This window comes from Canis lupus, chromosome 2 (genome assembly GCF_003254725.2).
Source record: "Canis lupus dingo isolate Sandy chromosome 2, ASM325472v2, whole genome shotgun sequence".
NCBI lineage: Eukaryota > Metazoa > Chordata > Mammalia > Carnivora > Canidae > Canis > Canis lupus.
In genome coordinates, this window is record NC_064244.1 from 16412915 (window position 1) to 16548834 (window position 135920).

The following is a 135920-nucleotide window of genomic DNA, read 5'->3' on the forward strand; positions in this document are numbered from 1 at the left end:
AATGAATACATAACAAATGTGAATTATATACATCTACCTATTGATGTAATCATAAAATACAATTTTAACCTTTTTTTATATAGGAAAGAGTATGCAAAGACAGAAGGCCCTAGAGCATACAAAAATCATAATGCAGCCCCGAACCTGCTGCTTAACTCCCTTGGGTCCTTCTTTCTGCTTTCCAACAAGACTACTATTTTGTAATCTAACAGTCTAGCATCCTAATAGCATAATATGTTCTAACATGATAAATTACTCTCTTCATCAGTTAGTGAGTCTGTTAGCAAATAATCCTTGAGATCTTTTCTGCTATGTATTAAAGCTAAAACAATGAGCATGACAGACAGCATATTGTGGGAGATAAGCATTGAACGAAGCAGTATGCCAAATACTACAAAGAAATACAGGATACTATAAATATGTAACAGAGGAATGTCATCTAAGTACATTATTTAAATATTTAACTTTTAATATACCCTTACAGAGAATCCTTAATATTTATAAGCAAATATGAATATAAAGTATTATTTCCCTTATTTTATATAAAAGACTATTCAACTCCACAAAAAACAACTCAATTAAAAAATGGGCTAAGGAGTTAAATAAACATTTCTCCATAGAAGATACACAAATGGCCAATAAACACATGAAAAGACACTCAACATTACTAATCACTAGAGAAATGCAAGTCAAAACCATAATGAGATACTGCTTCACACCCATTGGATGGCTACTATTTAAAAAAAAAAAAAGACAAATAAATAAATAAATAAATAAATAAATAAATAAATAAATAAATAAAACAAAACAGAAATCAAGTGTTGGGAAGGATGTGGAAAAATTGGAACCCTTGTGCACTGCTGGTAGGAATATAAAATAAGTGCAGCCTCTATAGAAAACAGTATGCTAGTTCCTCAGAAAAGCAGAAATAGAATTACCATATGATCCAGCAATTTTACTCCTGGATATATATATGCAAAAGAACTGAAAACAGGGACTCAAGCAGATGTTTGTAACACCCACATTCATAGAAGTGTTGTTCATAATAGCCAAAAGGTGAAAACAGCTCAAGTGTCTGCTGACAGATGAATGCATAAAGAAAATGTGGCATATACATAAAATGGAAGAGTATTCAGCCTTAAGAAGGAAGGAAATTCTGACACACACTACAAAATGAATGAACCTTAAAGACATTTTTTTAAGTGAAATAAGGCAGTCACAAAATTTCATTCTCCCTGTGTGTATATATATTCATACTCTTTTTGCTATGGGACTCTCTTGTGGATAATGTTTTATTAATTTGAAGAACACTTTATGGAGTAGGGAGATACTTGTGAGTAATAAATATTTTGTCTCTATTAATTACATATGTTCTTATTTTCATTTTGATTTTTTCCTCGTGTAGTCTTTAAAAAACTGTAATTATATTTAATAATCTGTCTCTGTATGGCTTCTAGATTTTAAGTGATAGAACTTCCTCCCTTCACAGCTTTAAAGGGGGTGTCACAAGTTTTCTTCCAATATTTCTATGGGTCTCAATTTTTACCTTAAATCTTTTAGGAATGCATCTTAATTTGACATATGGTATCATACAATGTGAAAAACTACTCAATTTTTTTCCCATACAGCTACTTAGTTATCCTAATACCACTTATTGATCCATTTGTCTTTTTCCTTCTTCCCTGATGGGAATACCACATTTTATTTTTATTTTTTTTTAAAAGATTCTCTTTATTTATTCGAGAGAGAGAGAGAGAGAGAAAAGCAGGCTCCATGCAGGTTGCCTGACGTGGGACTCAATCCCGGGACTCCAGGATCACACCCTGGGCCAAAGGCAGGCTCTAAATCGCTGAGCCACCCAGGGATCCCCAGGAATACCACATTTTAAACTGAGCCTATCTTATCTCTCTATTCTCCTCTACTGACTTCTTTTTTTTTTACTCTTTTACTAGAAAGTCCCACACTGTTTTAGTGAGCCTTTAGAATACATTTAATATATGGCTGTGTTTATTCTCATTTTTCCTTTTTCAGTTTTTCTAGCTATTGTTGCTTGTTTTTCCATATTAATTTTAGGATCAACCTGTCTACTAAAAAGAACTATTTTGTTAGTTTTATTGGAATTGTGTTATATTTCCAAATTAATTACAGAAAATCGATATTTTTAGGATGTAGAATCATCTTATCCAAAAACTTGATATGTCTGTCCATAGCTTCTTTTGCTGCCATTAGGAGGGTTCTAAAATGTTCTAAATAAGTCTTGCATATTTCTTGTTAAATTTGTTCATAGGCATTTTATCTTTTTGCTGCTTTGTTGTTGTAAGTAGAGTCCTTTCTTCCATCACATTTTTCTAACTGGTTGTTGCTTTTTATATGAGAATGCCATTGATTTGTATATGTTGTTATACTCTGCTACCGCAATAAATTTGCTTATTATTTTTGTAGGCCTTTTAGTAGACTTTCTTATGTTTTCTAGCAATACAGTTATATTACATGCAAACAGTGATGGTTTTACCTCCTGCTGAAATTTTTGCCATGAGTTCTTTCCCTGGCTTATTGCATTGACTTGTACCTCTACATACAGTGTTAAATAATAGTGATGATGATACACCTTGGCAAGACTTCTAGCTTTTTCCCAGTATGCACAATGCTGGCGTTTGGTTTTCAATCTGCGCCTTCTAGTTATGGCCTTAGACTTTGAAGATCTGGGTTCAGATATTTTTTCTCTACCATTAACTGAAAAACATTAGATAAATCATTTAACTTCTCTGATTTATTTCCATATCTTTAAATGAGGGAGAGAAAATGTCCTACCTCCCAGAGCTGTTGCTAATGGTTGTGAAAGCACTTGACAAGCTGTGCTATATGAATGTCCTTTGTTCATCCTGTTTCCTCCCATACAGAAGGCTTCCCTACACAACTCTTTTCGGAATTGTAAAACTAGATTTCCCTTTGTGGCTCCAAGCCTTTTTGGTAATTCCATTCACAACACAGTTTCTACATATATTCCAAAGTTGGAAAGAAAAAGTGCTTTTTGAACGATGAGCAAATTCCTTTGCTGACATTTAACCAAAATGTATTCCAAACCTGAAGCTTTTTGGAAGGCTAAGAAAATGTTGGTCACCTTCTTGTAAAAAAGTGAAATAAAAAATGTTTATGTACCTCAGCACTTCCTGACTGAGCTGGAAGTGAGTGCACTGAGGTGATGTTATTTTGTGGTGTTTCAGTTCTGGGAAAAATGAAACCAGAAAATATAGGAAATTTTTCAAGATTTTTGGTTGTGAAAGCTTTCCTTTTTTTTTTTTTCTTCCAACTTTGGTTAACATTGAGAGAGCCATATAAGTTTGATTCAACTACATATCTTCTGCAAACTAATTCCCGTCAAGTGATCTGCTAACTAACATTTTCTTCTGTGTTAAATTCGGTGTTTTAAAGAGCAAACTGCATGTGTGGAGATACTGATGTCTGCCATTCTTTTCTTAGACATAATATTGCTGCCTGATAGCCCTGACTGAATGTCAGATAATTTGCACATATAGGACTTACAAATTCCTTTTTTAAAATGAAAAGGAATTCGTGCTAGTTTTTGTGCAGCGTTATGTCTTGGTCCAATCTAATAAGACTTGCAAATTTACTTTTCCTTAATAAGAAATCCCCCAGCAAGTGGCTGCATAACTTAAAGGGTTTTCATTACTTTAATATATCAACTGGCCCCACAGCTCCCATGCTCGGAAAGTAAACTGTGTGGTCATTTGTACATCCCCCATGTTTTCTAACATCATTTACCTTCCTCTTTGAGGCAGCTATCATAGGACCTAGGTATCAAGCTGTGAAAGTAATTTCTTTCTCTCTAGAGCAGCAGCCTTCCTCACTGGGCTTGCTGTTCCATCAGTGGCTTGGTCATGTGGCTGGGCTTCAGAAGAGAATTTCATACTCCCTCATTTTCCTGGATTCAGTTCTCTGACTACACGTCGAATCTGGGGAATCTGCCCTTTCTAGAATGATTGTGGATGCAGTTTTGCATTGAAAGCTGATGAGGCCTGGAACGCCTGGGTGGCTCAGCAGTTGAACATCTGCTTTCGGCTCAGGTTGTGATCCTGGAGTCCTGGGATCAAGTCCTGCAGCGGGCTGCCTGCATGGAGCCTGCTTCTCCCTCTGCCTATGTCTTTGCCTCTCTCTCTCTCTCTGTGTCTTTCTTGAATAATTAAGTAAAATCTTAAAAAAAATAAAGCTGATGAGGCCTACATATATGCTCTTGTAGAGATTGGTGTGAGCAGGACACTAGTCTCCAGCACATGTTATGGATTTGTTTCCTAACCTTAAAGGCATACACATTTGAAAACATATGCATATATGAATGTGTGTGTGTGTGTGTGTGTGTGTATTCCTAAAATCATTGTTTGTGAATCCCAAAGTCAGTAAGAAAACAGTGGGGGAATGTGGCATAAGGTACATAGATCTATTCAGTTCTTTAGAGGGAAAGGCTTTTGGAAATCTTTGCTTATTAAATGTAAGTGGCAGTTGCTAGAAGAGTAGCAGTGCCATCCTTTACCTTATTTCACTTTACAGAGTGTGTATCAAAGCAAATTCAGTAAATTAGAATAAAGGTCAAACTAGAAAGTATTAAATGAATCAGTCAAAACTAACCTTTTTACAGATGTGTCCTGAACTGGTAAAGGGAGCTGGCACAGCTGAATATTCATGGCTCCCTTGACAGACCACATTCTAAATGAAGGGCTATATTCCTAAGTTAATTCAATAATAAAACAAGACTCAGGGTTGAAAATATATTCATTTCTGTGGAGGAAAACTCTTCATAATTATGTAAATTAAACTAGGTAACCCAGAAAGTGACAGCACGTGTTCCATTTATCATTTTTCGCATTAGATAATTTTCAGAAGACAGAACCATCTCCCTCTCGTTCACTACTGTACTACCAGCTGTTAGCAAAATACAGTAAAGATCTGTTGATTGATTGGTTTATTGATTGATAGCTGGGGAATATAATAAGTACTTCCACCTTTGAAACAATCTTAGTTTGGAGAGGAAAGTCTGTGTATCTTTTATTATGTAAATACAACAGCAAGCAAAGTAAATATGATGGGTCAGAATCAATTCTTAGGTAATCAGGAACAGACTGTATGCTGTGGAAATGGTTTACATTACTCCAAAAGCAAAATTTTGCATTTACTGTAAGATATGGTGGTAAAACATTGAGCTTTTGCTTTCTACCAATAGTGTAAACATTACTCCAAGATGCAGTCTCTGGAAATAATTTAGTTAACTCTTATTTTTATATGCATGTTCTGTTCTGGAGACTTGTTGCAAAAAATGATGGAAAGTTATTTTCTTTAAGTGACAGTTTGTTTACAGAAATTCCTTGAAATCTTGATGGTTATTGAAAAGACTGAAATAAATGTTGCCTCAAACTGCCTGTTGCAGAGCTACCCCACACCTTCCAAACCAGTACCATACTTTGTTAGTAAATCACCTAAAATCCATAAAGGTCATGGAGACTGCTCCCTTTGTAAAATGAAATATTTATGCTTCATTCCCAAAAACATATTGTGGATCATTTTGGTGTTTTAAGTTGAAGGTACATAGTAAATTATTCCAAAATTATGGAGGCCAAATGTCATTCTCTCCAAAAGTTTGTGTAATACCTATTTATCTGTGGGCAGATGACTGCACAGCATAATCAGAGGCAGACTTTGTCATGTTAAGTCTAAGTAAACACAGCTGAACATAAGCAAGTTGGACTACAAGGTTTTTTTGAGCTTTGCCAACAGCATATGACCTTGGAGAATGCTGCCTTTTTTTTTTTACTACAATCTGCTTTCAATGGAAAAAAAAAAAGAATTCTTTTTGTTTTGAATTAACAGGTGATGATTAGAAGCTTGTTATGTTCTAATTTTTAGATGCAAGACAAATGAACATCATGCACGCACCCAACAAAAAGTCACCTTCCTGAGGGAGTTTATTCCCCATTAGGGAGCTGAATATAAACTGTGAGGGTGAAAGCCAATTAAAAGGTGCTCCTTTCTACAGAAAACCTTTTTGTGTTTATTTGTATTTTGTTCTTTGTCTTTGTGCCATTTCAACAGATTAAAATTGTGGTTCCAGATGCCAATAGAAAATGAACTTTATTGATTTATCCATTCTTTAAGAAACATCTGTCCTAAATAGCAAAGAAACTTTGTGTTGTCATTAGCTTTCAGTTTTCAATAGAAACTCTCATTAACTGGTCAAGGCTTTCCTCAAGTCCCCTTTTTCCTTTTTTTAAATGCAAGTTTCTTCTCATACCTTCTTCTTTTAGCCGAGTAAGGAGCCCAGTATTACATTTTTTTAAGGGCACTTTGTGGCTAAAATAAGTTCCTATTAAATATTTCATGTCAAAAAGTGGACTTTAAGTGAGAACTTTGGTAAAAGATGGATTAGTGGAGATTTGTCTTGAAATGTCCAGCTTTTCAATATTCTCTGGCAAGTGGCCAGATAGATCTTCTGTTCTTCCCATTCCTTCACTTAAGGAAACTATTTTTTTCTCCTTCACCCTTTGGGTGTATATTTCCCTCTCAGAGCAAATGCAAATGTTTTAAGGGTGTGTGACTAATAAAGATTTTTAAATAATTTATCTTTTAAGACTTTGGTATCTTAGACTTTTTAAATCACGTGTTGAAAAATATTAACAAATGGGAAAATGTTTAGATCTATGTGCTAAAATATTATTCTGTAGTTAGATTCATATAAGACTCATCCTTATTTATTTGTATAGCTGCTTTTCCTATATGCTGATGAATTTCCATGTTAAAATAAATGCTTTGAGTAGAAAATATCAAAAAATTTCTGTAAGTCATCCAGAAACACAGTGTTCTATGTTAAGGATGGCATCAACCCAGCATCCACACTTGTAAGTCCTCAAAGCACCTCATACACTCAACATGTCAGAATCACTCATTATGTCCCTCCTCCTCTAAAGGGACATTTCCTTTTCTCCCTTTCTTCCCAAATTCAGAGGATATCATCACTGTCCATCCATTCATCCCAGTCAGAAATTTAAGGGACATCTCAAACTCCTGACTCCCATCTCTACACCTATCTAGACATTCAACAAGTCTGCCCCCCTATCTCTCAAATCTTGGCTTGTCATCCTCACTGTTCCGTCCTTAATCCCAGGACTCTTCACTTCTGCCTTAGGTTCCTGCCATGATCCCACCTGGCTCCTCCAATCTGGTTTTCCACTACGGCAAGAGGGAGCTTTCTATGATCCACATCTGATCATAGCACTGGTAAATACCCTTCACTCACTTCCTGTACCTTGCAGGATGCACCCAAAACCATAAACCTCACAGTGCCTGGCCTCTGCTAATCTCTCTTGGTTCACTTCCCTACTGCCCTGCCGCCCACCTCATTCGTTTCAGCTACACCAAATAGAGTCTCCCAAAGGAGCCATATAATGTCATGACATCGTGCTTTCATACAGCAGCCATTCCCTTCCCTTGGAATGCTTTTCCCCCATCTTCTTCACCTGAGTAATTCCTGCTCATCTTTCCCCGGACCTGTCCTTTTCCCATCTTTTCTGGGACTTGGTACTCAGATAATGATAACACTGGCTGGGCATGCTAGTGTGAATAGAGGAGACTGCTTGCAGCTGCAGCTGCTCAAGGCCTCTATCTGCTGCTCAGGGATATCTTTTCCTTTCAGGACCACCAGCTCCTACCCCTGCCTTTGCTCCCTCCTCCTCCTTGCTCCCAGAGCACTTGGCAAAAGGAGCTGTTGTCATTCATTTATCAAAGTGTGAGTTGCTTAGGGATGAGATCCATTGGTGATTCGTATTTCTAGGGCCTACCACAGTGCCTGGCATATAAGATGCATTCAGTAAATGTTTGCTGTATGAACCATGGACTCATGAAAAAGTAAATAAAGACAACTTGGAGAAGAGCAAATTCTGTTGTGCTTAAAAGATGTGGCTTCTAGTACTAGTCCTAGTGTTTACTAACAACTTGGCCTTGGACTTGACAGTCATTTTTTCTGAGTCTCAATTTCTATATTATAAATGAAGGAAATGATATGTGCACACAAAAGGGAAATGAAATAAATTGCACACTTACAACTTGCAAGATGCTCAGTTAACATTATCATCACCTGAATTGTGTTCACTTAACCTGGCCCTTACTTATGCCCCCAAAAGGCAGGGGGGATTTAGGGTGATAAAATAATATGTACAAAGTATAATTTTACATTTGGTACAAAAAGATAATTTGGTTTTCACTTGGATAACTTCAGATTCACTGTAGTGTAGTTGTACATTCTCTATCAAAGTGTCAACCATTCAGAGATGGCAAAAAAATTTCAAGAAAAATAAGTATTTTGTTCATTTGGTCATTAGTGGGAAGAACTTTTTAATAATCATCAGTCTCTTTGTAAAATATCAAGAGTATTTGAAATAATCTATATATTCTTGCTCCAGTCAATCAAGAATTTAAGGATTCAAGTATAGTTAAGATGAAACAGTGATACAGTTAAGGCCTTTTAAATATGATGTAAGTCATTAGTTTATTCCTTGTGAAAAGGACAGATATACTAGTTAGTTATATCTTCATAGGAAATCCTTAATAATAAATATTAGGGAAGTAGCTTATAAGAATTAGGAATTTCCAAAGCTGTTTTCTCAAATTCTGGTGCTGTAGTCTACCTTGAATAAGGGTCTTCACATGTAATACTTTCTCTAAGCATTTAAGAGTAAATACTCCAACATGCCTATATGATTACATGGGTAACATATATAAGCCACTGGTCCAATAGCTTACATGCGTCAACCCCAAAATGAGCAGCAAAAGACCAGTTGCTGACATAATCCTGTAATTTGTCTTGGTATGCTCATTCTCACTCTCACCAAAGATTCCATCCTCAAGTGTTGAGTATTATGGCTACCAAGCAACTGAAGTGATAGTCTCCAAGACATTGCAAAACCGAAGCCTTCATAATATGCAACCTTGCTCCTGTGAGAATTCTCTACACTTGAGCATCGTAGACATAACATGGCTGCCCTTGACCTAGCTTAGATAATTCAAATACAAAAGCTATTTCAAATTGTTCTGTTACTTATCTGCTCCACTTCAAGATAAATCTTCAATATTCACAAAAGGTTGCTGCCACTGCAGAGTATTTCCAATTGTGGAATAATTATAACTGCTATGTATTAAGTATTACTGGGTACCTTATGTCTTACAGTGCTTATTTATAATTTCTACAATAGTCCTCATTGTTCAGTATTTTTTTGTATCTATTTTACAGATGAAAAAAATGAGGCTTAGAGAGATTAGGTAACTTGTCTCAGACCACATGCTAATATACAACAGAACTGGGATTCAGACCCCAAGCTCTCTGCTTCTAAATCTATCCTTTTTCCAGTGTACTTTACTTTTGAGGGAATCAAGTGTGGTTAAGTGAGTCTACCCTTCACAGTTTGTACTATTAGCAGAGAACAGGTGTGCTCAATTCATGATAAACCAAAACAAAGGCACAAATCCCATTAAAAGCAGCTGGACGAATTGAGCAACTAATTGGTTATTCTCTCTGTGCCTCAAATATTTCTAAAATTAGCTTGAAATTCCATTTGAAAAATTCTTCAATTAGTCACGAACTCTGACTCCCATTTCTAAAGCAACCTTTTGATAGGTGCTTCCAACACTTGCCCCACGCAACTCCTATTACTTCCTCTTTTCTTCAGTATAAGATAATCTCTTTTCTATTTCTAGGCCCACTTTCTGCTTTTCCTAGCCCTGCCAATTTTTATTTTTACAATCATTAGTTGTATGAATAATTAAATGTATTTTTACCAAGGGCTCTTCATTACTGCTCATCTTTCGTTTCTTTATTCTTCTCCTACAGACTCTTATAAGTCAACTCAAATACAGATTCCTTACTACTTTCACTTTGAGAGTATTATTGGCCACCTTCTTGTCTGAGTAAGAATCAATATGTTATGTTGTCTAATAAACAATTATTTTATAGAATGGTTTTTATAAGCCTCCTAAAGCAGGCTGAAAATCAACTAGATAATGTATCCAGATACTTCAAGTTTGGAAAATAAAAGAAATACTTTTTCTAAAAAGACTTACTTGCCAACTCCACCTTCTCACCTCCTGTTCTCATCTTATGCTGAGGTCTGTGTAATTAACTGCTGCCCTGAGGCCTTAAACAGTGGCTCACTTCTTCATATGTGTTTTGTAATGTCTTGTGTTCAGCTCCCTTTCTGGGTGGCCTAAGAAGGATTGTTACTCCTCCTATGCTCAGTAGATGCCTTCAGCTCCCTTGGCTGTGAACCTATGTGCAAACTGTATGCAAAACAAAGAGTGGTGCATTCATGCTGGGCATTACCTGGGTGTGCGTCTAAGGAGATAGACATCCAAAACAATAGGAAATGTCATGAACAATGGTGCTATGGCACTCTTCTAGGAGCAGAGGCCTACCCAGCTCTTTGTTTTTGATAAAAAAACTAGTCTTCCCTTGAATACCAATCCCTCTTCTTGCTTCCAACGCCTGAGTGTGGAAAAGTGACTAGAAGTACCACATCCTATTAAAAAGGGGAGAAGGCCACTTACCTAACTTACCTACAAGAGCTTGGGGATAGTAGAAGGAATGTATGGTTTTCCTGGCTATCATTAGCCTTCTCCACCCCAGCCACCCAAAAGCACAATTATTTTGTACTTTCATGACAAAAATATGTAGTTTGTTTACTCTTATGTATGAAAGCCAGACTCTTTTTTTTAATAATAAATTTATTTTTTATTGGTGTTCAATTTGCCAACATACAGAATAACACCCAGTGCTCATCCCGTCAAGTGCCCCCCTCAGTGCCAGTCACCCATTCACCCCCATCCCCCGCCCTCCTCCCCTTCCACCACCCCTAGTTCATTTCCCAGAGTTAGGAGTCTTTATGTTCTGTCTCCCTTTCTGACATCTCCCACACACTTCTTCTCCCTTCCCTTATATTCCCTTTCACTATTATTTATATTCCCCAAATGAATGAGAACATATAATGTTTGTCCTTCTCTGATTGACTTACTTCACTCAGCATAATACCCTCCAGTTCCATCCACGTAGAAGCAAATGGTGGGTATTTGTCATTTCTAATGGCTGAGTAATATTCCATTGTATACATAGACCACATCTTCTTTATCCATTCATCTTTCGATGGACACCGAGGCTCCTTCCACAGTTTGGCTATTGTGGACATTGCTGCTAGAAACATCGGGGTGCAGGTGTCCTGGCATTTCATTGCATCTGTATCTTTGGGGTAAATCCCCAACAGTGCAATTGCTGGGTCGTAGGGCAGGTCTAGTTTTAACTCTTTGAGGAACCTCCACACAGTTTCCAGAGTGGCTGCACCAGTTCACATTCCCACCAAGAGTGTAAGAGGGTTCCCCTTTCTCCACATCCTCTCAAACCTTTGTGGTTTCCTGCCTTGTTAATTTTCCCCATTCTCACTGGTGTGAGGTGGTATCTCATTGTGGTTTCGATTTGTATTTCCCTGATGGCAAGTGATGCGGAACATTTTCTCATGTGCGTGTTGGCCATGTCTATGTCTTCCTCTGTGAGATTTCTGTTCATGTCTTTTGCCCATTTCATGATTGGATTGTTCGTTTCTTTGGTGTTGAGTTTAATAAGTTCTTTATAGATCTTGGAAACTAGCCCTTTATCTGATACGTCATTTGCCAATATCTTCTCCCATTCTGTAGGTTGTCTTTTAGTTTTGTTGACTGTATCCTTTGCTGTGCAAAAGCTTCTTATCTTGATGAAGTCCCAATAGTTCATTTTTGCTTTTGTTTCTTTTGCCTTTGTGGGTGTATCTTGCAAGAAGTTACTGTGGCCGAGTTCAAAAGGGGTGTTGCCTGTGTTCTCCTCTAGGATTTTGATGGAATCTTGTCTCACATTTAGATCTTTCACCCATTTTGAGTTTATCTTTGTGTATGGTGCAAGAGAGTGGTCTAGTTTCATTCTTCTGCATGTGGATGTCCAATTTTCCTGACACCATTTATTGAAGAGACTGTCTTTCTTCCAGTGGATAGTCTTTCCTCCTTTATCAAATATTAGTTGACCATAAAGTTGAGGGTCCACTTCTGGATTCTTTATTCTGTTCCATTGATCTATGTGTCTGTTTTTGTGCCAGTACCACACTGTCTCGATGACCACCGGAAAGCCAGACTCTTTTATATCATTTTGATTCAAGGCAATAATGACTATCTGTTTCTCGTTGCTCATTCACCATCTAATTCTGGATGTCTGAAGAGAATTTAGAATTGGAAAATTTAATTTTTAAATCATTTTGAGAATGTATATAGTGTATTCCATCACCAGAAACAAAAATGTGGGTAAGTGGATCTAGTTTGTTCTGGAAATGTAACTTTTGCTTTCTTTTTCTTTTTTGCACAGCCCCCTGCCTTTCCCTCCCTTTCTCTCTTTTGTCTAAAATTGATTTATGTTATTGATTGTTAAAATGCTACATTTCTTTCTAAAGTCTCAAAATTATGGTAAAAGGTAGAAAATATAAGGAATGGCAGAGGACTACTTTTAGCCTTGAGAAAGTTTTAGTTTCATTGTTCTTTTCTCTAAATAATATTTAATGATAAAATAAATATTTTCTTTTTATTTTTAAGGTGCCTTATTTACAAACCACAGCACATAACATTTATAAGACAATATGTATGGCAGCTGCTTGCATTTAAATATATTTAAATCATGAAAACATGCCATTCTTTTGTACTTAAATTTTCATGAAATGGCTTTGCAAGAATTTTTCTGTATATTATATTTGTTCTCCTTCTTCCCTGATGGTCATTGAGATCTGGTGTTGTGTTTTGTTTTGTTTTTTGATGTATATGGGTGCTTGCTTTCTCTTTATCATTTCTTTGTTTCCATGATTAAGTTCTATATTTTTAATATCTTGTGAAGCTCACAGAAGTACCTTTCCTGAATATTACATTTCTTAAGGCTGTGGTATGGAACTTTATTATTTTAGTGACCCTTTTTATTCACTATATATAATTTTGGTAGGCCATTGGCAGTTGGGTCTCGGCACAGGATGGGTCTACATGCTCTGGAAAGGAACATTCTCAGCTCACCCTTCCACAGACACCTGGGCCATTCTCTGTTCTCTGCCTGCCCATCAACCATTAGGTGGCTTTGAGGTGACCACCATTTGCACTTTGGTTCACTGCAGTCCTTTGGTCCAAGAAGATGCTCTGACATTTTGCCTTTGTTCAAGAGCAAAGCCACCCACAGGCCTGGACAGGACCCTCTCAATCCTACTTCACAGCTACATTCAACATCATTTCCACTGCATTCAATTTCAGTGATTTTGGCCTTGGTGGTAGCCCGCTTTTTGCATAGTGGTTCTGTACCCTATATCCTTTTTTCTTTTAAGATTTTATTTATTTATTGGACAGAGAGCACAAGCAAGGGGAGTGGCAGGCAGAAGGAGAGAGAGAAGCAGGCTTCCCACAGAGCAGGGAGCCCAATACAGAACTCGATCCCAGGACCCTGGGATCAGGATCTGGGCTGAAAGCAGATGCTTAACCAACTCAGTCACCCAGGCGCCCTCTGTACCCTTAACCTTGTTCCTCTTTAGAGATCATATAGCTCTAGTTATGTCTCAGGGCTGCTATAAAAATAACATTAAAAACAACCAAAAACTGTTTGTAAAACCTCATCACTATGTTGATGTATAATAAAACAATGCTCTGTTCTTTTTGAGGCAGCCGTGAATAAAACATTCTACTAAGAGCAGCAGAAACTAAGTTTACTTTAGTTTTTAAAAGCATATTATCCTACCCTAGAAAGAAAAAAAATCTATGTTACGTTGAATAATTAGTTTTTAATCATCCCATGTGGATTACTATCTGTCACCCTATTTTCCCAAAGGAAAGATAAAAAAATACAAGAGTTACAAAAATAAAAGGTCCCACCACCACAGCAATATACAGTTGGGCCAACATGTTTGTTTTCAAAACAGAAAACACAGATCTTATAACAGTATATTGTTACCATCACTGTTCCAATTAGAAGAAAGAGGATGATTTGATTATTCTGAAATATTCTGTAATATATTACAGCAAAAATCTTGGGTTTCTTTTTTCTCTAGTTTGTATTTGTAATGACTGTCCCTGAATTATATGTCATAGTATATTAAAAATTGTAATAACTGGGGAAAAGCAATGCAAGTAAAGTGAAATGTTTTATCTCTCCCCCAAAAAAGGCATTTTTAGTGGCATTATATTCATATTTCAGTAAAAATAGGCAATGAAAACTATCTCTGAAGCTGGAGCACCAATTTCTGAAAAATATTTTCCAACAATAGTGTTATATCTTCTATTCACATGAAGATAGAATCAAGAACTTAGTTTGTTAAATACAGCCTTGTTATTTGATCTTTGTTGGAACATTAAGAATCCATAATGATTTTTGAGAAAAACTGAAGAAATTGTACATTTGCTGCTACACTTGAGTGAAACCCAGAAATTCCTGCACCAAACACAACCACTTCTAATGCTCTGCAGCAGTGCTCACTTCGGCAGCACATATTGTGATGCTCTGCAGCAGTTTTTCTCCCCGGGCAGCCATATATTAGAGCACCTGGGGAACTCATTCAAAGGCACATTCCTGGCATCTCTATGACCTATGGAGTCACAGTCTCAGAGACGGGATCCAGGAGCCTGCCCTTTGGAGAGGTTCCCTGTGTGTATTATTCTCCTCTCTACAGCATTCAAGAAGACAGGTTAGAGGCTAGGGTGTGATAGCAGAAAGCACATATAGGGCTAGCACCTCCGTGGAACTTGGAGCAGCTCCTGTGGCTGGTGAAGGGTGACACCATTGCTTCTTCACTTCAGGAATCGTGATGCCATAGCCTTTACCATGGACCAGGAATTGTTCCAAGAGTTCAGTACTCACTACCTCATTTAACCCTCACAGCCACCCAGGGAAGTAGGGTTACTGCTGTCCCCATTCTGTAGGGAAAGACACTTAGACGCAGTGTGCATAGCTTGCCCAAGGCTGCATGCCTGGTGAGTCGGCTGTTTTCCTATGGTCCCAGGACATATCTTGTGCTTCAAAAAATTATGATACAAAAAGATGGTTTTTTGATCTATAAAATGTTTTTGTTTTCCCTTCAAACAGATCAACTTATTACTATGCAGCAATTTTTCCCATTTTTTCCCTATAAATCTCTTGTATTCTAAATTTAGGTGATAATAGTGGATTAGGATCTGTATGTTTTTGGAATTTAATAAATGTGTTTGGATGTAGATTTCTGGACGAAATTTAGAGTGGATACCTCTGGCAAGATTTAAATGGCAGAGGTGGAGGGGTGGTCATGGTGGTGGTGGGATTTCATCGAAATGGGACATCAGAAGACCTTTAGACTAGTGCTCTTGAACCTCTAGCCACAGCCAAGGCACCAGAAGGATTTTATCTTCCTTTTAAGCCTAGTTCCTTCTTAAAATTCTCATGCCCTTCAATACCATCAGCAAAAATCTTCCCAATCTTCATTTCAAAGCCCATCCCTACTCCACTTTAGACTTTAAATGACTGTTTCTGAAATGAAAAGCAGAAAATCGCAGAACCTTTAAATGTAGAAATGTGTGAACATAGAACACTGACATGCCAAGTACAGTTTTAACATTTTAAATGTATTAACGTTGAAATGTATTTGAAAAGTGGAAGGACTAGTAATCCTGTTCATCTTGTGTCTAAAATATGTTTCTTTTCTATTAATAAATACAGCAGATGAACTGTGAGTAGAGAAGCTGTCATTTGCTACTCCTCGGAAAGATCCAAGAAGTTTGTGAACGTCATCTCTTTTATTGTGTCATTTCTGGTGTTAATGCAGTCAGACAGGTTTAACAGCAAGGTCTCCTAGTCTCTAGTGCCATTTCTGGAGATGGTAATTTGAGGAATTTGAAAAGCATGGCAAAAATGTGAGCCAATTCAAAGATACACTACAGTTCATATATCAAAGGAAAAATACTTTTTGATGGTTTCTCAGAGATATTGAAGAGCTTGAAAATACATAGATGGAAAAAAAAGAAAAAGAAAATACATGGATGGAGCCAGACTCTCCAGCCAGTTTCTAGATCATTACAAATGCATATTTTTCCATTTCTTTTTATTGAAGATAGACCTATTAATACTTCACAACCTAACACTATGCAGCTACACATTCATTTGACAAGTCAACCTTCTAGAACTGCAGTGTGGCAGCTATATCATTGATCTCGGGAAAAAGAGTTCTTGTGCTACTGAAGAACTTAGAGGATGAATATCAATGTCAACTTTGGGCCAGAATTAAGGGTTAGCTAAGAATTAGTAAGTCCATCCAGTTTTCAAAACTAGTAGCCCAACTGGCATGTAAATGGAGTGCTTTTATAAACAATTAATGCTCCTTGCAACACACAGGGAGTTATTCATGCATAGTTAGGAAGTCATTTTCTGAGACTTTGGCTGGAAACGTAGCTTTCATGGATGAAACATTTTGGGTAACATCTCCAATATTCCCCTTGTGAAAATGAAGTAACGACATCCATTAGACACTTCAAATTTGCAGCTCTTCTTTCATGTGGCTCCAGTCCTCTTTGTCTTGGCATGTTGTGATAGTTTGGCACAAAGTAGCATCATTTTGTCCTTGAAGATGATAGATTCTGCACACTTAATCCATTAATCTGAGCTGATGGACTTTGCCCAGAGTTAAAATATTTTGTTCTTACATAATGGTTTTCTTATTAAATCTCTGAACAATACTCTTTTACGGGTGACTACATTCAACCCTATATTCTAGATGTAAAAAGTAAAGTGAGAGGAGGTTAATTTTTTTTAATTTTATGAGGATTTATATAGTGCTTGGTGTAAGTGCTCAAGCTCTCTTCTGTTTTAGAAAATATTCAGTCATATGGTCCTCAAAAGAAGTTTATGAGTCTTGTGCTATTAGACCCATTATAGGTGAGAAAGCTGAAGCACAAGGAAGTCAAGCAGCTGGTCAGCTGAGATAGTAAGTAGTAGAGCAAGAGTCCAACTCCTGCTGTCTGGTTCCAGGGTCTGGGCTCCAACCACTGCACTAAACTGTCTCTGTGCCTCACACTAGACCAGCCTTGTAGTTAATAACAATGAACTAAGGACAGAAATGAGAATATTTAACATTTCCAAACCCCCTTTCTGGTCACTCACCAACAATTTCCTCCCCATAGACAGCATTCTCATTTTCAAAGTGAAGTTTCAAAGTGAAAGTCTTAGACTTTGGAAAGGTGGAACCTTTGAGATCACAGAGGAGCAATCTTGGTAGATTGGGATTACGCAGAACAATTTAGCATCAAGAATATTTAGTGAAAAAGATTGAAAGTGAAGTTAACGCATGACAGATGGGTGGTACTCTGCTTATTTGAAAAGTTCCTTTCAAATTATAAGTCCCACTTCCTTCACCTTTAGTCCTCCAGCCTAGATTGATGCGTCAGAATACCTGTGCATTTTACAATAACAAAGGTACCACTTGGAATTAACAAGGAGCCATTAGTCTCAAGTTCTTATGCTCTGCATAGCAAGGAAAGCCATCAAGGCTAGACTCCCTAACTGATAAGGAGCCAAGCAACAGTTTCACAGGTTTGCACACAGACTGCTGGGGTCTGTGCCTTCATGGGTACTGCTGGAAAAATAAAGATATTCTGTTGTTCTTAATGGAAATATAACCTACCCTGAAAGCTTTGAGATGTCAGCTTACCCTACCCTGACCAGGGAGCTCTTTGCTATTGGTCCAGAAGAGAGGGATGTGGTTTCTAATTTTTATTTCCTGGCAGGAGTTAGAGGAGATGATGCATTGACAGGCAGCTGAAGGTGGGGACCCTGTGGATCCAGGACATCTGGGCATCATTAGCCATAGTGAGGGGCCAGCCCACATGAGAGGTAGCAGGAAGGAAAAGAATCTATGGCCAGATGGTGGAAGTCATGGCTGGAGGAAACACTGGCTTAATTTTTGGAAAAGATTTTTCTTCAAACTCTGAAATGACTTTGGAAGCCACTCGTTCTTTAAGGCCTCAGAATAAATAATTTAGCTAGTATATTGCAAAAGGGAAAAAATTGTAACTCTATCCATGAAGATGAGGTGGGTTTCATTTTATAATTCTCACTATTCAGAAAGCTTGCACAACTCCCTCGTCTCAAGGCTGTCGAAACTCAGTCTTCAATAACTCTTCTGCAAGCAGTGTCCTTGATACTCGCCAAGCTCAATTGCAATCTCTTCCTGTCATGCTAAAGTTTTGAAGTAGAACTCACTTCTGGTCATAGTGGATCTGGAAGAAGCAGTTCAGTCATCAACAGATACGTGTTGCAGGTTGTTGGGTATTTTTTTCCTTCCTGCTGAGGCAAACATCACTTAGAATGATTTATCATTACTCATTCAGAAGCTCTGACTACCCCAAAGAGAGGCTAACCACAAAAATTTCTTCTAAAAGTGATGTAGCCACAGCTGTCTAGGAGTTATTTAGCAGTAATTCACTCTGGGCAATAGAAGAGTGATTAGAAGGATATCACATCTATTAAAATGTCAATCTAATTAAAGCATGGGAGAGAGCTCAAGAGAGCTTAGAGTCCCTATTCTGTGATTTGGATAGACTTTTTTACTTTACAGATTAAATCATAAGCTGGAAACAAAGTCTCTTTGCATCTCTGTGGTCTATAATACTAACAAAAAGAAAAAAAAAGATTCTTAATAGATTTTTAATAGGTTGTCATTCAGTAGGGTTTCTAGTAAACAGCATGTTAAGCCTTGTCCTTGTCATGGTCTTCAAAAGTGACTTTATTTTTTTTATAATAAATGTATTTTTTATTGGTGTTCAATTTGCCAACATACAAAATAACACCCAGTGCTCATCCCGTCAAGTGCCCCCCTCAGTGCCCGTCACCCATTCACCCCCATCCCCCGCCCTCCTCCCCTTCCACCACCCCTAGTTCTTTTCCCAGAGTTAGGAGTCTTTATGTTCTGTCTCCCTTTCTGACATCTCCCACACACTTCTTCTCCCTTCCCTTATATTCCCTTTCACTATTATTTAAATTCCCCAAATGAATGAGAACATATAATGTTTGTCCTTCTCTGATTGACTTACTTCACTCAGCATAATACCCTCCAGTTCCATCCACGTTGAAGCAAATGGTGGATATTTGTCGTTTCTAATGGCTGAGTAATATTCCATTGTATACATAGACCACATCTTCTTTATCCATTCATCTTTCGATGGACACCGAGGCTCCTTCCACAGTTTGGCTATTGTGGACATTGCTGCTAGAAACATCGGGGTGCAGGTGTCCTGGCATTTCATTGCATCTGTATCTTTGGGGTAAATCCCCAACAGTGCAATTGCTGGGTCGTAGGGCAGGTCTAGTTTTAACCCTTTGAGGAACCTCCACACAGTTTTCCAGGGTGGCTGCATCATTTCACATTCCCACCCACAGTGTAAGAGGGTTCCCCTTTCTCCACATCCTCTCAAACCTTTGTGGTTTCCTGCCTTGTTAATTTTCTCCATTCTCACTGGTGTGAGGTGGTATCTCATTGTGGTTTTGATTTGTATTTCCCTGATGGCAAGTGATGCGGAACATTTTCTCATGTGCGTGTTGGCCATGTCTATGTCTTCCTCTGTGAGATTTCTGTTCATGTCTTTTGCCCATTTCATGATTGGATTGTTTGTTTCTTTGGTGTTGAGCTTAATAAGTTCTTTATAGATCTTGGAAACTAGCCCTTTATCTGATACGTCATTTGCCAATATCTTCTCCCATTCTGTAGGTTGTCTTTTAGTTTTGTTGACTGTATCCTTTGCTGTGCAAAAGCTTCTTATCTTGATGAAGTCCCAATAGTTCATTTTTGCTTTTGTTTCTTTTGCCTTTGTGGGTGTATCTTGCAAGAAGTTACTGTGGCCGAGTTCAAAAGGGGTGTTGCCTGTGTTCTCCTCTAGGATTTTGATGGAATCTTGTCTCACACTTAGATCTTTCATCCATTTTGAGTTTATCTTTGTGTATGGTGAAAGAGAGTGGTCTAGTTTCATTCTTCTGCATGTGGATGTCCAATTTTCCCAGCACCATTTATTGAAGAGACTGTCTTTCTTCCAGTGGATAGTCTTAACTGCTTTGTCGAATATTAGTTGACCATAAAGTTGAGGGTCCACTTCTGGATTCTCTATTCTGTTCCATTGATCTATGTGTCTGTTTTTGTGCCAGTACCACACTGTCTTGATGACCACAGCTTTGTAGTACAACCTGAAATCTGGCATTGTGATGCCCCCGATATGGTTTTCTTTTTTAAAATTCCCCTGGCTATTCAGGGTCTTTTCTGATTCCACACAAATCTTAAAATAATTTGCTCTAAGTCTCTGAACAAAGTCCATGGTATTTTGATAGGGATTGCATTAAACGTGTAAATTGCCCTGGGTAACATTGACATTTTCACAATATTAATTCTGCCAATCCATGAGCATGGAATATTTTTCCATCTCTTTGTGTCTTCCTCTATTTCTTTCAGAAGTGTTCTATAGTTTTTATGGTATAGATCTTTTACCTCTTTGGTTAGGTTTTTTCCTAGGTATCTTATGCTTTTGGGTGCAATTGTAAATGGGATTGACTCCTTAATTTCTTTTTCTTCAGTCTCATTGTTAGTGTATAGAAATGACTTTATCGATAGAGACCACTTGAATAATTGAATGCAGTAGTTAAAAACATGACCTTTAGTTTGGCTGACATGGCACTAAGACTCACCACCCCCAATGCCAAACTGAGTCCTTTGCGAGTTTCTGGACCCCTCTATGCTACAGTGTCATTTGAAAATAAGGGCCATGATTCTATTTTACAGGGTTATTGTAAGCATCTAACCAGATAACATTTTAGAGTTCCTGGCATCATGCCTAACATAAGAATAAGCATCCAATGAATGTTAGTTAGTAATTATTATTCTAAAGATAACCCCTTCTCATAACATTTGAGTCTCTCAATATTCAAGTTTAAACTGGATGAAGCTGGATTTTGAATTCTTTCAATCTGTTTATATTTCACAGGCAAAAAGCATTTTCACATCAGGGAAGACCAAATGGCAGATTATTATCATTTATTAACAAGGTGTAAGGCAAACGTAGAAATTTAGTGAAAAAGCAAACGTACAGCATGACCCCATTTTAAAAAACATATAAACCTGTTTGGAAAGCCATAGAACCAAATGTTATATTAGTTTTCCCTAAATTTCCTTTACTTTCTCTCTTATACTTTTTCCCAGATTTTCTGCAGTGAACCTGTATTACTTTCTTATTAGAGACATGCAGCATATGCTATTCTTCAAAGGAAAGAAGTGTAGAGTCACTGTGGAACCAATCTTTATGTATATGTGTGTGACCCCGCCTGGATCTAGTATAGGGGAGATAAAGATAGAGACTGTGGAGGTAGGAGCAGGGAGCCCCAGGGAATCGCTGTGTCCATTTAGGGTAAGCTCCTGTAGATTTAGAGCTGTTGGCTTTTTGTCACCTTCAGAGAGGTTTTCCATCTGCCTGGTTCACCAGAGTCTTATTCTTTATCTCAATTGTTCTAAGTATGTAAATAATTCCAAAAATTGATCTGGTGTCCTGGGGACTCATGGGACCTCTGAGATCAGAAACACACTGAACCATGGCTGTCTCCATTGATGGCCCCAAAACTGACACAGTGTGAGGGGATGCAGTTGTCAAGCATCTGGAGCTCTGACTCACTCCACTTTAATTTAGGGAAATACATAGTACATGATTTTTATATTATTTATTTAATTTTTTAAAAAAATTCTTTTTATTGGAGTTCAATTTGCCAACACACAGCATAACACCCAGTGCTCATCCCATCACGTGCCCCCCTCAGTGCCCGTCACCCAGTCACCCCAACTCCCGCCCACCTCCCATTCCACCACCCCTTGTTCATTTCCCAGAGTTAGGAGTCTCTCATGTTCTATCACCCTCTCTGATATTTCCCCATTCATTTTCTCTCCTTTCCCCTTCATTCCCTTTCACTATTTTTATATTCCCCAAATGAATGAGACCATATAATGTTTGTCCTTCTCTGATTGAGTTACTTCACTCAGCATAATACCCTCCAATTCCATCCACGTCGAAGCAAAAGGTGGATATTTGTCGTTTCTAATGGCTGAGTAATATTCCATACATAGACCACATCTTCTTTATCCATTCATCTTTTGATGGACACCGAGGCTCCTTCCACAGTTTGGCTATTGTGGACATTGCTGCTAGAAACATCGGGGTGCAGGTGTCCCGGGGTTTCACTGCATCTGTATCTTTGGGGTAAATCCCCAACAGTGCAATTGCTGGGTCGTAGGGCAGGTCTAGTTTTAACTCTTTGAGGAACCTCCACACAGTTTTCCAGGGTGGCTGCATCATTTCACATTCCCACCCACAGTGTAAGAGGGTTCCCCTTTCTCCACATCCTCTCAAACCTTTGTGGTTTCCTGCCTTGTTAATTTTCCCCATTCTCACTGGTGTGAGGTGGTATCTCATTGTGGTTTCGATTTGTATTTCCCTGATGGCAAGTGATGCAGGGCATTTTCTCATGTGCATGTTGGCCATGTCTATGTCTTCCTCTGTGAGATTTCTGTTCATGTCTTTTGCCCATTTCATGATTGGATTGTTCGTTTCTTTGGTGTTGAGTTTAATAAGTTCTTTATAGATCTTGGAAACTAGCCCTTTATCTGATACGTCATTTACAAATATCTTCTCCCATTCTGTAGGTTGTCTTTTAGTTTTGTTGACTGTATCCTTTGCTGTGCAGAAGCTTCTTATCTTGATGAAGTCCCAATAGTTCATTTTTGGTTTTGTTTCTCTTGCCTTCGTGGATGCATCTTGAAAGAAGTTGCTATGGCCGAGTTCAAAAAGGATGCTGCCTGTGTTCTCCTCTAGGATTTTGATGGAATCTTGTCTCACATTTAGATCTTTCATTCATTTTGAGTGTATCTTTGTGTGTGGTGTAAGAAAGTGGTCTAGTTTCATTCTTCTGCATGTGGATGTCCAACTTTCTCACCACCATTTATTGAAGAGACTGTCTTTCTTCCAGTGGATAGTCTTTCCTGCTTTGCCGACTATTATTTGAGCATAGAGTTGAGGGCCCACTTCTGGATTCTCCATTCTGTTTCCATTGATCTATGTGTCTGTTTTTGTGCCAGTACCACACTGTCTTGATGACCAGAGCTTTGTAGTACAACCTGAAATCTGGCATTGTGATGCCCCCAGCTATGGTTTTATTTTTTAATATTCCCCTGGCAATTCGGGGTCTTTTCTGATTTCACACAAATCTTAGGATGATTTGTTCCAACAATCCTCATTCTCTTTATTTACATTTCAGTGGTATGAGTTACTACTCCACATTTGTGGAATATTTTTCAGCGATCCTAACTTTAGGGTAAGTTAGTTAAATTTTTAAAAATCTCAGAGAAAGGGCAGCCCGGGTGGCTCAGCGGTTTAGCGCCGCCTTCAGCCCAGGATCTGATCCTGGAGTCCCGGGATCGAGTCCCACATCGGGCTCCCTGAATAGAGCCTGCTTCTCCCTCTGCCTGTGTCTCTGCCTCTCTCTCTCTCTCTCTCTCTCTCTCTCTCTCTCTCTCTCTCTCATGAATAAATAAATAAAATATTAAAAAAAATCTCAGAGAAACTGCTTTGGCCATATTTTGCCTCTTTTTATGACTATAACTCTTACTTCAGGAATATGTATCAGAACTAATACATTTCTAAATTGCATTTATCGATGTCGAGCGGACCCTTTGCCCACAGAGCTTGGTGCTTACACATCTCGAGTTGCAATAGAAGGGGTTTTTAGTATAACTGTTTCTCAACATAACTTTATAAGGAAACACATGTCCAAACTGAGGATAGCCCCACTTTAAGTTTCAACATGGTTTGGGTTTTACGGCATCCAAGATTTTCCTAACTACACACCTCTTTTTTTTTTCTTTCCTTTTCTTTTTTGGTCTTAAAACTCGCTCTTTTGGCTGGTTCAGTAAGTTGTTCCTGCCAACCAGTTGCTTTTATGGTAATTGACAGCGTAGCTGATTTTTGGAACCTTAGAATCTAAAAAGGCATTTTAGCCCAGACTTTGGAGAGACCGAGCCAAGCTACTAGCAGAGTGAGAGATACAGCTGAGCTGAATGTAGGGCAGTCAGAACCCTAAGTCTGTGCATGTTAATTAACAGCAATGAAACGTCTGCTCTAGCTCAGACTTAACATTTATCTCTTTTCAGCAGCATTCAGAATCCTTCCTTCTCCTGTCATATTGTTACTGAATGCCACTTCTGGAGAGGAGCCAGTGAGACCACTTATCTGGAGTGGGCAGAGTGGCATGAGCCCCGAGTGGTGTAGTGGTCTGTTGACCCACCACACCCATCTATTGGCTGAAAAAACACAAAATATTTGAACCAGTTAAGAGCCAGCAAGTTTACACTTCAAAATAAAAGAGCATAAGAAAAAAAATCTTCATCTTTAATACAATTATTTAATATAATAAGGAGATTGTAAATTTTCTGAGTTCCCCTCAAATAAGTTCTCTAAAATACCTGAGGTATTTCCCCAGATTTCATCTCAGCATTAAGGAGTAGAAAAACTCTTCCCAAACCACCAGATCTTTATTGTCCTTTGCTTTCCTGCAAAAGCACAAATATTTCAGATTAAAAGGACCCGTATTTGCTATCTTCCTTCTGCTAGGTCTTCTGGGAACTAGAACACACTACTCTGCAGGAGGTGGCTCTTGGATGTATAATATCCTAGTGACACCAGGCAACCTACCAATTACACAACAGGAAAAGCATGCCCTTCTAACACCAGTTTATGTTTTGTACCAAAAGTACCCTGGACACAGAAACTCTGCCCCTCACTCCCCACCCTAAATAGTAGTAGTCACCTCTTTCTTGTTGGTTTGAAATGTTTGACATTGAGCTTTGTTACATTGTTTTCCCATTTCTATTGATAGAGAAGTAAAATGTCTCTTCTATTCATTACATTTTATGAATCTTCTGTTGCTGGGAAAAAAGAACCTGAATCCATACCTAATGACATTGAACGTACTAATCAGCTTTAGAAATAAAATGCAGGATGCCGTCTTTTGAATACTGCTGAACACATTGTTGAAATTCATGAAATTTGTGAAACTAATTAAGAATACCCAAATAGAGATTGGAATCTATGTTTTACACTTCAAAGTTATTTTTCATAGGCACCACATTGTAAAATACATACACCCGAAGAGTAAGTAGAATTTTATAATTTCACAGTTGGCTGTAGGAGACTTGTTTCTTAGTGGAATGAGCTCAGGGAACCAGCCACAGAGAGTGCTAGCAGCATCCAGTAGTTGATGGGGCCGCAGGACATAGAAGTTCACTCTTCCTCTTAAATAGAAGCTCTCCATGGACCTTAACAGTGAATTACATGTTGTCCTTTTGCATGCAGGCTCCATTCATTTATGGCATTTCTGGGTTCTGTAACCCATTACCTATTAGATAGCCACAGGCTTCCTCCTTGTCTGTGTGGTAATCACTCTCAGGTTGACCATCCAGGTAGGAAATCTGACTCTGGTCCCCTTTGAATATGTGAGGCTGCTTTGTTTGCAAGCCAGAGCATCAGTTACATGGTCTTTTCTAAATTATGTTTTGTTATTTCCCTAATGTTATTTAAGCTTCATGGAACTTATTCTGCTTTTGCCAAGTCTTTCCATTGAATAAATATCTCCGTAACCTATTGCTTCACTTTGGCAACAGAATTGTTGCAATTTGTGGGCAAAATTGTGCAAAGGCTTAACTCTTCTTATCCCTCTGTAAAATATCCAGTTTTGCTGGCTTTCCTCCTCCTAAACAAAGGCCTTGACTTGGTCTCTGTTTTGGTAGTGCCTTGTCCCTGCCATTCCTGAGTAAAGATTGACAGATAATAGTTGAAACAAAGAATGACTTAACAGGACGGAAGAGACACTACAGAGTCACTAATACTAAATAAGCTAAGACACAAAGTGCTTAGAATAGTGTCTGGCACATAGGAAGTGATCTGTAAGCTAGGATTATTGGAGTTTTGTGAATTGAAAATTGTCATTCTCTTCCTCCAATTACAATAAGGAGTTTTATAATTCCAAAAAAATAAAAAAGCAGCAGAAGTGTAGCTAACCATCCAGGCCAACCTAGTAAGGACCAGAAGATCCAGAGGATGGCCATCCAGCTCAACAGATTGAGCTCTTTCCCCAAAGGATCCCTGAGTGTAAGGAGAGCAAAGAAAGGGACTACTAATGCTTGTTGTTCTGTTTAGGGCCAGACACATAGCATCTCATTTATTCCTTGTAACAACCTTGTCATGTGTGCACTAAGGTTTTTTGTTTTGTTTGCTTGCCTTCTTTTCCTTCCTAGAGCACACAGGAGTTTAGCTGCCTCACCAGCATAGACATATAGTCATTTTCTCTTAACCATATCTTCCTTGGAAAATTTTACCCTGGTCACACTGTATTATGATCATGTTGATGATCTTATTCCCAACTCCCATGACTATCTTAGAGCCCAGAACTGGAAAATTATGCTGGCCTAATAACTAGCCATGAGCATTAAAGAAGGGTGGGGGGGAATTGCCTAACTAGCCATGAGCATTAAAGAAGGGTGGCGGGGGGGAATTGCCTTCAAAATTATTGGGTTGGGGGAAGTAAAACAAAGGGAGAGGATGGAGGGCAGGAAAAGATAGCTTTCCAAAAAAGCCATAGAACTGGAAAAAGGCTTTGAGCAAACATTGTGTTTTTCAAGTTTCTTGTGTGGGATAAAATCCCTCATTCTGTAACTACTTGATAATATTTATTGTTGTTTTGCTGATGGTGGTGGTGATGGTGATGAGAGTGGTGGTAGTAGTGACTTAACCTAGTTTCGGAATCTCATAAGCTGATGGGGAGTCCCAACCTTGCTTCTTTGTCCTCACTTCTTGTGACATGCTAGCAGACCCTCCACACATCTTTCCCTCCAGCATGTCTATTTTTGTGTTCCCATACCGTATTCTTTTAGCTTAAGAGCTACCAAGGGAAGCTTTAATCAAGATCAGTAGCCCATTTCATCTTTCTTGATATTGATGTTTGCATTGGTAGATATTGGTGCCTGAAAGAGGGAGGAAATCTACACCACAATAGAGGGTGCATAAGCAAAGCTCACACCCAAATGCTTATTTCCTGCAACATGAGGAATGAGGGATTCCCTTGCAGCTAGAAGACTGGTACCTGCTTATTCTAATATGCCAGAAGTCCTGTGCTGCTGTATTGAATCTGTCAGTCATTTGCCAGCTAGCCAGAAAGAACTGCTTGCCAGTCCTTTTTCTGAGATGAAGATTGGATTCCTATGAAATCATAGAATACTGAACCAGAGGTGCCCTGAAGATCTTCTAGGAACTCCCTTATTTTATAGTCAAGAAAACCGCATCCCAGACTTTGTGGGAGCATCGTAGCCTGTCCAAAGAGACACAGCAGGTGAGTCGGGGAGTGAGGCCAGAACCTGGCTGCAAGAAGAGTTAGCATTCCTGTCCCTATACTGGTTGCCTCCTCACCAAAAGGCCCAATTTCTCAGAAGAAATCAACATCAAATTTTTGTAAATTTATGGAAGCTATTTTGTATTTTTCTTACCTGTTCTCATCTTATTCCTGCTTCTTTGCAGAGAGATTTCTTTTGTATCTTAATTTAAACAACTTTATGTTTGAAAATAATTAACTTATTTTCAACTATATTTCCTGATGAATTACTTACTATTCCTGGTAATTAGTGATGCAACTCTGGAGATTAAAAAAGAAAGAAAAATAATTGAATTTTTGCTTGTCTTTACAGATGCCCTGGAAAATGGATCCAATAAGGGTGATAGGTAAGAAATATGTTTTTATCTGCCATTTGTGCTTTTCACTGATGGCATTTTCTGTGTACACTGCAGTGAGTTTGATCATTTTCTTTCTTTTTTGCTTAAATCCAGTGCAGCCAACAGGAAGGGACCAAGCAAGGATGACACATATTGGAAGGAGATTAATGCAGCTATGGCCTTAACAAATCTTGCACAGGGCAAAGACACACTACAGGGAACTACCAGCTGCATCATCCAGAAGTCGTCACATATAGCAGAAGTAAAAACGGTCAAAGTGCCACTGGTTCAGCAGTTTTAAGAGTTTATTGCTTTTCAAACCAATTGCCATTCTTCACGTCAGTGTTTTCCCATAAATCCTCATCTTAAGAGCTGAAGCAGAAATGAAAATGACTCCCTTTTAAACCTCTTCTTATTTTTAATTATCCTAAATACATCATTTAGTTGCTTCTATAAAAGACATATAAATTATAAAAACCTCACTTTAATCAAAAATAGTAACTTATTTTATGTTACTAAAACTATGCATCAAGTGTCTGCATTGCCATTACAGTAAGTGCCTTGCTTCCCAAATATCAGCAACAACGTGGGCAGAGCAGAGCAGCTATGCCTCAAATGACAGCGCCACAAAGCTTGTTAGTCTGTGTGTGTCACTCCAGATGGGCCTAACCATTCAGGACTGAAACCACAATCACTGAAAGCCCTCACAACGTATTCAGTAACTCACATGTTAAAACTTGGAAATCTATTCAGCCCAAATGAAACATTCCTCTAAAAAAAGCTTTCGCAGCATTTAAAATTGTTCAGCATGCTTTTCAGAGTGACAGTGAGAATTTCATGCATGTATCTTGCCTGCCTATCTGACACACTACAAAGTTCCAAAATGAAAGGAGCGGTGATCATATAATATGTACACTTAAGAAGAATCCCAGTAAATACATTGTGATCTGAAAAACTTTTTCCAAGCATTGCTGGAAAATACCACAATGCCCTTTAAAATTAATTTGGATTTTCTTTTTCTTAAGTTTTGCTGAAGTTTTTTAAAATTTTATTATATAAATTACTCAGAATTTTCCCGTGTAGAACTAAACCTATAGTTTAGTTTTAACACGTAATCCTGTTTGCATTAGAGGTCAGTGCTTTTTGTGATGGAAACTTTTTCATATGGAATGGCTAAAAAACCTTTTAGCTGGTTGATTTCGAATTATAATTGCTGATGCACAATTTGTATTGCAATGAGAACAAGACAATGAAAGAAATGTATCTCTATGTGAATATACACATACCCACATAAAATTGGTTTTTAAATTTAAAACATATGGAAAACAAAACATTGACAGTCTTTGAATTTTGCCAAGTAGGATGTTAAAGTAGTAAAAATTAAGTGAAATCGTGCATTAAAAGAAAGAACATTTTGTTTCTAAATTAGACTATCATTGACAGAGAGTAATCAATATCAAGAAAGAAGAATATAGTTTTCAATCAAACAATAATATTCTAATCAGCTTGGGGAAAAAGACTTGAAACTTGAATAAATAGTAGAAATGCCAAATATAACAGAGTATATGTGCTACAGAGAAGTAAAAAGGGTTTGACTCTTTTATGGTGGGATGTTTTTTCTGGGTATGTAATGTATTTTGTAATTTTTTTTTAACTGGAAAGCTTTTTTGTGAGTGTGAATGAGAGCCAGTAGTGCAGCCATGTGGTGATATTTTTCTTTATTCTGCAAAACGCTTTTAAAACCAAAGGCTGCTCTAGTTGATATATGGACAATATCAATCTTGATATAAATTGTAGGACACTTTTTCATGTAACATAGCATTTGGGGATTGGGTTTATTTAGTGTAATGAAGATAATTTGATATAAAAATATTTTGTATATATATATTTTTACTTTGTTTTCTAAATTGCTGTTTGCAGTAACAGTAAGTGCAAAGCAAGATATGTTAAGTTATGACTGTATGATCAGATGAAGTATGAGTTCTTTCGGTTTACAACCTTAAATAGTTACAGATCCATGATAAAAACTTTGGAATCTTTATAAATTAATTTTGTCAAAATGTGGTCATGTTAAAGAAAACTAAGGACAAGTACTTCACTCTTTTTCATACTATTATAAGTTATTCTGGTATTAAATATTTTAATACAATTGATTTTTGTTTTGACATATTTCAGTTAGATGAATGGATGCTGGTTGTTTTTTATTTGAATGAGTCATAATTCATTTTTGCCATTTTTTAAAAAAGAATCAGCAAATTTGTTCTGTGTTATAAACTATGGATGACAAGTCAATATAGGAGAGCTTTCACATGATTTTTTTAAATACCAAAGCTTGGAATCTGGCCTATAAACACATCAAGAAGATTTTGTAATTAACACATCCTTGGCAATATCTCCAATTGCAATTACTTTTAATTTATTTTTTCTTTTGCTGCTTTAACATTTTCTGGAAATTAAAGTCCCTCCATCCTTTAAAAGAATCTTGAACAATGCTGAGCCAGCAGCTAAGAATCTAACTCATAATTTATGTTGTAGAGAAATAGAATTACCTCTATTCTTTGTTTTGCCATATGTAATCATTTTAATAAAATTAATAACTGCCAGGAGTTCTTGACAGATTGAAAATAAAAGTTAATTTCTAGACCTCAATGATCATATGAATTTTGTTTTCCTTTGAGAGTTGACCAGGTGGAGAAAGAAGTAGAACAGAAGGGTTCATTATATGCTATAAGTCTCTTTAGGTTGGTAAGGGATATGATATGGGAGCACTGCATTTATATTAGGTTTGTTTTTCATCACCTTAGACCACCAGCCCACCTTTTAAGAGCTGAGGAAAAGAGAGTATGATGCTAACTGTTAAAATGCATAACTTAAAAATGAACATTTACACTAAATACCTTCTTTCAGTTGCTAATACAATAAGTTTTATTACCGTGTGCTATGTCCTGGAGAGGATCTTAGCTTTGAAGCTATATGGATCTATGTTTGAATCTTAGCTCTGCCACTCACTACATAAGATCCAAACTCAGTCCCTCTGGACTTGGCTTTCTTCATCTGCAAAGTAAGAGGAATGAGTCATACCTTGTAGATATGCTACAAGGTTTAGAGATCGCATACAACATATAAAGTGCCTACCACAATGTCTAGCAATTAATAGATGCTTAAATGGAAGGTATTATCACATAATTATAGTTCCTCTATATAGGGTTTGTGTACAAGAAAATAGAAATACGGAGAGTTTAATGAAGAACCTTGTGGAAAGGAAAGGTGTCTGACATGAAAGACTGCTGTGGAGTAGTAATAGTTGGAATCAGAACTGGAGAGATCTTCAGGAAAGATCTTTTTGTTATCATTACCTTGGACTTCCCAGAGAAAAGAATGAAGTAGAACAAAGGCAGGAAAGAACAGATATGCCAATAGAAAACATAGAATGTGCAAGAGCTTCCTTCATCCATATCGACTAGAATTGCCTTTTCCTCTATTCGTCCTGCTTGATTCTGTTCAAGACGACTAAGAATTCATGCTGCTGTCTGTATCCCTGCCTGCTCCAAGTAGCAATGTTTAACAAACATGGCAATAGCCATGGTCTGCTTTTAAACTCATCCAGCTCAACAGCATAACATCATGCAAATAAACACAGAGAGTAAGCAAGCCACCCAGACTCTTCTTGTCTGGGGCAGCTTAGGTCGGCCATGCCTTGGAAAGCAGTATGGGATGGTGGTAAGCACTTGGACTGGCATAACCTGGCTTTGCCTCTCCACTGCTTAGTGACTTTGGGGAATAAGCATAAGCCTTGTGTACTGTTTGCATCTATAAAATTTGATCTATGAAAGTTACCTACTCCAAAGTTGTGTTGTGAGGATTAAATAAGGCAGTGAATATAAAAGTACTTTGCAAACTGCATATTCTGTACAAATGTTAATGATTATTAATGTGTTCCAGATGACTCTGAAAGACCTAATAGCCCATAATTTTTGGCAATATAAACTGTGGTTTCCATGAAGCATAATAGGACCCCCCCAGATTTTGTCAAGTTCATATTGTATTTACCATCTTCCAGCCTTCTTGAGCAGAGCTTTCTGGTCTTCTACTTCTTTGTAACAATAATGATCAGAATTAGGCGAATGATTGTCACACTGCATGGACAGAATCTTGACTTCACTACTTACTAGATTAGAGATACATCTTACAGATGGACTAAAAATTTGGTTTGAGAAGTGTATGTATTGCCCATAATAAATTATTCTCTTAAGGTGAGAAAAGCCAAAGTCTGAGTTTGGACAAACAAGCTGGTGTGATTTTTACATCTTTACATGGATGAATCCATGGAAATTTATGTAAAGTTTGTCTCAGTAAGTCTTCTGAAACAAATTTCAGCCCAAAACCAGTTTCAGGAAATTTGATCTGCAGTTAGTCTAATCTGACTTGTATTCATGACTTTTAAACAAAATTTGAAAATCTTAATTCATGTTTTGAAAAAGTATAAACAGAACTTATGCTAGTCATAGAAACATTTAAGCAGTTTAGGAGGCCATAAGATTAAAAAAAAAAAAAAACCCATACCCTATCTCTCAGTGATCCCAATTCCACATCCCAAAGATAACCATGGTTAACAATCTCATGTGTGTATTTCCAGAAACTCTATGTATATACAAACTTGTACTTTTTCATCTAGCACTTCTTACTATATTCATACTATTCTGTAATATTTTTTCCATTCCACCATGAGTATATATATATGTGTGTGTGTGTGTCTGTGTAGATTTGATTATTTAAATGAATGCCTAGGGTTTTATTTTGGATCTTTTATAATTTATTTAGCAAATACCTCCTTGGTGGACTTTTGGATTATTTCCAATTTTTAGTTATTATAAACTAGTGCTATTCAAAGTGCTGCTTTGAGATAAGGAGCTTAACACCAAAATACTGCAAGAAAAACTTCTATGAAAAGAATTGTCACCTGAACTCACAGTGTTCCTGATTGATTTATATTCTGACCCTTTATCTCCCCACAGACTAGTAACAATTGGTGAATTGAATTGCCATTGTCATACAGGCCCTATTTCAACATCACTGATATAAATACTGATGCAGTGAACATTCCTGAGCATGTCTGTCTTCAGTCACTTATACATCTATGGAATACCTGGAAGTGGAGTTAATGGGTCAAATGATACATAAATGTTTTGATGGATGCTACCAAATTACCAAGTAAAAGGTCTACCGGGTTACACTTTCAACAGTAGAATGTATCTGTTTTTCTTCAACTTGTTCAAAACACTGAGTGTATTAACTTTTTCAATACTAAACAATGTGGTAGGCAAAAGTGATATTTTGTCATTGTTTTAACTGGTATTTTTTCAAGATGACTGGCACACATAAGCTTCTTGGCCATTGATATTTGTTTTCAATGAACTGCTTGCTCATATCTTTCTTTTTTCTTTCTTTCTTTCTTTTTCCTTCTTTTCTTCCTTCCATACATTTGTTAGTGATGTGTGCATTATTTGCATATTTTAAAGTTCAATCTGTTTTTAATATATGCTATAAATGGGTAGTCCCCGTGGCTCAGCAGTTTAGCGCCACCTTCAGCCCAGGGCGTGATCCTGAAGACCTGGGATGGAGTGCCGCGTCAGGCTCCCCCTGCTTCTCCGTCTGCCTGTGTCTCTGCCTCTCTCTCTCTCTTTCTCAAAAATAAATAATAAACAAAAAAATCTAAAATATATATATATGCTATAAATATTTTCAAGGACTGTTTTATATATAATTTTACTTCACTTACAATATTTTTAAATTCAGAAGCTTAAATATATTCTGTACATATACAAAGAATGTATAGGAGTGCTTATATTTGTAGTATAGTAGTTCAGAATCCAAACTCTGGAGTTAGACTGCTGAATCATATCTCTCCTGTTTATTACTTCTACAGTCTTGGACAAGACATTTAACCTATCTAGTCTCAGTTTCCTTATCTGTAAAATATGGATTATAATAATTACTGGGTACTATTGTGAGGATTAAATTAGTTATTTATTATATATGAAGCATTTGTCATTATAGTACCTTATACTTAGTGCCAAGACTAAAAAAAAAAAAAAAATCCACCCATCTTTTCTGCTGTTAGTATTATGGTTTATTTTTGTGTTGTATGTTGAAAACCATTGGAAATTTATTCTGGCATAAAAAATGAGCTTGGCACTCCCCTCCCCCCAAATGAAATCTTTATGTATAAACCTAACAAAATATGTACAAGATGCATATGAGGAAAATGAAACAACTCTGATTAATGAAATTAAAGAACTAAGTAAATGGAGGGTTAATCCATGTTCATGATGAAAAGACTCAATACTGCCCTGATGTCAGTTCTTCCCAACTTGGTCTATAGATTCAATGCAATCCCACTCAAAATCACAGCAAGTTACTTAGTGGATATCAACAAACTGATTCTGAAGTTTGTACGGAGACACAAAAGACCCAGAATAGCCAATATAACATTGAAGAACAACAAGGTTCAAGGACTGACATTATCCAATTTCAACACCTACTACAGTAATCAAGGCAGCATAGTATTAGTGAAAGAATATACAAATTCAACAATGAAACAGAATACTGAGCCCAGAAATGGGCCCACACAAATATAGTCAACTGATATTTAACAAAGTAGCAAAGGCAATACAATGCAGAAAAGACAAAATGGTGAGATTCAAGAAAAACTAATGAAAGAAAACTATTGAAAGAAAAGATACAATTTAAAAAATGGTGCTGGAACAACTAGACACCCACATTCAAAAAAAAAAAAAAGAATCCAGACACAGACTTCACATCTTTCACAAAAGTTAATTCAAAACGGACCACAGACCTAAATATAAAATGCAAAACTATAAAATTCCTAGGAGATAACATGGGAGAAAATCTAGATGACCTTGGAAATGACAATGACATCTTAGATACAACACCAAAGGCACAATACATGAAACAAAAGGTAAACTGTACTTCATTAAAATTAAAAAACTTCTGAAACACAATGCCAAGAGAATGAGAAGACAAACCACAGACTGGAAGAAAATATTTGCAAAAGACACATCTAAAAAATGACTATTATCCAAAGTATACAAGGAACTCTTAAAACTTAACAATAAGAAAACCTGATCTGTTTTTAAATGGGCCAAAGACCTACACAGACAACTCATCAAAGAAGATACCCACATGGCAAATAAACATGGGGAAAGATTCTCCACATCACAAGTCATTAGGAAGATCAGATTAAAACAGTAATAGATACCACTATACACCTATTTGAATGGCTGAAGTCATTCTAATTGATGCTGACCACATCAAATGCTGGCAGGAATGTGGAGCAACAGGACGTCTCATTTATTGCTGGTAGAAATGCAAAATGATAACAGCCACTTTGGAAGATAGTTTGACAGTTTTTTTTTTTAAGATTTTATTTGTTTATTCATGAGAGACACAGAGCAAGAGAGACAGAGGCAGAGACACAGGCAGAGGGAGAAGCAGGCTCCATACAGAGAGCCTGACATGGGACTTGATCCCAGGTCTCCAGGATCACAACCTGGGCCAAAGGCAGCGCTAAACTGCTGAGCCACCTGGGCTGCCCCAGTTTGATAGTTTCTCATAAAACTAAGCATACTGTGTGAACCAGTAATCTTGCTCCTTGTTATTTACCTAAAGGATTTGAAAACTTATGTCCACAAAAAACTTGCACACAAAGGAAATCTTTTTTCATAGTTGTCCAAACTTGGAAGCAACCAAAATATTCTTCAGTACATGAATGGATAAATAACTTGTGGTACAACCAGACAGTGAAATATCATTCAGTGCTAAAAAGAAATGAGCTATCAAGACATGAAAAGACATGGAGGAAGGGATCCCTGGGTGGCTCAGTGGTTTAGCGCTTGCCTTTGACCCAGGGCATGATCCTGGAGTTCTGGGATCGAGTCCCACGTCGGGCTCCCTGCATGGAGCCTGCTTCTCCCTCTGCCTGTGTCTCTGCCTCTCTCTCTCTCTCTCTCTCTCTTTCTCTCTCTCTGTCTCTTATGAATAAATAAATAAAATCTTAAAAAAAAAAAAGACATTGAGGAAACTTAAATGCCTATTACTAAGTGAAAAAAGCCAATCTGAAGGCTATATACTGCATGATTCTGGCCATACGATATTCTAGAATAGACAAAACTATGGAGACAGCAAAAAGATCAATGATTTTCAGGAGTTGGGGTTAAAGAGGGATGAATAGGCAGTGCACAGAAGAGTTTTAGAGCAGTTAATATACTCTGTGGGGCACGGTAAGGATGGACACATGTCATTGCACATTTGTCCAACCCACAGAATGTACAACACCAAGAAAGAACTGTAATCTAAGCTATGGACTTTGGGTGTAATGATGTGTCAATGTAGGTTCATCGGTTGTAACAAATGTACCACTCTGGTGGAGGATGTTGAACATGAGGGAGGATATACATGTGTAGGGACATGTGGTGTATGGGAAATCTCTGTACCTTCCCCTCAATTTTGTTGTGAACTTAAAACTACACTAAAACTTAAAGTCTGGGCAGCCCTGGTAGCGCAGCGGTTTAGCGCCGCCTGCAGCCTGGGGTGTGATCCTGGAGACCCGGGACTGAGTCCCACATCAGGCTTCCTGTATGGAGCCTGCTTCTACCTCTGCCTATGTCTCTGCCTGTGTCTCTGCCTCTCTCTCTCTCTCTCTTTGTGTCTCTATGAATAAATAAACAAAATCTTTAAAAAATAATAAAAAATAAAAAATAAATAAAAAGTTAAAGTCTGGGGATCCCTGAGTGGCTCAGTGGTTTAGCGCCTGCCTTCGGCCTAAGGTGTAATCCTGGAGTCTCCGGATCGAGTCCCACATCGGGCTCCCTGCATGGAGCCTGCTTCTCCCTCTGCCTGTGTCTCTGCCTCTCTCTCTCCCTGTCTCTCATGAATAAATAAAAAATCTTAAAAAAAAAAAAAGTTAAAGTCTAAATTTAAAAAATTAATTTTAAAAAGTGAACTAGTTATCTGGCTCTTCACTGAATACCCCCACCTTCATCCCTCAAAAGGAAACGTAGCTGGTGTCTCAAAATTATTTGCTAGATAATCCACTACTCTAAATGGTTGCTTTTGAACTCTTTATTCAGTTTCTTACTGTGGTAATGAGTATAGAGTCCTTCATTTCTATTATTCCTTCCCATAATTTTACTGGCTCTTTCTTCATCTTAATGTTTAAAGATACCTGACAAATTATTTTACCAGATCCCCATTCCCCCCCTCCAAAATGATGTGGGCATTTGTGGATTGCATGAATATATAGGTCAACAGACACTTGCAATATTGAGCTTTATTGTCCAATTTTCTTCTTTCATTTGATCCTCAACAGTTTTATTTTCCTTCATGTATCTTAATTTTTATTCACTGGTAGTTATTTTTGTACTACATTGTGAATGGAGTCATAGAGTTCTACTCTTGTTTCTGTCTTCTTTTGCTCAATATTGGATTATTGAGATTCATCCATCTCATTGAATACAACAATTCACCCTTTTTATTGCTATATATTGTTGCATCATTATATGAATCATTATCATTATACAAATATACCATAAATTAGTAATACACCCCACTCTTGACATTTGGATTGTTTTCCATTTGGGGAGCTATGACAAATAATCCTTATAAACATATTCTTATACATTTCTTTTGGCAAATCTTTGTATTTCTGCTAGGTAGAAGTAGACTTACTGAGTTATATTATAGTTGTAGTGGATATTATCAAACAATTTTCCATAATAGTGATACCAGTTTATATCTCCACAAGCAGGATCTGAGGTACCTACTTGATCTACAAACTTGCCAGCTTTTTATTTTATTTTTATTTTTTATATATATTTTATTTAAATGCAATTAACGTATAGTGTATTATCAGTTCCAGGGGTAGAGTTTAGTAATTCACCAGTGGCATTTAACAGCCAGTGCTCATTACATCAAGTGCCCTCCTTAATGCACATCACCCAGTTATCCCATCCCTCCACTCAGGTCTCCTCCACAATCCTCAGTTGCTCCAGTTGATTAAGAGTCTCTTATGGTTTGTCTTTCTGATTTCATCTCATTTAATTTTTCCTTACCTTTCCCTATGATCATCTGCTTTGTTTCTTAAGTTCTACATATGGGTGAAATCATATCATTCTTTCTCTGATTGACTTATTTCACTTAGTATAATACCCTCTAGTTCCATCCACATCATTGCAAATGGCAAGATTTCATTCTTTTTGATGGCTGAATAATATTCTATTATATATATATATATATATATATATATATATATATATATATATATCACCTCTTCTTTATCCATTCATCTGTTTATAGACATCTGTGCTCTTTCCATAGTCTGGCTATTGTGGACACTGCTGCTATAAAAATTGGGGTGCAGGTGCCCCTTTGAATCATTCAGCAAACTTGACAGTCTTTAATGTTTTAGACATTATAGCAGATTTGAAGAGGCATCTCACTGTGGTTCTAATTTGTGTTTTTAACATTAAAACAAAAAATATTAAATATATATTATTTAATATGAATACTATTTAATATCAAATTTAATTAATATGTAATTGTGGTTTTGGTATGTATGGACTATTTATATATTGTGGAGTGCCTGTTCAACTTTTTTGCCCATTGTGATATTGGGTTGTCTGTTCTTTTCTTCTTGATTTCAAAGTATTTCTTAGTACATTCTGGATATGAATCCTTTATCAGATGTATATATGTTTGTGCTTGTGTGTATGTGTGTATGTGTACACACATACGTGCAGCAGGTATCTTGTAAATATCTTGTAAAATATTATGCTCGAATCTCCTTAAATGCATTTGTTTGTCTGCTTATTTATTATCCAGTTGTAATAGTTCTCCTCCATCCATCATTTCAGTAGAAACTGCCTGTGCCGTTTATTGTGTTTGTTATTCTTTCTCTGGTTACTCAATCACCATTTTCATTGTGTGCTCAAGATTTTCTTCAGCATGAAACCCAAATTCATTGTAAGCAGTGGAAACTTATGAGTAGGGGGTGGAGCAGACATCTTCAGCCTTTGTGATCAGGAAGTAGACCAGCTGGCAAGCTGCAATCCCCTGTTAAGGCACCTAGAGTCATCCCTTCTGCTCTCCAGGCTGCAGAACTGCAAAAAGTAGGAAGACTTTGGCTAATTGCTTAGCAATCCCGCAGTGCACTGAAGGTCAGGTCCTCCCCCTGGCTAAGCTGCCTTCTTCTCAGAGAACTGTTTTCACAGTAGGCTTTCTCTAAGAACTTAGAGCTCCATGCTCACCTTGAGGCTCTTCTCTATAGTTTTTCATGTTCTGGTCTGGACAAGAACTCCTCCTTCTTTTTCTCCTCTCCTTCCTACTTTTTCTTGATTTTCTTCTCTTCCTCTCCTCTTTGCATTCCCCCTCTGTCTCTCACTCTTTCTCTCTCTCTTTCCTCTTAACTCTACAGGTGCTGCCTGATAAGAGTAGTTTCCTGAGGCATTGAATAGGAACTGGGAATGAGGCACTCAGATGGGGGCAGCTGAGGATGCACATGCAGGCTCCCATTTCCCCATCTTTATTTCTCAGGCTACACACTTTAAGTACTATCTGCTGAATCCTCCATATGAAAGATGAAGTCACTAAAATTCTTATACTTCCTTTCATTCTCCATGCCATTAAACGAATTTCCTATTAATTTTGCATTGTCAATATTCGTGCTTCTTAAATTATTCTCTGAAATCATAACCCCCACCATTATGGAAATGGGTTTAATGTTTACTTTGAGTCCTTTCATATGCTTCTTCCCCTTCCTGCATTCTCTATTCTGGTTTATCTTTTGATTGGATGGATTTTGTTACTACTGTTTTTTTAAGATAAGCTCATAAATGTTGTATTCCCTCAGGTTGAAGCTGTCTTCTGTTCCCTTATATGTTCATAATGATCTAGAAAAGCATTCAAGTCCGGATCTTACTTTCGCACTTGGAACTCTTATTACTGCTCTGCTACTAATTGACTAGATACTGTTGTTAGAAACTCTGATATAGCCTTATATTCTCCCAATATGTTACTTGCTTTGTTTGCTTGTTTGTTTATTTGCCTGAATGCCATTACAACTCTTTGTTTATACTTAAAGTCCAGTAACTTAACCAGAAAGTGTCTGAAGCATTCTGGAGCATTCTGTGTCTTCTGGATCTACAGACTGAAATCTAACTTAGTTCAGGAAAAAAATTCTTTTATCTAAATTATTTCTTAAGTTTCCTTTTCTGTTTGCTTCTTCAAAATTGCCATTTGGATTATTAATTTATCCAATTATTTACCTGCACTACACCAGACGCTCTGCTGGGTGTTGGGGATCAGTAATGTGTACTAAAAGAGTAGACTAGAATTCCAGGGAAATCTCCTGTGTCAGTCTTTCCTACCTGTTTAGCGGTATTGAGTTTTCTTTTTGTTGTTTTCACATCTCTATGTTTTGTTTTGTTTTTTAAGTTATCTTGTATTTCCTTCTTGCTCTGAAAGGCTCACTTTTCATGTCTTTATTATTCTCTCTGCTGTGATAGTTATATCATTCATGCCCTCTTGGAGATTCTTTTCAAAATGTATTTCCTTTTTAGCTTCTAGCTAGAGTACATAGAGTAGTATTTGTCATAAGTATTCTTCTTTTTCCTGGAAAGCTTCTTTTCACATAGGTTCTTCTTTTGCATTTTGCTTGTTATGTCTGATTTTGTCCTTTTTGAAAATAACATTCAGGTTCCACCTTCTCTTCTTTATATTTACTGCTACTCTTTGCTCAAAAATGTTTGTGGGACCGGGGAGGACACAGTGTCCCTGGCAGCCTCAGTCCAGGTATGTAATTCAAAACAACACCGTGCTCATATTTCTCAGCAAATCTGCTCTGTGTCTGTGTAAGGGCATAATTTCCCTCTCCAGGATGAGCACATCTTCCAGGCAGGACTTGAAAAGGCTCAGAGTGAAATATGGCCCTCTTACTGATTACTTCTTTGTTCAACTGACTCAGGTCAGCAATTGCAAACCAGATCATGTTTTCTGTCTTTTTTTCACACCTGTCTCACTTCTAATCCATTTCTGGATAGGAGAAAGTAAGTCTTGCAGCCCCCCTTCCCTTCTAGCTCTATGTTAAGAAAATAAATGCCCATCAACATTTACCCCCTTTCCTGTGATCTGCTCATGACCCAAGTACTTGTCTTTCATGTAAGGGATTGCCAGTTGGCTACTTAAGGATTTTGTTTCACTTACTTTTAGAGCCATCTATAACCTGCCTGAGATGTAGAATTTATTTGGTCAAAACATCACTGCGTACAATAGATATTCATCATATTCTGTGGTTGAGCCCCAGTCAAGTTTCATCAGATATGGAACTTGGCTGTCTGCTTTTCTTCTTGTTTGTACCTGGGGCAGGGTCTGGCAAAGGGAGTGAAGCAAGTATAACTTTGCACCACTATCTCTCAGAAGTCTCAGAGCAAATTATATTCTTGCTATTTTTCTTTAAGTACTATTCTTTATTGTGGTCTTAAAAATTCCTTTTGTGATTTTTTTAAAACTTTTTTTTGTACCTTTACTAGATTTGCACGTCTCCCTCTCTCCCTCCCTCCCTATCTCACTCTCGGCCTGACAATATCATATTACCTAGAAATGGTTTCCTCCTTTAAATAGCCTCCACCTTGCCTTTCCCAGTGTGCTGCAAGACCCCCTAAGGTCCATAATGAACGGAGTGGCTATGGAGAAGTGATAACCTCTATTTCCTGTTCACCTTCTCGCAGGCGGTTAAGCTTAAATGTGTGCTATAAAATCTCTTCAACCAACAAGCCCAACCATTTATCACTTATAGTCTTAACTACCTCTGCTTCTTGGATATCTTAACTCCCCAAAGGACTGTCAATTTAACCATAACTACCTAACAACTGCCAAGCCTCACTTTATGAGCTGCTCTTGAGAGTTTAGCTATTTAAGGCTGATTTTTAAAAATTTTTATTGGCACTTCATGGCATTTGCTTGATTTACAGTGTTGTAAATAACCACAAATTAGGAACATTTCTTTTAAGGTATAAGCACAGATTAAAATGGATTCTGATCATCTTTCTCCATATACTTAACTCCTTGCCGAGTCATTCTTCCAAGTTTGCCCAACTCAGAAAGGTGAAATGTGGTCAGTTCTAGATGGGGAGGAGGTGTCTGTGGAAAGGCAGAGTGGATTCATTAAGATGCAACCCTACTTTTCCTTACCCTAAGCTGCCAGGGGCCACTTCTCCACCAGCCCTGGTGTATTTTTAAAGACAGTCTTTGATGAGACCCATGGCTTCATATATGCCATGGAGCACCCACTTTTGCAAAGTGGGAGAAATCCAGTAGTCAAAAAAGAGACATTGAATATCATTTAGCCATAAAGCAGAATCAAATTTTGACACATGCTGCAACATAGACGGACCTTGAAGACATAACGCTAAGTGACATAAACCAAACACTAAAGGATAAATATTGTATGATTCCACCTAACTGAGGTACCTAGAATGATGAATTCATAGAGATAGAAAGTAAAGTTTAGCAGGGGCTGGGGAGGGACAGTGGACAGTTATTGCTTAATGGGAGTTTCCCAGAGTTTCTTTCTGGGAGTAATGAAATGTTGGCAATAGACGGTGGTGATGGTTGTACAACACTGTGAATGTACTTAAGGCCACTTAATTGTACACTTAAAAATGATATTTATGTGGCTTCTTAAAAAAGCTATATATTACTTTTTAAAGATTGTATTTATTTATTCATGAGAGATACACAGAGAGGCAGAGATATAGGCAAAGGGAGAAGCAGGTTCTCTGCAGGGAGCCTGATGTGGGACTCAATCCCAAGATCCTGGGATCACAGGACCTGAGCCAAAAGAGATGCTCAACCACTGAGCCACCCAGGTGCCCCTATATATTACTTTTTAAAAGGAGATCAGAAAGAAGTAACTTCAGGACTTTTACTTCCTCCACATTTACCTCTTCTGGGTGAACCTGAGTAAATGCACGTCATTAGGGTCCTGCCCCAGAATCTTTTCTCCTCATGCAGAATAGGAGGCCCTTTGACTATGTCCAGGTGGATCCCTCTCCACCAGGCTTCTCCTCATGTCTCTGTTCCTGGACCTCCCTCTTGGGGGTCCACCTTGATTTCTCCCTCTGACCCCTCTCCTCAGAACAATCCAACCCCAGGGCCCTTGGCCTCGCTTACAGGCTGTGACACTCCCAGCAGCAGTCCTCCCAGCCCTGAAGGTGAGTGTGACAATTCCCACCAACACTAGCTGAGACTTAACAAAAGCATGTTCCCAGACCTGGGCAGGCACCGCCAGGGTCTCCTGTCCCTCTCTGGCTCCCTCCAGAGGACTCACTGAGCCATGGTGGCCAGGAAACAGCAGCCTCTGTAGGCAGTGGGCTAGGGAGCCTGGAATCAAAGTTCCAAATTGCCTATTGGGCTGGGGCTGCTCACGGGGTGACCTCCTGCCCTGGCCTAACCAACCACCTCCCACCAGGTGGCCGGTTTGCTGTGGTTTCCCTACAGAGCAGGGGGCAGGCACAGGCACCTGGCAAGGGCAGGGCCCTTCAGGAGCAGCTGCATGGTTGAATCAGCAAAAATGGAGAAGGCCCTGAACAGTGTTTCAGGAAGGATCACTCCTCTTTCTAAAATGCTCAAGAGGCAGGGGCAGATCCTGCTGAAAACGCACAAACCAAGCCAGGGGCAAATCGTTGGAGTAGAAAAGACAGTGAGCCAAAAACCACCCATTCATATACAAAATGGCAGTGACCAGGACAAGGGTGGGCAGGGTCAGGGACCCACAGAGAAGCCAAAGTGAAACCAAACTTGGGAAGAAATCCTCATTAATTGAGGAAACTGGTCATTAGGTGAATTGATGTTTAGTAAATTTGCTTTCAGGTAATAGGAGTCTCTACCCAATGACTCCCAGTTAGAACCAATGCTGGTTCATATAAAGCTAATTTTCAGATCTCTCCGAAAATAAGTATTTGTCACATAGACAAAAGCAAGGGACTGAGATAACATGCCAATATGTATACTGGATATATTTAACTTATTTTACGTAGTCACAACAGACAATTCCAGGTTCTGGGGAATATATGAAATAGAGCTGAATTGCATTTATCTGCTTACATTTGTTAAGAATCATCAGAGGAACTTGCATGTGAGCAGGTAACAGTGGCAAAAACCAGAGTGGCAGAGCTTCTGAGGCAGGGGCTGGCTGGTGCAGCCACAAATGTGCTGGCGCATAGAGGGGGACTGCCTTATTAGCCTAAGAAAAACATCATTAGGAAGGAAATCTGCTACTGAAAACTCTACCATCGTATATCATGCACCCCCAAAGCCAAATACATTGGAAGCTTTTTGTTTATCCACTGTCTGGAATTGGAGACTGACCAATGGAGAAACAGCCTCAGCTTCGAGCTGGCTCATTAGGACCTTTCAGAAAGGAGCCAGTGGATTTAGCATCTCATCCCAGAGGGAAGGCTCCTGATCACGTTAAACCAGAACGGAGCTGACTGCTTCCTGCACTGCCCTCCTAGCTTAATGTGTAGCTGGAATTACATTTCACTCTTCTGCCATTATTGTCAATAGAAATACTCTAGACAAGCTCACGATTTCTCTAACCGGGCCGCACACTTTTGTTTTACATTCTAACTCCTCTTTAATTAATTCTTTTCCCTTTCTGGTGTAGGTAGCTACTTGGTAATTTGTCTCTGAGTTGAAGTCAGTGTTCCAATACTAAAAGCAAACTCAAAACACACACACACACACACACACTCCAACACCCCGATGTGAAAACTTCTTTTTGGAAACAGCTCTTTATAGTATTTGAATAGCTCACAGAATGAAATTGACATGGCCGTGTTGTGTTTTAATACGGTTTTCCTGTTGAATCTACAAGGGCTGGACTGCACCCTCGTTGGTAGGTGGAGTCTCACTGGAAAGACAGAGCGATTCCTGGGCCAGCTCTTTTGGGAAAGAAGCTGGAACTTCAAAAAGGAAATTGGAACCAAGAACAAGGACCTAGGTAGGTGTGAAATAGGGTTCAGCTTTTCCTGGTCTGGACATCACAATGTCTAAGGTCAGTGGGGGAGGGGAAACCCACTCCTGAATGGTGGTTGTTAAATAGGGCAGTTTTGAACTGACACCTAGAAAAGAAGGTCTCAAAACAAGGCTGGATTTGCTAGTCAGGTTTCCCACCAGCGCCCGTGACTTTTGGGCGGCGCGCTCAGTAGAGGTATCACAGGGTGAACTGCCTCTTTCAGTATGTTCTATGCCGATTTCCCTTGGGTTTTCCTCTGTGATTAAAGAATTTTTCACAGGATGTTGAGGAAACACCTCTTTGCCATTGTTTAGGTCTGAGTGTCTTAAGGATTCAGTGAGTGAGTCCATGAGGCCAGCATGACCCTCCAGAGAAGGATCTGCAGCAGGGACAGGCTTAGGATTTCTCTCAAAAAAGTGAGTCCCATTCCAACATCAATTGAAGAGTATTTGGGTCTTAATTCATTATGGAAGTTGATGCTTCTATTGCCTTTTCATGCCCAATTCACATAATCATCTCCTTCTTCCTTCCCACATTGCAGACAGTTACTAATTTTTGCTCGACAGAATTGATTCAGTTAAAAGAAATCAGGTGCTGCCCACTTGGCTGGCTGAGTCAGAAGAACAAAGAACTCTTGATCTTGGGGTCATGGGTTTGAGTCCCACTTGGGTATAGAGATTACCAAAATTAAATAAATAAATAAATGTAAAAAACAAGAGGAGGAGGAGGAAGAAGAAGAAATCAGGTCCTGTTCTAGCCAGGTACCACTCCAAACCATCCCCAACACACAGAGTCTGCTATTAGGGGTATACTGCCACAGGGTGGTGCAGTAATTTAACTTTTTGTTCAAAACAGTAGTTTTACAACCCTGGTCAGGACCAGCTGCATCAAAATGAACTGACATAATTTTTTTAAATTACAGATTCTCAGGGTGCCTGGGTGGCTCAGTTGATTAAGCATCTGCCTTTGGCTCAGGTCATGATCCTGAGGTCCTGGGATCGAGCCCTGAGCTGGGCTCCCCACTCAGTGGAAAGCCTGCTTCTCCCACTCTCTCTGCATGCTATCCCCTCTGCTTGTGTGTGCTCTCTCTCTCTCTATCTCTCTCTCTCTCTGTCAAAAAAAATAAATATCTTTAAAAAAAATAAATTACAGGTTCTCAGGTTCTGTCCTAGACCTACTCAATAAAAGTCTGAGGACACGGCCCATAAATTTTTGTTTGTTTAACAGTTTTCAGGTGAATCTGTTTCACAACTGGTTTTTAGAATTCCTGATACAAACTATGATACACATTTATATTTTGTTCAAGATCCAACTTTTTAAAAAATTAATCAAAGATTCCTTGGCTTTGTAATAAATACTCCAGCTTATGTTTTAGCAAAATATAAAACTCTTTACTAGGTTTACAAAGATGGCTTCTAAAACTATTTTCTTCTCTCAGAATATTTTCCCCCCTTTCCTCTTGAGTTTGTGACATGTTTTTTTTAAGCTTCTCTTCCATGTTATTAAGTTGATATTCCAAAAGAGCAATTCAGACCTTTTATTTCATTTTGTATTTCATAACATTCCTTCTTTATGCCATTTTAGCTTTTTAAGAAAATCTTAGCTTGAGGTACCTGGGTGGCTCAATGATTAGTATCTGCCTTCAGCTCAGGGCATGTCCCTGGGTCCTGGGATCCAGTCCCAAATTGAGTCCCACATCAGGCTCACTGCAGTCTGTTTCTCCCTCTGTCTATGCCTTTGTCTTTATGTGTGTGTATCTTTCATGAATAAATTAATTAATTAAAATAAAATAAATCTTAGCTTGATGACTGATTTCAGTCCCATTTCATAAAGCCCATGTTTTTAAAAATTTGCCTGAGTCCATAGCCGATGCTGCCTAAATACGACTTCCTTTTCCTGCAATAAATCTTTTATAAAATGATGTTCCCTCTGCCTTCTGAGTACTGTTTTCCTTCTTGTGTTGGAGAATTTCTTCCTAGGCCTGTATGAGTCAGAGTTCAATCAGGAAAGCATCAACACCCTGGATATTTTAAACAGGGAAATTATAGACAGGCAGCGGCTGCAAGGGTGGGAAAGGCGATGAGAGCCCAGGCGCTGCTGGGGGGGTGGGGGGCGGGAGGGGGCAGGAGGGGGCGGAGCCAGGCTCCTTGGCGGTGGCTGCATCTGCATCTGCATGGGGACGGGTGCTGTGACCACAAAGGGAGAGGAAGACCTGTCCTGTGGAGGATGGAGCCCTAGGGGCACTGCAGAAAAGGAGCATCCTAGCCTCTTCCCTGCCCCCAGCCTCCGGTCTGGGGTCCCTGGCCGGTGTCTCTAGAGAGCAAGAATGCCTTAGATACCGAGCTCTCCAGGGGCCAGGAGCTGCGAGCCAGCAGGAAGAAATGCCCTCTGCATTGCTGCTGCTTCTGTTTCCTTTCCACTGTGTATTGAACAAGGAAGGTCCTATATGGGCCTAGTATCTATGCCAAAAGGATTTCTCCCAGCCGGGGTCTCACAGGGCAAGCTGGTGCGCTCACTCCCTGGGGGCCGCACACAAGATCTGGAGCCCCACTGGCAGTGGCTCTCCTGCCTGCTTCCAGCGAGGCTGCTCTCCAGCGCCTGTGCTTCCCCCCCCACCCCATCCAGGGGGGCTGCCTCTCCAGGACCAGCCTCCATCCGCCTCCACAGTCTCCCAGCCCAGACAGACTCTTCCCTTGGCCTTCTGCCTGCTGCTGCCTGAGAAACCTTCTAAGGCCTACTGCAGGCCATGGTGTGCTATGGCTTCCAGAGCCACACACTCTCTCTTGACCCAGCTCCTGAGAGGTAATATGTTGACAGAAGACCCTTTCAGCTTCTGCAGTGGCCTCCTCTCCCTACGTTGCTGGCCAAGTTCCCACGCCTTACAATAGCTGCTACTGTCTGGAGCTGGGGGCCAAACCTTCTTCATGCTGGCCAAGAGTAGGGTGACAAGGGCTCCCTTCTCTGGCCACCTCTCCTTGCCCATGGACTCAGGATGTTCATGGAGTTTGAGATCCTCCTTATTCACTTTCTGCAAGGGACTCCATGATGTGCCAAGGACACAAAATGGACAGAACCAAAGTTCTTCCCCGTAGGAAGCAGGAAAACAAAGAGGAAGAGAAAGAGCACAACAGGGATGGGCAGAGTTGCAGAGGATGCAGGTAGGAGAGGCACCTTGCCTGGCTTGGAGGAGTACTGGTCAGGGAAAGTTCTAGAGTGCAGACTTTGGACGGGAAACCTGAGGAAGATCACAGAAGTGGGGGGGCTACTGCTGGACAAAGGAGGCACAGGGGAAGGAGGGCCTCTAAGGTAGAGGGCAGAGCATGAAGACAGGCCTGAAAGTGGAAGAAAGGCAGGCGTGAGGTCAGGACTGTGGGAAGATAGAGGTGTGGAGAGTTGAACAGGTGGGGAGCCTTCTGATGGATGGTTCCAGAGAAACTACAGCACTCAGTGCTTATTGGATGTGAGATGCCAGGGAGAGTAGTAACTGGAGCAACACAGGCCCTGCTGGCTTGAGAGACTGGAAGAATAAAAGAAAGACAGAGGTAGCAAACATGGCATGGAAACCAGGTCAGTGGGATTGGGAAGGAATATTTCATTTCTTTCTTTCTTTCTTTCTTTCTTTCTTTCTTTCTTTCTTTCTTTCTTTCTTCTTTCTTTCTTTTTTTTTTTTTTACCTGATGAGTCTGAGACACTTGTGGAAAATCTGCTTAAACTATATGGCTCTGGAGCCTACAAATTTTAAGAGTGCTTGTTGATCTAGGTAATATTGACGTTCCAACTAACAAGATTATGTTACCATATAAACTCTGCAACGAATGATACAAGTGGCAAAGAATCCTGAAAATGCTCTATTTGGATATGATTCCAGATGTCGTTTCCACGACCATGAGAGGGACACAGGTCAATTTTAAAGATGATAACTTTTACTAGAGTGAACCTTGTAATGACACCTATTCAAAGTTTCACAGGTCAGCAGATCCACCTCGAGTCAGAAGACAGATTTAAAACACATTGAGAGGAGGACAGAAGCGTCAGCCACACGCACAGTAGTCCTTCGTGAAGCTAGTTGGTTTCTCAGGAAGCTCTGCCTCACAATTACTGAGCAGGACAAATAAGACTATCTCCCTGAGCAAACATGGCCAAGTCAGGAACTGTAAAATTTGGTCTCTATCAAAAAAGTCCCTGGAGAGCCTGAAACTCATTTAGAGCTGTTTCATAGACAACCTGCTCGAGGAACAGGACTGGTTTCGTACAGCACCTTTAAAATAACAACTTTCCATTAAGCTGTGAACATTAAGGAAAACATTTCTCACAAATAGTTTTTAACCAACTCCAACAGAGCGTTGCCTTATACAGCTGCCCTGACTGAAACACTGCTTTCGTTCTATGAGGAGCTTTAGGACCTCCTGCAGACATGAACATGCTCTCAGGGCATAGCTCTTTGCAGCTTTTCTAGGAGCAAAATGGAGTGGGAATTCTCCACATTATTTGTAATGTGAAATATTCTCTGGCTCTGTGATGTAAAAATACATACCAGAATGTAAGTGACAGCAAGGTGAATAGGGATTTACTATTGAATTTCATTCTTTCTTTAAAAAAAAAAATTGCAAGCACTTACTAGATGCCAGGTGCCATTATAGGTACTAGAGATAAGAAGCTCACTTATAAGGTCTCTCTGTTCTCATCAAGCTCGCCTTCAAAGGTGGAGAGAAAGAGAGTAAAAAAGAAAACATATAAATGAACAAAATAATTTCAGCTTGTGGTGAGCGGTATGAAGAACTATAAACAGAGGGTTTGTGGAAGAATGTGAGGAGTTGGGGCAGGGTGTGCAATTAGAAGAGTATCGGGAATGTTTAGTTTATACATTTCATGGAAGAGAGTAATATTTCATGTCATGTGAAAATCACAAAAAAATTTCAAATTTTAGCACCCATAAATGAAGTTGTATTGGAGCATAGCCATGTTTATGTATTGTCTATCAGTAATTTGTACTATGTTGTTAAAGTTGAGTCATTGCAAAGCAGAAATATTTACTATGTGGTTCTTTATAAAAATAGTTGTCTGATCTGTTCTAGTTTTAGGAAAATATGAAGGAAATGTTAAGAATGCAGATTCTTAAACATTAAAATTAAGAGTGTTGTGTCTCTTAGTGTTACATTATGAATAGTACAAAACATGAGGAAATATTTTCTCAGTATTTGGAAACTATTATCCAATTCAACAAAGAAATCTCTCACATTGTTACTAAACAAGTGAAGCTCTGGCATACTTCTGTGTTGCTTCACTTTCTTCTTAAGCAAGATAAACAAAATCAAGATCAATCAACATGAATGATGTCAGTGATTCCTTTGCTAAATCATACAGTAATCAAGCATTACCTCTAGCCTGATTTTGTGATGATATTACTGGAAATGGTCCAAAACCTTATAGTAGAGGAATGACATCAGGGAAGACAGTCGAATAGGAATCTCCAGAAATCCATCTCTCCGTCTAGACAACAATTGTTCTGTTAGAATCCATCTGATGTAACTATTTTAGAACTCTACAATCTATTTAAAGGCCTGCAGCTTCCAGGGGAAAGTTTGGTCTATAAATTGAGACTAACTTTAGTCAATCTCAACAATTAGCATAGGAGTGGCTTTGCAACCCCCAACCCTATGGCAGCATCCATGCCAACATTCCTGAAGCAACTTCTGGGAGCCAGGGTAGTCAAAAAAGGACCTTGTCCCTCAAATATTTGGAATCTGTATTCTGATCATTGATTGCTGCTTCTGATTGCAGAGGGCAGCGCAGACCAGAGGTGGGCTGCCACTGTTGGAAGTGCCATCCACTTGCTGAAGTGACTTCCAAGGAATTTAAAGAAGCCAAGTTTATTCATAATTCTTTTCATTTTTCCATTTTTTTCCATTTGGGAACCAAACACTTAGGATTAAGACATTCAAAAGCAACCACTATGTGCAGCAATTTATAAAGTCACCGCATACGCTCAGGGAAAGATATAGGCTCTGAAAAAAAAAAAAAAACTAGGATCTTAAATGTATACTTCTGCCTGCTTCCCAGAAACGAAACACCCCATAATAATTTTTTAATAGCAAACCCTTGTGATAGGGAAGCATCTGATTTTCACATTTATCATATTATAATATTCCAGTTTTAAACAAAAAAATCACAAGATATTAAAAAGAAAGCAGAAAAATAGATCCCATTTAAAGGAAAAATATACTCTTTTCTTCCTTTAAATCTGGAAGACCAGATGACAGATTTACTAGACAAAGACTTCAAAACAACTATCTTAAAATTCTCAACAGGCTAAAGACAAATTCAAGAAAATAATGTATGACAAAACAAAATGGAAACATAAGTGGAGATTGAAAACATGGAGGAAAAACAGAGATTTTTAGTTGAAAATTACATAAGTAAAATGAAAAATTCTTGAGGAATTCAAAAGATTTAAGCGGACAGAAGAAAGATTAGTGAATGTAAAGATAAACAACTGAAATATTAAATTTGAGAAACACAAAGAAAAAAAATTGAAGAAAAGTCAACAGAGTGCAGGGAACCTGTAGGATACCATCAAGCAGACAAACATATGCATTGTGGGTGTCTTAGAAATAGAAGAGAGAAAGGGGCACAGAGATTTTCTGAAGAAATAATGCCCCACAACTTCCTGAATATGCAAGATACAAATCTACAAATCCAAGAAGCTTATAAATTACAGGTTCTATCATCATAAAGAGACACCCACAGAAATACATTACAATCAAAGAGAATCTTGAAGATTCAAGAGAGAAATGACTTGTCACATACAAGAAATCCTCAGTAAGATTTTAAGCAGATGTCTCATCAGAAACTTGAGAGCCAGAAGGCAGTGGAATGGTATATTCAACGTGATAAAAGAAAAAAATTTTCAACTGAGAATTTTATCTAGCATAACTGTCCTTCAAAATATGAGGGAGAAATTCACAAACTCCTAGATAAACAAAGCTAAAGGAACTCATTACCACCAGATCTGCCTTACAAGAAATGTGAAAGAGAGTCCTTTATGTTGAAATAAAGGGATGTTAGACAGTATCTAGGAATCATATGAGGAAATAAAGATCTCCAAAAAAAGGAAATACAAGGACAATCATCAAAGTTAGTTGTATCAGGGACACCTGAGTGGCTCAGCAGTTGAGCATCTGCCTTCAGCTCAGGGCATGATCCCACGGTCTTGGGATCGAGTCCCACATCGGGCTCCTTGCATGGAGCCTGCTTCTCTCTCTGTCTTTGTCTCTTCCTGCCTCTCTCTGTGTGTCTCTCATGAATAAATAAATAAAATCTTTAAAAAAAAAGTTGTATTGTAATTTTGGTTTGTAATCTCACTTTTTAACTTCCACCTGATTAAAAAAACAAATTCATTTTAAAAATTATTAGTCTATGTTTTGGGATTTTTACAAACATTTTATTTATTTATTTATTTATTTATTTATCTATCTATCTATCTATCTATCTATTAGAGAGAGAGAGAGAAAGCATGAGCAGCAGGGGCAGAGTTGGTGAGGAGGGGAGAAGGATAGAGGGAACGGGAGAAGCAAACTCCCTTGCTGAGCAAGGAGCCCAATGTAGGGCTCAGTCCCAGGACCCTGTGATCATGACCTGAGCCAAAGGCAGACACTTAACTGACTGAGTTACCCAGGTCCCCCTAGTCTGTTTTGGGGCTTACAATGTATAAAGATGCAATTTGTGATATCAATAAGTTGATGGGATAGGGACAGAGTTATAGAATAACAGAGTTTTTATATGCTGTTGAAATTAAGCTAGTATAATATCAAATTAGAGTATTATAACTTTAGGACATTAAATGTAAAGCCCATGATAGCCATGTAGAAAGTAGCCATAGAACATACACTAAAGAAAATGAAAAAGAAATTTAAACATTTTACTGCAAAAAAAAAAGTCAACTAAATACAAAGGGAAACAGTAATGAAGAGAATGAGAGACAAAGAAAGCCATAAGGTATAAAGAAAACAAATGACAAAAATGGCAAAATTAAGTCCTTCTTATCAGTAATTTCTATAAATGTAAATGGACTAATCTGTCCAATCAAAAGATAGAGATCAGCAAAATGGGTTAAAAAATATATATGAACTAACTATATGCATTATCTCACTTTAGATCCAAAAACACAAACAGATTAAAAGTGAGAAGATGTAAAAAGATGTTTTATGCAAATAGAACTAAAAGAAAGCTGGATGGCTTTACCAACACCAAGCAAAATAGAAATTAAGTTTAAAAAGTTAACAGAAGATAAAGAAGGAAATTATATACTAATAAAAAGCTCAGTACAAGAAGATATAGCAATTATAAACATTAATGCACCTAATAACAAATCTTCAAAATATATGAGGCAAAATTTGACAGAATTGAAGAAATAGACAGTTTTACAATAATAACTGGAGATTTAAATATCCCACTCCCAATAATAGAACAACCAGACAGAAGTAGTAAGAAAATTGAGAACTTAAACAGCACAATAAACCAACTAGATCTAATAGATATATGCTTAACAATTCACCCAACAACAGAAAAATGCACATTCTTCTCAAATGCACATGGGACAATCCTCGAAATAGAACATATGTTAGTTCACAAAACAAGTCTCATAGATTTAAAAAAAATAGTTTTATACAAAGTTATCTTCCCCAACCACAACAAAATGAAGTTAGAGATCAAAAACAAAAAGAAAACTGGAGGGGCACCTGAGTGACTCAGTCGGTTAAGCATCTGACTCTTAGTTTTGGCTCAGGTCATGATCTCTGGGTTCTGGGATTGAGCCCTGCATTGGGCTCCCTGCTCAGAATGGACTCTGTTCATCCCTTTCCATCTGCTCTTCCTCCAGCTCTCACTTTAACTCTCTCTCTCTCTCTCTCTCTCAAATAAATAAATAAATCTTTTTTAAAATCTGGAAAATTTGCAAATATGTGGAAATTAAACAATACACTAAAACCACTAATAATTCAAAGAAGAACTCACCAGGGAAATTTAAAAATATTTAGAAGTGAATAAAAACAAAAGTACAACATGTCAAAGCTCTATTGGATGCAGTGAAAGCAGTGTTAAGAGGGAAATATATATCTGTAGCCATTTACATTAAAAAAGAAGAAAGATCTCAAATCAAAAACCTAACTTTATACATTGAAACTAGAAAGGAATAAAAAAAAAAAACTAAACCTAAAGCTAATGAAAGGAAGGCACCATCAAGGTTTAGAATAGAGATAAATAAGATAGATTTCAATAACACTCTGAATGTAAATGGACTAAATGCTCCAATCAAAAGACATAGAGTATCAGAATAGATTTTTTAAAAAATCTATATGCTGCCTCAAAGAGACTAATTTTAGACCTAAAGACATCTGCAGATTGAAGGGGATGGAGAACATCCATCATGCCAATGAACATCAATAGAAAACCAGAGTAGCCATATTTATATCAGACAAGCTAGATTTCAAACCAAAGACTGTGACAAGAGATGAAGAAAGGCATCGTATCATAATTAAGAGGTATATCTATCAAAAAGATCTAACAATTATAAATATTTATGCCCCCAACTTCGGAGCACCCAAATATCAAAGTCAATTGATAGCAAACATAAAACTCATTGAAAATAATACAATAATAGTAGGGGACTTTAACATCCCACTCACAGCAACAGATAGATTATCTAAGCACAAAATCAACAAGGAAACAATGGCTTTGAATGACATACTGGAACAGATGGACTTAATAGGTATATTCAGAACACTTCATCCTAAAGCAACAGAATACACATTCTTTTCAAGTACACATGGAACATTCTCCAGAATAAATCACGTCCTGGGTCACAAATAAACCCTAAATAAGTATAAAATATTGAGATCATACCATGCATATTTTCAGACCACAATACTTTGAAACTTGAAGTCAACCTCAAGAAAAACATTAGGAAAGGCCACATATACACAGAGGTTAAAGAATGTCCTACTAAAGAATGGATGGGTTAACCAGGAAATTAAAGAATACATAAAAAAAAAAAATACATGGAAGCAAGTAAAAATGAAAACACAACAGTCCAAAACCTTTGGGATGCAGCAAAGGCAGTCCTAAGAGGGAAATATATAGCAATACAGACCTACTCTAGAAGCAAGAAAAGTCTCAAATATTCAACCAAACCTTACACCTAAAAGAGCTAGAAAAGGAGCAGCAAATAAAGTGTAACATCAACAGAAGAAAGGAAATACTAAAGATTAGAGCAGAAGTAGATGATAGAGAAACAAACAAAAAAACAGTAGAACAGATCAACAATAAGAGCTGGTTCTTTGAAAGAAGCAATAAAGTTGATAAGCCCTTAGCCAGACTTACCAAAAAGAAATTTTCAGTTTTTGCAGAAATAGAAAATTAGAAAAATCCATCTTAAAATTCTCATGGGACCCAAAGTAGCCAAAATAATCTGAAAAAGAACAAATTGGAGGACTCATACTGCCTGTCTTCAAGACTTATTACAAAGCTAAAATAATTAAAAGAGTGTGATACTGGCATAACAACAGTCATACAGACCAATGGAACAGAATAGGAAGTCCATAAATCATCCTTGAATACATTATCAAATGATTTTCAACAAGGATGCCAAGACCTTGGCAAATGGAAAAATTTTCAACAAGCATGCTGGAAAAAAACTGGATATCCAAAGGCAAAAGAATTAAGTTGGTACCTTACCATATGTAAAATTAACTCGAAATGAATCAAAGACCTAAATATGAGAGTTCAAACTATAAAACTCTAAGAAGAAAACATAAGGGAAAGCTTCAGAACATTGGATTTGGCAATTATTTATTGGATATAACACCAAAAGCACAGGCAACAAGTGAAAAAAATAGACAAGTAGAACTTCATCAAAATCTAAAGCTTTTGTGAATCAAAAGACATGTCTGCAGAGAGAAAAAGCAACCCACAGAACAGAAAAAAAATATCTGTGAATCATGTACCTGAAAAGAATTAATAACCAGAATATATCAAGATCTCCAACAACAAAACAAAATAAGACCAAAATGTAATTTAAAACTGGGCAAAGGAATTGAATAGACATTCCTCAAAAGAACATATAGAGCTGGCCTATAAGCACATGAAAAGATGATAAACATCACTAATCATTAGGGAAACACAAGTCAAATCCATGAGATACCACTTCATACCCAGTAGGCTATTACCAAAAAGAGAAATAAAGAAAACAAGTGTTGGTGAGGATGTAGAGAAGCTGAAACTTTTGTGTGCTGCTGGTGAGGATGGAAAACAGCACAGTTGCAGTGGTGAATGTGAAGGTGGTTCCTTAAAATATTCAACCCAGAATTACCATATGATCCAGCAATTTCGTTTCTGTGTATATACCCAAAAGAATCATATGCAGGGACTTAGGCAGACATTGGTATACCCACGTCCATAGCAGCATTATTCACAACAGCCAAAGGATGAAACAACTGAAATGTCTGTTGAGGAGCGAATAAGCAAAATGCAACATATACATATGATGGAATATTGTTCAGCCTTACAAAAGGAATGGAATTCTGACACGTGCTAACAACGTGGATAAAACTTGTACACATTATGCTGAGTGAAAAAGCCAGACACAAAAAGATAAATATTGTATGATTGCACTAATTTGAGGACCTAGAAGTGCAATTCAGACACTAAAAATAGGATGATGATCCCAGGGGCTAGAGGGAGGAGAGAATAGGGACCTATTACTTAATGGGCATAGACTTCAGTATAAGATGATGAAAAGATTCTGGAGATGAATTATGGTGATGGTTGCACCTGGTGAATGTGCTTAATGCTGCTGAGCTGCATACTGCTAAATCATTAAAATGGGGGCACATGGGTGGCACGGTTGATTGGGCATCTGACTCTTGGTTTCAGCTCAAGTTGTGATCTTGGGGTCGTGGGATCCAGCCTCACGTTGGGCTCTGTGCTCAGCATGGAGTCTGCTTGAGAGTCTCTCTCTCCTCCTCCTTCTGCTTCTCCTGCTGCTTACTCTCTCCCTCTCTTTCTCTCTCTTTCTCGCTCTCAAATGAATAAATAAATCCTTCAAAAAAAGATTAAAATGGTTAATTTATGTTATGTATATTTTACAATAGTGGTAGTAGATTTTGCAAGATAAAAAGGTCACACTGAAGTGACACGTGTATGTAATTTAGAATAAAGAATATTTTTATATTATATGTATGTATTGTATTGCTGTTTATGAATTACATGCTACTACATATCCTTCACATGAGTAAAATCTATGCTAAACATTTGTATGTATATACACACATGCATATTTTTTTTTCCTAGAGAGCCAGTTGTTGGCGATCTCCATCATACCACTACCCACAACACTGTGTGCTCCTGGGAAACGCACATCTTGCTGCTGTCAGCACTTACAGCTGCCTTGGCACCATCAGGATTCATCTCCTTATGTGCTTCATCCTTGTTTATGTCAGTCGTCACAAGATCCCAGGTGTCCCTCCTTCCTCTGGACATGAAATCTCCAGATGGCTCTGCAAATCGCCCCTGCTGAGCCCATCTCCAGTCTCCCACATCTCCCCGTGCCTTGCCATCTAGAATCAAGGGGAATCGTCAACAAAGCTCCTTCAGTCCTATACCTCTTCTAGGGACATTTTCTTCACCTTCTTCCTTTAAGAGTTGGCTCTCCCCTGAGGGCCCCGCAACCTCTGCAGCCCTCCCAAGTGGTGGCTGCTCTCCCTCCACAGTCCTTATATCTGGAGGCGGGTGCAGAACCTTCTTGTCCTCCCTACACTTCTATACCTTCCTTCCTCCCTCCTCCGTAGAACCCAGCCTGAGTCCCTTATCTACGGATTCCATATCTTCTTACCCCTTGTTGTTGCAGGCATCCTCCCCTTCTGTTCCCTAAAACTCTCAATCTTTCCCAGGATCATTCCAAAACCCTGACAACCCACTTCCCTCCAGTGGTCTTGTCACCACCCAGTCTTAGTCACGCACTCCTTTGGTTGCCTGCTTTATTTTACACTGTCATGAACCGAAACTTCAAATCTTTTTTTCGTAGACAGTAGAACCTTCAATCCATTAATTCTGCCACTTTTCCCACTGTCCCTTACCTCCTTCAGGTTCTCATTTGGCTCTTTGGTCAACTAAAATTTCACTTACACCCTCATGGATACCCACAATGCCTCAGCTTTTTCTCTTGCCTCAGGGTACTCCCATGGCAAAATACCTAGCATTGTTAAATCCAACTCTAGCTATTTGGAACAGCTGTCTGGGGGTAGATTTTTTTTTTTTAAAAGCACCACCATGTTCACTGATCTTGTTTTAATCCATGAGCTTCTAATGGATGCTTCGTGCTATCTGTTGGTTAAATAGATTTTTTTCAGTCTGTTCATTCTCCTACTATCCCAGAAAACCTAGAAAGCTACTTCATGCTTTCTCCATCTTTCCTCCCAGCTTATGATCTTCCTTCTTATTTCACAAAAAAAAAAAAAAAGAAAAAGAAAAGAAAAGAAAAAGAAAAAGAAAAAGAAAAAGAAAGCAATCAAAAAGGTCTTCCACTAGTTCCAACCACCACCACAAACCTCCTGCTTTTGTTCCCATATTCTCCACTTTCTCTCCTGTTAGGGTCATACACCTAACTGAAGCCTACCTATTTACGTTCCCATTCAATATTGCCTTCCCTTGAGTATTAAAGGACATTGCTCTGGCAATTCTTCCCTCTTTTTATTAATTTTCCTCTCTCTGGGCAGCACTTCAATAAAATTTTCACCCATACCATTCCGCTGAAATTACTTTTGTCCACACCACTGAGGACCTTCATTTTGCTAAATCCAGTGGTCAAACGTCATCTCAGTTTTCTTGACACCCCTCCTTCAGTGGCATTTGACATCTGATCATGCTGTCGTCCTTCCTGAAATGCTATCTTCACTATGCTTCTAGGATGACCTCTTTCTGGCCATACTTTTTAAGACTCCTTTTCTGGTTCTTCCACATCTTTCTGACTTTTAAACAATGATGTATTCCAGTTCCCCATGCTTGGGTATCTTCTCTTGTCTATCTACAGACACTCCCCTGTGACCATAAACTGTCCTATGGCTTTAAATAGCAACCATGTAATGGCAACTCCCTGATCTCTACCTACATTGCCCCGAACTCATCTGTATGGTCACCTACCTGCCCCCTCTATCTGGATGTCTTCTAGATAAACTTAACATGTTCAAACCAAGTTCTTGATACTCCCATCCAGGTCTGCTCCATACACAACTTTCCCCCTTCTCAGTGAAGGGGAACTCTAGCCTACCAAAAATCTAGAATCACTCTTGAATCCAGATGGTCAGCAGATCTCATCAGCTTCTTAAAAATATATCAGAATCTAGTTTCTCCCCACTTCCACTGCTACTGCCCTGGTGCAAGCCTCCCTCCTGCCTCATGTAAGTCACCGCAGCAGCTTCATAGCTGGTCTGCTTGCTTCCTCCCTCATCTTCACTCTGTGTTCAAAACAGAAGCCCAAATGATCCTGTTCCAATTTACCACATCATGTCCCTTCTCTTTTCAGGTTCCCCCAGGGGGTTCCTATCTCACATAAGTTAAAAGCCCGAGTCCTCACCAAGACCTGCAAGGCCCTGGATGATCTTCCCAGCCCCTCACAACCTCCAGGAAATCATCTCATGCTGCTCCCCTGCCACCCCTCCCCCGGTCACTTGGCCTTCTCCAACCTCTCCCTGGCAGTTCCTCCTGCCAACATGCTCTCCTTCTCCTGTCCCCTGGGTATGTATTCTAACATCGCCTCCTCAGTGAAAACACCGCAGGCCACCCCATCGAAATTTTGAGGGCCTCCATCCATCCTGATGGCTTCTAGCTTTCCCCTTGGCTTCAGTCATAAATCTTAGTCCTCACCACTACCTGTCTCATCTATATCCACCAGACTGTAAATACAGACTGTAAAAAAGCAGAATTCCTTTGACCTGTTTTGTTATATCTTTTTGTACTGCTATATCTTCACGCGTGGAGAGTGGCTAGCACACAGGTGTTCCATAACTGTTGAATGGATGCGTGCATACAGCACACAGGACTTGGCAAATACCTTTAAGTGAGTGCCCGTGTGTGAGGAAACAAGGACCCAGCTTTGCACATTCCCGCTGGAGACTTGGGTTTTGCAACCCAGAAATAATATCATTATGTCTATAGGTAGCCAGTTGATGGGGAATATCCTGCAGTTATTTTGAAACAACTAATCATTTCCAAACAGACATTTTCTTCAGAGTCTGCAAATGAGGACAAAGATGAGGTGACATTGGTAGCATTCGAGATAGATTTTTTTTTTTTTAATGTATTTTTACCTGTACTGGGATTCAAGGGATCGGGGCAGGGCAGCCTGCAGCAGAGAGAAGGCCTACGAATGAGTAACAGGAGAACCCTCCTATGAGGAAAAAAGATGGGGCAAGGCTAAGAGAAAAGTGAACGTCAGAGGCCAAGAGTGATCCAACCTTTGGCTTTTGTGGTGTAACCCAAACATAACTGGAACCCACTTGGCCCAGCTTCGGCACATACGTTTTGATTCAAAGAACCACACTCTGCTGAAAAATATAAATTAAATCAGTTCCAACTTCTACGCACAGAAAAATTGCCAAGAAACGTGGAGAGAGCTCCCACTCTGGGTGCAGCCAGTCAGGCTGAGTTCTGTCTCAGGAGGTGCCAACTCTCAGGGCTCACCGCCACCTCCTACCCCGAATGGCAGCCGACCCGCACCAGGTCTTCAGGCCTCCCTCCCTCTCAGCTCCACCACTTGTCTTCCCCATCCACCCCTCCTCCCTTTCATCTCTGCTTGCTCTCTCATACATAATCCTGTCCTTTCCAGCGCCGACTCCCTGTCCCCCTGAACTCTGCTGTCCGGTTGTGTATTTGTCTCAGCCTCTGTTCTGCACCCAAACTCAGGCTCTGAGCTGACAAAGCTAGAATTCTCTAGAGAGAGACACAAGAGGTTCGGGAAAGGCTGTGACCACAAAACATTAATAATTCTCTTCCCCACCACAGTAGAATAAAGTCCCTTTTCCCTCCCTGGATTTCAAGTGTCTTAAAATATCTGATTTCAAAAGGTGGAGGAAGAACCCTTTGCAAAGGCAGAAATCCTAGGGAAAAGAGAAATCCCTCTCTTCCATGAGGGACTTCAGCCAAGTGAGCTAAAAGGCCAGGATTCTTTTTAACCGTCCATGCCACAAGATGTAAACGAATCTATTTACTCAGCAAAATATTTCCTTATTACATTTTGAGTAATTTCCCATTGAAAACAAACAGTGCATGTCAAAAAGCTCCAGGAGTCTCTGCGGCCCCCGAGGCCAGGATGGGCCATCTCAGACATCTTTCCTCTTCTTTCATGAGAGAAAGCCAGACAAGTTTATTTTTACTTTTGTCTTTCTATTTTGATTTACCAAATGCCACCACTCAATTGAACTTTGAAAAAGACAAACAAATGCAGAACCATCTTAGTTTAGATTTGAGCTGAGAGGGATCTTAGCAGGCAACCTTTGCAACCCTGTGTGCTTTACAGACAGGGAAACTGGGAACAGTCGTGGTTACCACCTTGGACCAGGGATGCCCAGCATTCTCATAAACTCTTCATTAATTAACCATGGAAGAGGACATAAAATCATTACTCTTTCCTTTTCTAGTGGTTATCTACACAGTTCATTGGATGACCAATTCCCTACTGGTATGAAATGCCACTTCCTGTAAATGTATGATTCATTTTAATATCTTCTATAATAAATCTACTTTCCTCACCTTTTAAAAGTCATTTGTCTGTCTTTATTATTCTGGGTGAAATTTAGAACCATTCGTCTGATTTCATTAAACACCTGCATTAGGACTTATTAAATTAGGGTACACTGGACAACATTGCCATTTTATTTATTTTTTAAAATATTCCTCTTTTTATTTTTATTTTTTGCTGTTTTCTTCATATAGGTATAATCCAGATGTTGACAGCACTCTGCTCATATTTGACCTTTCAAATTAAATTGTCTTGACTCCTCCCCCAAATACAGTGGGAATCCTAGGTTAGGGGTTAGGGAATCCCTCGAAGACAGGTTGGGATATTGGTTATGCTCTCCCCCAGCGACATGCAGAATGTTGAGAACCAAACACCTAGATTCCAGCTGACAGGCGCACTGGGGTCCGGCTGAAAGCAAGTTGTTCAGACTTTAAGGACACAGAACTCTTGCAAGAAAGGATTAGTCTTTTCTTTTGAGCTAGGAGGTTTTCTCAGAAAGGAATAAATTAACTTTCTGTTAGAGAGTTCACGCTGGCTGTTAGTTTTCTGAGACCCAAATGGAGAAAGAGGACCAGAGGGCTCACCACCCCTGTCATTTTCCCTTTGACTTTCCATTTTCAATATGGTACCTCACTCTTACTTCCTGGTTGTGCTGGGTATGCCCAAATCCAGAACCTGTGAGATTTGCCCTCTCCAAAGAGAAAACCTTCAGTCTTCTGCTGAAAATGGGGAGAAGTAGTGACCTGACCTGTGGGGTCAGGAGTGGGAACCGTTCTTATGCATGTCTAGTCCATGCCTTGTATGTATCCTATTTTTGGAGGACCCCAAAACTCATTTTTCTTGGTGTGTATCCCGGATGGAATCACTAGATTGCGAGATATACACATATTCAGCTTTAATAGGTATTGCTAAATAGTTTTCTTAAGTAGTTTGTACTTGCAATTTGTTGATTTCCTGTCCCTGTATCTTTCCTTCCCATCACTGATTTCTGCTTTAGCTTTATTTTTCTGAGGGTTTAATTTGCTCTTTATTTCCTAAATAAGAGGCTAAAGCCTCCATGATTTAAATCATTGATTTTCTGCTTTTCCTCTTCTAATATGTTCATTTAAACTATACATTTCTCTTTGGTTAGTAATGGCATTCCACAAGTTTTGATATGCCACTTTTTTATTATTACTGACTTCAAAATATCTCATAACTACTATCATGAGTTCTTTTTGATACTTGTGTTATTCAGAGTTGGAGATTTTCTTATCTTTCCATTATTCATTTCAAGTTTAATTCTGCTGTGGTCAAAAAACATTTTCTATATATCCTTAGTCCTTTGAAATTTTTTGAAACTTACTCTATGATATAGCATATAGTCTATTTTGGTAAATGTTTCATGTAACCTTGAAAATAATATTTGTTTTGTGGTTTTGGGGTGTGATTTCCATATGTGTCAGGTTCAGATCTTCTGTGTTTTCATCCACTTTTTTCTCTACATATTACTATTACCAACTATGATTAGTCACTGAGAATGGTGTATTAAAATCTCTAACTAAAATTGCAGATTATAAATGACTACTTTTAGTTCTATCAACATGTGCTTTATATCTTTTTTTGTGCTTTATATCTTTAATAGCTATTAGGTATACACAACGTTAAAATTATTATGACTTCATGATGAATTGGCTCTTGTATCATTATGGAAACCCCTCTGTCTCTATTAACATTTCTTGTCTTACATCCTATTGTTTGCTATTAATGCAGCTATATCAGCTAGATTTTGGTTAGTGTTTGTATGGCTTAGCTCTTTTTTTGCTGTTTTTCCATCTTCCTGTAACTTTATAAATAAAGTCTCTTACAAATGGTATTTGTTTAAAGTGTGTCTCTTGTAAATAGCAAACAGCTTCTTATTTTTAACCAGATTGGCAAGCTGGTAATTGCCAGATCACCGCAGACCTGGAATTCCAACTCATCTAGTTCTGTTTCTACAACTCTGCTATGTCTTTTAACATATAATTTTGGAAAGAGAATCTGGGTGGTTCAATCAGTTAAGCATCCTACCCTTGATTTTGGCTCAGGTCATGATCTCATGGGTGGTGAGATGGAGCCTTGCGTTTGGCTCCCCGTTCAGCGGGAAGTCTCCTTGAGACTCTCTCTCTCCCTTTGCCCCTCCTCACCAGTTTCTTTCTCTCTCTAAAAATAAAAATTAAAAAATCTTTTTTAAAAAAACAAAATTTTGGGGAAATATCTGGATCTTTCTAGTTACTGCTGGGAGAACATTGGGCTGCTGTGACCTATTACATCCTACCACGAAACCAAGTCTCTGAATCTTTGTCATTTACTAGCAAGTTAAGTTAATGTCATAACTGCTTTATTTGATCCAACCTTGTATATCTTTTTTTTTTTAATCTAACCTTGTATATCTTATCTAATGCTTTGTGGCTATTTTTCATTTTACTTTTTCATAGATGTATCTTTTTAACTCTAATAATGTAGACACTATGTACCCTAGCTCTCCCATGGCTCCTTGATATCTAAAAACAAAACCATGGGCCCTCTCTACCACATTCAGTGAGAAGTCTAACATCCTTTCCCAGATTTTGGCACATTTCTAGGAACTTAAATTCTCATGGTGAATTTTGCTCTCATGTCTGCCTTTCATCCTCAATACCTTTGGCAGCACTTCCTGGGGCCCTGCCTATTGATACCCACAGCTTCATTCTGTCCCAACTGCATTCTCGCCATCCATTTGCTTTTAATCTCCTGACATCTTCATCACTCTGGACCTTACATAAGCATTTAATTACTTCCAAAACTTCTGCAAAGGCTACTGAACATTCGAGGTGATGAAGGGATAGTGAATTACAGCAGCCTAGAAACATAATATCAGATGGGGCAAAAACTCTTCTTAAAAGTTCTTTGATCATCCTGACAGTAGACACTTGTTATGAACCACCTGTCTCCTCAGAGGACCCTTATCCCAACATGTAAAGTTGACTTCTTTCTCTAACTGGACCTTTACTCTGGCTCACTTCTATTCAAGTCTGCCTGCCTTTGCAGTCCCCAAAACTCATCAACATAGCGTGCTAGAAAAGGGGCATATGTTTTCTGGATTCTGCGTTTACCAGCATCACAGTATTTGCATGTGATTTTAGGTTTCTGTCTTCTCCCAAATTGTCTCTCTATATTATGAAGTCAATTATGAAGACTTCTCTTTTCCTTTTGGCATGACTTTTGCTATAATTCTTTTTATCTCTCTATATCCCTACATTTATTTTACAAGACATTGCGTTTCAATAATATTTGAACCTAGATTCTTGTGATCATTCCTGCTTTTGTAGAAACCAGGTAAACTGGTTTACCAGTTTACCAATCTACTGATGCAGATTTCTTGGTTGTGTATTTATTTGCTTATTTCAATGGGAATTTGGAGGGGGAGGGGGGAAATCACCTGCATGTTTAAATGCAGGTCAGCTTATTGGGCGTCTTGAACTAGAAATCCATTTGTTTACTTGTACTGAAGCAAGGTCTCCTATTAAAACTCATTCCGTATATGATTTCATGTCCAGTTTTTAAATATAAATCCATCTTCTCTCTCCTAATCCTACCTAATTTACTCCCTCAACCTTTTCCCCCCACTTAACCCTCCCATCATGCTCTTTGGCCACATTCTGATACTTGCCTAGGAAGAGTTTATTCAAAGAATGAAAATTTATTTTAATATTCACCCCAGACTGTTTTTATTTTTAAATGCCTACTACATTTCCACTGCACAACACAGACTTTATTCCTAAAGTTCTGTTTAAAATTGATTCTTTTTGGTAAATTAAATGCACCAGCAGAGTTGTTATTTAAAGGAAGCTTTCAGTGAATCGTTTTGCAAAGTAAAGAATTTTTATGCAATGTGAACAAACTCCTATCCCAGCCCATTTCCACCTCCTCTTCCCGCTAACAACAATAACAAAAAAATCTGTTTTGTAAATTTGGGTTTCTGAATAGTAAATGGGGCTTACCATATTTCATTTAAAAACCAAATATAAACATTGACAGACTCTGCCCTAAGGCTCTCCTATCTGTAGAAATAATTGTGCATTCTCTCGGAGAACTTACTCTTTCTTTGCCCTGCCTTCACTTGCTTCTCTTTCTTCTTTTTCTTTCTTTCCAGCCTCAGAACTCGCAGATGCTTAAAGGGAGCTGAACCGAACGGCAAGAAAGATTAAAGAGAAATAATGTTTTCCTTTGTAAATGTTACAAACCTCTTAATTCTTCTGCCTGGGCTCAGAGCGCCTTTAACTTTGTTCTGTCGTTATTATTGGCCTCTCAGAGATAAAACAAACGTGCTAACTAGCATGTACACCCAGCAGAGTTTTGTATGCTGCTCTCTCGGGCAATGAAGCCAGCCGCCTAGAAAAATCAATTCATTTGCTAGAGTTTAACTTTCTGGCAAAAACCACCACTTCAACATGAATGTCCATTCCCATTTCAGGAATTTCTTTGCACAGTACTTTTCCCAGAACTACACTCTTGATGTAGTCAGTAATGATGACTGTTATGGGGATGGAGGTTCCAAAAATGAGAAAACCTTGCAGTGAAAGATAAGCTTTTGCAGTTGTCCAAGAAACACAATAAAGTGGTGTTATTGAGCCTCGGCGCTCGCTAATGGGACTTGCTTCTGATGATTAAGGGAGAGCGCTCGCTAGGCTTCATGCTGAAGTAATTAGCAGAATTTTTGATTATATTCTGACAAGTTCAATACAGAGTTGTTTGGTTACTTCCTACCGTCGCAACACACATGGAAAACACATGTGGCACCGACTTGAGTTTGTACTATGTTAGAGGTGTTGATAAAATATTTTCTAAAATGTAATTCACTAGCCTGTAGCATTCCTCAACCCTACAGGATGGGACCCCGCCTCCCAGTCAAGGGGCAAAGGCTTTGCGGAGAACCCCATTGCTACCATGCTGTCCCTACCACCCCAAACCAGCACTGCCTTGCCCCAGCCCTGACCTTGGCTTCAGCCCAGGCCGCTGCTGGGGCCCGGCTCAGCAAAAGAAAGCTCTGCATTCCAGAGAGGGAAAACACCACACTGGGCTGGTCACTCTCTTCTTCCAGCCCTTCCAAGGGTTCTGTGTTCCTGGAACCGGAGCGCCAGGCTGCCAGCAGCATCTAGTTTTAGTCTCAGAAGTCTCTAGATCTAGTCTCAGAAGGCAGCACATAAATGACTAATGAACCTAGAGTAAATAAAATGACTAAGCCCTTGTGATTCCTCCCTCTCCGTATTTCTCATATGTCGTGGATTCATCCACCATCACTATTGATCTCTTGACCCTGGCCACCACCATCTCCACCTTGGATTAAAGCAAAAATCTAAAACATCCCTTGCTTCCGGTATGCTTTTCCTCAAAACATTCTTCAACTGCCACCAAAGTAGTATTTCTAAACTGCAGATGTGATCGTGTTTCTCCCCTCCTCAAAGGCCTTTGCTGGCTCCTTGGGTCTTCAAGGATGGAATTTGGGTTGGTTCTTTAATGTGGCTTGAATGGGCCACCATAACACTTTTTTGTCCAAACCAATCACTACTGAGAGTGAAGGAGGGGCAGAGGTAGTCTTTATGCTGGGACAACAGATGTAAGTGGAGATTATCCCAGGGCAAACTGGGACATAGGTCACTCAGAACCTAAAGGACCTTCATGAGTCGATCCTGGCTACCCTCTCCCACCTCACCTCTCACCTTTCTCCCATTTTTGCACATGCTATTCTCACTGCTTTGAACTCCATTCTTCTTAACACCTGCTCCTTCACATGGATGGATGGCTCTGAGTTAGTCTTCCAGGTCCCTGCTTGGGCTCCTCTTCCTCTAGGAAGCCTTCCTTGACCTCTTAAGATCAAGCTAAATGCTTCCTTTTGGGTCCTCATCTTCCCGCCTATAGGTTCCTAAACTCTTCAAGAGCAGAGATCCTGGTACCAGGTGGCTCTCAATATGTTTGGGATGGGACTGAATGTTTGAATCCTCCCAAAACTCATATGTTAAAATCCTAACCCCCAAGATGATGATATTTGGAGAGGGGGCCTTTGGGAAGTGATTAGGTCATGGGAATGGGATTAGTGCCCTTGCAATAGAGACCTCTTTCTTTCCTTTTCATTTCTTTTCATTCCTTCTTCCACTAGAGGAAACAGGGAAAAGACAACCATCCATGAACCAGGGGCCAGGTCCTCACCAGACACCAGATCTGCTGACACCTTGATCTTGGAACCTCCCAGCAACTGGGAGGTTGAACTGGAAGAACTAAATTTCTGTTGTTTATGAGCCATCTGGTCCATGGTAGCCATACTGAAGCCCCGGTGTGGCTTAGATGATATTTAAGATGGGTGAGTGGAATCCCATGGCCACTGGAATCGAGGAGGTAGAAATTTGGATTTGGATTTCAGGGAGATGATATCTGAGCCAGACTCTGGGTAATACTGGGGAGCCTTAGGGAAGTGGAGGCACAGCCAGGGGAACCTGAGGAGGATTCCAGGATACACAGCATGCCCCCAGCCTGGGCTTGCTCTGCCCTGAAATCCTGGCACAGGATAAATCATCATCATCTTAGGGGCTGACAAGAAAAAGTGTAATTTAAACTCTAATGACTAAGAGGGAGACAGCAGTGGCTGGAAGGGAGCAGAGTGGGGCTGCTGGTGTGCTTTCTTGCCTACATGGATGTGTTCCGTTTAAGAAAGCTCCCTGAGCTGAGAGACACACTTCTCTCTCTGTGCGTATTAGAAGAAGGTTAAAAATACGATGAATACTTTTGTCTGTAAATCCCTTTTCCAAACTGAGTAACCTGGGAATCACAAGGTGTTACATATAAAAAGCCCAGCCTCCATCTGGCCCTCCAGCTGAAGCATGAATCTGGAAAGCCTTCCATAGGACCAAACGTATCTTGAACTCCTTCTAGCCTTCCACTACGGTCACAGCATTGGGAGGTGGTGATCTGCGCCCCACAACGGAGCAAATCAAAATGAACCAGCTCGCTAATTGCCTAGGTGCAAGTTCACTTTTTCTAAGCTATGCTTTCATTGTTGTTAATTGTGCATGTGTTTCCAATGAAAATTCCAAATGTGTATTTGAGCTCCCTGCCCTTTCGGGGATGTTCACGAACATGCTCCAGTACGGCCTGTGTATGGACGTTGCTGTTCAATGTGCACCCGGTGCTGCCCCAGCGTGCAGATGTACGGCCGGGCCGGTCTCCAGTCTGCCCGCGCTCCCCTCCGCCCAGCCCCACGTCCCCTATTTCCATTTTTTGCTTTCCTGGCATCTGTGGGCTGGTTTAGGGCTGCCTGGGATTTTCACTGGCCCATCCCCATGGTCCTAAAATGACACGGGCTGCTGACATCCAGTGGCTGCCTGGCTCCACGACCGATGTATCATCTGTCTCCTTGCGCTGGACCCTGGCCCTTCCCCGAGCAGCCCTGCCCAGAGCTGCAGAAATGACCCCACGTAGACGGAGGACTAACAGGACGCCGCGGCTTTGTCGTCAGCCCGGGGCCCGCCGGCTCGTGACCGTGACCGTGACCGTGACCGCCCGGGGCAGAGGACAGAGCAGACCCTGCACCCGCCTCCCCGCACCCCCGCTCCCACCCTCCCCGCGCCCCGCGCTCACCCGCCGCCTCGCCTCCCCGCCCCACCACCCTGAAGGCCTCCTGGCTAATCACTTCCTGACAGAAAACTCAACTCGAACTGTGAAACACAAGCCATTTTAAAAGCGACCGGCTCCGCATTTTATTATTTTTCCAGGGAAACGAGGTTTCGCGCGGGTAGGATATGAGGAGTGACAGCCCCGCGGCCCGCGGGCACCGGCCTCCTCCCAGGAAATCACCGCGGACCGAGGCCGCCGCACGACGCAAGGGGGAGGGACAGGGTTTGGCTTCACTGTGTGAGACTGTGCCCCCCGCCCCCCCCCCCCCCCCCCCCCGGAAGCCTAATTCTCATCACGTGCTTCGGGAGTAGCCACGCGGAGTTTGCCCCGTGCCCCCGCGGGCCGCGGTGCCGGGCCCCACGCTGCCGTGCAGAGCCTGCGCCCCCCCTTCCCTGGCTCCCTGCGGGGCTCCCGGAGGCCCGAGCCCTGGCTGGCCTGCGACGGGACCGAGGGGCCGGGCCGCCGCCGGGGCGCCCGGTCCAGGAGGAGGAAGGGCCCGAGGCAGCTCCGGAGGGGCGGAGGCCGGAGGCCGCACTCGGGCCCCTTCCCCTTCCCCAGACAGACAAGGCGGAGAAAACCCTGCGGGCAATTCTGCTCCTCACCTTCCTTCCCTCTGGCTGCGCAGGCTGCACAGGCCCCAGACATCCATGTGCCAGGGGCTGGCCAGGCCCCAGCTTCTTGCTGCCCCCACAAAGCAGGGCTGGAAGGCGGTCCCCCCAGTGATCCCGCTGGGCCCTAGAAACAGAGCCTTGCTTACGGTTGTCAAAAACACATTTCCCGGCCCTGGTTTCTCAAAGCCAAAGCCCTCGGCATCCAACAACCAGGAATTCTAATTCCAGCAGGCATCTTTGGGGCACTTCTGGTGTTTTGAAGACGAAGCGGAGACTCAGGGCCAGGAAGAGGGTATGTGGCAAATCCAGCAATGAGGAAGAAGCCTTCCAGACATTTCCCTACAGAAATAAATCACCCCACAGGTAGGTAAATATTCTGTAAGTAAACAGAGGCTGTGACAGCTCCAGGGTTTAAATTGAGATGGGCTATGGAAAGAGCCCTTTTCCAACACACAGACAGGATCTTCAACTTTGGGGGAATCCGGAGGTGTTTTGGGGGACATGACTCTGGACACGTTTCCCAGGAGCAGCTGTCTTCCTCTCAGGCTCTCAGGTGCACGCAGGTAATAATTGTCCTATTATGACCCACATCATTGCCCTGATCTCTAGAGCGAGATGCACCCTTAGCCTTCCCATAACCCCCATTCATACTGTTGCTTCCTAGCTGGACTGGCATCTCTGTGGGCAGGGCTCAGTGTGCCTGGCTCCCCTCTGAATCTCCAGTGCCTACCTTAGGCTGACACATAGTAGGTGCTTAATGACTCTTTGAATGAATGAATGAATGAATGAATAAATGAATAAATGAGCCCTCTGCTTGCTCTAATGAAGAAGAGTGTTGAATAAAGAGATAGTGGGGAAAAAAAGAGGGGGAAGTTTTTAAAACCCCCAACTGGCCTAACCTGGCATAGCATGGCTTAGAAAAGAACTGAGAAGGGAAAAAAAAAAATCCCTTGAGGTCATTTTCAGTCCTGGCTAAAAGAAGCCTGTCCCGAGCCTCATCAAAGATTCCCATTGTGTGACGGGATGCCTGTTGGAGTGTTGGGGTGTGAGGCTTGGTGGCTCACGAGGAGAGTTGCCAGAGGTACAGACAAGGAGATTGTGATGAGAAGGCCAGCCAGCTCCAGATGTGATCGTACCAGGCACTAGTGTTGCTACCAATCTTCCTTGTGCACTCTTGGGTTGAGGCACAGAGGGCTGCCCTTGAAATGCAGACATTATCCTGTAAGGCAACCTCATATGGACTTAGGATATGGGTCTAGTGAATTCCGTGATGATCCACAAAAGGCATCCTGGTGCTCTGAATGCAGGAGAAAGGGGTCCCCAAAGGGAATTCGAGGAGGAGAGGAGTAGCTAACCAAACAGGTTCATGGGAAGGATATTTAGAAAGGAAAGCTGCTACTGCACTGGCAGGATAGGTTCCTGCATTTGATTTAGTTCCATTTTCTTTTCTTTCTTTTTTTTTTTTTTTTTTAGTTCCATTTTCGACAGCGTCTCTGGGTTGATAGAGGAGGAAAGTGCAGTGGACATGTTATGCAGTTTCAGCAAAACATGAGAAAACACCCAGCAAGATTTGTATGGACAATATGGTGAAGGAGTGCCTGGGTGGCACAGTCAGTTAAGCATCTGTCTCCTGGCTCCAGCTCAGGTCAGGATCTCAGAGTCATGAGATCAAGCCCCAAGATGGGCTCCCCACTCAGACTCAGCACAGAGTCTGCTTGAGTTTTTCTTTCTCCTTCTCCTCTGCCCCTCCTGCTCATGTGCTCTCTCTTTCAAATAAATAAATAAAATGTTAAAAAAGAAAAGGAAAGGAAAGAAGCAAAGGGAAGAGGAGAAGAGAGGAGAGGATAGACAAAAGAAAAGAGACAGAAGAGAAAAGAAAAGAAAAAAAGAAGAGATGGTAAAATGCAGACTGGATGAGAATAAGGCTGGCTGGATCTGAAATTGGTGAGCAATTCAATCCAAAGAGTGAGTAATGGCCTGATAATGTCTAGAGAGTTGTTTCTGAGCTTTAACTTTTTTCATCAGTGACTTTTATGAAGACAGACAATATCAGTGTTTTAAGTGAAAATAAATCAGCAGGGATAGCCAGTGCCATAGACGACAGACTCAGGATTCAACACACCATCAACCACCTCGAATATTGGCTGAAATTGGTGACATGAACCCTACCACAGGAAAAAGAAAGGGTAAAGTCTTAGATTTTAGTCTCCAAAAATAAATCACAGAAGAACAGAATGGAGGAGACTCAGGTTGGCATGGATTCATATGGAGAAAAGATCAGAGGATTGAGAATAACTAGAGAGTAAGCGGAGGTGGAAGACTGAATGAGCAAAGTTCTGAAGAACATGAGAAATGGCTGCAAAAAGAGGATGTGTTGCTTGGAAAAGAAAGCTGGAGAAATGTGAGGGCTCTTTTCAAATACTGAAAGGACCATTTGTCAAAAAGAAGGACATGTTGCAGAAGGAAGTCCAAGTGACAAGGAGACAGACTTGCTCAACAAGAGAACGGAGCACCTCCTAGCAATCGCAGCCCTTTAACAATGACCCAGGCTGTCTTGTGAAGTAGTGAGCTCCCTGTTGGGGAGTAAGACCTGGTCAAAGTCATCTGAGGAAAGATATTTAGCAGAAAGAATTCCTGAGTGTGCAATAAATTGAGCTAGATGATTTCTTGGGTGCCCTCCATCCAGTCTGCGCCCTCTGATTCTAGGAGCACCAGAACCCTTTATTTCCAGCCCTTCATTATATAGAGCATCAAAAGCTGCAAGAGCCCACCTTGATGAGGACACACACTGCTAGGAAATAATAAATCACAAAAATAAGGCCCAAGTGGACAGGAGGTTTTGTGCATGGAATTTGGGGGCAGATGTAGCACTGTGTGGATAAGGATACCTATGGAACGGGTTCGAAATGACAGGCAGCCAAGGAGGCAACTCCACAGTCCACTATGGGAAGATCTCAGTGGGAAGGTGGCCTCACATCCTCAATGACTTCTAAAGTACCTTTTGATTCTGAGCCACTTTTTTTTTTTTTTTTTTTTAATCCCTTTCCCTGTCTGGGTCTTGGCGAGGACACACATCATTAGGTCGCTGAGTTTTCTTTGTGAATCACTCATAGAACAAGCAGTTGCTCTGCCATGACATAAAATATTTTTCCACTTAAAGACACAAAAGAATTTGTTGTGAACACAGAGAACCCTGACATGCTGTCCTCTTGCCAACAGTTCCAGAAACTGTTTGAAAGAGAGACTCAGAGAACGGACGGGAGAGGGGAGAAAGGGGTGTTCCCGTACTCTTCACGCACAGGGCTCCTCTGGGCAGGGCTTATTTGATCCGTCTGGCCAGTCTCATGAAACATTCTATTTTGTACCTTCTGGGGCCGTTGAAGAGGCAGAGTGGAGATTTATAACAACAGTTGTTCATTCCAGCCCAACTGGTTTGGCACAGGGAGGAGCTATGTTTTTCAGAACAGCTTTTCAACATTCCTACATGAGTTGAAATGCATAAAAATTTCAGTTTGGAAACAACCAGATGTTTTTGTCAGGGAAGAAATAGATGACCTAAAGGAGACCGGGAGGGTAAGCTCGGGGCCGGGAGCAAAATGGTACTGCATGGAGCCCGTGTCTGTCTCACATCTCCTACCAGCCACTCACCGTGATTAGCCTACTTGTACCAATGCCAGACCCACTCAGCATTTTCCTTCCTAGGGATCCCACTTGAGCTGCGATGCTGCTGAAAGTCTGGGAGTCGAAGAAGCAGCTCACTGTCTTCCCATCACAGACAGCAATGGGGGAGGACGGATGGTGGGGTGCAGAACCCCCCAAGGCAGAACTGGCCCCCATAGAGCAGATACACAACAGGCTGCACAAGGTGGGGGGAATAACACTGAGCGTAGAAATGGGGGTCCTGAGTTTCTCAGCCACTGATTTTGTCATTCCAGCCTCGCCATCCGTAAAACGAGGGGCTTGGAACGGATGACCCCCTAGCAGTTTTTTAGCCCTCTGACTCAAGACATCTCGATTTCCTCTCTCCTGTAAAAACAGATGCTCCATTGAAACTGATCATGAGGAAATGACTTTGCCATTACCGATTAGAGGATAAAAAATAGGAAAGGTCTTTTTCAAGTTAGCATTTCCTAATTTGATAGGCATCACGACTTTGGTAGACTCATTAAATCAAATCTACATTATAATAACCATAGTCACAGATTTTTCAAAGTTGTCTCAATTTCAGATATTCTGACCTGCTATCTTACCATGAGTTCTGAGTGTTAGGAAACTCTGGTCAGGTACTTATAAAGGCTTGTGGGAAAATGGAGGAGGCAGGAAGGCACAGAATTCTTCCTATGACCCTTTTTATCCTGAGCATAAGATTTTTTTGTTGTTGTTAGCCCTTCATGTCTTTCTGATAAGTGTTTTTGGGGTTCTTTAGCAAGCAAAGCCCAAGAGTCATACACCTCCTCCACCCCATCTCCAGGAGTTCGGAGTCCTCAGCAATGGGGCTAAGACATTGAGTTACACCATGGATCGATCTGCTGCTACAGCCAAGGACCAAGAGCTCCGGGCATCCTAACTGATGCTCCTTGGTGGTCTGGCACCTGCTCCCATTTTTCCACTCTTTCTACCACTTTCCTCTGTTTTACAAAATCTTGCTTGGTGGAAGAGGAAAATGGACTTTGGAAAGTGGAAACACCTGAGAATGACTTGGATGGAGAGCTCTGGAGGTGCCTATCTTCATGTGGACCTGCCATATGCCACCCTGGTCTGACTTCTAGAGCCACATGTCAGACTCCAGCACTGCTCTCTGCCTGATGAGCCCCAGCTTCCCAGGCAGCTCCCCACGCTTTCCAAGTGCTACTAGCACCTGGGTGATTTGTTTCACATTACTCTTATAAAGTTGCTGCCTCTCCTACAGCCGCGTCAGCATGCCTCCCTCTTCTTCGGAGAGAGCCAAGAGCAACTATTAAAAATGTGTTTGAAATTACACATTGCTCACTCTCCTTGACAGAGGAGCTTTGCAAAGCTCGTTAAGAGAGCGGGAGAAAATTCCACGGCACATTTCTGGGTTTATGGTTATTATTTTGCATGTGCTGCTGAGCTAATAGAATGTGACTTCGGACATCCATGATCCAAGAGAAAATGGCCGCCTAAGTCCAGAGGCTTTGCTACCAGAACAGCAGAGATGGCTACCATTTTGGCCATTTCCCCCCCTTTGCTCTACTTGCAGACTCCGTGGTGAAAGAGATGAGAGCCAAGGAGACAAAGATGAAGAAGGAAGGAATAAATTAAGCGGATTTTGGAATGCATCCTCTCTCTTCCCTCCCCCTTTATGTTCCTCCCCCTCTCCCCCGTCCTTTGCCCTTTCAAACGTTGGATGGGCTGATTTAAGCTTATTTTACAGCTTTTCTCTAACTCTGTGAAACTGAGCTCTACCAGAGCTGGACTCTGAGACTTGTAAATAATCTCCTAGAGGAGCCTCACTAAGTGGAAGCAGCCTGCTCAGTTCAATTTTCTCCTCCGGTTACCATCGATGACCTCCAGACATCTCAATTTCTTACATAATTCTCGAGCGAGCAAAGCCACCGCTCCATTGCCTCTGTTGGAAAGAATGTTATGCTTGACCTTCTCCCCTGCTGGTGTGTGAGCATGACAACGTGCGAACCAGCCCCTCTCAGATCAGGAACCACCACACCGAAACTCCAGATACAGACCTCACTGTTTTATATCTTCTCCAGAAGAGGTGAATGCCTGGTGAATGTATTGCTAAACAGACACATTGGAAGTGAAGTTCTCTACCACCTCGCTGAAACTGATCTCTGCCTATAAAAACAATGCAGTCCAGTGACATTTCCGTCAAGCAAAATGTGAAACAACACCATTTGACCTTAGGCCATGTAAATAACTTTAACAAGCCAAAGCTAAAACATACTGAGTCCATCTAACAAGAAACATATATGGAAGACTCTAGCATGTGGGAGACTTCCATAGAATTTTTTAAATCCATTAAAAATGGCAACTGAGCTGCTCAAAAATATCTGATTTCCAGGGTGATAAATTTCTGAAGCAAAGGATGGAGGGCTTATTCCTAGTGCCATGAATATAACCTCATCTGAAACCAAGAGTTTCAAGAACGTCTGTCATTCCTTTCTTCCTATTTACCTGTGCTCTCGGTTCTTGATTTGAGATACCGGTTTCCCCTACCATGTGAAGAGAGAGCATTCCTAGGAAACCCTTCCTAAGTTGAAATGGCATAACGCGAAGAAGCAGCTACCATTCATTTACGTGGAAATGCTTTTGAGCATCCCCACACCCCAAAAATAACCTCTTTTAGGCTTTACTTATACCTTAGGACACATCTTGCTAACGGATGCACAAGATAAATTGAAGTAGAGCACAGATGTTCACAGACCCAGGTCGAAGTGGTGGTGGCTTAGTGCTGAGATGCAGAGTGGAGTTCCTGGGGAAGGAGATCTGTGGGCCCTGCGCTGTCTCTATCACGGGCTCCCTGTCAAACACACACTGAATGCTGTTTTTGTCTTTCTTCAGAAAAGCAGAAATCCTGTCCAGATTTCTGTCATTTAGGAGAAACAGATACTAATATAGGTCCTCCGTAATAGCGAAGCGGCCTAATGCTCAATTTCCAAAAGCGGAAGAAGCCCTTAGCATTGTTATATAAGCCAGCTCTCCCCCAAATGCTGAACCCCATAGTTTTCCTTCAATTAGACTGAATTCAGGTCCTCTCATTGTGAAAACTGGAAGAGAAAGAAAATATTCTTATCTTCTTAGATCAACTAGATCTCTTGATAAAACAAATACTAAATTCTTCACAGGACATGATACAATCAACACGAAAAGGATTCATCACTCTGCAGAATTTCAAGCACAAACTTCAGGTCAGAGGGTTAAAAAAACAATTTTCAAAGAACAATTCCAAAACTACATCCATCTGTCTAAAAAGACCTCACTTCCAAAACCATGTTGTAAGCTTTTTGTTTCCCTGGGTATGTTTTTCTTTCCATCTCAACTTGTACTTAAAGCAAGGACCAATCCTTACTCACAAGAATATCTCAGAAAAAAAATTTTGTCCCAGGATATTTTTCTCTTCTTGATTTCCAAATACCCTTACCCACAAAGCATGATCTTTTTGTTTGTGATAATCACTGCCTACAAAGATCTGACCCTTTTACCTGAAAATATGTCTTTCTCGGATTAACATCAACATTTTATTCAATTAATCATTCCAAGTTCACAGGCTTTCAACAATCATCATCCTTCCACTGCTTCTGTGGAGGAGTTAGAGCTCAGCATGCATCCCCGTAAGCCCCTGGAAGGGACATTTGCTCTGTTGTATTTAAGAGGCACATGGGGAACTCAGTGTCCTAAGAGCCTGGGGCCATCTGGTACATGGCACACAGCACCTTGCTCTGTCCAGCTGGAGGGTGGCAGTGGGATGATGAGGAACTCATGCTGGAACTTGGACTGCTGCTCTGGGCAAGTGGCATCTTCTAACTGGCCATAACTGAAATCCCTCTGATAGAGAACAAAAAGTCCCTTCCTTGACTTGTGCGTGTCATCAATGCACGGAGGGCAGTACTGGGTCACCTTCTCTTTGAGGTAGACACAGCTGAAAGGAAGACTCACCCCCCACCCCCAAGAGTTGCACCCTGAGAATGAAGTAAGGAGCAGCTCGTTTTCCCAGGTGGGAGCATCTGAAACCTCATGCATCTCTTAAGTCTCTAGGCTCCGTTGCTTTTACTGCAGCTCTACCCTGGGGAAGGTAAAAAGGTGCAAGGACCTTGCTGAGCTTCAGATCGCTCTGACCACCACCATTTTCAGGAGCTGATTTAGGTAAAGAGGAAAAGCAGGGTGCCCGGGTGGCTCAGTCAGTTAAGTATCTGCCTTCCACTCAGGTCATGATTCCAGGACCCTGGGCTCCTGCTCATTGTAGGGCTCCCTGCTTAGCCGAGAGTCTGCTTTTCCCTCTCCCTCTGCCCCTCCCCACTCCACTGGTGTGCTCGCTCACTCTCAAATAAATAAAATCTGTAAAAAATAAATAAATAGGAAAGCTACAGAAGAAATTTTCTTTGAAACGTACACAGAATATCAGGAGAAACAAAAAGGTGCAGGGCAGAGCCTGGCCAGGCTCTCTGGTTTGTTAACTTTTTGAAAAGTCGGTGGCTCGGGCTGCTCATGGGTGACAAGGGATGGCTGGGAGGCACAGTGCTGAGCCAACTTCGGAAGAATGAGGAGCAGCTCCACGCCAATCACACATGCAGGAAATCATCACTGTCTGACAAACAGAAAAGAAAAGACACTTTTGAAGCACCTGGGTTGGGGTGCCTGGGTGGCTCAGTGGTTGAGCATCTGCCTTTGGCTTGGGTCTTGATCCCAGGATCCCAGGATCAAGTCCCACATTGGGCTCCTCACAGGGAGCCTGCTTCTCCCTCTGCCTGTGTCTCTGCCTCTCTCTGTGTCTCTCATGAATAAATAAATAGAATCTTTTAAAGAAAAAAAGAAAGCAAGCATCTGGGTTGGAAACATAGACGACTGGGGGGTGGGGTTGAGGGAAAGCAAATGTAGGTTGAAAAAAAATCAGTGTGTTCTGTGAAGAGAGTTTAATACTTTTCAAAAAAAAACAAAGAGGAGAGAAAGAGAAAGAAAAAAAGATAAGGGGGAAAAACAGTGGATTCAGATATAAAAAGACGTGAACTGAGGTCTACTGGCCTTAGAGAGGCTCCCTTGGGCAGCCACTCACTCGTGTGTGACCGCCCGTCTTTCACTCTTTTATCCTCTGAGAGCCAGGCTAATTCCAAATTAACACCGTATTATCAAGTGGAAAACTCTTCTCACTCTTCAGATTGTATCACCTCCCCAGGGAAGCCTCCTGGATCCCTCCATGAGACCAGTCTCCTGTTCAACTTAGCCTGGATGTGGGTGACCCATCCACTTCCTGTCCCCTGCACCCATCTGCAAAGCCACATGGAGGTGGGGGTCGGTCCTCACCATTGACCCTCTGCCACCAGCACAGTGCCTGACACATTCATTCATTCATTCATTCATTTACCCATTCATTCACTCAACAGTGATCACCATGCTCCTTCTATGTAACGGGATCTGTGCAGGACACTGGGATTCTGTGTAGCATGGGGCAGAACAAGGCTTCTTGGCTCTCATGGTGTTTGAAGTCAGGGTTGGGGCCTGAGGGTGGACGCAGGAGGCCGAACGAGAAATAAACTATTAAAGGAACAAGACGGCTTCAGACACTGAAATTCCATGAAGAAAGTGAAAAAGGTGCTATGTTTCTGGACACAGTGCTGGTGGGGGAGGAGGGAGTTGTCAGAGACGCTGTGGAGGGGCGATGTTGGAGCAGAGACAGAAGTCCCAGAAAGTGGCAAGCTCGGCGAAGACCATGGCGACAGAACACTTGGCACGGCACCTGCACCCTCAGAGAGCAGAAGGCCGGGCGCATTCATGGAAGAGAAAGAAAACCCGGGTGGCTGGAGCACCATGGGGCCTGGGGGATGGGCAGGGGACCCGGTGGGAAGAGAGGCGTGGCAAACTATGCAGGCCGCAGGGGCCACGGCAAGCAGGTGGCCTTTTGGCCTGAGCTCATGGGAAATCCCTGGAGAGGTGTAAGCAAGCGAGACATTTTTAAGGTGCCTGATTTCATTGGCGCCTTAAAAAACTCTTACTGACTCTTGCATTTTGGGCTTTATGAGACTTTTGTAATGAAAACGAGAGATGTCCTAGTTTGCAGATTGAAAAATCACAGCAGCAAGCTCCCCGCTATGCTTAGTAGAGGGTCTTCAAAACAGCTCTTCCAGGTGATTGCTTCGTTTAGGAGGACCCTGGGAGCAAGTTGGGCAGAAATCCTGGTGGTCAGAGCAATCCTTCAGAAACCTGGAGCCCAGACTTGATGACACTGGCCCAGGCAGTTGAGAGTATCCTCCATGCAGCTTTACTGAAGCTAAGGACAGAAAATGAGGGGGGAGGAGGAGGAGAAGGAGGAGGAGGAAGCAGATGGCTTCTTTAGTTGGGGTTGCTTGATATACTCCCTTACTGCAAGACTGAATTTACCAACAAAATTTAGTTATTTTCGTCAGCAAGCAAACTGATCTCAACTCCGTTCACCTTGCAGGGTTGGGAGAACAGCCATAGTAAGTGCTATAGACACTTGCAGCGTTACCCCCAAAGTACCCTGACTCTGAGGGGTGAGTGATAGAGACCCTGGGAAAGCAGCCTCTTCACCGGAGGCTAAGACTATGTCAAGAGTTCTGTGGATTTAACTTCTCATCCCATGATACGCCTGGGTTTGCTTTAAAATGTAGATAATAGGGATCCCTGGGTGGCGCAGCGGTTTGGCGCCTGCCTTTGGCCCAGGGCGCGATCCTGGAGACCCGGGATCGAATCCCACGTCGGGCTCCCGGTGCATGGAGCCTGCTTCTCCCTCTGCCTGTGTCTCTGCCTCTCTCTCTCTCTCTGTGACTATCATAAATAAAAAAATAAATAAAAATAAAATATAGATAATAATGTTTTAAAATATTTTATCAATTAAGTTTTTTTAAAGATTTTATTTATTTATTCATGAGAGACACACAGAGAGAGGCAAAGACACGGGCAGAGGGAGAAGCAGATGTAACAGGGAGTCTGACATGGGGTTTGATCCCAGGAGCCTGGGATGGTGACCTGAGCCAAAGGCAGACATTCAACCACTGAGCCACCCAAGTGCCCCTAACAATTAAATTATTTGGCTTCTCCTTCACAATTTTCTGGGAAATACAGGATCAGGTCAGGATCAGGAGGTCTTGGGGGACCTGACACATTGCTGCCGTGCCCTGGGAAGCCTGATCCCTGGCATGAGAAATAAGGTTCTAGGCCCAACAGCACCACCACTACCAGCCCACACTCCGAGAATCAGGTCCACACACCAGAAAAGTAGTAGGTGGATGGACTCTGGGTGGAAAGGAGGGAGCCAGGAAAGGAAGAGCTGAGAGTCCCACCCAGGTTCCAAAATATGCCTGGATTTTCAGATGGTTCAAGCCTTTCATTACACCCCTCTCTTCAGGGTGAACCCCCGTACTTCCCTCAGGACACTTGGGGCCTGGGCTGATCCCAGGTTTTGTAACGGCTGCTCCACCCATTAGATCAACCTTTCTACTTGCTTCTGAAGAAATGCCGTGAGCTGTGCATCAGCAAAAGGAACCAAAGGGTCCTCCCACATCATCCTACGTCAGTTTGGATGAATTGCCTGTGAAGTTCATGTCCCTTTATCTGTTTTGCATAATCAATGAAATGCAGTTTTTCACTTGCTGAGCCAACACGACAGTCCCAGCCAAATCAGCCATCCACTGTTATCTTTTTAGAATAAACTTCAAATAATGAAGTACTCTTGTTTTTCTGAAATGCCTTGAAAAGGTTATTTCCAGGCTGACACTCCACTTGCCAGCTTTTACTTAGAAACACATTTTTTTATACATTCACTTCAATTCTCTAGAAGAAACAAGGGCCAAGAAAGAGTAAATAAAGCAGTGGCCGAGGTTACTACCCATCCATCAATCCCGGAGCCCTGATGAAGCCGGAGCCCTGCAAACACAGCCTGGGAGGCAGTGGCACTGGCCAGACCCTCTTTCAAAAGGGACCCTTGTTGCCCATGAGGGCTTAGAGTTGAAAAGGAAAGCTTTTGAAAGCCATCAGAAAGTGAAAAGCAACCTAAGTGCATCTGTGGAGTGTCAGGATCCATAATTAGGGATCATAAATCTTTTTGCAACGGGGCAAAAATAAATAAGCTCGCGCGAGCACAAATCTAAAGGCAGCAGGCATACACACGCTCCAAGTGTCAGCTTTAATTTATTTCTCCACTTGGAAAGGGGAGACTTTGAAAGCTGGCTGCCAGTCTGGAGGGAGCCTCCCTGACTCTTCTTCTGGCCCAGACAAAGGTTTGAATGTTGCCGGGAGAAGTCCAAAGCATAACACAGGAAGCTTTTGACTCCTTACATTGAAAAGGAGCTCTTTGGGCGGGGGCTTGGGGGAGAAAAGAGGAGAACAAACCTCCTCTATAGTCATCTCTTTTGTATGATCCCAAATGCTTGGCACGTTAAAACCAAATACCAACAAACAAACAAAAGAACAGTCTGGCTTACAGAATTCTGCTGGAAACATCTGGAGGGGGTTTCGGAAAAATATTCACAAACCATTTTAGCTGCATTAAGAACTTTGCTAGGGCAACAAAGATATGTCTATAAATGTGTACATATGTATTCGCACAACTCAGAGTGTACACGATCATTTCCCTTGTGAATGGAAACAGCGTCGTTATAGCATTAAAATCAGAGAGGATCAACAGGAATTTCCTGAGAGCCCCATGCGGAAGGAGGTCAATGAGAAAGGTACCTGTGGAACTGATCCCTTGTCATTAGACTCAGCAGCATGGAAATGAACTTTTCCCCTCTCTTTCTGCTCTTGCTCACCTTAAGGCATCCGAACAGAAAGCTTCCAATTAGCAAAGTAAAAGAGCCACTCCGGGAAAATTCTGGTGTCCTGGGAAGATTTATCCGAAGCTGCCTCTCGACAGTAGAACCAAGTTAAGAAGTTTATGATCTGAGTCAACGTTGTGCATACAAGCTGTCTGTCTGTCGGTCATACAGACTCCGGAGGTCACCCCTGAGCTTTTGCCTCAGTTTCCCATGTCTATAAAGTACAAAAAGACCTCTCCTAGTGAATCATTTTGATGTTTAAGATCAAACGAGTTCAGATATTAAAACATATTTAAAGTATGAAGTATTTAAGCATATAAGAAAAGTCTTGTTCCCAAACCATGTTTAGGCAGCTCAAGCAGAGGGTAGAGGGTAGAGGGCACAGGATGGCAGCCTTCTCCAGTTTCTCCAGAAGGCCAGTATGGGTTAGGAGGTAGCATATGAAGAAAGGGGCTGAGGACCCTGTTTGCATTTTCATGCTGCTCTGGTGGGACTGAAGCTGGCGTTGGGGGGGGGGGGCGGGGGTTGGGCGGCGGCTCGTCACTGGATTTGCCCCATAGCATCCTGCCTCTTCCATGCAGACACTCAAGAAAAGCCTGACTTGCTAGAATGGCAACCTCAGTTTCCAGACCCATGTATCTTCCACTGTCAAGAAAAGATAGAGAAGTTGACTAGCCTTTGAAATAATTCTTTGGGGAAGAAAATACCTGATCTTTTTGCCACTTTCCATCATTTCAGAAGACAGATCCCATCACCTCATCTGAGACCAGTGCCCTAAAGAGGGAGGCCTGTGTAACATGCTAAGTCATGGCTTCCATGAAGAGTCTCCCACCAAGAGTCAGTTGAAAGAACCCTGTTGGACTCCTGTGACCCAGTTGGAGAGGGGACAGGGAACTTGTATGTGGGCTTAGGTGTTAGCCAGTCCTGCCCTGTGTCACCACCCTTACCCCCACATGCAGCCTGTCAGGAAACCAGCAGATTAGCTCCATCCGATTGAGTTTTATTTCATCTGAGCATCCCAACACTACAGTATTTGTGAAACTCTGTGGAATAAATGACCTGCTATGCCAGCAGTGTGTAATTATTAACCAGTTCAGGGAAATGATATAACTCATCAACTCATCTCCTTCCCACTGATGTCCTTCTTTTTAGGCGAGTCCCTACCACCGCCTCATCCCACCAGGAATGAAGAGGATTCCCTCTGTTCAGCACATTCACTTCTTATTGAGTCCCCCGCCTCTCCCATATTCTTAATCATTACACAAAACCACCACGGCCTATAGAAGAATGGGCGTGTTGCTTCTGAGTTCTGGGTCCCCTGGGCAGTTTTGCTGACCTAGGCAGACTGGGCCAATTTTGGCCAGGCTCTTGCAGTAGGGTGGCAGGGCACCTGGGACTAGCAGGGAGACACCTGCTCCCCCCCACACCCTAGGGTCTTTCTCCCTCCAGCAGGTGACCCCAGCTCTCTCATGTGGCTGCCAGGCAGGGTACTGAACAAGAGCAGAAGCACTCAGAGCCTCATGAGGCTTACATTCACAAACGGTACAGTAGTCTTTTAGAGCATTCTCTTGGCCAAAACAAATCACCTGGTTGGCCCAGATTTGAGAGATGGAGATTTGAGATTTGAGATTTGAGAGGTGGAGAAATTGGTGGGAGGAAATTCTTCTAAATCACCCTAGAAACAGTGTGGATCCAGGGGAAGGTGGAGAATTGGGGCCATTTTTAGTATCAGACGACCACAGCTTTTCTGTAAGTGGATGGGACAAGTAAGCCTTATGCACTACATTAGAAGAGAAAGCTGTTTCTACACATTAGCCCAGACGCTTGTCCTGTCCTCACTCAAAGGTGGAAATTTATCAGGTAAGGAGTCCTGAATAGCAAGGCCTCTAAGGAAGATTACTATCGTTTTTTTCCTTTTTTTTTTTTTTTTTTTTTTTTGAGGAGACTTTTCTGAGGGTGGTTAGCTTCCTGGTGACTAAAAATCTTTTCAAAAAAAATAAAAATAAAAAATAAAAATAATAAAAATCTTTTCATTAACGGGACAGATTGTAGAAGCAAAAAATATACATATATAAATATATAAATATATTTGATTTATACACAATGTCCGTTACTGTAGGGTAAGCTTTTGAGCTTCTTGGTACACATGAGCTGTTCTGTTCCAACTTCATGCAGCTTCCTGACAGACCTGGTGGGGTTGCACATATATATGTATTTTCACATATTCACATATATATTCACATATATTTTCATGTGTGTGCGTGTATATCCTATTAATATGCTATGTATTCCTTAGGTGTCTGGATTCATTTTGACAGCCTTTGGGATTTTATAGAGTATAACCATCTAGTCCCTGACATAATAATTTTAGGAGATTTCAGAGCTAAGGTTAGAAATAATCCTGCCAGAGACAAGGGAAATCTGAATTGAGGAGATAGCTTCCTATGGGCCCTTCTGCAGGAAGACCAGAGGCCTGGGTCACTTCAGATCCCCAGGGGAATTAACCGTTCTTTTTATTGGAAGTAGAGAAACCAATGGACTAGTCCTTGGGTAAAGAGATTATTGACCATTCCCTATCCAGTCCTTTTGCCTTGTGACTTTGTAATTCTTGCCTCTGGTGCAATGTTCTTCTTCCCTTGACTTTGGGCTTCACTAGTGACTTGCTTTGTCCAAAAGGATATTAGCAACATGATGCAGAATTGTGCCCTTTTGAGCCTCTGTCATGAGAAGAACATGCCCTGGGGGGGCTCAACAATCCCAAGAAAACGAGAAGCACTTAGCATATGCTTGAACATGATGAAATCATCAGGGCTGCCCCAGTCAGCCTGCAGCTTGAAGCCAACATGCCCCAGCCGACCAGCAGACATGTGGTTCCAAATCCAAGTTTATTTTTTTTATGCCACTGTGTTTTGGGATGGTGTGTTATGCAGCAGTTTGTGGCACAAGCTGACTGATATGAGTCCCAATGGAAAGTAGAACAGATTATAAATGACAAGTGGAAGCCTGACATTTGGTGTGTAATAGAGGAATTTTTTTTATAGCTGCAAAATTTGGGTATTGTTTTTTATCAGTGTGACGTCATTGGTCCTCATTGATATTCAGCTGGCATCCCAGATCCCTCGACAACTGAGACACCAAATGTAAATGAACAGAAGGAAATTTGATGTTTAAATTTGTTTCCATTTCTACTACAGAAATTTTCATACCTGAAAGCATATTAATGATCCCTGCTATGACCCTCACCCAACGTCAGCTATTATCAGCCTCTTAGAAAATTTGCTGCTCTCTGCTATTTTCTTGAAAAATCAGATATTTTAAATCCCAGATCCCCCAGAATATACCTGTGGAAAGTTCTTGGAGTCAATTAAAGTAGATTCTGTCTTTCAGTGAGAATATCTTGGGGGGCTTACAGGCTCAATTTTTTAAAATTTTTATTTATTTATGATAGTCACAGAGAGAGACAGAGAGAGACAGAGACACAGGCAGAGGGAGAAGCAGGCTCCATGCACCGGGAGCCCGACGTGGGATTCGATCCAGGGTCTCCAGGATCATACCCTGGGCCAAAGGCAGGCGCCAAACCGCTGTGCCACCCAGGGATCCCTACAGGCTCAATTTTTAAACCTTAACTTTCTAACCATTTCGAGTGCACCTGCCAGCCTGCCTTATCAGCAGAGAGGGTTGCCTGTGGGTAGGTCCTTACATTATAGCAAATGTACAAATCACTGGGAAGACTGAAATCCAGATTTCTGGGTCCCATTCCAGACCTACTGAATTGGAATCTTGGTGGAATCTGCATTTTTAATAAGCTCCTGGGTGATTTGGAGCAACTTGTCCACAGACCACACTCCGAGAAGCCCTGGCTGAGGGACACCCAGGTTTAGAGCAACTATCTGAAGCCTAAAGTCTGCTTTACTTGAATTCATATTTCCTTTCAGTCTGTAAGTAGGGGCAGATTTAAACACACACACACCTACATCTCTAAAGTTTCTACCAGCCTAGAAATAATGTAATATCTAAAATTTCCAATTTCCTTTGGTCCTGTGCACCTCTACTAATTTGGACTGCTGTTCCACTGGGCTGATTTTAAAGGTTTAGGCTCTAAAAAATAAAAAAAAAAATAAAAAAAAATAAAAAAAAAAGGTTTAGGCTCTGGGGGAATTTCTATCAACACAAACTGAGACTAGCAGGCCAAAGCCCCCCTCCCCCCAACAAAGTTACTCAGGCTATGCAGGTGGCAGTATTAGGCGTTGAACATAGAGTCAAGCATTACTTGAATTTCTAAACCAGTTCTTCCCAGGAGAAATGTCACATAGGCTACGGGTACTGCAGAAGTTATCTTCAAGAGCAAAAAGGAATAAGAATGAACATAATGAGGAGCGCAGTCAAAGGACAGTAAATGCAGAGGCCCGCCCCCTCCGTGTGCTACATCAAGGCTACTGGTGCAATGTGGGTTTCATTAATGGCTCAAAGACAATATTTCACAGAGTTATAAGTTCAAGATGTTATTGAAAAACTCATATTGTATTTTTTATCCCCACCTACCCTCTTCCCCAGGGTTTTCTGAAATCATTTTTTTTTTTAACTTTTTAATGTGGTTCCACCCAAGGGGTCATATTTCTAAGGGTCTGGGGCAATGCACACTGGGCCAGTGAAGCCCAAAACGGTTTGGTAGAAGGATGATGCGATTTCCTCTGCCTCTCAGGGGCAGAGGGGAGAAAGCTGTGAACCTGTTAAGCACATAAGCAGGATCGTGTGGGTGGCCCCAGAGAGGGACACCTGTTTTGTTACTAAATGCAAAATCACAAACACAATTTTTCCGTAACACTATCTTAACTGAAGCTCAGCCAGCACTGCAAAGCCTAGAGAATTTCTAGAGAAATTTAGAGCAAGATCTCACAGGATCTTAAAGGCATAATATTGGTAAAAGGCCACGCATTAAGAGAAAAAAATCTATGACCTTCTTTTTCACAGATGCAGACTATTCCATGATATGGCTACTATGGCTACACTCATTTTTGGGAGACACTCAGAATGTTTCCATTTTTTTTCTATTATAAACAATGCTGCAATAGATGAATATATGTGAATATATATTAAAATAAGGATTTGATTTCTGGATGGATGGATTTCTTATTTCCAATAGATTTCTTATTTCCAATAGGATTTGATTTCTGGAAGGATGGATTTCTTATTTCCAATAGAAGTAGATACAAATGGCCATTTCCCCCACTTCTGTGAGCACAGGTTCTTTCCTCCGCCCCCCTACCCAACTCTATGGGTGTAAGATGATCTTACTATTTCTGTTTGCACTTCAGTGTTTCAGGTTGAGCATATCTGTAGATGTTTATTGGTCACATCTGAGCCTTTCCTTTCCTGTGAATGCCTGTTCACACCCTTTGTCATCTTGGGTTCCATTTCTTATGAATTTGTAGAAGCTGAATTACATTAACACTTGGTATTTCACATGTGTTAATAATGCTTTTTCCCAGACTTGTTTGTCTTTTAACTTTGTTCTTCATCTTGTCATTTGACGTACAGAGATTTTTAATTTTTAGGTAGTCAACTCTCTGTGGAGTCTGGGTTTCCTAAAAGCTGATGCCACCCAAGGTGATAAACCCTGCATCGTAAATTTTCTTTAACACTTCTATAGTTAAAAAGATCAAGAACTTTAATTCATCCATTTGAAATGCATTTTTGTGTGACGTTCGGGTCTCAGTTTTCTCTTCCAATATATAAAGACAGTCATGACAATGCCATCTGTAAAATATCAGCTTCTCCTCTGATGAATTGAAATGCCATGTGGTCATATAGTACAGTGCCACAGATCTATTTCTAAATTCTCTATTTTTTTTACCACTATGCCTCTGCTACGCTGTTTTGTTTACAATACTTTTATAGTAAATTTTATATTCTCTATTTTTTCTAAAAATTTTTGAGCAACTCCTACATATCTATTTTTATATAAAAACTTTTAAATGCATTGTCTTTAAAAGGCAAACCAGTGCCTGGGTGACTCACTCAGTTAAGCCCCTGACTCTTGATTTTGGCTAAGGTCATGATCTCAGGGTCATGAGATCGAGCCCCACATCAGGCTCCACAATGGGCCTGGAGCCTGCTTAAGATCCACTCTCCCTGCCTCCCTCTGCCCCTCCATCCATTCCTGCTCATGCACTCTCCCTCTCTCAAAATATTTAATAATAATAATTTAAATAAATAAAAACTACCCAATGTAATTTTGGTTACATCTTATATGATTAAGACTCCCCATCCAGAAACATAGTAGGTCTATCCATCTATTCAGGTCTTATCTAATGCCCTTTAATATTATTTCATAATTGTCTTCATTTGAGCTCTTAGTCCACAGTTAGAACTGTGTTGCTACTATGAATGGAATTTTGCCACGCAAGCAATGCTCATTATTCACAGATGCTGTATTTGCAAATTCACTTACTGGCCGAAACATATTTGTAACCCCAAATTGATAGTCTCTGTGCTTTCACTGCCGTTAGAGCACCTGGGCAGAGTGACAAACATGTGTGGGTCACCAGATGTGCCTGTCCCCAGCTGAAGCTGAGCAAGGCAATGCTCTGCCTTTTCATTTCAATTTTCATACTGTAAACAAGTTTCCTGTTCATGGCATATTTAGGGCTATGTTTTTTGCATTTTTGTGCTTTTCGTTGGTGATTTCAGTGTTAAAATGGTCCATAACCATAGTACTGGAGTATTATCCAGTGTGCCTATGGGTAAAAAGACTGTGATGTGCCTTTGGGAGAAAATATGTGTCTTAGGAAATCTTCACTGAGGCATGATGTATACACATGAGTTGGCCATGTGTTAATGTTAATAAATAACAATATATAATAAACAAGGTGTCTCTAAACAGAAACATATATAAAACAAGGTTATGCATTAATTGATTGATGAAAATATTATGTCCAGAGGCTGGCAGGAACCTAAATATGTATTTTCCCTAGGAGTGATGGGTCAGTATTCACTAATTCAGTGTCTGTGGCAATTGTGTAGCATGTAACTCCCATGAATACCAAGAATCGGCTGTACAATAGTCCCCCCACCCTTATTCATGGTTTCACTGTCCTCAGTTTCAGTAACCGATGGTCAAGCATGATCCAGAAGCAGATACCTTCATGCTGATGTATTGTCAGAAGATTGACAGTAGCCTAATGCTACATAACTCCCTTCACTTCCTCTCATCACCTAGACATTTTATTATCTTACATCATCACAAGTAGAAGGGTGACTGAGTATTGTAGAATAAAGATATTTTGAGAAAAACCACAATCACATAACTTTTATTACAGTACATTGTTATAATTGCTCTATTTTATTATTATTATTGTTCATCTCTGATTTGCCTAACTTATAAATTAAACTTTATCATAGGTGTATATATAGGAAAAAACATAGTACACATGAGATTAAGTACTATCCATAGTTTCAGGTGTCCACTGGAGATCTCAGCACGTAATCCCCTGGATAAGGAGGACTACCGTATATTTTTATCTGCTATCTTTATAGAAGATTTTGATATTAAGATTATGCTAGCTTCATAAAATTAATTAGCAAGCTTTGCATCCTTTAATATAGTCTGGAATAGTATAAATACATTAATTTCTTCTTTGGGCCAATCTGTAATCAAGGCTACACACTCCCTACTTTACAACCTAATTACATCCAGTCATATTGTCAGAGATTTTTCATGATATTGAGATAATCCAATAACTGTTTATATCAAATAATATGTTATTTAAATTAATAATAAAATTCCAATAATGTAAAGTTGCTTCACATTTAAATGTAAACTTCTTCTCATCATGAATTTTATCTTGAGAAATTAAAATTTGAAGATTAAATCCTAAGGAGATAAAAATCCAGTTCCTCAAAAAGTTAAAAATAGAACTACTCCATAATCTGGCAGTTGCACTACTAGGAATTTACCCAAAAGATACAAAAATACAGATTCGAAGGGGCACATGCACCTCAATGTTTATAGCAGCAATGTGCACAGTAGCCAAACTATGGGAAGAGCCCAAATGCCCATCAACTCATGAATGGATAAAAAGGATGTGGTATATATATGCAATAGAATATTACTCAGCCATCAAAAAAATTAAATCTTGGGGACACCTGGGTGGCTCAGTTGGTTAAGCATCTGCCTTCAGCTCAGGTCATGATTCTAGGGTGCTGGGATCCAGTCCCCCATCAGGCTGCCTGCTTAGCGGGGGAGTCTGCTTCTCCTTCTTCCTCTGCCTATAGCTCCTCCTGCTTGTGCTCTTTCGCATGTGCACACACTCTCTTTCTCTTTATCTCTCAAATAAATAAATACGATCTTTTTAAAAAAGAATAAAATCTTAAAAAAAATAAAATCTTGCCATTTGCAGCAATATGGATAGAGCTAGAGAGTATTATGCTAAGTGAAATAAGTCAGTTCGAGAAAGACAAATACCATATGATCTCACTCATATGTGGAATTTAAGAAAGAAAACAGATGAACATATGGGAAGGGGGTGGAAAGGAGAGAGGGAAACAAACCATAAGGGACTCTTAATGATAGAGAACAAACAGGGTTGATGGAGGGAAGGGGGTGGGGAATGGGCTAGATGGGGGATGGGCATTAAAGAGGGCACTTGTGATGAGCACTGGATGTTGTATGTAAGTGATGATCACTGAATTCTATTCAAGAAACCAGTATTGCATTAACATGTTAAGTAACCAAAATCTAAATTAAGAAATAAATATCTAAAAATTTAAAAAAGATACAGAACTGTTCCAGCAACACAATAAATAAATAAATGAATAGATAGATAAGATCAAAATCCAAAATTTTTAAGCCACAGTCCAAACGATGTACTATCCAAAAACTTCTGCCCTGGTAAGTTAAAATCCCAAAGAAGTTGAGGTTTAATATCCCTCCTCCTCTGTCATGTCTGATTTTGCTCAGTGTCTCTAGACATCCCTCAATGCTTGGGTGGAGTGAGTGTTGCTCAGCGGCAGGAGACTGGGATGATCTCTGGAAAGGTGTAATTCATTCTGGACCAGAGAAGTTGAACTAGTCTCTCAAACAGCCTACCTTTAACAAGTCCAATGTGTTCAAAGAAAGCTAAGAGTATCATAACATTGGCTTTACAGCTACCAAATTTAGGAACCAAGCCAATTTGCAGACCTACGTGCAATTATCCCAGATAAAATTATGTTCTCAGAACCCAGTGCTTACAGTTGCCAAAGCACAAAGAAAAAACTCATTAGTGTCTGAAGGAGAGAATGGAGAAAATCTTGATTCAATTCACCAAGAACTGGTTAGTCTACGTCAGTTGTCCAAAGTCCACAACTTGGGAATTTAACTCCATTGCAAGAAATCCTCCACCAAGAGGTTAAATTTGGCACCATGCATTGTACACAGGGGAGAAAGCTGTAGGTACTGTACATGTACTGAATCCCCCTTCAGAAAGTGGCATTCCTGAAATTGCTATGTCCTTTTTTAAAAGATGTTATTTATTTGAGAGAGGGAATAAGTGGAGGGGAGAAGCAGAGGGAGAAAGAGAAGCAGATTCCCTGCTCACAGGGAGCCCGGCTTGAGGCTCGATCTCAAGACCCTGGTACCATGACCTGAGCTGAAGGCAGACGCTTAACCAACTGAGCCCCCCACTCCAGGTGCCCTGAAAATGCTATATTCTTGCTAATATTTCTGCAGTGATACAGTACCAGACACTAAGTCTTATTTGAGGAGACTTTGTTTCCCATTTGTCATATTTAATCACTAAATTACGAAGTTTTCCTTTAGGTCTGGTGTTTCTAGCAACTCGATGCCTCAGGGAGTATGGCTCTGACCAGGGACACACAAAGGTTTCTTGTGTGAACCAGCATTTTCAATGCTATGTACGCTGGCTTCTCTATGAAGCCTGTGATGCCTTTCAGAGATGCATTCTCTTTCATTCCCCAAGTCTACTTCTGCTGGACGATCAAAGCTGCTCTCACTAATTGTGAAACTTGGGCTCCTAGAGCCCTAGTGAAAACCATTCTTCTACCACACGCTGCTCCATATTACAATATGCTGTACAATTTGGACCCCGGACACCAAGAGCTATCTAGTAGAGGGTCACCAGATAAAACTCAGCCCAGAGCTCCAGCTCAGCAGGGTGTGCTTGGTGCTTAGTCAAAAGGGAAAGGAGAATGGGGGTGGAGCACATCCCACGGCACATCCTCCAAGGGCAGCCCTGCAGCTGGGCAGGGCAGGCTGTGAGGTCACCAAACCAGGTGAAGGGAGGCCCCATGGAGAAACACTCAAGGACATTGGGGTGCAGGCTTCCCAGCTGGAAGATTCTGAAGGCAGGAGGTGTTCTTTGTTCGTCCACCGGGCACTAGAGGACAGAGGCTGTGGGTGGGGACAGTAGTCCAGCGTCTATACTTGCACTGTTTGAGCAGGAGGAGGCAAGTAGGTACGAGTTCCATGGGCTAAGAGATGCTGGGATAGCCAACTGAGCATAAGAGAGCTTCAAAGGGCCCACCACCACCCCGCCACCAAGGGGGCTCCCTGTCGGGATAAAGAGACCTTGAAGAAAGATGTGGGAAGCTCTATGACAGGCAAGCAGGAAGTAAGGTGAAGGGGGGGCAGTCAGGAAAGTGCAGTGCAAGTTCCCATTGGGCTTCTCTGAAGGATCCGCTTATATATCCCCCAACGAGTCAGTATTTGGAGGGCCACATGACAGAGGGCAATTTGACGTTGCAGAGAGAACTATAAACTGTGCCATCTATATGAAGAGAACTTTGCTCCTTCCCCCTCTTCCCTTCTTCCCTTTCCTTGTCCCACCGCCACCTAGGAAAGCAGTAGTTATGGAGAAGTGTGACATCAAGGGGGAGCATTAATGAAAGCACAGATCTGTTGGAGGAGTGACCTCCAAGAATGTGACACCATGTACATCCTGGGGCATATAGTCAATAGCATTGTATTAACTTTGTAAGGTGACAGCGGGTAACTTTGTAAGGTGACAGACATTGGGGTGACCATTTCCCAATGTATACAAATGTCAAATCCTGATGCTGTACACATGAAACTAATATAGTATTGCATGTCAATCGTATCTCAGTAAGTTAAAAAAAAAAAAAAAAAGAATAAATGTTCCCAGATCTGCCCCAGGGATACAGCATTGAGACCAAAATATGGTGTTGAGGCTGTCTGGACCGGATACCTTATTGAACCCAGTTATAGGCTGCACAGAAACTTAAAGATTCTGGCAGGCAGGTGCCGAGATCTATTCCTCACAGCTGCCAAGACAAGCCTCCTAGTGAGTCCCCTGCTGACTCATGTCCAGTGGCTTCCCTCTTTCTTCCTTGCTCCCTGCTCCCCCGCCTTCCGTGTAGAGGAGCCAGTTTCAGGTTACACTCGGAAAGGTCCCAAAGAGATTGCAAACTAACCTGACCCCGTGGCAGATTCCTGAACCACATGTTTCAGGCAGAAGGGGAAGGAGATGAGGAGCCGGAATTGGAGCAGGAGGTGCAGTTTTGTGTTACACTGGACTGGACTTCCAACATCTAAAAATGTGACAGCTCTCATGGCTGACAGTGGATGTGCCAGTCACCAGTTGCCAGCGGTGACCAGGAAAGGGAGAGCAGAAAAGGCTTGTGTTAAAGGCAGCAATAAAGGATGCCTCGGTGGCTCAGTCAGTTGGGCGTCTGCCTTTGGCTCAGGTTGTGCTCCTGAGGTCCTAGGATCGAGTCCTGCATAAGGTTCCCTGCTCGGCGGGGAGTCTGCTTCTCCCTCTCCCTCTGCAGCTCCTCCTGCTTATGTTCCCTGGCTCTCTCACTCACTTTCTGTCAAATAAGTAAGTAAGATCTTTTTCTTTTTCTTTTTTTAAAGTAAAATCTTTAAAAAAGTAATAATAAAGGCAGCAGTGAGAGAAAAACTGCATTTCCTGATTGTACCCTGACTCTGTTCAGCCCACTAAATAAGTCAGTGGCATAGGATATATTGCTCACCTGTTGTTTCTTTTTTCTTTTTTTTCTTTTCTTTTCTTTTCTTTTCTTTTTTGTTCTTTTCTTTTCTAACTTTGTAAGACTGCTCACAATGGAGGATGACCTGCTTTATCATGGCCACGATGTGGTGGGACGGGGATTTGTAATAGAATCTGCAGGTCACAGGCATGACTCCTGAGCCCCTCAGCTCACATCCACAGTCCCCAAAGCCATCAGCAGTGGTTTCTGTACCCTCCATCTCTTCCTAACAGAGGGAACTGAGATTTGTAATCATGATGGACACTGATTTTTCTGCAGTTTGCTTTCAACCAAATGACACAGTCAAGACTTAGGTTCTCTGAGGCAACAGAAACAAATAATTACACATTCCAGTACTGGCCAAAATTTTTTTAATCAACTTATATAATTTCCAAATATCTATAAACAATATTTAAAACTCATGAATAGATTATCCCTGCCTTTTAGCAGAATTTATATAAACTACCTTTTGAGTAATGACATGCTTTGACTCTTAAAACTTCTCTTCCATTTTACTTTTCACAGCAACGTAACACGTTTCACCACCCACCCAAGTAGACACTGTTTTCTCGAGCTGACATATTTGTCCCCTTCAGTGCCAGACCAACACATCTAGATGCATCATTGCTCTCCCACGGAGGTGCTTCCTTCAGCAAATACTGTTTGTATGATTTTTAAGGTCCAGTTGGCCACCAGAGATAAAATAGCAAATGAAACAAAACCCTTGCCTTTATGGAACTTTCATAATAGTGGGGAGTTTGTCAACAATAAATTGATTGATAGATAGATGATAGATAGATAGATAGATGATAGATAGATAGATAGATAGATAGATAGATGGATGATAGATAGATAGATAACAGATAGATTCGATTAGAGAGAGAGAGAGAGAGAGTTTATAGATAGATTTGTTATAAGGAACTGATTCACATAATTATGGAAGTCGGCACGTCCAAAATCTGTGGAGCCAATGTTCCAGTTTGAATCTGAAGACTGGTAGGCTGCCCTAGAACAAGGGAAAGCCAGTGTTGCAGTTTGAAGGCAGGAGAAGGTTGGGGAAGGTTCAGCCTTATTTAGGCCTTCACCTGATTGGAGGGGGCCCACCCACATTATGAAGAGCAATCTTCTTTACTTATCTACCAATTTAAACCTTAGTCTCATCCAAAAATATCCTCCCAGAGACACCCACAATCATGTTTGACCAAATATCTGGGCACCTCATGGCTCAGTCAGATTGGCACAAATAATTAACCATCACAAGAAATTTTTTTTTTTAATGAAGTAACTTTTTTTTTTAATTTTTTATTTATTTATGATAGTCACACAGAGAGAGAGAGAGAGAGGCAGAGACACAGGCAGAAGGAGAAGCAGGCTCCATGCACCGGGAGCCCGACGTGGGATTCGATCCCGGGTCTCCAGGATCGCGCCCTGGGCCAAAGGCAGGCGCTAAACCGCTGTGCCACCCAGGGATCCCTCACAAGAGATTTTTAAAAACAAGTTGAAAAATAAATATTTCATGACTGTTGGCTACAGAGAAAATAAGCCTGATGGTCTCATGACGTGGCAATATGAGAAAAAAAAGGATCAGAGGAGGGAAGAGGTTGAGATAGGCATGTGTTTAAGTTACAATAGTGTCCCAAACGTTAAATACATCAGTATTCAAATGCCATCTTGTGGCTGATTATTTACATTAGGTTTCATTCATCCTGTGCCATTCATCTCACATCTGTTAAGATGTGTTAAAATATTCTTTTAGAGTCAACAGAGTTGCCTTCTTAAGGCTCCATAGTTTTATGCCTCTATTTCCTTGTATTATTAGTAGCAATTTCATGCCTGCTGGGTTCAGGGTACTGGCAGCCGTGCTAGCTTGACTCCAAGTTCAAATGCCTTCTTTGATTGTAATGGATTTAATTCAAGGACGCCATAAAATAAAATATTCATGCCCAGTGTGCATAAGGATGTCATAACAAAAATATTTACACATTTAGACCAACATACAGAATCACTTTACAACGTACCCTATGTTTAGTGCAACAATAACATCATTACATAGAATAAACAGGCCTGAATCATTTCCCAAATTCTAGGCCACCATAAATAGTAGTCTGCATTCTTGGCTCACTGTTGTAATCTTTGCTTGGTAACTTTATGCAGTCTACTAAAAGACATATCATAAAAAAGGGCCCATAACCCATGATTTATTTATAAGACATACTGTCATTATTGCATGGGTCAGATTTTTATATTCTTTTCACAAACCACCCCCACCCCTGCCTCGTGACATCTGCAATGTTGAGAAGGCACACTGAAGTCAAGAGAATTCATTGCTGACTTTCTCTTTAATATATAAATGTATCGAGTCCACACATTTTACACCTTCAACTTACACAATGTTGTCAACTACATCTCATTAAAAATAAATTAAAAATATTCTGCAAGGGATCCCTGGGTGGCTCAAGGGGTTTAGCTCCTGCCTGCGGCCCAGAGAGTGGTCCTGGAGTCCCGGGATGGAGTCCCACATCGGGCTCCCTGCATGGACCCTGCTTCTCCCTCTGCCTGGGTCCCTGCCTCTGTGTGTGTGTATGTGTGTGTCTCTCATGAATAAATAAATAAAATCTTTAAAAATAATGTTCTGCAAACAACAAAAAAGCGTATTAAATAATGAAGTCACACCGAAGGATATTTACAACGTGTATAATAGGTACAACTACCACCATATGAGTACTGATGTAGGAGTTTCTTATCGCTCTGTAACGCATTACCACGAACCCAGCTGCTTAAGACACCTGTTCATTAGCTCAGGGCTCTGTGTGCCGGAAGTCCAGAGCGGTGGGAGGGCTTTCTGCTGAGGTTTTATCACAAGGGAGAAGTCAAGATGATGGCCAGCTTGGGGCGCCTGGGTGGGTCCGATGGTCAAGCATCTGCCTTCAGTTCAGGTCATGACTTCAGGGTCCTGGGATCGAGCCCCACATCCCACAGCGGGGAGTGTGCTTCTCCCTCTCCCTCTGCCCTTCCCCTGCTCATGCGCTCACTCTCTCTCTCTCTCTCTCTCTCTCTAATAAATAAAATCTTGAAAAAAAATGATGGCCAGCTTGAATTCTCATTGGAAGTTCTAGGGAAGAATCGGCGTCCAAGCTGGTCTTGCTGGCAGAATTCAGTTCCTGGCAGTTGAAGGATTTAAGTCCTCAGTTTTTGACAGACCTTCAAGCCAGCAAGGGCATGCCAGTCAAATCCTTCCTGTGCTTTGAATCTCTGGCTTCCTATTCTGCAACTAGCGGGAGAAAAGTCTGTTGTTTTTTTTTTCTTTTTAAATATTTTATTCATTTATTCATGAGAAACACACAGAGAGGCAGAGACACAGGCAGAGGGAGAAGTGGGTTCCCTGCGGGGAGCCTGATGCGGGACTCGACCCCGGGAGCCGGGGATCACGACCTGAGCTGAACAGACACGCTCAACAACTCAGCCACGCAGGTGCCCGGAAAAGTCTGCTTTTAAAGAGTATTGTGATCAGGTTAGACATACGCAGTCTCCCTTTGGATTAACTGAAAATGAACTGATAAATTGCCTTGATTACATCTATAAAAATCTCTTTTGCGATATTAAGTGACATAGTTGCACTAGGGGACAGAGATCATTGGGTCCACCTTAGAATTCTTCTTACTGAACCCTGTGGCCTGTCCCCAGGTAAAGAGAAACATGATTAATCCTCTGATCTCATCCTCTTCCTGCAATCCCAAATTCTGGGCCTGGGCCCCCTTGCTTTTCTTTACCCCTTCCCACACTGTCATGCAATGGGAGCAGTATATTATTCTATTGTACATAATTTCAAACTAGTTATGATGAAATAAAATGAAAATTGACCTTTTGAGATTTGCTTTTATATTTCTGCATGCACGTGCACGTGTAGATTATAAATATTTATTGCTGGATTTAAGAATAGATCACAATTGTTTTAACCTATTTTTTTGTAGGTGAACTTTTGTTTCCAACCATTTTTTAAAGACACAGGTTCTATGCTGTTTTGGTTCACATGTGCCAGGTTCTTTTGAGGGTAGAAACCTAAGAGTGTAATTACGAAGTTATGGGGTAGCCACATCTTTAGCTTTACTGAAGGATGCAAAAATGTTTCCTCCAGTTTTAGTTTTGATTTCTCACTTCATAGCATTGTGATCAGAAAACATGATTCATGTGATATTAATTCTTAAATTCCTGTATGTGTTTTTTCTTTATAGCCTACCAATATAGTCAGGTTTTTATGTTTTACGTGTGATTTAAAACCATGTTCTATGTTCTATCCATTGGATGAACATCATTTATTGTGCTATTCAAATCTTCTGGGTCCCTAGTAATTTGGGAATTATTTGATCTAGCCTCAGAACCCAAATTCCCTGAGCTCAGGGATTTTTGCCTATTGTGTTCATTGTTGTATTCTCAGTGCTGGTAGAGTAGCTGCTTGATAAATATTTGTTGCAGGAATGACTCAATTACTGAGGAATGAGTGCCACAACCTTCACTCTCATGTTGGATTAACTTCTTACTTTTTGGTATATGGTTCACATATTTGAGGTGATCGTATGAAGTGCAAAAAGGCACAAAGAGGTTTCTATTTTCCTAATTGTTCTTGTCTCATTAGGCAGGAACTCTCTTTATCACTAGTAACCCATCTTGCCTTAACATATTTTGTATCTGGCACAAACATATCAACACCATTCCTTTTTTGGTCAGTATATATTTTTCTCACAGATTAATGTTGTGATCCATGGGACCATGCAGCCATCTCAAGTGTACAGGAGAAGTATGGGTCTCATGGGCAAAACCAACACAGCAGCTCTGGCAACTTCATTTCTGTGATGTTAGTGTTTGTTACTGAAGTATAGTTGACATACGATAGTTTTAGGCATTGATGTTTTTGTTCTCATTTGTCTGGTTTCTTGTAACCACATTCCTGGCAGCAGAATAGCATCCTCGTGGTATACGATGATGGCCTACCAAGGACTGTGGCTTCAGCTTGTTTCTCTGCAATGGTGTTAACCAGCCATATCGCCAAGAACTTTAACTATTAAAACAAAACAAAACCCCCCTTAGTGAGCATCAGTTGTCTGCTTGGGGAGGGTAGTCATAGCTTTCCTCCTTATCTTACCCTCACTACTATTGGCCCAAAGCCATGAAAATAACCTCAAGTAAATTTGACTATTTCTTCTCTGGCCTATTTTTTTTTTTTTTTTAATCTTAACAACTTAACCCCTGAGGATTAGGGACATCCCCAAGTTATACAGAGCCTGCATCCTTTGAAGAAGCCACCATATAATTGGAGAATAGTAGGGTAAGAGCCATTTAATTCCCTGCCATCAGCACCATTTATAGATTCTTAACTTCTCCATGATCTACAGCAGGGAGATGGGACCACAATGTGTCAGGCACCCCAGTGCTTTCAGAACTGGCCCTTACAGCGTTGTCCGCACCGCACCACCAGAAGGTCCTTTTCTTGCTTCCAAAAATGCTGCACTGCTCTCCCAGAAAAGGGAGAGACTCACGACTCCATGTTTTCCTTCACCGGGTCCAAACTGTAATGTTTGCAGCAGGAATTCCATGATGTTTATATCAGGTGGTTGGCATTTCCCCAAATTCAGGACATGTCTTATTTTTTATTTTATATTATTTCTTTAGATTTATCTTGAGAGTGGTTTTGGGGTCAAGGACAGAAATCAGTAATATATAAGTTTGTTCTTATATAGTCATGTCCCTTGGTATCTAAATTTTCTGGGCTTTCCTAAAATGACCTCACATTGTTTAATTTAAAAATACATTTCACCTAAATTTATTTTAAAATAAATGTCATTAAATTTCATCCCAGTACCTTCCAATCAATCAATTCTTGCAACAAACATTTGAGCTTATATTCTAGGAGAACAAGAGCTAAATTGGAATTATCTGTTTAAACAAGCCTCTTTTGCTCCTTTTACTATTAGGATGACAATTATATAGCCAACCAGGATGCACTTCTGCTCAGGAGAATACAGGTGAAAATGATACCATTAATAAGTTTAATTCTACTCTAAGGCCTTCTCTTTGAGTCTTCTCAATCGAAAGCTATTAGAAACAGAATAAAAGCATCAGCATTTAGATTAACAGCTGGATTTTGTTTAAAATATTTCCCTAATTATAATCTATTTAATTTTTTTGCAGTTTAAGGGGTTTTCGTTGTTATTGTTATTGGTTTCCAGAGAAAAATCCCTTACTTGTGTTTCTTATATGACAATCTTGTGTTTCTGGGTTGCAGAGCTGAAAAATTTCGTGGCAGTTGTTCTGAAAAGCTCATCTTCTTACTTTGCTCTTCTAAATTTTGCACTCCAGCAATAGTTCCTTTTAGGATTATGTCTTCCAAAAAGAAAAAGCCAAATCTCACTAAATTGTACAGAAATAGAAGTTGCCAAAAAGTGCAAGAAACTCCGTGAAACTTGAGGGAAAGTTTCAAAATACAAGGTAAGTAAATACTCACAGGGTTTTTACTTTCTCTTAAAACTTAGAAAGACCTGAGCATTGTGAGAGCTACATAAACCCAAGATGCTGGGTTCCACTTTATGAGAAACTGGAGACAGAACCCATCTATACCTCATAGCAGCAACAATCAGGAGCCACAGTGGAGCTTTATCATTTTAGTAGAGACCAATTTTGATTTTAGATTTGTGAGACTTGCGAGACTTAACCTTGATAATTCCAAGCAGATAGTGTCAGAACTGGATTATAGGACTCCCCACAGCAATCACAGAATTGCCTGATGTGGGAATATCACGCTCACATCTTATAAGTCACAGAAGTGTTCAGTGTGAGTAGAGTTGAGAGGAGACATGGGGGAGGGGGTTCCCCACACAAAGGGCGAGGACAAGGTTGATAAATATTTAAAAGTAGATGAAAACAGCAGAAATTAACAAACTAGAAAGCAAATACACATACACATACAAACATACACAAAATGAAAAAAAGCAAAACTTATGGTTGTTGCAGCCCTACGAAACAGTGGAAACAATTTCAATACTTATCAATAAGAGAAGAGGCAGATAAAATGTGGCATGTTAATACAGGGGGACAGAATGACATCATTTAAATGAAGACATTGGAGACACGTGTATCTTCATCCATAAATCTCAAAAGTGATGTTGAGGGACAAAACCAAGTTCCAAAATGATAAGTGTGCTATAATACCACTTATATGAAGTTTCAAACACATCAAACAAAAATGTGTACTTTAGGACTCCACAGAAACTTGGTAAGAAGTATAAGGCTGAATGAGAAAGATATTTGGGGGGGGGGGGCAGGATGGTGGAAGAGCAGGGACCCCAAGTCACCTGTCCCCAACAACTTACCTAGATAACTTTCAAATCATCCTGAAAACCTACGAATTTGGCCTGAAATTTAAAGAGAGAAGAGCTGGAATGATACAGTGAGAAGAGTTCACGCTTCTATTAAGGTAGGAAGACGGAAAAAAATAAAGAAATAAAAAGGCATCCAAGGGGGAGAGGCCCCGCGAGGAGCTGGGCTAAGGCCAGAGCGAGCCCCCAGGACAGGAAAGCCCTGCCCCGGAGAAGCAGGAGCTGCACCAATCTTCCCGGAGGAAAAGGCGCTCGCAGGGAGTTGGGGTGGGATCCCAGGAGGGGCAGGGGTGCCCTCAGGCTCCCAGGGACACTTACAGAGCACCTGCACCCCGGGGACAGCAGGCCACACCCCGCAGCCGAGCTCCCTAAAGGGCTGCAGCGCGCACGGCTGGACCCGGGAGCAGCTCCGGCGGCTGGGCACAGAGGGGGCTGCACCGCCCGGGAGTGATTCCAGCGGTGCAGGCCCCGGAGCCCAGGGCACTGGGGGACACAGCCCAGGATCCGGTGCTCCCCCCGGGGACAGGCGGAGGCCAGGAGGACACAGGGCAGCAAGGGCGCTCCTGCCACGGGGGGCCCGAGCTGTGCAGATCGGCGCTCCCGGCCCCAGAGCATCCAGGTCCCTGTGGACTGGGAGTTGCAGTAGTTACTGCGGGAGCTGACTCCAGGGCTGGAGACCTGGCCGCGGCCACTGTTGTTGTTCCTCCTGCTGTCACCTTGTACCTAGGACTGGGCCTCACAGGATAAACAGCTCGCACTGAGCCCTGCACCAGGCAGGGGGCTGAGCAGCTCCCCCAGGTGCTCACACTTGAGAATCAGCACAGCAGGCCCCTCCCCCAGAAGACCAGCCAGAAGGACACGGGAAAAGCAAGTCATTGACCAAGCAGCACTGGAAAGTACCAGAAGTCAAGGGATTTACAGTATATAGAACCAGGGGATACCCCTCCTTGTTTTTTGTTTCTTTTTGTTTTTTGTCCCCCCGCCCTTTTTCTTCCTTTATCCAGTACAAATTGTTTTCAGCCACTAGCACTGAGCAAAATGACTACAAAGAAGAACTCACCACAGAAGAAAGAATCAGAACAGTCCTCTCTCCCACAGAGTTAGAGAATTTGGATTACAATTCAATGTCAGAAAGCCAATTCAGAAGCACAATTAGCTATTGGTGGCTCTGGAAAAAAACATAAAGGATTCAAGAGACTTCATGACTGCAGAATTTAGATCTACTGACGCTGAAATTAAAAATCAATTAAATGAGATACAATCCAAACTGGAGGTCCTCACGATGAAGGTTAATGAGGTAGAAGAACGAGTGAGTGGCATACAAGACAAGTTGATGGCAAGGAAGGAAGCTGAGGACAAAAGAGAGAAACAATTAAAAGATCATGAGGGGGATCCCTGGGTGGCGCAGCGGTTTGGCGCCTGCCTTTGGCCCAGGGCGCGATCCTGGAGACCCGGGATCGAATCCCACGTCGGGCTCCCGGTGCATGGAGCCTGCTTCTCCCTCTGCCTGTGTCTCTGCCTCTCTCTCTCTCTCCTCTGTGACTATCATGAATAAATAAATAAAATCTTTAAAAAAAAATTAAAAAAAATAAAAAAAATAAAAGATCATGAGGAAACGTTAAGGGAAATAAATGACAGCCTCAGAAGGAAAAATCTACGTTTAATTGGGGTTCCAGAGGGCGCCAAAAGTGACAGAGGACCAGAAAGTGTATTTGAACAAATCATAACTGAGAATATCCCTAACTTGGGGAGGGAAATAGACATTCAGATCCAGGAGATAGAGAGATTCCCCCCGCCCCAATCAATAAAAACCATTCAAAACCTCAACATTTAATAGTGAAACTTGCAAATTCCAAAGATAAAGAGAAAATCCTTAAAGCAGCAAGAGACAAGAGATCCCTAACTTATATGAAGAGAAATATTACATTAGCAGCAGATCTCTCCACAGAGACCTGGCAGGCCAAGAAGGGCTGGAAGGATATATTCAGGGTCCTAGATGATAAGAACCTGCAGCCAAGAATACTCTATCCAGCAAGGCTCTCATTCAGACTAGAAGGAGAGATAAAGAGCTTCCAAGATAGGCAGAAGCTGAAAGAATATGTGACCACCAAACCAGCTCTGCAAGAAATATTAAGGGGGACTCTGTAAAAGAAAGAGGAAGCCAGGACAGCCCGGGTGGCTCAGTGGTTTAGTGCTGCTTTCAGCCCACAGCATGATCCTGGAGACCTGGGATCGAGTCCCACGTTGGGCTTCGTGCATGGAGCCTGATTCTCCTTCTGCCTGTTTCTCTACCTCTCTCTCTCTCTGTTTCTGTCATGAATAATAAATAAAAATAAATAAATAAAATCTTAAAAAAAAAAAAAAAAGAGGAAGCCCAAAGAAACACTCCACAGAAACAGGAACTGAATAGGTATTATGATGACACTAAATTCATATCTTTCAGTAGTAACTCTGGATGTGAATGGGCTTAATGATCCCATTAAAAGGTGCAGGGTTTCAGATTGATAAAAAAAAGACCCATCTATTTGCTGTCTACAAGACACTCATTTTGACCTAAGGACACCTACAGCCTGAAAATAAAAGGCTGAAGAACCATTTACCATTCAAATGGTCCTCAAAAAAAAGCAGGGGTAGCCATCCTCATAGCAGATAAATTAAAGTTTATTCCAAAGACTGTAGTAAGAGATGAAGAGGGACACAATATTATACTTAAAGGATCTATCCAACAAGAGGACCTAACAGTCCTGAATATTTATACCCCTAATGTGGGAGCTGCCAAGTATATCAACCAATTAATAACCAAAGTTTAGACATACTTAGATAATAATACACTTATACTGGGAGACTTCAACACGGCACTTTCTGAAATGACAGATATTCTAAGAACAACATCTCCAAAGAAACAAGAGCTTTAAATGGTACCCTGGATCAGATGGACTTCACAGATATTTACAGAACTTTACATCCAAATGCAACTGAATACATATTCTTCTCAAGTGCACATGGAACTTTCTACAGAATACACCGCATATTGGGTCACAAATCAGGTCTTATTTGATACCAAAAGATTGGGATTGTCCCCTCCTTATTTTCAGACCATAATGCTTTGAAACTAGAACTCAATAAAAAGAGGAAATTTGGAAGAAATTCAAACACATGGACGTTAAAGACCATCCTGCTAATCGATGAAAGGGTCAACCAGGAAATTAGAGAAGAATAATTAAAAAGATTCATGGAAACTAATGAGAATGAAGATACAACCATTCAAAATCCTTGGGATGCAGCAAAAGCAGTCCTGAGAGGGAAATACATCGCAATACAAGCATCCATTCAAAAACTGGAAAGAACTCAAATACAAAAGCTAACCTTACACCTAAAGGAGCTAGAGAAAAAACAGCAAATAGATCCTACACCCAGAAGAAGAAGAGAATTAAGAAAGATTTGAGCAGAATTCAATGAAATCGAGACCAGAAGAACTGGAACAGATCAACAAAACCAGGAGTTGGTTCTTTGAAATAATTAATAAGATCGATAAACCATTAGCAGCCTTATTAAAAAAAAAAGACAAAAGAGAAAAGTCTCAAATTAATAAAATCATGAATGAAAAAAGAGAGATCACAACCAATACCAAGGACATACAAACGATTTTAAAAACATATTATGACCAGTTATATGCCAATAAATCTAGGCAATCTAGAAGAAATGGACGCATTTCTGGAAAACCACAAACTACCAAAACTGGAACAGGGAGGCCAATAACCAGGGAGGAAATTGATGCAGTCATCAAAAACCTTCCAAGACACAAAAGTCCAGGGCTAGATGGCTTCCCAGGGGAATTCTATCAAACGTTTAAAAAAGAAACCATACCTATTCTACTAAAGCTGTTTGGAAAGATAGAAAGAGATGAAATTCCAAAACCAGAGAAATACTCCACCAAAAAGGAGAATTATAGACCAATATACCTGATGAGCACAGATGCAAAAATTCTCAACAAGATACTAGCCAATAGGATCCAATAGTACATTAAGAAGATGATTCACCATGACCAAGTGGGATTTATGCCCAGGATGCAAGGCTGGTTCAACACTCATAGAGCAATCACCATGATAGTTTGTATCAACAAGAGAAAAACCAAGAACCATATGATCCACTCAATAGATGCAGAGAAAGCATTTGACAAAATACAGCATCCATTCCTGATCAAAACTCTTCAGAGTGTAGAGATAGAGGGAACATTCCTCAGCATCTTAAAAGCCATCTATGAAAAGCCCACAGCAAATATCATTCTTAATGGGGAAGCACTTGGAGCCTTTCCCCTAAGATCAGGAACACGACAGGGATGTCCACTCTCACATGCTATTCAACATAGTAGTAGATGTCCTAGCCTCAGCAATCAGGCAACAAAAAGAAAAGGTATTCATTCAAATTGGCAAAGAAGTCAAACTCTCCCTCTTTGCAGATGACATGATACTGTACATAGAAAACCAAAAAGTCTCCACCCCAAGATTGCTAGAACTCATACAGCAGTTTGGCAGTGTGGCAGGATGGAATATCAATGCCCAAAAATCAGTGGCATTTCTATACACTAACAATGAGACTGAAGAAAGAGAAATTAAGGAGTCAATCCCAATTACAATTGCACCCAAAAGCATAAGATACCAAGGAATAAACCTAACCACAGAGATAAAGGATCCATACCCTACAAACTACAGAGCCCTTCTGAAAGAAATTGAGGAAGCCAAAAGAGATGGAAAAATATTCCATGCTCATGAATTGGAAGAATTAATAATGTGAAAATGTCTAAGCTAATTCAGGGCAAATTACACGTTCAATTCTAACCCTATCCAAATACCATGGACTTTCTTCAGAGAGTTGGAACAAATAATCTTAAGACTTGTGCAGAATCCAAAAGACCCCAAATAGCCAGGGGAATATTGAAAAAGAAACCAGAGCCGGGGGCATCAAAATGCCAGATTTCAGGTTGTATTACAAAGCTGTGATCATCAAGACAGTGTGGTACTGGCACAAAAACAGACACATAGATCAATGGAATGGAGTTGAGAACCCAGAAATGGGCCCTCAACTCTATGGTCAACTAATATTCGACAAAGCAGGAAAGACTATCCGCGGGAAAAAGGACAGTCTCTTCAATAATGGTGCTGGGAAAACTGAACAGCCACGTGCAGAAGAATGAAACTACACCATTCTCTTACACCATACACAAAGATAAACTCAAAATGGATGAGAGATCCAAATGTGAGACAGGAATCCATCAGAATCCTAGAGGAGAACACAGGTAACACCCTTTTGAACTTGGCCACAGCAACTTCTTGCTAGATAGATCTATGAAGGCAAGGGAAACAAAAGCAAAAATGAATTATTGGGACTTCATCCAGATAAAAACCTTCTGCACAGCCAAAGAAACAGTCAACAAAACTAAAAGACAACCTACAGAATGGGAGAAGATATTTGCAAATGACGTATCAGATAAAGGACTAGTTTCCAAGATCTATAAAGAACTTATTAATCCACAGCAAAGAAACAAACAATCCAATCATGAAATGGGCAAAAGACATGAATAGAAATTTCACAGAGGAAGACACAGACATGGCCAATACGCACATGAGAAAATGCTTCGCATCACTTGCCATCAGGGAAATACAAACCAAAACCACAATGAGATACCACCTCACACCATGGGAATGGTGAAAATTAACAAGGCAGGAAACAAAACAAACGTTGGAGAGGATGTGGAGAAAGGGGAAGCCTCTGCACTGTTGGTGGGAATGTGAACTGGTGCAGCCACTCTGGAAAACTGTGTGGAGGTTCCCCAGAGTTAGAAATAGAGGTTTGCTATGACCCAGCAATGGCACTACTGGGAATTTACCCCAAAGATACAGATGCATTGAAATGCTGGGACACCTGCACCCCAATGTTTACAGCATTAATGTCCACAATAGCCTAACGGTGGAAGGAACCTTGGTGTCCATCGGAAGATGAATGGATAAAGATGTGATCTATGTATACAATGGAATATTACGCAGCCTTTAGAAACAATATATACCCACCATTTGCTTCAACGTGGATGGAACTGGAGGGTATAATGCTGAGTGAAGTAAGTCAATCAGAGAAGGACAAACATTATATGGTCTCATTCATTTGGGGAATATAAAAAAATAGTGGAAGGGAATAAAGGGGAAAGGAGAGAAAATGAGTGGGAAATATCAGTGAGGGTAACAGAACATGAGAGACTCATAACTCTGGGAAATGAACAAGGGGTGGTGGAAGGGGAGGTGGGTGGGGGGTTGGGGTGACTGGATGACAGGCACTGATGGGGGCACTTGACGGGATGCTCACTGGGTGATATGCTATATGTTGGCAAATTGAACTCCAATAAAAAAAATAATTAAAAATAAAAAAGACACAGGATATAATATATATCATAGGGAATACAGTTAGTATTATAATAACTTTATATGGTGATATATAACTAGATTGTTTATGATACATTTATATGGTGATCACTTCATAGTGTATATAAATGTCAAATTACTATGTATACATCTGGAATGAATATAATATTGAACATCAGTTATAGTTCTATATAAATAAGTAAATAAATAAATGTAAAAAATAAAAAATAAAGATCTGTAGAGCAAAGAGTAAAAAAAAAGAAAAAAACAAAGATATTTACCAACTTGAAGAAAATGGTTATCTCCATGGAGACGGGAGGAAAGAGGGAGGATGAGTCAGGGAAAACTGTAAGGAGGCTTTGACTATGTTTGTTCTATTTTTATTTTTTTCATTCATTTATTTTTAAGATTTTATTTATTTATTTGAGAGAGAGCATAAGCAGGGGGAAGGGAAGGGGTGGGAGAGAGGGATAAGCAGATTCCCCGCTGAGCAGGAATCTGGATCCAGGGATTCTGTGATCATGACCTAAGCCAAAGCAGATGCTTAACCATCTGAGCCACCCACACACCCCTCTGTTTTTTTCAGTATCTAAAGTAAAGAAAGTAGATGCTAACATTTGTTAAATCTGGATCTTAAATGCATAGATGTCTTGTTCTCTGTATTCTGTGTCTGAAGTATTTCATAATTTAAAAAATATCTGCAAAAGAAAAAATTGTGTTTCAACCAGGAGCTTACATGAAATAATGCTTATTCTATTAAAGTGTTTATTATATAGTCCTCTTAAGTATCACAAAATTGAACTTTAGATGGCTTCCAGGTCCTCATTAATTGTGATTAATGAGTTTGCTAGGACTTCACAACATTTCCTACTGCTCCATGCTTTATCTGTCCTTTTGCTTGTCTGCCCTTTCTTGGGAGCACAGTGTCGGGAAAAGGAACATCAGCCAGTTCAACAATAACAATAACAAATATTCTGTTTCAGAAGAAGAACAAGAATGACATCCTTGGCTGAAAAGTATTTAATTCTATTGACAGCTTGGGTTCAATACATTAAATATGGGCTCTATTCTCAGATTTCACTGTTTCAGAAAGATGCATCTGTTACATACACGGAAGAGCAGGCCATCCATCAAACACAGAAGCTACACAGGATGTATTGTGCAGGCACAGGGCCAACCCCATTCTACAGCTTGGTGGAAAAGCTCCACCATGTGGTTTTCATCAGACCTCAAAAGTGTATTTCACATCATAATCTACAGAGACGATCCGAGATTAAATGCAGGCTCAACACATATACATTTCAGGATTCAGTAGAGATATTTTGACTATATAACATATGTAGTCATTTCTGGTACATAAATTGGATTTTTACAGGCCCTTACAGAATCCATAAAGAATCCTTTCCCATTTTTTATGTCCTTTCTGACAATATTTTGTATAAATGTTGACATTTATCCTTTGAATTGTGTTAATTGGGTGGCATGGCTTCTGCATCTCTGTAGGATGACTTTGAGTTACCTGTGTTGAGGAGTGGGAAGGTGTAGAAAAGAGTAGATGGGTTCAGTAGGGAGTGAGGGACTAACAGGGAAAGGGCAGAAGGACCAGTAGGAAATCTACCCCAAACCAAGCATGTCTTCTCCTTATCTTCTCTGAGACCACCCACTGCTATGTCTCACCAAAAACAGGCACAAACCACTTAGCCTACTAAGAGAGACAGAATAATGGTCCCCCAAAGATGTCCACATTCTAATTTCCAGAACCATGAATATATCATCTTACATGTCAAAAAGGACTTTGCAAAATTGATTCATTTAAGGATCCTGAGATGGAAAGATAATCTTAGATTATCTGAGCCCAATGTAATCGTAAAGGTCCTTATAAGAGAGAGGCAGGAAGGTCAGACTTACAGTAGGAGATGTGATGACAGAAGCAGAGTCAGAGAGTGGGGGAAAGAGATGGAGGGGGAGGGGAGAGAGAGAGAGAGAGAGAGAGATTTGAAGATACAAGGCTGTTGGCTCTACAGATGGAAGAGGGGCCATGAGCCAAGGGATGCAGGCAGCCTCTAGACACCAGAAAAAAGCAAGGAAATGGATTCCCACAGGGGTACCCAGGTGGCTCAATTGGTGAAGTGTCTGCCTTCACTCAGGTCATTATCTTGGAGTCCCAGGATTAAGCCCTGAGTCCAGCCTTCTGCTCAGCAAGGAGTCTGCTTCTCCCCCTCTCTCTGCTCCTCCCCCGCTCATGCAATCTCCCTCTCTCTCTCTCTCTTTTTAAAGATTTTATTTATTTATTCAGAAAGAGAGAGAGAGAGAGAGAGAGAGAGGCAGAGACACAGGCAGAGGGAGAAGCAGGCTCCATGCAGAGAGCCTGACATGGGACTCGATCCCGGGTCCCCAGGATCATGCCCTGGGCTGAAGGCAGCACTAAACCACTGACCCACCCGGGCTGCCCTCTCTCTCTCTTTCAAATAAATAAAAAAATGGATTCCCCTATGGCCTCCAGAAGGAACACAGCCCAACTGACAACTTGATTTTAGGACTTCTGGTGTCTAAAACTGTAAGATAACAAATTTATGTTATTTTAAGCCACTAAATTTGTGTGATAATTTGTTATGGTAACAATAAAAAAAATCAATACATCTCACTACCCCAGTGAAAACTTACCGATCAATAATAATTCTGTTCATTCCAATCTTGATGGCCTTTCCAGTGTTGAAGGCTTGTATTTCATGGGTGACTATGAGGAAAGTTTGTGTGATTTTTTAATATGCGGAGAGTACACTGCTCTAAACAAATAATGAATTCTGATATGAAAGACTCTCAGAGCACCACAGAAATGGAAGAGTGTCCCACACATGTCAGCTGATAAGGATGGTAACCCTGCACCCACAAGATAAAGGTAACCACTTACAGTAAGAAAAACCCTCCTGCACGTACATCCTCCTTGTCTTTCCTGCACAACCTTGGGAATCTATATTCACTTCTAGGAAAATAAGAATTCCCAACTTGCTGAGGGAATACCTTTAATATAAAAGCACTGAAATAAAAATCTCTTAAATGTAAACATATTTCCAAGAACTACTAGATACCTGAGGAAAATGAACAATATGAAAAGAACATGAACGTTAAGAAAATTATTCACCATGACCAAGTAGGATTTATCCCTGGGACACAAGGCTGCTTCAACACGCATAAAACAATCAATGTGATTCATCATATCAGCAAGAGAAAAACCAAGAACCATATGATCCTCTCATTAGATGCAGAGAAAGCATTTGACAAAATACAGCATCCATTCCTGATCAAAACTCTTCAGAGTGTAGAGATAGAGGGAACATTCCTCGACATCTTAAAAGCCATCTATGAAAAGCCCACAGCAAATATCATTCTCAATGGGGAAGCACTGGGAGCCTTTCCCCTAAGATCAGGAACAAGACAGGGATGTCCACTCTCACCACTGCTGCTCAACATAGTACTGGAAGTCCTAGCCTCAGCAATCAGACAACAAAAAGACATTAAAGGCATTCAAATTGGCAAAGAAGAAGTCAAACTCTCCCTCTTCGCCGATGACATGATACTCTACATAAAAAACCCAAAAGTCTCCACCCCAAGATTGCTAGAACTCATACGGCAATTCGGTAGCGTGGCAGGATACAAAATCAATGCCCAGAAATCAGTGGCATTTCTATACACTAACAATGAGACTGAAGAAAGAGAAATTAAGGAGTCAATCCCATTTACAATTGCACCCAAAAGCATAAGATACCTAGGAATAAACCTAACCAAAGATGTAAAGGATCTATACCCTCAAAACTATAGAACACTTCTGAAAGAAATTGAGGAAGACACAAAGAGATGGAAAAATATTCCATGCTCATGGATTGGCAGAATTAATATTGTGAAAATGTCAATGTTACCCAGGGCAATATACACGTTTAATGCAATCCCTATCAAAATACCATGGACTTTCTTCAGAGAGTTAGAACAAATTATTTTAAGATTTGTGTGGAATCAGAAAAGACCCCGAATAGCCAGGGGAATTTTAAAAAAGAAAACCATATCTGGGGGCATCACAATGCCAGATTTCAGGTTGTACTACAAAGCTCTGGTCATCAAGACAGTGTGGTACTGGCACAAAAACAGACACATAGATCAGTGGAACAGAATAGAGAATCCAGAAGTGGACCCTGAACTTTATGGGCAACTAATATTCGATAAAGGAGGAAATACTATCCATTGGAAGACAGTCTCTTCAATAAATGGTGCTGGGAAAATTGCACATCCACATGCAGAAGAATGAAACTAGACCACTCTCTTGCACCATACACAAAGATAAACTCAAAATGGATGAAAGATCTAAATGTGAGACAAGATTCCATCAAAATCCTAGAGAAGAACACAGGCAACACCCTTTTTGAACTCAGCCATAGTAACTTCTTGCAAGATACATCCACGAAGGCAAAAGAAACAAAAGCAAAAATGAACTATTAGGACTTCATCAAGATAAGAAGCTTTTGCACAGCAAAGGATACAGTCAACAAAACTAAAAGACAACCTACAGAATGGGAGAAGATATTGGCAAATGACATATCAGATAAAGGGCTAGTTTCCAAGATCTATAAAGAACTTATTAAACTCAACACCAAAGAAACGAATAATCCAATCATGAAATGGGCAAAAGACATGAACAGAAATCTCACAGAGGAAGACATAGACATGACCAACATGCATATGAGAAAATGCTCTGCATCACTTGCCATCAGGGAAATACAAATCAAAACCACAATGAGATACCACCTCACACCAGTGAGAATGGGGAAAATTAACAAGGCAGGAAACAACAAATGTTTGAGAGGATGTGGAGAAAAGGGAACCCTCTTACACTGTTGGTGGGAATGTGAACTGGTGCAGCCACTCTGGAAAACTGTGTGGAGGTTCCTCAAACAGTTAAAAATATACCTGCCCTACGACCCTGCAATTGCACTGTTGGGGATTTACCCCAAAGATACAAATGCAATGAAACGCCGGGACACCTGCACCCCGATGTTTATAGCAGCAATGGCCACGATAGCCAAACTGTGGAAGGAGCCTCGGTGTCCAACGAAAGATGAATGGATAAAGAAGATGTGGTTTATGTATACAATGGAATATTACTCAGCTATTAGAAATGACAAATACCCACCATTTGCTTCCAGGTGGATGGAACTGGAGGGTATTATGGTGAGTGAAGTAAGTCAGTCGGAGAAGGACAAACATTATATGTTCTCATTCATTTGGGGAATATAAATAATAGTGAAAGGGAATATAAGGGAAGGGAGAAGAAATGTGTGGGAAATATCAGAAAGGGAGACAGAACGTAAAGACTGCTAACTCTGGGAAACGAACTAGGGGTGGTAGAAGGGGAGGAGGGCGGGGGGTGGGAGTGAATGGGTGACGGGCACTGGGGGTTATTCTGTATGTTAGTAAATTGAACACCAATAAAAAATAAATTAAAAAAAAATGAAAAGAACATGAGGAAACAGAATTTGCAAGGAAGAACAGAGGAAACTGAAAAATAATCATTAGTATCCTCAGAGAGATGAGAGGCTATCACAAACAAAAGTAATATATATAAAAAAGTGATCAGAGTGGTTGAAACTATTGTAATCCCCCAACTTCACAAATAAGTTTCAGTATGTGAGGTAAAAATGGAAATAAGTAACTAAATTGGTAACCTGGAAATGCAAACTGGGGGATTCTTCTGGAATAGAGTACAAAATAAAAAGTAATGAATTATGGGGAAAATGTTAAGCAGCAAGGAAAACAGACATAAGAGCCCATGAAAGTCTAGGAATTGTGGTGGCAGAGTGCACACCAGACACAGCTAATTGCAAATTTTGATGAGGATAAAGTTATTTAGGTGTAAAAGAAGGAAAAAGAAGTAAAGAGGGGAGAAGAGAGGGAGGAAACAGAAGGTGAGGAAAGGGAGGGGGAGCAAAGTGCAAAACAGGTTACCTATTAAAATATATAAGTGGGCTTGCATATGACCATATATCTACAAGAAATCAGTAGAACAATATTATCTCTGTGGTAAAATAACTTTAAATTTAGAATTCAAATACAAAACCAAACCATCATATATTTTAAAGGCAAAGGAAAAAGACAACTTAAAATTACAAAGATTCTGAAAGTTTACTTCTCTTGGAACAGATTCCTAAGTAATTACTAGATGCTATACTTCACTAAAAATTAACCAAAAATGTCGGGAAAAGCCACCATGGAATTCAAGAAATAATGTAAAGTAAGAAACTGGTAAAACCATGACATTTTATTCTATACCATACATACTTAAGAAACCATTTCTCTAAAAGTAGGGGAATCATGGTTTTAAATAATAAAACTCTGCAACTACAATTTCATATAAATTCAATGGGTAGGCAAAGAGGGGTATTGAACTATGCTAAGATCCCTGCCTTCTCAGGCTGTAAAAGAAGCAGGTAAAAAAGATGGATTGTCAATGCTGATAGAAAAATATAAGGTGATCAATTTGGAGAATAATAAGATATATAACTTCCAAATCACAAAAATATTTTAAAAGGAAGGGTAAGAGGGATGAAGGGATAGGGGAGAGGGAAGAAAGAAGACAGGATAATAAATAAAAGCACTTGATAGGTAAAAAAGAAAGTACAATAAATAAGAAACATACCAAGGTGAGCACTATAAGACTATGTCAAGGGATCCCTGGGTGGCGCAGCGGTTTGGCGCCTGCCTTTGGCCCAGGGCGCGATCCTGGAGACCGAGGATCGAATCCCACGTCGGGCTCCCGGTGCGTGGAGCCTGCTTCTCTCTGCCTCTCTCTCTCTCTCTCTCTCTCTCTCTCTCTCTCTCTCTCTCTCTGTCTCTCTGTGACTATCATAAATAAATTTAAAAAATTAAAAAAAAAAAGACTATGTCAATTACCGTAGTAAAAATAAATGGGCTAAATCCAGCCAAAACAACAACAGATTCTTAGACTGACCTAAAAACAGAAACAGAAATTAAATCCAGCTATGCTGTTTACAGAAAACACACATAAATCAAAATGACACAAAAACAAAAGATAATGGAGTCAAAACTGATAAATGAAGTGAATGCTAAACTTTGGTACTATTAATATCAGCCTAAATATAATCAAAGCAGAAAACACATTTTGTTTAAAAGATACAAATAAGAGAAGTATCTTCTGTGTAATAGGGAGAACCCTAAACTAAAAAGCATGGGAGGCCCTATAAAACAAGTTACCAGTGGGCAAATGAGGACAAAAAAGCGAGAGGAGTTGTCAGAATGCCTGTCTGGCAAACTAAGAAGGTTCTGGGGAGGTGGCTGAAAGAACACAAGCAGATAATTACAAGCTATGCCCTACTAAGGAATTTAGGCTAAGTAGTTTTACTGAGGAAAGACAGACATCACTTTTTATTGATCTCTTACTGATTTGTTTTTTAAAAAAATTTCATGTATAAATAAACAGATTCTCATGTACAGTAAGGTAAACTGTTATAGACCCTCTGGAAGGCAATCCAGAAGTATCTATGAACATAGGATGTGCCCACCATATTTCTTTCCCAGTACATACACTTATGGTCCATCAAACAGAGAATTTTTATCTTTTCAAACATACATGGAACATTTACAAAATCAACTATGTATTAGGACACAGAGGAAAATATTTTTAAAAATTGCAAAATGGAGAAAACATTACGTCCATGTCTTGACTTCAATGCATTAATATCAAAATTTACTAGCAAAGTAAAGCCCCATTCTCCCTCATCAAAATTCTATCCCTTGGCGGGGGGAAAAGTTAAACTAAACATTCTTAGGGGCACCTGGGTTGCTCAGTCAGTTAAGCATCCACCTCTTGAGTTTGGCTCAGGTTATGATTTCAGGGTCCTGGGATCAACCTCTGTTTCAGGCTCCCACACTCAGTGCAGAATCTGCTTGATATTCTCTCTCCCTCTGACCCTCCCCCTGCTCACACATTCTTTTTTTAAAATAAATAAGCCTTTAAACTAATTATTCTTAGAATAAAAAGATTTAAAACTAATATAGAAAGATAAGAAAATGTGAAATTACCAATTATTTGAAAATGAATGACATATCAACAACTATGGAATGCAGAAATAGAACTAGTAAAAAAAAATGTAACCTTAAATGCAAGAAAGAATGAAAGCTATTGACTAACCATTCAAATACAAAGTTAAAAAAGTTATTGACTAACCATTCAAATACAAAGTTAAAAAAAAAAATGGAGAGTGTCTGTTCTAGCATGCAGGGAGCTTGTCACTTTGTCCTAACAAGTACAAAGCTGAACAAATGGAAAAATCAACAACTCTTCTTAGATATTGCACAGAAGTAAGGTCATAGGGCAAATCACTGCTCCTCAAAATTGGAAAGACAGGTAAAATTGCAGTATTGACCCAAAGACACAGATTGAAAGTAAAAAGAAAAAGATATTCCATGCAAAGTTAACTAAGAGAAAGCAAGGGTGGCTATACTATTATCAGAAGTGATAGACTTTAAAATGTCACAAAATATATATATTATTCATATTAATAAAAATTTCAATATAGCAAGAAGATTTAACAATATTAAACATCTTGCATCTAATGACAGACCATCAAAATATCTGAGGCAAAAAGTGACAGAATCCGTTGGAGAAATACAGTTTTACATATTTACAGCTGGAAACTTCAATAGCACCTTCTCAATAATGCAAAGAACAACCAGATGAATCAGTAAGGAAACAGAAAACTTAACACAATAAACTAACTAGATCTAACACACGTATATAGAACAAAAGAATACATATTCTTTTCAAGTACACATAGACATTTGCCAGGATAGACCATAGGTTAGTCCACTAATCAAGCCTCAATAGATTTAAAAAGACAGACATCATACAAAATGTCTTACCATCCACATGGGATAAAGTTAGAAACTAATAACAGAAGATTAGAAAAATTCACAAATTTGTGAATGGATCAAAGAAAATTCGAAAATCCATAGAGACAAATGAAAATGAAAACACAAGATACCAAAATGTATGTTACACAGGTGAAAGAGCGCTAAGGGGGAAATTTATAGATATAAATGCTAACATTAAAACATACAAGAAGGATCTCAAGCCAACAGTCTGATTTTACAATTTAAGGAACTAGAAAAAGAAGAAAAATCTAAACACAGCGGTGTTTAGAATAATAAGTATTAGAGCAGAGATAAACAAAATAGAAAATAGAAAAGCAACAAAGGAAGTCAACATAATGAAAAGTTCTTTGAAAAGATCAACAAAATTGACAAAACTTTAGCTAGATGGACTAAGAAAAAAAAAGAGGGAAGACTCAAATTACTAAATTCAGAAATGAAAGTGGGGACATTGGATTGTACCAATCCTACAAAAATAAAAAGGATTATAAGAGGTACGCCTGAGTGGCTCAGTGGTTGAGCAGCTGCCTTTGGCTCAGGGTGTGATCCTGGGGTCCTGGGATTGAGTTCCGCATCAGGCTCCCCACAGGGAACCTGCTTCTCCCTCTGTCCCTCTGTCTCTGTGTCTCATGAATAAATAAAATCTTTAAAAAAAAAAAAAGGATTATAAGAGAGTACTATGAGCAATTGTACAACAAACTGGATAATGTAAATGAAACAAATTCCTAGAAAAATAAACCTACCAAGTCTATTTTCTGAGACATAGAAAATCTGAATACACCTATTACTAATAAAAACATTAACTCAGTAATCAAAAATCTTCCGCCATGGAAAAGCCCTGGAACAGATGGCCTCACTCATGAATTCAACCAACATTTAAAGAATAACATAAACACTTCTCAAACTTTTCCAAAAAAAGTGAAAAGGAGTCTCCAAGCTCATTCTGTAAAAGCCAGCATTACTCTGATACCAAAGTCAGACAAAGATACAAAAGAAAACTACAGACCCATATTCCTTATGAACATTGATGTGCCTATCTCCCCAAAATACCAGCAAACCAAATTCAGCAGTATATTAAAAGGATTAAACACTACGACTGAGTGGTGTTATACAAAATACAAAAATTGATCAATATAATATACTACATTAACAAAATGAAAGACAAAATCCATATGATCTCAACTGATAAGACAAAAGCTTTTGACAAAATTTAATATCCTTTCATGATAAAACACATACACACTTAACAAACTAGGAAGTAAATTATCTCAACATTATAAAAACCATCTGTGAAAAATCTACAGTGAACATCATCATATTCACTGTTAAACGGCTAAAGAGCAAAAAATAAAAATAAAAAAATTTTTTTAAAAAGGCTAAAAAGCGGGATCCCTGGGTGGCGCAGCGGTTTGGCGCCTGCCTTTGGCCCAGGGCGCGATCCTGGAGACCCAGGATCGAATCCCACGTCGGGCTCCCGGTGCATGGAGCCTGCTTCTCCCTCTGCCTGTGTCTCTGCCTCATTCTCTCTCTCTCTCTGTGACTATCACAAATAAATAAAAATTTAAAAAAAATAAAATAAATAAATATTAAAAAAAAAAAGGCTAAAAAGCTTTTCCTCTAAGATCAGAAGCAAGGCAAGGATGCCCATTTTTACCAGTTTTATTCTATGTGGTACTCTTAAGTTCTAGCCAAAGCAATTAGGCAAAAGTAAATAAATTTTTAAAAATGGTATTCAAATTGAAAGGAAGAAGCCAAAATATTTCTGTTCGCAGATATGATCCTCCATGTAGAAATTCCTAACGATTTTACATACACATACAACTATTAAAATGAGTTCAGTAAGTAGCTGAACAGATATATAGAGTTAACACAAAAATCAGTTGAATTCTATGTATTAGCAATGAAAAAATCTGAAAAGGAAATTACAAAACTTATCCCATTTTCAAACATCAAGAAGAATAAAATTCTTAGGAATTAACCAAGAAGATAAAAGATTTCTACAATGAAAACTATAAAATATTGTTGGAAGGTATTAAAGACATAAAGAAATGGAAATATAGTCCATATTCATGGATTACAAAACCTCACATTAAGATGTCAATACCACCCAAAACAATCTACACATTTCAAAGAAATCTCCAACAAAATCCCAATGTCATTTTTTGTAGAAATAGAAAAACTGATCCTAAAATTCCCAGAACAATTCAGAGAACCTCACATAGCCAAAATAATTAAAAGAAAAAGGCTGTAGGACTCATACTTCCTGATTTCAAGCTTACTACAAAGTTACAGTAATCAAAGCAGCCTGGTATTGGCAAAAACAGACATATAGACAAATGAAATAGAATAGAAAGCCCAAAAATAAACCCTTGCTTATATTAAATAATTTTTGACACAGCTGCCAAGAACATTCAATGAAGAAAAGTCTTTTTTTTTAAGATTTTATTTTTTATAATTAATTAATTAATTAATTAATTAATTTGAGAGAGAACGCATGCAAGCATGTGTGCAAGCAGGGGGATGAGCAGAGGAGGAGGGAGGGGGGGGGGAATAATCTCAAGCAGACTCCCTGCTGAGCACAGAGCCCAATGTGGGGCTTGATCTAACAACCCTGAGTTCATGACTTGAGCCAAGCCAAGAGTCATATGGTTAACTGACTGAGCCACACAGGTGCCCCTAGAGAGTCTTTAAAAATACATAGGATAAAATTTTCACAACACTGGATTTGGCACTGATTTCTTGAATATGACACTAAAGGCATAGGCAACAAAAGAAAATATATAAATTGAACTTCATGAAAAATTTTAAAATTTATCAAAAGATATTATCAAGGGCGCCTAGGTGACTTAGTTGGTTGGATGTTGGCCTTTGGCTCAGGTCATGGTCCCAGAGTCCTGGGACTGAGCCCCACGTCGTCGGGCTCCCTGCTCAGCAGGGAATCTGCTTCTCCCTCTGCCCCTTCCCTGCTCATGCTCTCTCTCTTTTTCTCACTCACTCTCTCAAATAAATAAAAACTAAAAATAAAAAAAAAATTTAAAGACCTTATCAACAGAGTAAAATGACAACTGATAGAATGAGAGGAAATATTTGTAAGTCAAAAATCTAATAAATGGCTAATATCCAGAATATATAGAGAACTCCTAAAACTCAACAATATAAAAACAAACAACTTGATTCAACAAATGGGGGAAACACTTGAATAGACACTTGTCTAAAGATATACAAATAACCAATAAATACATGAAAATATGTTCAACATTACTAATCATTAGAGAAATGCAAATCAAAATTAAAATAAGATGCCACTTCACACTTCTTAGTATGGCTACTATCCAAAAACAGGAAATAAGTGTTGACAATGATGTGGGGACATTGAAACCCTTATGCATGGATAATGGGGAACAGCCACTGTAGAAAATATGGTGGCTCCTCAAAAATTAAAAATAGAATTACCATATTTTCTAGCAATTCCAGTTCTTGGTATACCCAAAAGAACTGAAAGTAGGGTCTTGAGGTATTTGTACACTCACATTAATAGCAACATTACTTACAAGAAGCTAAAACTTGGAAGCAATCCATGTGTTCATTGGCAAATAAATGGATAAGTATAATGTGGTATATCAACATGAAGGAATAGCACTCCTTCCTTAACAGGAAAGGAAATTCTGCAATATGCTCCAGAATGAATGAACCTTGAGGACATTATGCTAAGTAAAACAAGCCAGTCAAAAAAGACAAATTCTGTATAATTCTACTTATGTTAATTATTTAAAGTAGTACAACTCATAGAGCCAGAAATTAGAATGGTGGTTTCTAGGACTGGGGAGAATGGGTTGCCAGGAATGGGGAGTTACTGAGTAGATATAGGACTTCAGTATAATAAGATGAAAAGTATTATGGAGATGAATGGTAGTGATAGTTGCACAACGTTGTGAATGTACTTAATACCACTAAACTCTATACTTAAAAATGGTTAAGATGGTAAATTTTATGTCATGTGTATTTACCATGATGAAATTGACAAAGAAATTGAAAAAAAAAAAAAGATGTTCTATTTCCTTTGTAATTAATCCAATAAAAATTAAAATAGCAAAAACAAAAAAGCTAGAGATCAAAAACACTGTAACAGAAATGAATAATGCCTTTGAGGTGCTCATTCGTAGACTAGATGCTGAGACTAGATTCTGAGAAAAGAATCACTGAACTTGAGGATATGTCAAGAGAAACTTCTAAAACACAAAAACAAACAGAAAAATTTAAAAAGTGCAACAGAACATCCAAGAACAGTGGGACAAATAGGTATAACATACACATAGTGGAAATACCAATAGGAGAGAGAGAAAGGTACAGAAGAAATATTTGAAAAAATAATGACAAATTTTTCCAAAATTAAAGTCAGACACCAAACCACATATCCAGCAATCTCAGGAACACCAGGCAGAGTAAACGCAAACACAAAACAAAACAATAACACAAAAGTCAACTACACCTAAGCATATCATCTTCAAGCTGCATAAAATCAAAAAGAAAGACAAAATCTTTAAAGAAATCAGAGGAAAAAAATCTTACCTATAAAAGAGCCACGATAAGAATTATAGCAACTTTTCTTCAGAAACCATGCAAGCGAGAAGATAACAGAGTGAAACATTTAAAATGACGAAAGAAAAAATACCACCCAGGATTCTGTAACCTGCAAAATTATCCTTTAAAAGTAATGGGTTTAACACAAAAATAAATAAATAAATAAATAAATAAATAAATAAATAAATAAATAAATAAAAATAAAATAAAAGTAATGGGAAAATAGAAACTTTTCCAGACAAAACTTGCCAGTAGACCTGCCTTGCAGGTTAATGTTAAAGCAATTCTTTAGAAAGAAGGAAAAAAAAAAAAAAAAGAAAGAAGGAAAGAAAATATTTTGGGTTGAAAACAGACCTACAGGGATGCCTGGCTGGTTCAGTCAATACAGCATGCCACTCTTGATTTTGGGGTCATGAGTTCAAGTCCCCTGTTGAGCACACAGCTTAAATTAAAAAAAAAAAAAACTAACTAAGATCTACATAAAGAAAGGAAGAACATCAGAGAATGAATAGACGTAGGTAAAATAAAAGCTTTTTTAATTCTTATTTGTTCTAATAGAAAAGCTTGTTCAAAATAACAACAGCAACAGTGTATCTGATTATGTATGCTCTAGTGTATACTTATGTTTAAGTGAAATGTCACAACAGTGACAGAGATGAGAACAAAGAATATATTGTTTTTATAAAATACTTATACTACTCACACAGGGTACAGTATTACACAAAGGTGGACTTGGATTAGCTGTTAAGTGTATATTCCAAACTCTACGGCAAACACTAGAAAAAAAAATTTTTTTTAAGATTTTATTATTTATTTATTCATGAGAGACACACAGAAAGAGAAGCAGAGACATAGGCAGAGGGAGAAGCAGGCTCCATGCAGGAAGCCTGATGTGGGACTCGAACCCGGGTCTCCAGGATCACACCCAAAGCCGAAGGCAGAAGCTTAACTGCTGAGCCACCCAGGCATTCCCTAGAAAAAATTTTTAAAAGCAGCATAATTGGGGCATCTGGCTCAGTTGGTAGAGCATGTGACTCTTGATCTTGGGGTCATGAGTTTGAGCCCAACATTGGGCACAGAGCTTATCTAAAAACAACAACAAAAAGAGTACCCTTATCATGATGAGCACATACAGAATTGCTGAATCACTAACTGCACACCTGAAACTAATAAAATACTATATGTTTATTAGACTGAAATTTAAAATAATCTTTTTTTTAAAAAGTATAATTAAAGGGCTAAGAAAGGAGAGAAAACGGAACTATATAAAATGCTCAGTTAAGCCCACAAAAGGCAGAAAAAGATGTGGGAGAAAAATAAGAACAAAGAGCAAGGGTAACAAATATAAAACAGTAACAAATATTGTAGATCTTAAACTGTATCAATAATTGCTTTGAATGCCGATAATTTAAATGTACCAATTAATACACAGAAACTGTCAGAGTGGATCAAAAACAAGACCCAGCTATATAGTCTACAAGCAATCCTCTTTATTTTTTAAAAAAATTTTATTTATTTATTCATGAGAGACACAGAAAAAGAGGCAGAGACATAGGCAGAGGGAGAAGTAGGCTCCTTATAGGGAGTCTGATGTGGGATTCAATTCCAGGACCCCAGGATCACAATCTGAACTGAAGGCAGCTGCTCAATCACTGAGCCACCCATGCATCCCTACAAGTAATCCTCTTTAAATATAAAGACATGGGGGTGTCTCCTGGCTTAGCTGGTAAAGCATGTGACTCTTGATCTCAGGGCTGAGTTTAATTTTAAAAAATGGAAGTAGCTATCTTAATTTCAGAGAGATCAGACTTCCCAAAGTAAGGAAAGTTATTATGGATAAGTAGGGGCATTAAATAATAACAAAGGAGTGAATTCTCTAATAAGACATAATAATTCTTAATGTGTATGTATCTAACAACCCAGTGTTGAGATGCATAAGGCAAAAACTGATAGATTTGCAAGGAGAAATACATGAATCCCCAATTATAACTGGAGCGTTTAACATCCCTGTATCAGAAATCCAGTAGGCAAAACATCACTAAAAACACACTTGAATTCGACAGATCAACTTGTTATAACGGACTATAGGCCACTTCACCCAACAGCATAATATATATTCTCCTCAAACTTCTGTGGAACACTCACCAAGATGATATTCTGAACCACAAAAAGAGCCCATAACAAATTCAAGAGAATAGAAATCATATATGCTCTCAGATGACACTGGAATTAAACTAGAAATCAATAATGGGAGTGGCACTCAGTCCATTAAGCATCTGCCTTTGGCTTAGGTCATGATCCCAGGGCCCTGGAATGTAGCCCCACATTGGGCTCCCTGCTCAGTGGGGAGTCTGCCCCTCTGCAACTGCTCTTGTGCTCTGTCAAATAAATAAATAAAATCTTAAAAAGAAAAAAGAAAAGAAAATCAATAATGGGAAAATAGCTGGTGTGGGATGTGTATAGTGGGTGAGGCTATATATATGTAGGACAGGGCCTATATGGGAATGCTGATCTTTTGCTCAATTTGGCTCTGAATCTACAGTGCTATAAAAAATAAAGTATTTTTTTTAAAGTAGAGAGAAGAATTAATATAGAAGCAAAAATTAAATAGAAATGTTACTCATAAAAATGTAGACATTATCAATAAAATCAACACCTTTGAAGTGGCAAGTCTGATCAAGAACATTAGTGGAAAGATGACTTCTGAACCTTCTAAAAATGATGCTACCATTATGAACACATATTTATATCAAGCACGTCTGTCATTACTCAGGCCAGTAATAGTGTCATTTAAGCTAAGTAAGCAGAGAAAGAGAGGTAGTGCCAGATTCTGATGAAGAATACAATGAAAGAATTGTCTTATAATTTGAAACATTTGGGGAAGGAAGCCTATTAGAATTAAATGCATTCAAATACTGAAGTCAAAATCATAGAACAATTTAGTTTTAGAAGTTTGGTGGAAAATGAGTGCAATTTTAAATCCTTTATTTTAACTGAGTGCTTCCAGAAAACAATTCCCTCCTCACAAAAAGACAAATATAATCTCATTTTTAGTCTGTAACATGATTTTAAAGCAAGAAAACATAAAAGTAAACATATCATCTTAAAGCCTTAAATTAACTCTTTTACAAAACATTGGTGGCATCTACATTTTATCTGTAATGCCTCTAATTCAAACCCCTGAAAACTTGTCTTTAAAAAGATAAACATGGGATCCCTGGGTGGCGCAGCGGTTTGGCGCCTGCCTTTGGCCCAGAGCGCAATCCTGGAGACCCGGGGTCGAATCCTACGTTGGGCTCCCGGTGCATGGAGCCTGCTTCTCCCTCTGCCTATGTCTCTGCCTCTCTCTCTCTCTCTCTCTCTCTCTGTGACTATCATAAATAAATAAAAATTTAAAAATAAATAAATAAAAAGATAAACATGTATTCCGAGTCCCACATCAGGCTCCCTGCATGAAGGCTGCTTCTCCCTCTGCCTATGTCTCTGCCTCTCTCTGTGTCTGTGAATAAATAAATAAAATATATTTTTATTTAAAAATAAAATATATTTAATATATATTTAATATATTTAATATATTTATATTTAATATATAAAATATATATAAAATAAATAAATAAATAAAATATTTTTTTTTAAAAAGATAAACATGTGTCCTAGGAAGGAAGCAATCCTCTCCTCTAAAATGGAAGATCAGTTATGTTTCCATTTTCTCAATCTCCAGCCAAGTCAACCTCTAAGGATGCTGAATTGTAATTTGGCCCTGAGGACTGTTGTGAAGTCTGCCTGTTGACTTCAGCATAAGTAGGTCATTTCAGAAAAGGAAGGCTCATCAGATCTAATAAAAAGGTGATCCATGGTTTGAACTTTGCCAACGGGGGGGTGGGGGTGGGGGGTGGAGTGGGGAAGACAGCAAGAATGAGACATAGCAAAGAAAGGACCAAAAAAGAAATCTGGCAACAACAAAAAAGCACAACCTGTACAAATTCTCAGTTGGACTATCTCTTAAATGTTTGAACGTGACCTTCACTGCAGGATTTCTCAGATAACTGAAGAACTGCTGCCACCTCATGGAGAACTGGAAGATCTCATTCACAGATCTCAATCCTGCCATCACGCATTTATATCCTGCCCTTTTTTCCTTTTTAATTGGCTATTTAAAAAAAAAAAAGAAAGAAAAGCAACCACCACAAACATTTCTTATAGAAAATGCTCATTCTTCTTGATATATGATTTTCCTTCAAAAATAACTGGTTCTGGGCACCTGGGTGTCTCAGTCAGTTGAGCGTCGGCCTGGGGCTCAGGTCATGATCTCAGGGTCCTGGGATTCAGCCCTCAACAGGCTCCCTGCTCAGCAGGGAGTCTGCTTGTCCCTCTCCATCTCCTTCTCTCTGACCTTACCCCTGCTAGTACTCTTTCAAATAAATAAAATCTTTTTTAAAAATTGTAATAAATAAAAATAACTGATTAGATTTTTGATGACCAGGGATGTCTGGGTGGCTCAGTAGTTGAGCATCTGTCTTTGGTTCAGGGTGTGATCCCAGGGTCCTAGGATTGAGTTCCACATCAGGCTCCCCCCACGGAGCCTGTTTCTCCCTCTGCCTGTGTCTCTGCCTCTCTCTCTCACTCTCTCTCATGAATAAATAAATCTTTATTTTTATTTTTATTTATTTATTCATGAGAGACAGAGAGAGACGGAGAAGCAGGCTCCATGCAGGGAGCCTGACGTGGGTGGGACTCGATTCCCGGTCTCCACAATCAGGCCCTGGACTGAAGGCAGCGCTAAACCACTGAGCCACCCGGGCTGCCCATGAATAAATAAATCTTTTTAAAAAAGAAAGATTTTTTATGATCACAGTTATATAGTATATACATATGAAAGGAATAAAATACTGAATCTCACTTTAAGTTATTGTTACTTGGATTTAGATTTATCATCAAAGTTTGTTCTTCAAACATGACTATGCGGAGAAATAGTCTGACCTGACAGGCTACAATTCTGACGTCAACACACACTTTACAAATCTTAATAGCTAAATTCCAAAATTTAGAGAACAGCAAAGTTGAAGTTATCTTGGTGTTTCATTGTCCACCTTCCCTGCAACACCCTCACTGAAAATCTCCAGTCTTTCCTTCCTACTTTTTGTATTCTGAGTTTTATCTCAAGCCATGTCATCCTAGCAATAGAAATGGTCAAGCTTAAGAGTGAACATATAATAAATTCATTTCCAAACTTTCATGTTTTAGTGGCAGAGCAAAACAATGTGCTTTTGCAGGATAACATGCTATAGTGTGGATTTTCATATAGAAAAAAATGACATTAAAGTCTTGTAGCTTTTTTATTGTTTATCGCGTCCCATAAGAATATAAATTCCATGAATGTAGGGAACTTGTCTGTTTTGTTCTAGGTTGCAGATTAAAAATAGTTCTTTAAAAATTTTTTTTAAAATAAAAAATATTTCTTGCGTGGGAAAATTAAAACTGGCTTACACAAGAACGATCATTATTTTTTCCACCAGCAACTATATCCTCATCATTCCCATGTTTATCAAAACATCTGATGCTATGTGGATGGAAATTTCTCTATCCATCCAAAACATAAGATTATTTTTCTTTTAAATTCAAAAAGAATCTAGAATTCAATATAGTTTTAGAATCTACTGAATTTACTTCAATTGTTTTCAACTGAAAAATAGGAACTGTAATATTTATCCTTTATAGTCAAGACCCATTCTTGAAAAAAAGAAAAGCTTTTTTTAATCCCATTTTTAAATCTCATTTTTAAATCCCATTTTATTGAGGTGTAATTAGCAATTAAAATTTTAAGATATTTAAAGCACACATCATCTGATAAGTTGATATACATTGTGGAAAGTATTCCTCTCATCTAGTTAATTGAAATATCTGAGATACAATTTATACAAATTATATTCATCCGTGGAGACTGAAATGGGATTTCCAATAGTTGCATCTTAATCACCTGGAACTAAGTGAGTTTTGGTATTTCCATGTCTTTCCCTTTCAATGTTTTAACCAGTTCCCTTTCTCCATTAAATCTGTATATAAAAGGAAGGTTTTAATAATTTTGTTCACCTCCCTTTGACCTCAACTCTAGCCCTGTTACTCTTTTGAGCTCATTCAGACCTGAGAACAGTTAGAAAACAAATCTGAATTCCTGTATTTTGCATGTTCTTCAAGTTTTTCCAAACTTGGAAGTAAAAATCTAAAGGCAAATTTGTTTTTTATTATCAAGGGTGATTTATAGAGAAATTGGAATTTCCAAAATTAAACTATACTATATACATACTCCCACACAAATAGTAGGACTTCAATGTGCATTCATATTATTCTTTGTAACATATCTACACTATCTAGATTCTTTATTATAGGAAGATGGGGAAAAATTTAATGAAATAAACATACAATAATACATGGTTGCAATAGTATCATCAGATTAGCCAAAATTCAAGACTCCAATTAAACAAGACAAAGAGGGAGTATTATGCAATGATAAGATATGTAATCATAAAGAACATATACATTGTGTTTCCTTATGGATTAAACATAAAGCTAAAACTTCTACAGTTATAGGAACTTGATAAAATCATCTATCATAATATACTTAATACAACTCATAGAATTTGACAGCTCAAGTAGACAAAATGCTATAGAAGATGTGAACATGCTTAACAGATGTATATTATAAAACTTTGTTTTCTATGTTATACTAAATTTCTTATATCCATGAAATATTTTTAAAAATCAAGCAAAATCTCAACTGTTAATGGCTTTGTGATCCTGAAAGTTACTTAATCTGAGTTTCCATTTCCTTCTCTAAAATGAAAATTTTCACACCTACTCACCGATTCCTCAGATGTAATGATTTGTTTTTCTAGTACTCTTATAAATATCTTTAATATTTGTGCTTTAACATAATGTATTCCACACAGTACAGTGTGGTGAACACATTTAAAGGTTTAATGATTAACACAAGTGAAAGCCAAGATCAGGAGCTGGTATCTATGAGACAGTAAATAGTAGAGTTTTTCTTTTTGTAATTATGTTTCTTCTTGGTCTCCATCTTCCCTGACTTGAGCACAAAGCACCTTTTGGTCCCTCTTCCTAGGACAGCTCTCCTTTACTTAGAAAAACTTCAGAGGGATCCCTGGGTGGCGCAGCGGTTTGGCGCCTGCCTTTGGCCCAGGGCGCGATCCTGGAGACCCGGGATCGAATCCCACATCGGGCTCCCGGTGCATGGAGCCTGCTTCTCCCTCGGCCTGTGTCTCTGCCTCTCTCTCTCTCTCTCTGTGACTATCATAAATAAATAAAAATTGAAAAAAAAAAAAAAGAAAAAGAAAAACTTCAGAGGCTCCAAACTGAACCACCCAGATATACCGCATCATTGTAACATGCCAGATGAACTACCTGCTCTTGCCCTTGGCTGCCCTGGCCTATCCAACTGCAAGTTTAAAATAGTAATGATAAAATATAAACCAACCAGAAAAAAGAAATCAAATTCTTGGCCATCAAGAAAACCCTAATGAATTCCAAAAAGTAGAGTTTATGTTCCACATTCTCTAACCATAAACTAGAAGTTTACAAGATGAAAAAATAACCTATAGGGAAAGAAATAGAACCAAATCCTTAAATATGAAATTAAGTCACACTCCTTGAAATAGGCCTTATCCAAAAACATAATTAAAATTATGATACACTGTAGTAACAAAAAAATGATAAAATGCCCAGGAATATATTAACAAATGCAGCTAGAGGATATACATATAAAGGAGATTCTAAAATTTTACTGAAGGATGTAACATAAGAATGGAATAAATGGAAAGATATGCCATGTGTCTGGGTAGACTTTTAAAAATGTCAGTTTATAAATTAATATATATATTTAATGCAGCTCCTGTCAGAATCCCAAAAGGATTTTATTTTATAACTGGATAAAATGATTGGCAAAATAAGTTGTTTAAAAATTTAAGCAGTGAGGGGGAGAATTTGACTTATAAATATTCTATAAATCTAAATGGTTGATTTTGGCACAGTTCTACATCATTGGAACAGAATCACATCTAGAAATAGATTCAACTATGTATCTATTGAATGAGAAAATATCCATTATTTTCAGTGGAGTGGCTTCCTCACTTCCAGCTTTCTATTATTCCACTCCTACAGGTAACTGTACATGGTTATAATCTTGATTTATTCCCAAAACCTCAAAGTCAAGCATCTCTCTGACATCGCCTATCTTTCTAGCTCACTTGCCTTGGTGTATCTATTCCAAGATATTGATCTCTTTAGGAATGCCCATCCTTTGATTCTACCTTTTTTTTCCCCTGTCAATAATTATTCATTGGCCTCACCAATTAAAAGACCAATGACTACTCTAGCTTAGGAGATATACCCAAGCACATGTCTAAGAACAGTTTAAAAATAAAGAAATTGAACAAATCTTAATAGTGAAGGCAGTGAAAAACACTCTCATATTTCCGCAGATCTATGCAAAATGGGGAAAAGATAGATGCCTTTAATGGATAAAAGGGGAGAAAAAGGAAGTCTAAAACAACCAGGTAAAGATTCAATAGAGGCCAGAGCCCATCTACCTGCGGGTACACAGAGAAAGCCCCAGGCAGCACTGAGTATAGTAGAGGTGGGAGAAAGAAGAGAACCAGACATTATACACAAGGGACCCTTTTGGCAATAACATGTTCCATATCGGGACGCCTGGGTGGCTCCGCAGTTGAGCATCTGCCTTTGGCTTAGGGCGTGATCCTGGAGTCCCTGGATCGAGTCCCACATCGGGCTCCCTCTGCCTGTCTCTGCCTCTCTCTGCATCTCTCATGAATACATAAATAAAAATAAAATCTTAAAAAAAAAAAGTTCCGTATCTTTATTGTGATAATTATACAAGGGTATATATCTATTAAAACTAATTAAACTATGATCCTAAAATGAGTGCATTTTATATTATATAAAATATACTTGAATAAAGTTTTTTTTTAAAGATTTATTTATTTATTTATGATAGACATAGAGAGAGAGAGAGAGGCAGAGACACAGGAGGAGGGAGAAGCAGGCTCCACGCTGGGAGCCCGACATGGGACCCGATCCCGGAACTCCAGGATCGCGCCCTGGGCCAAAGGCAGGCGCTAAACCGCTGAGCCACCCAGGGATCCCTTGAATAAAGTTTTTAAAATTGACTTAGTAACTTATCATCCAGAGAAACGAAACATACATTCACTGTTCATTCATGGGCCACTGGCTGAACAGACTGTACAATCCACAGGAGGACTTGCAACCGTAACAAAAAAAAAAAAAAAAAAAAATTGAGGAAGAGCTCCATGGACCAATGATATATGGAATTTCTTTAGGTTACATTGTTAAGTAAAAAAAAAAGAAAATTCAAAAGAAGTATATATAGTATGCTACCTTTTCTGTAAGAAATGGGGGAAAAAAGAACATTGCATAATTTTGGCAAAAAGAAACACAGGGGGAATAAACAAGAATTTGGTGATAATGACTATATATGGGAAGGGCATGAGATCAGGATGGCATCAATAGAGTGGGAAAAATCAAATAAAAGGGATGAAAAAAGTAAGCCCTAAAGTTGAATACAAATAGGAGCAAAGTAACTCAAATAGATGAAACCATAAACCATAGAGAAAAAGTATTCAAGTAGTATGAGCACGTGACTGTATGTCCATAGTAAAATTACAAAAAGAGTGCTAATGAAGCTTTACATTCTCTGAGCCAGTTTCATTGGTAGTTCTATTGGTATTGTGACACCAATCATCCTCTGAGTGATTTAGTTGTATTTCTATTACTATAAAGTGAGTTGTGCAAGAAGTAAGTGTAAACAGACAAGTTTATAAATGTACATGGTTATGCTATTTGGTACTACAAGATTTATTAGTGTTGCGTTACAGAAAACTTAGATGTCAGTTGTGTTTAACCTAAAATAGGTGGTACGATTGTGACATGTGGGAATACTTAACTAGCTTAAAATTCCTAGTGAGGAAAATATGGCTAAAGGAACATGAATCTAAAAAGAACAAATGTCTTTTGGCAGGAGGCTATACTATTTCCTGACACAGCTAGGTGAATGCTTGGAGCTCCTGTGGTGTGTGTAGACTTCAGAGTGCCAAGGCACACGGGATGTTATGTAGCTGGAGGTGAGGCCTGCTGTCAATATCCAGGCCTTGGCAAGAGAGAGAATTTGGCAGTATTCTGAACAGGTACCGTATCCACATTTATCTACTCTATCCTAAAAATCACTGTATCATTTATTTCCAGCTCACTGTTCTATAGTTTGCCTGTTTGAAAGAACATAGAGACAAAATGCTTGCAAAACAAAAAAGGAAAATTATACATGTAACGAGAAACTAACTAGGAAAATAATTTTTAAATGAGTATGTCCAATTTTGTTCCAGAAAATCTTTAAACCTCAAAAGAAAAAAAAAAATGTACTGTTTTCTCTCTGGGAACTATAAAACCAGATTTAAAGAACAGAAAAACTGAGCCAGTTAATAACCAGGATATGCTAATAGTAACAGCTAACACTTATCAAAGCACACTTTGTCAAGCTTTATACCCCCCTTATTCATTTAATGCTTACAACCTGACAAAGTTGTGGAGACTATTACCCCATTTTCTCTTTTCTTTTTTTTTAGAGAGAAAGAGAGAGAGAAAGAGAACACACTGTGGGGGAAGCAACGGGAGAGAATCCCAAGCAGAATCCACACGTAGTGTAGAGCCCAATGTGGGGCTTGATCTCACATTCCTGAGATCACGACCTGAGCCGAAATCAAGAATCAGATGCTTAACAAACTGAGCCACCCAGGCATTCCATCCCATTTTCAGTATGAAGAAACTGAGACCCAAAAAGTTTAAGTAACTGAGCTGGAATATGAGCTTAACCAGTATGCTACACTGACTTCTAGGAAAAGCAATGAACAATTTCCCTTTTTAAATTAAGTATTTCAGCATGTACAAAAAGACAGTATCTTCCCAATTTTTTTGAATCTTACAAAACATGAAGTTATCGACAACAGAAATAAAGAAATAACAGCCCTGTCTCACTATTACTACATTAGAAATTGGGGAATCTCAGGAGAGCTTGACCCATGGAAACCCATGAAGAGCTACAGCCTGGCCCTGGAGACAGCTAGGAGATCTGGGCACTACTAGCCAAGGAGCAGCGCATGAGTGGCCTCCATGAGGCTGGGATTAACAACTGGTGTTAAATGGGAGGCATCCTTTAACCACTTTGTCAGGGCACAGATTCAAAGTACCAAAACAAAGGATGCCTGTGTGGCTCAGCGGCTCAGCGGTTCAGTATCTGCCTTGGGTTCAGGGCATGATCCCAGGATCCTGGAATCAAGTCCTGCTTTGAGCTCCCTGCAGGGAGTCTGCCTCTCTGTCTCTCATGAATAAATAAAATCTTTAAAAAAAAAAGTATCAAAACAAAATGAGATGCCTGCAGTTTCCTCTAAAGAAATGTATATTTTAAAATAAATTTCATTTTTGTTATTTTACCTAAAAAAACAAACTAGTTCAAACCAAAGTAACAAACTGATTAGGCACCTGTATAGACAGAAAAGCAACTACATAGAATCTGAAATAAGAAAATCAATTCTATTCACACTAATGAAAAAAGAATTCCTGAGAATAACTTTTAAGAAAGTTCAGGACCTATGCAAAGAAAACTATCAGTTTTTAAAATGGTAAAAAATCTGAACAGACCAAAGAGATACCCCATTTTTCTTAATGGCAGTCTTAACAATTAATCAGTTTTCTCACAGTATAGAAATATGTGATTCCAATTAGATTGCCAGTTTTAAAACACTGATGAAAAGGATTAAATTTTTGGTTTAAAATGTTTTAATTATGCAGTATTTCAAACAAATCCAAAAGAGAAATTACTAATTGGGAGAAGACTTTGGCAATATATATTAATGGTTAAGGATTAGTATCTCTAGTACATTTTAGAAAAAAACTCCATTAAAAAAAACACAAAAAGGAAAAATGGACAAAGGATAAAGTGATCTTTAAGACTCATATGTAAAAAACAAATTGAAAAAAAGTGAGAAAGGACTCGCCTTACCAGCCAAAAACATAGAGAGCCACTAACATCAAAACTATTGTATCACCAGGCCCCTGAGACAGTCTGATGAAAGCTGCAGAGCCTTTCTAAGAATGTTTTTTAAAGCATAAAACAATACACACATGATTAAAGAAAACCAATTACACTGAAATACATTACCTTCCTAGACTAAAAAATTCTAAAATAGAAGGCCGAAAAAGATTGCGGTACTTACAGGAATTTAATCTAGCACAAAAGTGGTACTTCAGCTCAGAGGGGAAAATAAAATATATTTAATGTGTAGTGTAGGCACACTGGATATCCATACGGAGAAGAGGAAGATGGCTCCCTATCTTGTAACATAAGCAAAAGTAATTCTAAGTTATGAGTGGTTCAAAAAGAAAAAAAGAAAATGACATCTCTGAAGAGACTAAGACTGCATGTACAATCTGAGAGTTGGGGAACCCAGAGGTATAAAAGAAAAAAATAAATAAAAAACTTGTATGAGAAACCACAGCATCATCAGAGTGAAAAGACAAACACAGATCAGAAAAAATTCTTAGAACAGACACATAGGTTAATATCTGTACTTACAAAGAGCTTATATAAAACCACAAAAACTGACAGAAAAATTGGCAAAGAATATGAATAATCATTTAAAAAAAGAGCAACTCCAAATGGCACACAAATATGAAAAACTACAGGGAATGCAAACTAAATTAAGTTACACCTTGCAAATATGAAGTAATAAAAATTAAAATTTGAGAACACTTCCTGTGGCTGATGGGGAATGCTAGTGGAAATGTTCATTGTCACAATTTTTGGTAAGCCTTCTATAAAATATATCAAAACTAACAAAAAACACATTTTCTTTGACCCATGGATCCAACTCTTACATACTTTCTACAGAATATTTACTGCAGTACCATCTGCAAAGGCAAAAAATGGAAACAGTATGAATGCCCACCACTATAAGAATGGTTAAATAAACTGTGGCAATCCGTACCCCCCACCACGGAATATTAATACTGCACAATTGCTAAAATAGATGTTAGATGCATATAAATTGGTTTGGAAGGATCTTCACAATCTATTGACAGGTAAGAAAGGAAACAGGAGATAAATATACAGATGATCCCATTTTTTGTATAACTATAACTATATATATATATATATATATATATATATATATGAATATGTGCATTTTATTTTGGAGGCAACTATCCGAGGCACAGAGAAATGCAAAAAGGGGATTCATGTAGGTTCTAACACTGATTACCTCGGGAGGACAGAGGTAAGAGTTGAGTATTCATGTGACAGAGCGAACTAAATTGAAAGACATAAATCAAGAGGTCCTTAAAATCATATGTATGAATTCAACTCATTTATTTATTTATTTATTTATTTATATATATATATATATATATATATATATATATATATATATATATATACCTATGAAGAAATATATGAAAGTCACCTCACTAAAATATGTTATTTAAGAGTAATGGCTTTTCAAGTGATAGTTTTACTTTTTTCTTCTCTATACAAATAAATACCAACATATTGAACTTGATGTACAAAGAGCCCCTACAATAACACATATACATTTGGTTGCAAGAAAAAAGAAAATCCAACTCAAACTGGCTTAAGCAAAAATGGAATTTATTGGCTCACATAAGTAAAAAGTCCACAAGTAGGGCTGATTTCAGATCCAACTTGATCTAGACTTTCCAGATTGCCTCTGGGCTCCAACTTAGACTCTCTCTCATTTTTTTGGTACAGCCCCGAGGCTGGCTCTTTTGTATTAGAAAAACTTGCAGCAAGTTATGAGGGTCAATCTTCGTACCACACTATCTCCAAGAAGGTGTCCTCTTGCAGCCAGCCATTCCTAAGGAAGCCTCAACCAAGTATCTTGTATCAAAGCAGACTGAACTGGGTCAGGTCCCTATCCCTGAACCATTTATTTTGGGGGTGAAGGAAGAGAGAGTTAGTAGCGCTGATTAA

General features: G+C 39.6%; 4 long non-coding RNA genes across 7 annotated transcripts; 2 read left to right on the forward strand and 2 right to left on the reverse strand.

Moving 5' to 3' along the window:
* The first annotated feature begins 27527 nt into the window (after nucleotides 1-27527).
* LOC125753502 (uncharacterized) lies at nucleotides 27528-30543 on the forward strand. Its single transcript, XR_007405493.1, has 2 exons — nucleotides 27528-27903; nucleotides 28009-30543. It is a non-coding gene; the product is annotated as an uncharacterized LOC125753502 (long non-coding RNA).
* Nucleotides 30544-41868: 11325 nt separating this feature from the next.
* LOC112674601 (uncharacterized) lies at nucleotides 41869-50477 on the reverse strand. 2 transcript variants are annotated; one of them, XR_003145444.3, is made up of 4 exons: nucleotides 50365-50475; nucleotides 49605-49680; nucleotides 44074-44212; nucleotides 41869-42108 (listed from the first exon to the last, which is right to left on the reverse strand). It is a non-coding gene; the product is annotated as an uncharacterized LOC112674601 (long non-coding RNA). The 2 variants fall into 2 exon arrangements; XR_003145443.3 differs by lacking the exon at nucleotides 49605-49680 and having other exon boundaries at nucleotides 41871-42108; nucleotides 50365-50477.
* An 18945-nt stretch (nucleotides 50478-69422) lies between these two features.
* LOC118353976 (uncharacterized) lies at nucleotides 69423-72717 on the forward strand. Of its 3 annotated transcripts, XR_004813740.2 has the most exons (3): nucleotides 69423-69561; nucleotides 70283-70417; nucleotides 71528-72717. It is a non-coding gene; the product is annotated as an uncharacterized LOC118353976 (long non-coding RNA). The 3 variants fall into 3 exon arrangements; XR_007405494.1 differs by lacking the exon at nucleotides 69423-69561 and having other exon boundaries at nucleotides 69943-70417; XR_007405495.1 differs by lacking the exons at nucleotides 69423-69561; nucleotides 70283-70417 and adding an exon at nucleotides 70456-70800.
* A 22164-nt stretch (nucleotides 72718-94881) lies between these two features.
* On the reverse strand, nucleotides 94882-109466 carry LOC112674602 (uncharacterized). Its single transcript, XR_007405507.1, has 2 exons — nucleotides 100767-109466; nucleotides 94882-99583 (listed from the first exon to the last, which is right to left on the reverse strand). It is a non-coding gene; the product is annotated as an uncharacterized LOC112674602 (long non-coding RNA).
* Nucleotides 109467-135920: the final 26454 nt, after the last annotated feature.